Consider the following 110,411-nt stretch of genomic DNA (forward strand, 5'->3'; position numbering starts at 1 on the left):
TATGTATTCTTTTTCAGATTCTTTTCCATTATGGGCTATTACAAGATATTGAATATAGTTCCCTGTGCTATACAGTAGGTCCTTGTTTATCTTCACATTCATTTTTAGAAGTCAAAATAATACCTTTGGCAGATGTGTCTTTCCCCAAAGGAAGTATCATATACTAGGTTTTCTTTCTCTTTAAAATATTTGAAGGTAGAACACTGTCAAATTCATATAAATCTTCAAAAAAAATTAACTCCTGAAAATATGAGCTCCAACTCATTGGAGGCACTTAAGAACTTCTCAAGTGTTAGGTACTTTATAAGCATTATTATAACAACCTGCACACCCCCTTTTAGAGATAAGTGGTCTAAGGAGGTTTAATTGCTCCCTCAAGGCAACATATTTTATTATGTAATGGAGCCAGAATTTAAATCACCTTGCCTTCTTTTATTTCCCCATGATAAGCATGTATATTTTAATTAGATTTTTAAAAACTTATCAATTACTTGACAGTTTTATTTTTATACATTCAAAAACTACTCTATATCATTTTTGTTGTGGCAGGATTACAGGATTTTAAATATTTGTGATTTCATTCTATATCAGAGGGTTAGACATTATTAAATCAAGCTTTTAGAATGTTCCTACTGATAAAGACATATCTTATAATTGGCTTTTCACTTTTTAACCTTTTCTGTTTATATATCCCTGAATCAATTTGTTCTACTATATTCATTCTTTCACTTAGCATTCTTTCTATAAACGTTATTCTCTCATGTCTTTGTTAGATGAAGCAGGCAGACAAAAGAGAATGGGGGGTGGTGGTAAAGCATCAGGGCGTTAACTGTCAATAAAAGACCTAATAGTTGTTGACTGCACTTTATAACCCATAGAGAATGCACTCTATTTACTCTACTCTTGGAGGATTTATAAATATTGATCACAAAAATAATCTCAATAAGGCAAAAAAGCATACAGGCTACATTCTCTGGTCACAGTCAAATAAAGTTAGAAATAATAAGTAAAGTTAAATTAAGGACCCTACCCCTTAGAAATAAAAAAAAATGGTGGGGGGAGAAATATCAAATAAGTCTTTAGCTGAAAATAGTAGCAAAACAGCTATTGCAAATCTTTCTCTTTTTCATGGAGGTAATTTTTTAAGCTATGAAGTTTAATAGTGCTGAAAACTTAAAAGTTTGGATGAAATAGATTATTTTCTATATAAACAGATGTTTAAGTTTAAATTAAAAAGTAAAAATTAAATCGATTAAAAATTATGGACATTTTAAAAGGGGGTCCAAAAACTACCTCCAAAAAGCCACTGTACCTTAAATATTTTTTACTCATTAATTTATTCAACAAAGATTTTATTTAGTACCTATTCTGTGCCGGTGATTGTCTTGGACAGAAACTTTGCTTTGTTTCCTACTGTGTCCCCATCAATGGGTCAAAGGGATAAATCCACATAATGCCAGAGGCTTTCACCTAAGGTAAGAGTGTGTGGGAATTAGGCAATCATATTTTAAGTTTTGGCTATGGCGCTAATAAACAGCTGGTACTTTCCTACATTCCCTTAAAGGAAAAACAGCATGTACCTTCCCATCAGCAGACAACCACCGTGCCAAGATCTTGAACTATGGTAATATAGATACTCTATAGTGTGGAACAAGTGCTTATAATTACACCTAATAGTTCTCAAATGTTACAAATGTTCTGAAGTAGGAGTCAACTTAGCTTTAACGATTCATTTAGCTTTAGCTGATGAGAGGTAACTGGTGAAGCTTAACATATATTCTTGATAAGATAGCAGATTAGTAATAAAAGAAAACTTCCTTAACACAATAAAGAAACGAAGGATATAGTATCTATTATTTAACAGCGTTCTATAACTTCTACTCAACACAATGAAATAAGAAAAAGAAACAAGATATACAATTTGAAGAGATAAAATTATCATTACCTGTGGATATATTATTGTTTACCTAGAAAACGCAAATGGATCAATTTAAAACTATTAAAACTAAAGTTCAATAAGGTGATAGCCTACAAAATAAATATATAAATTAATAGCTCTCCTATAAATTAATAGCAACTAGTTAGACAATATAATAAAAAAGATATTATTTATAAATACAAAATTTAAATACATGGAATACATTTAACTAGAAATGTACATAGCTTATTTAATGAAAATTATAAAGACTTACAGAGTCTACTTACAAAGTAGACTTTAAAAGCCATCAGTAAATGAGGAGACGTCACTTGTCAGATGATTAAATATTTTAATATACTAAGTATGTTGATTCTCCCCAAATTAATCCATAAATCGAATGAAATCTCTTTTTAAAGCATATTGTTTTCTTGGGAACTTGATAAAATTATTCAAAAGGCAATTGGGACTAATAAATGTACACATTGTACTGTTGTAGCAATAGTAATTTAAATGTGATCATTAAAATCATGATGGAGTGTAGATGTTTATTTTTTGAGAGTAGTGTTTGTGCAATAAAATAAATAACAAAAGTAAAGCAAAACATTTTTGGATGTTCCTTATGAACCAGGCATTATGTAAGGTGCTGGAAACAAAATCAGAGCTCATTGGTACCTGCTCTCAAGTCTGGTGGGAAAGACACTGATAATTGGATCATGATAAAATAGTGGGTCAGTGCACTCATGATAAGTGCTCCATATTATGTGAGTGCTGAGGGAAAGCCACAAGCACCCAGGCATCCTAATCCCAGCCATTAGAAATATTTGCTTTTTTCTTCATCCCTTACCTTCCTCACATGCTGTTTCTTCTGCTAAGAATGCTCATTTCCTCTACTACCTTAGCAAAGGTAGTACTCATCCTTCAAAACCCAGTTACATATTCCCTGCTTTGGAAGGCTTTTCATGAATCTCCCAACTCCACAGAGTTGGCCTTTGTACACATAAAATTGTCATATTGAATTTTTATTACTTACAGTGTTCTCTTGTTAACTTCTTTAGGGCTGGAATCCTGTCTTAGCATTCCATCCTTCCTCTTTTCTTTCTCGCCTTCACACCGCAGCAAGCTACATGACACATAGCACATGCTCAACAAGTATTGAGAAGGAAAAATATTAATTTTTTTTAATGCAGAATACAATTTATTCTACTTTTTACTTCAAAGTCACAGAAATGACATCCATATAATTATAACAGCTACTCTACATTTTCAAGTTCTCAATCCAAACATATAGATTAGGACAGGTCACTGTATTGCTGGCAGCATTCATGGAAGGGCCAGTTTCCTCATCAAAAAACAAAATAAATTTGATTGGGAGCCAGGCAGTGCCATACCCACACATCAGCAGAATTACGGAAGTAAAGGAGCAATCCTTTTTTTTTCCTTTTTAGAGTAGCAAAGGAATAATATAAGATAGCCTGACTTGTGAGCAGCCCCACATGAGAGTGCATAAAAATATTAATTAAGTAAGGATTGGATTATGTTATCTTCAAATTGTTTCAAGTAAAAATATCAGCACTTTTAATGTGTTCTTTTGGGCATAAGATACAGATTTGTAAGAAAAGCAGGAAAAAAATTATCCTAACTTTCAAATACTCATTGTGACTGACAAATTTTCTGTGTTATTAGAGTCCAGGGGACTTCCAGTGCTGGGTTCTAAGTATTTATTTGTCTTTTTATATGTTTACTCACCTTTACTGTTTCCATCAAAAGTTTGTATTTGCTTTGTCCCAGGGGATATAAAGAGAAAAAGAAAGTTCTCTGCCCTTAGGAAGCTTAGAGAAAAATTGGGAAAATGGGACATTCATATGTAAACATAGTTGTATGTACAAGGAAGTAAATGCTTATGGCTAATGGAATGATTTCAAATATGGTCAGTACATATAATGGATGGTAAAATCACAATAGATTTTATGGAAGATGGAACCCTAAGTTAGACTTTCCCAAGAGACTTCTTATCAGCATGCATTTCCTGAGAAATTCCATTATGGAACAAATGTTTGAGTGAGGTACCCTAACATAAAAGGCAAGGAAACCTTCAGGTAATCAGAGTTTATTAATTTTTATGGTCAATTTTTAGAATTCAGAATACTTCTGATTCAATGGGGAAAGTGGAAAGGATAATGCATTAAGGCTTCCACCCACTGTGGAAAGTCCTCATTCTTACCCTTGATTAGTATAACATATTGATTCTAGAGAAAACTTTCTTTGATGATGTAGGGTCTTGCAATGCCCCAGGGTTATAATATATATGATTTTATTGTTATAATCAATACTTTAAATTTATTTGAAAAATTTTCCTAGTTCTGGTCACTAGGAATGGAGTAGCAATTTTTGCTCTTATGATGCTTACTTTTTCTGGCATTTAAATCACTCTGTTATATCACTGTGTTTTCTTGTAAAATGTTTTGACTAAAGAAAGGAGTCTGGAACATATATTTGGTTATTCGATGGTTTTATTAATCGCCTTTTGATTAACTGAGATTTTGCTTAATGATGGCTGCTTTGTAAATTTTCTGTAGATTGTAAAGGTGATGATAATGGCTATGATAATAATGACCTCCTTAGTGAAATTGTTCTTTCTGAGAAAGTGTTGTGTTTTCTCTGTAAGTTGATAACAATTGGCTTAACAGCCCGGACCCATCCTTGTGTTTGCTATGGGCACACATAGCAACAGTATTGTGTCAGTTCTATTTTAGTCTTCATGAGAATTACAGTTTGCTTATGATCGTCTAACGATAATAATTAAATAGTTGCTTTGACAGATTTGACTTCTCAAAGTGATAGTTCAAGGAGGGAGGGGTTAAAGAAAGATTATTTTAAGCATGTTAGCTCTCTTTGTCTCCATAAGAAAGTTGACAGTTGTCTCTCTCTCTCTGAGCTTGGAGGTTATATAAAAACATCATCAACTTGCATTTGTATAAATCTTCACAGCCTTCAATACTGCTTTGTGTATATTTTTCATTAGCTCCCTATAGAGAATCATTATAGTAGGCAGGGCAGGTATTAGCATCTCCACCTTACAGAAGAGGAAACTGAAGCTCAGAAATATCTCTGTCAAGGTCTCACTGGCAGTTTGGTGAAGAGCTGGCGCCAGAACCTAAGTGTCTGCCAAGCAGGAGATGGTTGTTTTCAGGCACTGGCCGCCTCTCTGTTGCAGAGCCAGCAAAGCCTGTTCTGGATGGTTACACAGCTCTGGGAGCATTGTTAAATAGTAAGAAATAACCTTAGCTCTGCAGTTGGATACTGAGATTGGGCAAGGACTGGAAAACTTTATTTTAAAGCAAAAATGCAGACATTAATTATTTTTGCTACTAAACAAAATCCCATTTAAAATACTACCATTTTTTCTCATTAAAAAATAAATTAGGAGAAAATACAGAAGAATACAAAGAAGAATGCAAAAATGATGATTCCCATCACTAAAAACTTAATGTTTAACATTAAAGTGTTTATCCTTTCCATGCACATATGCACAATTTTTAATAAAACAATATGATGCTATAAATAGTGCTTAACAATCTGCTTTTTCTGCATAACAGTATATTACAATGATTTCTAGAAGTTGTTAAATAATGTTCTTTTGAAGAAAAATAACAAAATTTATCCTTTTATTATAAAATTAATTTGTGTTCATTGTATAAAATTCAAAAAATACAGAGATCTAGCCTCCAGAGGTAACTATTATTTACAGTTTACTGCATATTGTTCTGCACTTTTTTATGAGGCCTGAATTTTACTGGTTGCATCGGCAGATTAGAGTACCTTCTTTAAAAAAGCTTTGCACTAATGGAGAAGAGAGCATCATTTATCTTAAAAAAGTACATATTTACCTATTAGTGTCAATATAACAAATAATGTATAAATACCAAGTATATCATTTATCCAATCTTTTGGGACATTCACAAAGAATTCTACTCCAGAAAGCACCAATACCCAGGAATCCTCATACATGTCGAATCATCTTTGGCTATCTTCAAATAATTAAGTGGTGTGGGTGCTCTGAGCTGTGTAATACACAACTGTCTTTGTTTAAAGATGATGCTTTAAAGTCTCTGAACTCTGCCAGCCTTGCCAGCTGAGTTCCTCAGTTCAGTTATCAATTTTATCCAGAAGTAGTTCACTGCTTGGGTGACATAATACAGTCCATTATGAATCACAACATAGTTGTGATGATAATTAAATGAGAATATAGAAGTTAGATTGCTTTGTACGCCATACACTGGTAAACAAATATTTGTTGCTAAATGATTTAAGGGATTTACATGTTAGTAAATTACATGAATGGCATTAGTAGATCACAGAATCTTATGCTTAATTCAGAAAGATAAAATTAAATTGCAATTAATAGAGGACCAGGGGTACATATTCCCTTAGGGGTAATAATAATGCCTGACACATAGCAGGCATTAAATATGTGTTGAATGGATGAAAGAACTCAACTGAAAAAAAAAGATGGACCAAGAATATGCACTTCTTTTTTTAAAATTAATTAATTAATTAATTAATTTATTTATTTTTGGCTGTGTTGGGTCTTCGTTGCTGCACGTGGGCTTTCTCTAGTTGCGGTGAATGGGGGCTACTCTTCATTGCGGTGCGCAGACTTCTCATTGTCGTGGCTTCTCTTGTCGTGGAGCATGGGCTATAGGTGCTCAGGCTTCAGTAGTTGTGGCACATGGGCTCAGTAGCTGTGGCTCGCGGGCTCTAGAGCTCAAGCTCAGTAGTTGTGGCGCACGGGCTTAGTTGCTCCGCAGCATGTGGGATCTTCCCAGACCAGGGCTCGAACCCGTGTCCCCTGCATTGGCAGGCGGATTCTTAACCACTGTGCCACCAGGGAAGCCTGATAATATAAACTTCTAATTCACAAAGAAGAAATCCAAATAACTAATAAACACATGAGAGTTTGTCTAACTTCATTAGTAAATGCAAATCAAAAGCCATAGTGCAAAGAAATTTGTCTCATCAAACTGGGGAAAAAAACCCCTAAAATCTGACAATATTAAGGGTCGGTCAAGGTGTGGGGAAATAATATACCTGTATAGAGCTCACAGAATGTAAAATGATACACAACCTTGGGCAGCAACTTGTCTGGCTCTCATAAACTGAAACTAGAATTAGCAGTTCCACTTCTGGATGTAGACGTAAGGGCCACTCTTGTACAAGTGTCTAAGGAGACATGCAAAGGATTTTTATTGCAGCACTGCTCATAATAGCAAAAAAACTGGAAAGAACCAATCTTTCATTAATAGCAAGAGGAAGGACGAATAGAAAAAAGGAACAAAATATGATACATATATGTTACAATGTTAACAAACGATATTATAAAATGAAATGGCTCTATGTATATTAGCATAGATCATTTTCAAAACATAATTTTGAGTGAAAAAGCAAGTTGCAGAATTATACACAGGGGAAGATACTGCTTTACACACTTAAACAGCATGTCCCAAACTATGCATTGGTTATGGATGCTTATGTAAGTATGTAAAAGGGTGGAATGGGCTGGAAGGATACACATCAAACTTGCAGTAGTGGTTGCTTCTGGGTAGAGGGTAGAGGGAAGACAAGATTGGAACTGGGAAGTGGCAGCTTGATAAAAGGGCTTTAACTTTAGTTATAAAGTTTTATTGTTTTTCACATGCCATCAAAGGTGGGGAAGCAAATTTGACAAAAGACAAAAGTTAACGTAAATTCCTGGTGGTAGAAGTATGGATAATATAATTTTTATACTGTTTTGCATTTTGAAATGGGGGTCACTATGCATATCCACTAAGTCATTAATTTACATCATACAATATTCAGAAAATACAGTATACCCCTTTCTACGCTTATTGCCCAGTCTCATCCATGTTTTGCCTTCTTCAGAGGCAGGAAATCACTGTTACCACTTTCTTGTTGCATCTTTTTCTCTCTCTGCACACACAAACACACATGAATATATATATATATCTTTTTTTTCCTATGTATGGTAATATACTGTATCTTTAAGAACTTTTAATAACTGTTCATCTAGAAGTATTTTGTTATTTTTAATGACTATATAGTATTTCATCCTGTCTTTTTGGAAGGAATAAATGTGGAGGAAGAAAGTGAGAGGGAGGGAGGAAGGGAGATCGGAACTCCGTTGCAGAAGAAAGGGTAATAATTCAGTAGACAATGGTGAAATCTTGAAGGTTCTAGAACAAGAATATGATAGTATATGCTCCTTAAGAAGATTAATTTGGGAGTACTTTGCAGAATGAATTGGAGGGTGGGTGAGGCTGGGGATGAATAAATCAGGTAACAGACTTAGTCAAAGATAAGAGGTAACAAGCACCTAACAAACCTTAGTGATAGTTAAATGAAAAAGCGGGAGTGTAGGCGGAGCAATTGCAAAATAGGGTATGTTAAGACTCGACAGAGTGACTGGGTGGGAAGGAAAGAGTTAAAGATAATGAACTCCAAGTTTTCAGTGAATTAAGTACATGAAAGAACAATGATTCTACAACCAGAAATAACCAAGTCAGGAAGAAGAGCTGGTTTGACAGGGAAAGAAAAGTCCATTTTCAGACACACTGGACACAGGGCTCTGAAGTGGCTGCTTCAGAAAGTAAATGAAAGGAGCTTGGCTAATAGGAGGTATTCAAAATGTTTGCAGTGAATTAATGAATGAAATACAGTATAGGAGCCAAGGAGGGTGGTCAGGGCAAGTGTGGGAGACACCTGCCTCGAAGTGAAGGTAGAACTTTATGGAAGAAAATGGGTGAAAGTACGATCCTGATTGTTTCTCAGCAGCGCAGGATGTTGAATGTGGGACTGTGCATATTACTAATTTCTATGTAATATGTGGTCCTACTACTATAAATGGAAGGACACGGCGGGAAAAATTGCTGGGGCAGAGTGCTGGGGCACTCTGGCGCTTTGGCAGTCTAGAACTTATTACTGATTGGTGAAAAAGTGAGATCCATATCCATGCCACCTTTCTAGTGGCTGCAGGATCATCAGATTCAAGTGTCCTTACAGTCCTGACTCGCTGCACCAGGGTTTTATGGGTTGGGAGAAAGTGATAAACAGAGGAAGTGGGGAAGGAGACTTTAAAAAAGAGGTTGGAGTAGTAGCAAAGCAGAGATGATTTGGATTCATTTCCACCCCTGCTCCCTTTGACCTGCATTAATTCATTTATTCATTCATTCTTTCCACAAACATAATTGGGTACTTGCTAGGTTCAATGCACTGTTCTTAAAGCTAAGGATATATATGAATGAAACACAAAACAAAAAGTAGCCCTTCTCTTAAAGTGGTCAGTCTAGTGAAATTACAGGAAAATCCTTTCTGGTATTTTTCCTAGGGCTAATAGTGGATTCAGAATTTCTACAAAATAAGGGCTTAGGGCAGCCATCTGGTGGGCACTAGGAACTTATTTTAAAGCTATATTTATCTACCAAATCAACTGGTTTTTTTTTTTTAAGTGTATTATTTGGGGGTGGCTTGGGCTCCTCAAGGATATCATTGGAAGTTAAAACCCCCAAGGCCACCCTTTTGCTTAAGTCAATGTTTTAAGACATGCTTTTTGAGTTTATATCACTGCATTGTAAATAATTGACTGAATCCAAAAAGCACACTTCTGTGGAGAAGCCTGCACCGATAGGAATGAAGCAGGGACAAACAAGTGTCACTTGGGGCCATTGGTGACTGAGTTCCTATATCACGCCTTTTCTGAGCAGTGCAGGAAAGAGCTTGAGCTTTGCAACCTGTTTGTGCATACCAGCGTGGTCACATGACCCTGGGCAAATCCTTTATCCTCTCTGAGCTTCATATCTTCCCCCGTGAAACGGAGAAGATAAAGCCATGCTTCAGATTCTTATGTGAATTGAATATGCTAACCTGATGTAATGCCTGACCTGTAGCAGGCTCTCCATAGACATTTCTTACCTTCGTCTCTTTGTTTCTGTGGTCTCAAAGTGAGTAACAGAGGCTGAACGAGGTGGACTGATGCAGAGAATGGGCAACACGTAGAAGTTCTTTCTCACTTGCCTGTTCTCATCCTGCCTAAATCTGTCATACCCAGGTGGGAAGGACTCATGAACACTTCCCGGAGGCGTTCTCCCCAAAGCAATCAGAAATATTTCACTTCAAGTCTGAAGAACTGTTTAGAATTTGGACAGATTCGGATGATGCACAGACTAGGCACACTAGACCTGATCCACTTAGAAAGAAGCTGACATTTTCCGACCTCTCGACTGCCTCTTCTAAATCCTTCACTACACCCTTTTCTTTTTCCACTCTCTTCTCACTGGAGCTGGTCTTGGGCATCTGCTGACCTGCCAATTGCTGCTCCACATTCATCAAATAACATGGCACCTACCGTTCAGATGTCCCTTTCCTACTGGTCTCACTGTCATTCTGGGCAGCCCCCACAGCTATGAAATAGGATGCATCCGAGACATCTGGGTCCCTAGCTTCACAAGTTCTTTTCTTCCCTTTGCTTCAGCCTCTCCACCGTGGTCACCTGAGTCCTTGACTCCAAGGTGCTTCACCTCCACCATTGTAACCTCTAGTACAGCATCTTATTTCCTGAACACAGCTTCCTCTGTTTCCAGCTCTTACTCTCTTTCTCACTAAACCTGTTCTTCAACCTTATTGAGATATTTGTCCCCTTGGTCTTCAACTTCCTAATAAATCCTTCCTTCCTATCATCCCGTCCCTCCTTCAGCTTAAGGTCTGTGATTTTTTATTTAGATGAGTCTCTCCTTACCTCCTCTGCCCCCTTGTCCCTCCACCCCAACTGCTGACCCCAATCTCAGATCATTCCAGGTATCTGCCTTTTGGGCTTTTTCCTACCTGAACTACTAGGCATGGTGAGAGATCACAGCACCGGGTACACTGTTGCATCAGTTGGGACCCAGGGATACCCGTAATCCTTCCACAGATTCCTACCCCAGCTCTTTTCTGTTGCCTCACCCAATTGGAAAACTGGACATGGCCCCACTTGGAATCCTCCAGGGACTCCTCATCCTTGTTAAGGTAACAGAGCATCCAATGCAGGTAGTGAATCAACCCCTGCCTTCCTCTCCACCTCTTTTCTTGTCATTTACTCACAGAACCGTATTCTTCATGATTTGATCTGCTGTGGTTTCCTGAAGGCACCCTGCTCTCTCACATGTTTGTTTTTCTGTACTTGCTGCTGCTTCTACCTAGCATGTTGCTCCACGTTGTGGTATGCTGGACAGGTACCTGCTCTTTGTCCAAGATCTCTCCAGCCTTGCCTTTTCAGGAAGCTTTATCTCAAGCTCACTGCAGAGGATTTGGTACATCTCCCCTTGGGTCCCACAGCACCCCTGGCCTGCCATCTCTGTGTGCTGGATAGCAGCTGTTTGACCCTCCAGATCCCTTTTCACCCTGTATTGGCTTAAAACGACAGAGATTTATCGTCTCAGTTCTAGAAGCCAGAAGTACCACGTCAAGAAACTGGTGAGGCCATGCTCCCTCTGAAGGCACGAGGGAAGAATCTGTTCCACGCCTCTCTTCTAGCTTCTGGCAGCCCAGGTATTCCTTGGTTTGTGGATGCATCACTCGAGTCCTCCATCTCCACATAGTGTTTTCTTTGTGTATCCCCACAGTCTTCCCTCTGTGTTCAAATTTCCCTTTTTTCAGCTATCAAATTTTTCTCATAATAAACACTATTAAAATAATAATTTTAATATTTTAATATTTCACTAATTTTGAAACAAAGGAAAAGTAATCTTTGAAATTGAAGAGGTGACTGACAATTATTAACACTTATTTTAGTTTCTTTTATGGGTCCCCAACCTTTTATTCATTGTGGTGCTCTTGTCTTGTTCCCCAATACTAGTTGTGAGCTCTTTAGGGCCATAATCATATTTGGGCTTCTTTCTGACAGCATCTGGCAGAGAACTTTGTACATAGTATTTATTTCTTGAATTGGACATAGACATTCATTTCTTGGAATGTATATGTTTCATTTTAATTTCATTTTCTAATTATTCATTGCTAACATACAGAAATAAAATGAACCCTTTTTACATTGACTTTTTGTCATGTGACCTTGCTAAGTTCACTTATTTGTTCTAATATTTTTCTATAGATTTTTAAGTGTTGTTTACATATACTATCATTTTATCTGAAAATATAGTTTCACTTTTTTCCAATATAGACCCTCATTCTTTCTTTCTTCCTTTCCTTCTTCCCTTCTTCCTTCTTTCCTTCCTTCTTTCCTTCCTTCCTTCCCTCCTTGTCCTTCCCCTCCTCCTCACCTTCCCCCTCCTCCTCCTCCTCCTCCTGCCTTGAAGCCTTTCTTGACCATTATTTTAGCTTTCCCACTACTGTATTCAGAAATACGGATATGACTGGGGTCGTGCACCAAGGGCCAATAGCATAGAGTAATGTTTCTTTAAGTGTGATACAGGAACTGAAACAGAATTACTTAACGGTGTTTGATAAAATTGTAGATTCCTGTGGCCCATGTCATTCCTCATTCATACTCTGAGGGCAGGGCCCTGGAATCTGCATTTTAAACAAGCTTCACAGGTATCATTCATACTAAATTTAGAAAACCTCTGCCTCATAATTAATTATGTTTGTATGTATGGGTTTGTGTGTGTGTGGGTGCACAGCATACCTTTCTGCTATTTGATATGAAAAAGATAAAAACTAAGGCTCAGTGAGGTTAAAAAGCTCACTTGAGTTCATTCAACAAATAAGTGGTAGAGGCAGGTTTTGAACCCAAGTCAGAGCCTGACTGCTTCCTGGGCATTCATAGTTTATGTTCCAAGTTAATTTTGCCTGAATTGTTCATAAGATTTTCTCAATCGTTTGCTTTGCTTTAGCTTTGTGAAGTTTTTTACAGCCTCACATAAGGGAGAAATTTTTTTTTAACTTTTTTTTTTTAATTTATTTTTATTTATTTATTTATGGCTGTGTTGGGTCTTTGTTTCTGTGCGAGGGCTTTCTCTAGTTGCGGCGAGTGGGGGCCACTCTTCATTGCGGTGCACGGGCCTCTCACTGTCGCAGACTCTCTTGTTGTGGAGCACAGGCTCCAGACGCGCAGGCTCAGTAGTTGTAGCTCACGGGCTTAGTTGCTCCGCGGCATGTGGGATCTTCCCAGACCAGGGCTCGAACCCGTGTCCCCTGCATTAGCAGGCAGATTCTCAACCACTGCGCCACCAGGGAAGCCTCAGCGAGAAATTTTTATGATTCATTTAAAAATGAAATCTGAAACTTACTTTCTAAAAGCAGTTGTTTCCTTTTGATTTGCGAATTTTTATTCAAAGATTCATGTTTGAAAACCAGCAAAGCAATGAATTCTCTAAAAGAAGAATTTTTTGGTTCTTTTCAGATGTCTTGTTAACAATCCTATGAGACCAAAAGAGTTGAAAAGTATATGAAAAGAATCAACAATTACTATTAAAAATCCTTTCTCAAACTACAAATATTACCTTTAATACATGAAAAAAATTTTAACGCAAAAATTAAAAATAAAATATTAGCAGCTAGGGTTCAATACATATGTAAAGAACTTACCATAATCAAAAGGAGTTTATTCTATAACTATTAAAAATAATTTATTAAAGTAGCTCATCATGTTAATAGGGAAAATTAAAAGGAAAAAAAGGATTATTTCTATAAAAGGAAGAGAGCCTTAATAAAAATCAACATTTATTCCAATTTCTAATTTTTAAAAATTGGTAAAATATGAATAAATGGAGATTTCTCTAACATGAATCAAACATCTCTCTTAAGCCAACAGTCAGCAATATGCATAAGAATGAAACTCTAAAACATTCTCATAAAGCCAAGAACCATACTAGGTATCTCTTAAGACAGTTTTGATATCAGGATATCAAGACTGTTACTTGTGGGACTTCCCTGGGGGTCCAGTGGTTAAGACTCCATGCTTCCACTGCAGGGGGCACGGTTTTGATCCCTGGTTAGGGAACTAAGATCCTGCATGCTGCGTGGGCAAAAAAAAAAAAGAAAAAAAGATTGTTACTTGTTATGTTCTGGAATTTTTCGTCAAGGTAACTAGACATCAAAGCTAAATACCTCATGAAAAAGAGGAAAGAATAATTTGTGTAAGTACTATGATTGCATTACTGAAAACAGAAATTATTTAACAGAAAAACTATTAGAAATAATTTTTGTAAAGCTCAGTTAAGTTGGCTGGTTTCAAAATAAATAAATAAATAAAATATTTTTATGATATAGCAAAAGCAATGAGTTAAAAATCAAGGGAAAACTATCTTAACTATCTTAATAGAAACAGAAATACAAAACATCTAGAAATTAATAAATATGTAGGATCTATATGTAGAAACTTTTTCAAAAACATAAAGGAAAATAATTTCCCAACTTATTTTATAATTTTAATGCAAACTCCATCAAAATCTTTATGGTCGGCAAGGCAAATTTAGAATGATGACATTTCAAACCAGTAGGGAAAAGATGGACTATTGGTTATTGATTTAGTGCTATTTATACTATTGACTAGTCATTTAGAAAATATAAAGTTGAATCCCTACCTCACACCTTAAACCAAAATAAATTTGATAGATTAAAATCTAAATGTGAAAGAGGAAACCATAAAAGCAGTGGAGAAAATGTGTTGATAAATAATTATACGGTCTGGTGTGGAATTTTGAGTATCTTTATTTTTCTATTTATATTTTCTGTTTTCTTTTTTCCTAGAGTGAATATGTATTAAAGAGTGATTGTGTGATATAAAAAAAAGTTTTTTCCTATGTAGAGCACTTAGGCCAACAAGAAATTATGGGACAAGGGAAGTGATTCTTTTTTTTCTTCAGGTCCAAGCAAAGCCCAGGTTTGGTTCATTCTGACATATTGGATAATATTAGTTGTCCTTGTTTCATCTTTTTTACTCACGTAGTTTTTTCTATGTTGTGATGGATGAAATAATCATATATTCTCCTTTTCCTAATCATAAGGCACGGGGTCTCCCAGAAGGAGTGGTGATTGATGACAATAGGAAGCCAGCATGCTATAAATATAACCAGAATATCCATGCTGTTGCTGAAAAGGAGTCAATGAAACAATTCTCTTCTTAAAGTCGTTGTTTCTTTAAAACTTACTTTAATTACATTTTAAAATATGTGCACACTTTTATTAACAGACATTACAAAAATTCTCTGTTTACTATTTATTGACTACTGGCTGCTAGTTGTTTTCATTAGTTGTATGAATACTAGGGTGAAATAAAGAGCATTATTTATGGCTATCCTCACTGGAAGATGTAATGTTTTAAAGAATGAAGTGTGCTTTTTACATTTTCCCACATCAAATGATTTTTTTCTTTTTCTTTTTTTGGTTTTTGCTTTTCTATTTTATTCATAACAAAGGGCAAGTTTCCCTCCAAAACCCAGAGATCGGTGGTAGAAAAATAACAAAGGAAAAATCCCCAATCTGTATAATAAAAACCTGGGAGTACAGGTTACGGGGTGTGTGTTGTGGTGGAGGGGAGGGATGGATGGATAACCAGCCACAGAGGATTAGGTGGAGGTTTGGTACCTGCTGAAGTTGTCCAGCACCCCAGTCATCCTCTCAGCATGTTGGCCTTCTTTGGGTCTTCATCAGCAGGACCGTAGCAAGTGACATTCAGTACAAGAGCTGGTGTTCTTGGAGCCCGTGAACAGATACTGGGTTTTTGTTTTGTCGACTGGAAAAAACACACAACTTAAAAGTTGAGAATTATATTTTATTCGGGGACATTACTGAGGACTGTAGTCCGGGAAGGCAACCTCTCAGATAACTCTGAGGGACTGATCCAAAGAGGTAAGGGAGGAACAAGAATATATAGGAGTTTTTGCTGGGAAAAAAAAAAAATCATGTAGTCGAACATCAAAAGATGACTGCTAATCACAAAAAAACAGACTTCTCAAGTTAATGATTTTAGTGCTTTTCTATGTATGGGAAGAGTCAAGAGTCTGGGCTCATTGAAATCATTCCTTTGATATGCATCTTAACTATCTAGGGCCAGTGTCCTGTTTTCTCCATCCTGAATTCCCCCCAGGGCGCACCTACCCTGGCGACTGAAGTGGCTGATGGCTGGATAGCGGGCAACATTCATCTGTTGTTTACTGGAATGGCAGACAACATTCTTTGTTTACTGAAACAGCAACATTTTAAAAAATCCAGTTTCCTTTTGTTTTTCTGCTGACACCTAGCACTTTATTAGTGGAGAGCCTTGGTCTGGGAGAGGGGAGGCTGGGATGGACACCTAGCACCCATCTAGGCCCATTTTCCTGGACATCAGGTGTTATCTCCATGCACGTTTGGAGGAAACACCCTTAGAGATGAAATCCCCAGAGGGCAGCGCTGTGACTGCCAAGCAGCAGGGGTTGGAGGAGAATCCTGGGCACAGCTGGACCCTCGGGATGACAGGGCTTCAACGTTGGGCTCCATGTCCCTGGTTGGAAAGCAATGGCTGTACCCGTGCACAGGCACATTGTTGGGGCCCACCAGGGACTTCTCCAAGTTCCAGGCCACATCACGGCAGCACACTGAAGGCCAGGTGAAGTACTTGGGGCCAGTCATGGGTGCAGGGACATTGTCATTGGACGCCAGCAGAGCCTCAGGAAAGAAGGCAAGAGCGAGTGTGCCCACATGCCATTCATGTTGCCTGAAGCTGGGCTGGAACCTGCTGCCAGGACAGATTTGGAGTTCAGGATCACTTTGTTCTTGGCGTTTTCCTGACGCCTGAAGTGGTTGCCCGGGAAGCTGAGCGCTATGTGTACCAGAATAATTTAGGGGGACTTGTTGAAATGTGGATCAGTTGTATCTTTATTCACTCCAAAATTTGAATACCACTTGAGACCCTTTTTTTTTTCTGAATGCCTGTAGAGATTCACAGTTGATTACACCCATTTTGGTATTTTATTTTACTGCTTTTCATTGTTACTTAATTGTTGGATGTGCCTGTGAGGTCCCTATAGTTTTGTTCCACACCTACATTGCCTAAATATTTCAAAGCTGGAGTAAATCCAAATTAAAAAAAAAAAGAGTTCTACACCTCTGAATTTTAAAAAATACACAAAACCTTGAATTTAAAAAAATACACAAAAACCTGACTAGTGATAATTAAGTGCTTGGATCATGACTGTATTCTATTAAAAAATAATTCCTACATATAACTGGAAATAAGATTGTTATTTCAGCCTTAGAAGAATGGTAGAGTGAAACTTTTGATTACATATGTAAGTATATAAAAAGTCTTCCTACTAACAAGACTTTTTTTCTCCCCACCTATTAAGCTAACCATGAAGAAAATTATCATCAATACATGGCGCTCTTTTGTAAACATTCCCAATGTGATCGTACCAGATATTGAAAAGGAAATAAGAAGGATGGAAAATGGAGCATGCAGGTAAATGCATGCTTTTTTCTATGTGTGTTTTTTTTTTTTTTTTTTTTCCTGGCTGCGTTGGGTCTTCGTTGCTGTGCACAGGCTTTCTCTAGTTGCAGCGAGCGGGGTCTACTCTTCGTTGTGGTGTGTGGGCTTTTTCATTGTGGTGGCTTCTCTTTGTGTGGAGCACAGGCTCTAGGTGTGCGGGCTTCAGTAGTTGTGGCACACAGGCTCAGTAGGTGTGGCGCACAGGCTTAGCTGCTCTGCGGCATGTGGGATCTTCCTGGACCAGGGATCGAACCTGTGTCCCCTTCATTGGCAGGTGGATTCTTAACCACTGCACCACCAAGGAAGTCCCTATGTATTTTTAATACCAGCCAAAGTTCTTCAATTTAACTAAGCTTAATTTCAGTTTAACTTTTAATTTGAAACCTTGAACTTTGTACTTTATTTAATTTAGTGAATTTATTTATTCTTTAGGACAGTATAACTTATCTAACAAATGAACATAGATATTATTGTGGTGATTCTTTAGATGCACCTTTGCCAAATATTTCCTTAGTCACTGGCAAGACCTTTCCTCATGGGACATTTCACATCTAAAGGGATAACATTACCATAGAGAAATGTGAAAAAAAAATACAAAGTGTGAAATGCTAACGTGTTTTAAAAGTGTAATTTAAAGTGGTTGCCCTATAAATGAATAGAATTTGTATAAATGTGGTTGAATTTACTTTTAGTGGAAGGAAATGTTATTACAGGTTCAGAAAACTGTATAACATGACCTGAAGTACAGATATCATACTTTCTATTTGATAAATATTAACTAATCAAGGCATCAAACAATACAAATATGGAAGACCTAGAAAGTAGTTTCTTAATTACACGTATTTTACTGGATTGTGCATATACTCTATCTAATTCTGTGTATTCTGAACAGTTCTCATCTCACTCTTGTTAAAAACTGTTGTCTGTGTTCATTTGAGAGAGAAAGAGAAGAGATGAGAAATGAGACGTGTTGTTCCCCCACAATGGTTTAAAGCACTGATCTAATTAATCTCTGCCTCCTATTGAACCATAGCTCCTTTTCTGATGATGATGACAGTGCCTCTATATTTGAGGAATCAGAGAGTGAAAACCCTCATGCAAGGGATTCCTTTAGAAGTAGTAGACATGGAAGGGGACGGCCAGCACAGAGGTGAGCAGTATGATCTATCCCTCCACATCAGTTGTTTTTTTTTGTTTTTTGTTTTTTAATTTATTTATTTATTTTGGCTGTGTTGGGTCTTCGTTTCTGTGCGAGGGCTTCCTCTAGTTGCAGCGAGCGGGGGCCACTCTTCATCGCGGTGCGCGGGCCTCTCACTATCGCGGCCTCTCATTGCGGAGCACAGGCTCCAAACGCGCAGGCTCAGTAGTTGCGGCTCACGGGCCCAGTTGCTCCGCGGCATGTGGGATCTTCCCAGACCAGGGCTCGAACCCGTGTCCCCTGCATTGGCAGGCGGATTCTCAACCACTGCGCCACCAGGGAAGCCCCCCACATCAGTTTTTAAACTATTATTTAGATGAAAGAAAGGTGTTCTGCTCTTCCACTCAGTGGGCTTGGCCAACACTCCTGCTACCCAGCTACTCTGCAGGATCTCGGGAGTAAATTGCTACTTCTGTTCCTTACCCTCTTCTTCTCTTGGGAAACTGCCACTGCCTGATGATAATTCATGTCCATGGGGCTCCAAGCCATGAACACCCTTGCTGATCATTTTCCCTGAGACCCGTGTCTGTCCCTTAGGAAACCTCATGCCTGAGTCCTCTCTGATTTCCTCCTTCTTTCTGATCCTTCTTCCAATTATATGTGAGAGGGTTTAGCTGTCGTTCTCTAAAAATGCTCTCTTCCATTCAATCCTACTTTCAGGGAAGCAGAGCATTAGGGTGAGTAACGAGAAGAGAAAAGCTAAAAAAATCCTTAGGGGAAAAAAGCACTTGTGGAAACTTCAAACATGTGACCCTGAGAGTGTGGAAGGAGTGTGGTATTGGTGTGGATCAGGGGCTCCCATCCTGTCAATCATACTTACTTCTACTTCGTTTTTTTCCCTCTCTTTTTTTTCCCCCTCCTGTTTCTTTTCTCACTGACCACCTTCAGCTTTCATGCTGTTTTCATTTGTCTTGTCTTCCCTTCCTATCCTCCCGGACAATCTAAGTCTTAATCGCTTTCTGGGCGTTAGTAGCATCCAAGCTGGCTTACTCAGGGTGTGAGGGATGGTAATGGGATGCATTGTGAGCATTGATTAATAAACATTTATTAATTACTTTGGTTCATGGCACTGATATTCAGCAACTCATGCTTCGTGGAGACTCTATATTTTCAAAAATTATCTAGGCACTAGTTAGTAATGGGTAGAACCTGAAAAGTATTTGTTCTTTAAGACTGTTTATTTACTATGGACATTATACACATGGTGACTATTCTGATTTCACTGTGCTTTTTCATTTCCCAGGGAGCAGTACTTGCCTGGAGCCATTGCACTTTTCAATGTTAACAACAGCAGCAATAAGGAGCAGTAAGTACATTGACAATAGTAAACCACACCTTTGTTTTTAAAGAAAGACAGTAAAAAGGTAGAAATACATCTGAATGTGTTACACTGCAGATATTTATTAGGCAAACTCTATCTAATCCAATGGCATAGCTTTTCCATTATTTTGTCATTTGGTTATTTCCTCCTGAAAAATGTAGCTACTCATGTTACAAGTAATATGTATGTACGTATGTATGTATTTGAATACGTGTAGAAAAACCATGTCTATAGCATATGTGAAATTGCCCCTCCATGTGGTTAGGGTTAGGGTGGCTGACAAAATAAATAAAACATCATTAATCCTTCCCATTCTGAGCCAATGTGTCTTAGGTCAAGTTTCCCAGGAGACAGTCTCTGAGAAGGAGGTTTGTATACAGAGGTTTATTGGGAGTGCTCTCAGAAATGATACCTAGAAGGGAGTTAGGGGAGTAGGATTGGGTAGAGGGAGAAGTTGAACTTCAGAGAATAGAGTTGATGTGCCATGTGATGCTCTGGGGAGCTCTGGAGAAGGGATGGCCCTTCAGAGTTGTTCCATAGTTAGGCAATAGGACTGGGCTTGTACCCATGCACAGTCATTGTATGAGGGCTGCCTCTAGGGAGGGGGGCATAATTTTAAGCACGGTGGCGTCCTTTAGCCAAGGCCAGCCAAGGGAGAGGGAAACTATGAGCTGGCAGAAACCAAAACTGGCTAGTGGCACTGGTCAAAGCCCTGAGGCAAAAAAGCAAGTTAGTATCCGTAATATATATTGATTCAAGTCAAGATTATCTGATGCCCTTTCCATGGTGTAATTAACTTGCCATCAAGTGACTGATTGCTTTCCTCAAGTAATGGTGCTCTTTTAGAGTCACAGCATTAGTCTTTGGAACTGGAAGACTGGACATTCAGCAGTAGCAGCAGTTAAATCGCCTGGGTGAACGGGACCTCGTGTGTTGGGCCCATATATAGTCTCCATCTCTGCCACCATGGCTGCTCCATTCGTAACCACATTGTGCCAGCATTGGGGATGCCAGTGACAGAGGTTGGCTTTGTCAACAGGCTGATTTATTCTGTCTCCTTGGTTGTTCTTTTCTTTCCATGGCGCCTGCTATTAGATGGCCATTATCATGGAATACAAAGGTTTTAAAACCTTGTGCTCATGCCCATAAAGTCCATTCAGTCTGCCTATTCTCCAGAATTATTTTTCCCGATCTTGCAATATTTTTTCATCAGGTCCCTGACCAACCACCCAATGCATTGTGACTGCCCATGAATCCTTGTATATTCTTTTTTTTTTTTAAATAAATTTATTTATTTTTGGCTGCGTTGGGTCTTCGTTGCTGCGCGCGGGCTTTCTCTAGTTGCAGTGAGCGAGGGCTACTCTTTGTTGCAGTGCGCTGGCTTCTCATTACAGTGGCTTCTCTTGTTGCAGAGCATGGGCTCTAGGCATGCGGGCTTCAGTAGTTGCGGCTCGCAGGCTCTAGAGCGCAGGCTCAGTAGTTGTGGCGCACGGGCTTAGTTGCTCCGCGGCATGTGGGATCTTCCCAGACCAGGGCTCGAACCCGTGTCCCCTGAATGGGCAGGTGGATTCTTAACCACTGTGCCACCAGGGAAGTCCGCCTTGTATATTCTTAATTTGGGCCATTGCTTTTTCCCCACAAAGTAGATGATTGTGCACTGCTTAAAGCTGTGCCATTGGTAAGATTAACCTCACTATCTTTTAAGGCCACCTTTAGGTAGGGCTGTATTGTAGACAACAGCTCATTTTGGCTTGCATCCAGATGCCAAGCTGACCCATCCACAGGTCATGCTCCATCAGTTGTTCCTATAAGCCCAATATATGGCCATCGGTCGCGGGGGAGGAATAGCTTCGATGCAGCAGTGGTAGATGACATGGGGCGAGGGTGCCAAGCCACCTGCTCAGTCCCAAGTACATCACTTTATCATGTGATAGGTTGCAATACAACCTTATGACTTGTTAGTTCTGACAGGATCCAGCTCATGGTCAGGCCATTTTCTGTCCCATGGTTAGATAATCCTCTTTCAGGGCCCAATTAACATAATGTCATTGATATAGATATAGTGGACCAATGTGATACTCTGAGGAATGTCCAGATGGTCCAGGTCCCTCTAGATTATGTCATGACAGTGGGAGGGAGAGTTAACATAGCCCTGGAAAGTAGTGTAAATACATACTGTTTTCCATCCCATGTGAATATGAACTGTTTCTGACCCTCTTCCCCGATAGTGGTTAAAAATAACACATTCACCATGATTGACCCAGAACCTTAGGAATATGGTACTGATTGGGTGAGTGTATTGTTTTTCACATCTGCCACAGTGACTACAGTTGGAGTTATTATGTGGTTGATTTTGCAGTAGTCTGCTGCCATCCACCAGGATCCATTTGGTTTTAATAGGGGCCAGACATTGAATTAAACGGGGGTGTGATGGAGAAGCACCACCCCTGCATGCATTAGGTCTTTAAGGATTGCATTTCCTTTCCTGTCCAGGTTGCAATATTGCTTTTTGCCAGCAGGTAGGAGGCAGCTTTAGGGCTTCCACTTGGTCCTCCCCACTATGTTAGCTCTTATTCCACAAGCCAAGGAACTAGTGGAGATGAGGGTTCTGCCAATGACCAAATAAATGCATTCCATGTTTACATGGAGGAACTGGACAAATGACCACAAGGGGGCATCCTTAGACCCAGTGGAGGCCCCACAAATTACTACCAAACCACCATATGTCCCTCACTTTAATGGGGGTGGGGCACGATGATGCTTTAGTCCGTGGGTCTCAATATCAACTTGGGTCCTGTGCGAAAATGGCCTTTAATGTATCTAGGTATTCTTTTTTACCCCCAGTGTACAGTTACTTAAGTAAATGACCATTGGTTTTCTTTGGAGGAAAGACTGGGGAAATCATTACTGAATATACTTGTCACGGTGTTGCAGAGTCCTTCTTCGTGGGGGCTGGGCTTCTCCTCTGATTGGTTTCATTTCTGAGAGCTAGCTCAGGTTTAGAAACTATTCAAAGGGTTGTGACTTTTTATTGGGATAAGTTGCCCTTAACCTCCTGAGCATACATCCCCAATTTGTTTTTTATTATAAATGTAAAACAGTACCCTAACAAGTCAACAAGATGCCCATCTATCTAGGAATACAGTGTTCTGTTAACCTCTTCCATAGCGCTCTGTGGGTTAAGACCCTGGCTACTATGCTCACCTTACTGCTAATTACAATTATCAGACCTATTTCTCTTCTGATGGGTAAGCACTGCCACTGGTCTCTGCAATTTCTAGATCCTGTCATCCCTATTGCTCTCAGGGAAATCTAGTTCTGTACCCAGTTCAGCATCTCTCACTATCAGCCCTGGTCTACAGAGGACAGCACCAGTGAGCTTCTCAGTAATGCTGGTGCCCCTCTCACCAGCACATTCCCTGTCATTTTTGTATACTCTGAGCCCTCTTAGGGAACATAATCAGTTGGTGGGCTATTTTTCTTACTTAGTATATCCATTTTAGCCTACCACTTCTCTGAATCTTTTTGATACCTTCCTCCACCATGTGCCATAGCATTTTATAATTTATATTTTACTTAGTGTGAGCTATCACCTTTTCTGAGCTTCTAAGAGCCATCCAAGAAGTGTGCCAGCACCATCTCCCAAGGTCTATGTTAGGGTGTTAAATCTTGTATCATAAGAATGTACTCCCATAGCAATAAATTCCACCTTATCTAACTTTATGTTTTGTTTCTGTTTGTACATGACAACCTTAGGTGCCAAGCCTCATCTCCTTGTCAATTTTATCTCCTGTTTCTCCTTAGTAGCAGCTTTCCACTTCTGCTGGGCCATTCCTACCCAGACTAAGTTCATTTGTATATTTGCACCTGAAAATTTCCCTCCCTTTAACATCCTTTCTCTTCTTCTTAACCTCTCCAACTCTTACCCATACTCTGAGGCCTAAGTTTAGACCTACTTCCCTTTAACAGCCTTCTCTGACTATCCCAGTGGTAATGAGATGCCTGATCATTCATGTCTGAATAATACATTTTCCCAAGATATCTGAGCCAACAATGACAGCCTACTATGACCTTAGCTCTGTCTGACTCCAGAATCCATTCTTCTGCTGATAGAGAAAGCCAACTGCAGAAAGAGCCCACTAATCCCATATTCTCCACTCAAGAAGAAACTGTATATAGAAGAAGGTGATCTCAAATCTGGTGAATGATTCTACGAATTAGGATTCTACTGTGTTACCACAGAGCTTTTTGTCTGCTCATAAAACATTGCTTCAGCCAGGATTACCCCTCTAAAGAAAATTGATGGCATTTTCTTGAAATTCTCAAAACTCTTATTCAAGCATAAATACAAGTGACATTAAGAAGCTTAAATTTTAAATACCCATTTTTTGGATATACATTGAGACTTTGAAAGTACACTCTTGGGGGCTCTTGTTTCTTAAATTTCCCTCCCTGGGTTTATGTGTTTATCCATATCCATTTTCTCCAGTTTTCCACATGCACTAATTCCCAGGAATTTTATTTGTTTATTATCTGGGTGCATGTCTATTTTTTGTTGAACCCGCCATTAGGAGATCAGATTTCTGGTCTCTGAGCACAAGGGCAGGTCTTTGAACACAAAGCCCAGAATTCTTGCCCAGTGGAGAGGAACATAAACAAGAATGGAGGTCAGAATGTAATTTGATTATGTGATATATTGGTTTTTTTCTATAGAGAACCAAAAGAAAAAAAGAAAAAGAAAAAAGAAAAGAAGCGGTAAGTAAGACTTTGGCATGAATGACCCCACATTTTTCTATCCATAACATTTTTGTATTTTACCAACTACATCTCTCACTTCTTCAGCAAGCCAGATGATAAAAATGAAAATAAAAAGGACCCAGAAAAGGAAAAGAAGAAAGAAAAGGACAAAGACAAGAAAAAAAAAGAGGAGAAAGGCAAAGACAAGAAAGAAGAGTAAGTATTTTTACTGGCATTGAAATTAGGAATAAATTTGTGATGGGTTTAGGATGCAGGGATAATGTCCCACAAGTTTATAGTAAAGAGGCCTGGTGTAAAGACTAAATAAATTCTTATCAAATGTGAATTTAATTTTTTTCAAATTTCCTTAAAATTAGCAATGGTAGCCTTAGTTTTCTCATCAAGAATTTTCAGCGTCATGGTTAATTTCCTTCCTTAAGCACTGGTGAAGATAAACTTACCACTGGGACAGATTTAGGATCCAAAGAAATTGGGTTTCTAGTATCTTACCATCAATATTTTTAGTTGAAATAAAAATTTAATAATTTCATTAACATTTTTGAGTCATAAATACTGTATGGCAAATAATCCAAAGTAAAGTAGTCTCATTGCAAAAACCATGCCTAATTTTGAGAGCAGTATAAATGCTGTCAAAACATCAGCTATTTGAAAGAAACTTTTTAAAACATTTGAGAGTTAGAGTTTCACAAGGATAAGGCTGAGTGATATTTTCAGAGCTATCTTTTTTCTTTTTATTAAAGAAAATATTGTCTTCTAAACTTACTCAAAGAAAACTCTTTACCAGATGATGGTTTACTTATTTGTGCCTGTTAGAAATGTGTCGACATTGTATAAAAGAAAAAATCCTTAAAAATATAAATTTGATACCAGAAAGTTTTTAAAAATGTCCCTTTGATCATATAGTTCCTTCCGTCCTTCTTTCTTTTGCCCTCTATTGCCTCTCAATTCCTCATACACACTTAAGAACAAGCACTTTTTATTAGATTGTGTTATATTCTTCTCTCCATACAGATGAGAAAGAAGCCATGAGTTCCTCCTCACAGTGTGCTCCCCAATTGTTTTGTTACCTGGTAGGGGGAGTGGTAAAATCATCATTGTCCCACCAACCATTGCCTACCAAAGGGGTCTGTGGAATATCCAGAGTTCGGCATGATCTCTGCCATTGTTCTCTCTCAGTAGCTGGAGTGATAGAAGTGTCTGCAGCATCACAGTAAAACAAGGGCTTTAATAAAAGTCTAAAGTATGGTTTAATGTAAGACTAGTAATTTAACTATCTATCCACCCCTCCCTAACCAGTTTCTTATGACTAATGCACTTATACCAAGCTAGTCTTCCCACTGTGGAGTGAGCTTCTTCAGCTTATTTCTAATTCATCAATTGTAGGTGATGGGCATAACCATATTTGATATTTGAAATAAAAATATTCTTGTTCCTTGGTAACCTTCCCCTTTATTTCTAATTGCTGCTAGGGAGAAGAAGAAAGTCGTGGTTATTGATCCCTCGGGAAACACATATTACAACTGGCTGTTTTGCATCACCTTACCTGTCATGTACAACTGGACCATGATTATTGCAAGGTGTCTATATATTTTTGTGGATCTCAAACCACTTCTAGTTTCCAAGTTAACTGACGTAACAGTTTGGCATAGAGCTCTTTAGGACATACCTCCTTTCTCCAGCACAGGTTGTGAAGAGAGGTTACATCATTCTCAATGTGTTTTCCTAAGAGCAAGAATAGGTGCTTTGGTTCCCAATATCCTTGGAAATCCAGTACTGGGATGGGGGTGGGGTGGGGATACTTTTAAACTTTTGATTGCTCAATCATTTAATTAGAACTTTGGGAGAAACTTTTTATTTTCTTTGGCCTGCAAGAAAAAAATGTTGCCAAGACTGGAAAAAGATCAAGGATCTAGGTTTTATAGAGCAAGATGTGTTTCCCAAGGGATATCTATGGTTCCTTGTCTTTTAGACAGTAAACATCTCAGCCATCCAGGACCAAGCATGATTTCCCAAAGCATTTTGGGTACAAATAGTCAACATGAACCTAGATATCAATGTGTATCACCCAAAAATACTTTGATGTTAGCTTGAAGTCATTTATTCTCATTTGATGTTTTCACAAAGCTGACTAGCATAATGGAAAGAATGTTGAAATTCAGAAGTGTGAGAAAACTAAATCCAACCCTCAGATTTGGGAATAGATTTGGGAAAGCCATGGTTGATTAAATGGACTCCAAGGACCCCTCCTAGCCTTAGTGTGTTATACTTCTCATTATGACAAAAATTATACAAAGAGGACTTTTACTTAAATTGGTCCCATTTCATTTTATTTATACAAGTTTTTTTTTTACAGAGCATGTTTTGATGAACTTCAGTCTGATTACCTAGAATATTGGCTCATTCTTGATTACTTATCAGATATAATCTATCTTCTCGATATGTTTGTACGAACAAGGACAGGTAAATATGTTCAGTTTTGGATATTTTGCAATTTCATGCTTTTATCTCTATGTATAACTTGAAATTTCTTAATTCAAGTATTCTTCAAAAAAAAAAGACTCACAAAAATTTGTTTTAGAGGAAAAGGCACTCTTGAAAGCAAGAGTACCATATACCCACCCACAGGCTTAGGCCACTCCAGCTGATTCAGAAGGATGTTACTAGGCAACCTTCTGGATGTGGATTGATGGCTTTCCTCCATTCTTCTGTTCACTGGGTTTATACCAGGAGAGAAGAATAGAGAGAACAGAAATATTCTGCCAGTTCTGTTGAGAAAGGGTAATTTCTACCTAACAGAGATACCTTGAAGAGGCATGGAGGAAAATGTCATTGTACTCAGCAGAGCTGTACTAGAAATTTTATAAGAAACAGGATGTACATCCTTAATTCAACTTTGTGGTCCATGGTGAGGCATTATTGACCAATAATCTGGGCAGGATCTGATAGCTTCCGATTTAAGTATTCTTGTTAAGTAGGTATAAGCTCATTTTCTATACTACCACATGCAAAGGTAACCTGTGTATGCAGAGTATCACTTTTAAGAATCATTATGTAAAATAAAGACATTCTCTAATATCAGTGCACTGGAGCAATGCTTCAGTTCAGTCCTATGCACAGCTCTGGTAACCAGGATAGGAAGAGAAACAAATTTTTCCCTAGTGAAATATATCACAGTACTGAAATTCTGGGTTTAACACACAAGGTGCATGGTAGCAGCTTAGGAGAAAGGAAAATCCCAGTTGTCTAAGGAAGCCTGGGAGGGGCAAGAAAGAGATATGAAAATGAAGCCTCAAAGGACATATGCTTCACATTGAAGGGGCAAGGCAAGAATATTCACGAGAGTCAAACAGCAAGGAGGTACCCAAGCTTCAAGGGTGGGGCCGGGATTCTGACAAAACAGTGGCATGAAGAATTAAGCACAGTGTTAGAAAAAGAAAACTTTCCAAGAACACTGTTCATAAAAGGCATAGCTTTACCTGGGCAAGATGCTGAATCTAGAGAGGTCTGTATATATACCTTGTATATATACATTGCATATAATCTCTCACTTCTGTACTTACAAAGCTTTACTTTTTATTTCTGCAAAAGAACATTTTCTACAGCCATATGTTGATCAGTACTCATATCTTACTACATTGCTAAAAACATATTTATTGGAATGAACTCTTGTTTTGAACTCAATGAAGTTTGTTGAGAGTTACTTTAGAGAAATTAACAGTGGCATAAAAAGGAAAAAACATTACTTTTTTTTTTTTTCTATTTTAGGTTACCTAGAACAAGGACTACTGGTGAAGGAAGAGCTTAAACTCATAGAGAAATATAAATCAAACTTTCAATTTAAACTTGATGTTGTATCAGTGATACCAACTGATCTGCTGTATTTTAATCTGGGCTGGAACTATCCGGAAATTAGATTAAACAGACTGTTCAGGATCTCTCGAATGTTTGAGTTCTTCCAGAGAACGGAAACCAGGACAAACTACCCAAACATCTTCAGGATTTCTAACCTCGTGATGTATATTGTCCTCATCATCCATTGGAATGCGTGTGTGTACTTCTCTATTTCCAAAGCCGTTGGATTTGGAAATGATACGTGGGTCTATCCTGATGTTAATGATCCTGAATTTGGCCGTTTGGCTAGAAAATATGTATACAGCCTTTACTGGTCTACACTGACTTTGACCACCATTGGTGAAACACCACCTCCTGTGAGGGATTCTGAGTATGTCTTTGTGGTGGCTGATTTCCTAATTGGAGTGTTAATTTTTGCCACCATTGTTGGTAACATAGGTTCTATGATTTCCAACATGAATGCAGCCAGAGCAGAATTTCAAGGAAGAATTGATGCGATCAAGCAATACATGCATGTTCGAAATGTAAGCAAAGATATGGAAAAGAGAGTTATTAAATGGTTTGACTATCTGTGGACCAACAAAAAAACAGTGGATGAGAGAGAAGTCTTGAAGTATCTGCCTGATAAACTAAGAGCAGAGATTGCCATCAGTGTTCACTTAGACACGTTAAAAAAGGTGCGCATTTTTGCCGACTGTGAAGCTGGTCTGTTGGTGGAGTTGGTGTTGAAATTACAACCCCAAGTCTACAGTCCTGGAGATTACATTTGCAAGAAAGGGGATATTGGACGAGAGATGTACATCATCAAGGAAGGCAAACTCGCCGTGGTGGCAGATGATGGAATCACTCAGTTTGTAGTATTGAGTGATGGCAGCTACTTTGGTGAGATCAGCATCCTTAACATTAAAGGCAGCAAAGCTGGCAATCGAAGAACGGCCAACATTAAAAGTATTGGCTACTCAGATCTGTTCTGTCTCTCAAAAGATGACCTCATGGAAGCTCTAACTGAGTACCCAGATGCCAAATGTATGCTAGAAGAGAAAGGGAAGCAAATCTTGATGAAAGATGGTCTACTGGACATAAACATTGCAAATGCTGGAAGTGATCCTAAAGATCTCGAAGAGAAGGTCACTCGAATGGAGGGGTCAGTAGACCTCCTGCAAACAAAGTTTGCTCGGATCCTGGCTGAGTATGAGTCAATGCAGCAGAAACTGAAGCAAAGACTAACCAAGGTTGAGAAATTTCTGAAACCACTTATTGACACAGAATTTTCAGCTATTGAAGTATCTGGAGCTGAAAGTGGGCCCACAGACTCTACACAGGACTGAAAAGCTGGTTATTCATAAGGACATGCCTCAGGATCCTTTTGGTGATGTGATGATGGCACCTGTAAGTTGAAAGAAGAGAATGATTCAGCTGGGAATTTTTCCATAAGGAAAATGTGCTTTCGTGCAGGGCACAAGGCCGTACACTCACTTGTGAGATACTGTGGCTAAAGAATCATCACACTTAGAATTTTTCACAATGGATAATGTGCAAAGATATAAACCAATTAACTTATCAATATTTATATCTTCTGATTTTTTCACATATGCTTCTTTTATGTAACACTCTTTATAAAAGTGAACAAGTATCCCTCACTTTCAGGCAATTTATATTGTTGAGGAGCAACTGGGAATTACCGTGTACATCATGTTCAGGATAACATTTAAAAAGAATTAGAATGCAATAAAGTAAAATAAAACCTAAAGCTGCTGTGGATATTATTTATTTGATAATATAGTAGAGAGTTTAGGATATTTTAGAGCTTCTGGGGCATTTTAGGGACCTTAATCATTTTACTCTAGGGCTTGGGAAGAATGGTTGAGAAAAACTTCTTACTGATAAAAGCATGACAAATTATATATATATATATTTATGAAATTGAAAATCATAAGATGTTATAGGAATCTTTTATAATAAAATTTTTTTAATTATCTGATTATTAAGGCCTGACAGCAGTGGCTACTATCTTCTTTCTCTGACTGACCAGCAATAAGAAAAAGAGATAAAGGTAATACTCTTACTGGGTGATGAACAAAGGAAATTGTTGTTAGAAAAGGAGACCGGAAAGTTCTATGGTCCAGCATGGGCATCATGAGAGCTTCTTAGAAATTCAGAATCTCAGGCCCTACCCAAGACCTGCTGTATCAGAATCTGAATTTTAGCAAACCCCTAGGTAATTCATACATTAAAGCTTGAGAACCACTTAGCTAGAGAACCAGGAAGGAGTTAATGGGAGGATGGTTCTAGAAAAGAGAAGGGAACTATATGACAAGTGTGTGCTCATGGAAGACATTGCTAATCAAGTATACAACTCTACTGCTAAACGCAGATGTGGCTCAATAAATTCTTAACACAGATCACTGGAATTGATATCAGATTTCTATACGTGCCTGTAATAATATGACTTAACATGGCTTCTTGTTAATTTGACATTTCAGATATCTATGTGAACCTCAATCAGTGCATGCCAATGGTAGAATTTATCCTACTCTACCAATAGAATATTTATTGAATTATACATTGTCTTTGCAGACTTACGTTTCCCTTCTACATTTTACCCATCTCTTTTATATCGGCAGGCAAGTGCTTCTTCACTGCAGAGGAAGTGGCTAGTCCTGGAGTGGGTGGATCGTTAAGTAATATATAATATGGTTTCTGCCTGAAACAAGTGCTCCTTTTCCTCTCTTTTCTTTTTTTTTTTTTTTTCACACACACACACACTGTATTTTATTTTTACAAGAGATAAATAGACTGACACCAAGCATTGTACATGGATGACCACAACAAAAGCAACAATGATTGCAATTACCAAACATGAAACACACTCATACTATGTCATAATATTGACATTCAGTCCAGTAATCCTCCACTGTAACAGCTCCTTTACTTTGCAGTGAAAATTGATTTGTATATTCTTTGCCTCTGAGTCCTTGTGGGATTTTTTTTTTTTAATTCGGACAGAAAGTCACAAAAATTATACTCATCCTCATCAGTTCACTCAGTCCCATGTAATTAATTTTTTTTTTCATCTTGATCTTTTGTTAGCACTTTTATGAGTTCATCAGTTTTTCATTAGAGTTCTGAAAATGCTTATTCATTCAGTTCAGCAGTACAGTCAGTTACCAGAAACCTGTACTTGTCAGAGTCTTTTCCATGAATTTCTTGAAGATGAAACCCTTTTATAGGAACATATTTGCAAAATCATCAGCGTACACCCAGAACTGTCTGTAAATGACAAAAGACTTAAAAATGACCACGGTTAAAGATTTGATGAAAGTTCATAATAATGCAGTTGACAAGAAAATTAGTTATTTCTGAGATATACATTTTAAAGTAATAACTAGGATTATGACTTATAACATTATACCAGAACATATAAGATTTTTAGAAATTTCATGTAATGTCTGAAACATTTATATTAACATATTTCCATACATATTTCCATACAAATACAAATATAAGATTTTTAGAAATTTCATGTAATGTCTGAAACATTTATATTAGCTTATTTCCATACAAATACAAATATAAGATTTTTAGAAATTTCATGTAATGTCTGAAACATTTATATTAACATATTTCCATACAAATAACCCAATGAAAGTTTAGTATTAGTTGTTTTGTTTGTTTTTTTATACTGCAGGTTCTTATTAGGCATCAATTTTATACACATCAGTATATACATGTCAATCCCAATCGCCCAATTCAGCACACCACCATCCCCACCTCACTGCAGTTTTCCCCCCTTGGTGTCCCTATGTCCATTCTCTACATCTGTGTCTCAACTTCTGCCCTGCAAACTGGCTCATCTGTACCATTTTTCTAGGTTCCACATACATGCATTAATATACGATATTTGTTTTTCTCTTTCTGACTTACTTCACTCTGTATGACAGTCTCTAGATCCATCCACGTCTCAACAAATGACTCAATTTCGTTCCTTTTTATGGCTGAGTAATATTCCATTGTATATATGTACCACATCTTCTTTATCCATTCGTCTGTTGATGGGCATTTAGGTTGCTTCCATGACCTGGCTATTGTAAATAGTGCTGCAATGAACATTCGGGTGCATGTGTCTTTTTGAATTACGGTTTTCTCTGGGTATATGCCCAGTAGTGGGATTGCTGGGTCATATGGTAATTCTATTTTTAGTTTTTTAAGGAACCTCCATATTGTTCTCCATAGTGGCTGTATCAATTTACATTCCCACCAACAGTGCAAGAGGGTTCCCTTTTCTCCACACCCTCTCCAGCATTTGTTGTTTGTAGATTTTCTGATGATGCCCATTCTAACAGGAGTGAGGTGATACCTCATTGTTGTTTTGATTGGCATTTCTCTAATAATTAGTGATGTTGAGCATCTTTTCATGTGCTTCATGGCCGTCTGTATGTCTTCTTTGGAGAAATGTCTATTTAGGTCTTCTGCCCATTTTTGGATTGGGGTGTTTGTTTCTTTGATATTGAGCTGAATGAGCTGTTTATATATTTTGGAGATTAATCCTTTGTCCGTTGATTCATTTGCAAATATTTTCTCCCATTCTGAGGGTTGTCTTTTTGTCTTGTTTATGGTTTCCTTTGCTGTGCAAAAGCTTTGAAGTTTCATTAGGTCCCACTTGTTTATTTTTGTTTTTATTTCCATTACTCTAGGAGGTGGATCAAAAAAGATCTTGCTGTGATTTATGTCAAACAGTGTTCTTCCTATGTTTTCCTCTAAGAGTTTTATAGTGTCCAGTCTTATATTTAGGTCTCTAATCCATTTTGAGTTTATTTTTGTGTATGGTGTTAGGGAGTATTCTAATTTCATTCTTTTACATGTAGCTGTCCAGTTTTCCCAGCACCACTTATTGAAGAGACTGTCTTTTCTCCATTGTATATCTTTGCCTCCTTTGTCATAGATTAGTTGACCATAGGTGCGTGGGTTAATCTCTGGGCTTTCTATCTTGTTCCATTGATCTATGTTTCTGTTTTTGTGCCAGTACCATATTGTCTTGATTACTGTAGCTTTGTAGTATAGTCTGAAGTCTGGGAGTCTGATTCCTCCAGCTCCATTTTTTTGCCTCAAGACTGCTTTGGCTATTCGGGGTCTTTTGTGTCTCCATACAAATTTTAAGATGATTTGTTCTAGCTCCGTAAAAAATGCCATTGGTAATTTGATAGGGATTGCATTGAATCTGTAGATTGCTTTGGGTAGTATAGTCATTTTCACAATGTTGATTCTTCCAATCCAAGAACATGGTATATCTCTCCGTCTGTTGGTATCATCTTTAATTTCTTTCATCAGTGTCTTATAGTTTTCTGCATACAGGTCTTTTGTCTCCCTAGGTAGGTTTATTCCTAGGTATTTTATTCTTTTTGTTGCAATGGTAAATGGGAGTGTTTCCATAATTTCTCTTTCAGATTTTTCATCATTAGTGTATAGGAATGCAAGAGATTTCTGTGCATTAATTTTGTATCCTGCAACTTTACTATAATCATTAATTAGCTCTAGCAGTTTTCTGGTGGCAGTTTTAGGATTCTCTATGTATAGTATCATGTCATCCGCAAACAGTGACAGTTTTACTTCTTCCTTTCCAATTTGTATTCCTTTTATTTCTTTTTCTTCTCTGATTTCCGTGGCTAGGACTTCCAGAACTATGTTGAATAATAGTGGTGAGAGTGGACATCCTTGTCTCGTTCCTGATCTTAGAGGAAATGCTTTCAGTTTTTCACCATTGAGAATGATGTTTGCTGTGGGTTTGTCCTATATGGCCTTTATTATGTTGAGGTAGGTTCCCTCTATGCCCACTTTCTGGAGAGTTTTTATCAGAAATGGGTGTTGAATTTTGTCAGAAGCTTTTTCTGCATCTATTGAGATGATCATATGGTTTTTACTCTTCAATTTGTTAATATGGTGTATCACATTGATTGATTTGCGTATATTGAAGAATCCTTGCATCCCTGGGATAAATCCCACTTGATCGTGGTGTATGATCCTTTTAATGTGTTGTTGGATTCTGTTTGCTAGTATTTTGTTGAGGATTTTTGCATCTATATTCATCAGTGATATTGGTCTGTAATTTTCTTTTTTTGTAGTGTCTTTGTCTGGTTTTGGTATCAGGGTGATGGTGGCCTCATAGAATGAGTTTGGGAGTGTTCCTTCCTCTGCAATTTTTTGGAAGAGTTTGAGAAGGATGGGTGTTAGCTCTTCTCTAAATGTTTGATAGAATTCACCTGTGAAGCCATCTGGTCCTGGACTTTTGTTTGTTGGAAGATTTTTAATCACAGTTTCAATTTCATTACTTGTGATTGGTCTGTTCATATTTTCTGTTTCTTCCTGATTAAATCTTGGAAGGTTATACCTTTCTAAGAATTTGTCCATTTCTTCCAGGTTGTCCATTTTATTGGCATAAAGTTGCTTGTAGTAGTCTCTTAGGATGCTTTGTATTTCTGCGGTGTCTGTTGTAACTTCTCCTTTTTCATTTCTGATTTTATTGATTTGAGTCCTCTCCCTCTTTTTCTTGATGAGTCTGGCTAATGGCTTATCAATTTTGTTTATCTTCTCAAAGAACCAACTTTTAGTTTTATTGATCTTTGCTATTGTTTTCTTTGTTTCTATTTCATTTATTTCTGCTCTGATCTTTATGATTTCTTTCCTTCTGCTAACTTTGGGTTTTGTTTGTTCTTCTTTCTCTAGTTTCTTTAGGTGTAAGATTAGATTGTTTACTTGAGATTTTTCTTGTTTCTTTAGGTAGGCTTGTATAGCTATAAAATTCCCTCTTAGAACCGCTTTTGCTGCATCCCATAGGTTTTGGGTCGTCGTGTTTTCATTGTCATTTGTCTCTAGGTATTTTTTGATTTCCTCTTTGATTTCTTCAGTGATCTCTTGGTTATTTTGTAACGTATTGTTTAGCCTCCATGTGTTTGTCTTTTTTACGTTTTTTTCCCTGTAATTCATTTCTAATCTCATAGCGTTGTGGTCAGAAAAGATGCTTGATATGATTTCAATTTTCTTAAATTTACTGAGGCTTGATTTGTGACCCAAGATGTGATCTATCCTGAAGAATGTTCCGTGCGCACTTGAGAAGAACGTGTAATCTGCTGTTTTTGGATGGAATGTCCTATATATATCAATTAAATCTATCTGGTCTATTGTGTCATTTAAAGCTTCTGTTTCCTTATTTATTTTCATTTTGGATGATCTGTCCATTGGTGTAAGTGAAGTGTTAAAGTCCCCCACTATTACTGTGTTACTGTCGATTTCCTCTTTTATAGCTGTTAGCAGTTGCCTTATGTATTGAGGTGCTCCTATGTTGGGTGCATATATATTTATAATTGTTATATCTTCTTCATGGATTGATCCCTTGATCATTATGTAGTGTCCTTCTTTGTCTCTTGTAACATTCTTTATTTTAAAGTCTATTTTATCTGATATGAGTATAGCTACTCCAGCTTTCTTTTGATTTCCATTTGCATGGAATATCTTTTTCCATCCCCTCACTTTCAGTCTGTATGTGTCCCTAGGTCTAAAGTGGGTCTCTTGTAGACAGCATATATATGGGTCTTGTTTTTGTATCCATTCAGCCAGTCTATGTCTTTTGGTTGGGGCATTTAATCCATTCACGTTTAAGGTAATTATCGATATGTATGTTCCTATGACCATTTTCTTAATTGTTTTGGGTTTGTTTTTGTAGGTCCTTTTCTTTTCTTGTGTTTCCCACTTAGAGAAGTTCCTTTAGCATTTGTTGTAGAGCTGGTTTGGTGGTGCTGAATTCTCTTAGCTTTTGCTTGTCTGTAAAGCTTTTGATTTCTCCATCAAATCTAAATGAGATCCTTGCCGGGTAGAGTAATCTTGGTTGTAGGTTCTTCCCTTTCATCGCTTTAAGTATATCATGCCACTCCCTTCTGGCTTGCAGAGTTTCTGCTGAGAAATCAGCTGTTAACCTTATGGGAGTTCCCTTGTATGTTATTTGTCGTTTTTCCCTTGCTGCTTTCAATAATTTTTCTTTGTCTTTAATTTTTGCCACTTTGATTACTACGTGTCTCGGCGTGTTTCTCCTTGGGTTTATTCTGTATGGGACTCTCTGCGCTTCCTGGACTTGGGTGGCTATTTCCTTTCTCATGTTAGGGAAGTTTTCGACTATAATCTCTTCAAATATTTTCTCGGGTCCTTTCTCTCTCTCTTCTCCTTCTGGGACCCCTATAATGCGAATGTTGTTGCGTTTAATGTTGTCCCAGAGGTCTCTTAGGCTGTCTTCATTTCTTTTCATTCTTTTTTCTTTAGTCTGTTCCGCAGCAGTGAATGCCACCATTCTGTCTTCCAGGTCACTTATCCGTTCTTCTGCCTCAGTTATTCTGCTATTGATTCCTTCTAGTGTAGTTTTCATTTCAGTTATTGTATTGGTCATCTCTGTTTGTTTGTTCTTTAATTCTTCTAGGTCTTTGTTAATCATTTCTTGCATCTTCTCAATCTTTGCCTCCATTCTTATTCCGAGGTCCTTGATCATCTTCACTATCATTATTCTGAATTCTTTTTCTGGAAGGTTGCCTATCTCCACTTCATTTAGTTGTTTTTCTGGGGTTTTTTCTTGTTCCTTCATCTGGTACATAGCCCTCTGCCTTTTCATCTTCTCTATCTTTCTGTAACTGTGGTTTTTGGTCCACAGGCTGCAGGATTGTAGTTTTTCTTGCTTCTGTTGTCTGCCCTCTGGTGGTTGAGGCTATCTAAGAGACTTGATGGGAGGCTCTGGTGGTGGGTAGAGCTGACTGTTGCTGTGGCGGTCAGAGCTCAGTAAAACCTTAATCCACTTGACTGTTGATGGGTAGGGCTGGGTTCCCTCCCTGTTGGTTGTTTTGCCTGAGGCAATCCAACACTGGAGCCTACCCGTGCTCTTTGGTGGGGTTAATGACAGACTCTGGGAGGGCTCACGCCAAGGAGAACTTCCCAGAACCTCTGCTGCCAGTGTCCTTATCCCCACGGTGAAACAGAGCCACCACTCGCCTCTGCAGGAGACCCCCCAACACCAGCAGGTAGGTCTGGTTCAGTCTCCCCCAGGGTCACTGCTCCTTCCCCTGGGTCCCGATGCACACATTACTTTGTGTGTGCCCTCCAAGAGTGGGGTCTCTGTTTCCCCCAGTCCTGTCAAAGTCCTGCAATCAATTCTCACTAGGCTTCAAAGTCTGATTCTCTAGGAATTCCTCCTCCCGTGGCCGGACCCCCAGGTTGGGAAGCCTGACGTGGGGCTCAGAACCTTCACTCCAGTGGGTGGACTTCTGTGGTATAAGTGTTGGTCAGTCTGTGAGTCACCCACCCAGCAGTTATGGGATTTGATTTTACTCTGATTGCGCCCCTCCTACCGTCTCACTGTGGCTTCTCCTCTGTCCTTGGACGTGGGGTATCCTCCTTGGTGAAGTCCAGGGGCTTCCTGTCAATGATTGTCCAGCAGCCAGTTGTGATTCTGGTGCTCTCGCAAGAGGGAGAGAGAGCAGGTCCTTCTACTCCGCCATCTTGGTTAATCCTCTCTCTTCCTCTCTTTTCTTTCTTATTCTTATTCCTTCTCCTCCATCTGCATTTTATTCTTTTCTTTGTGTTCTTTCTTGCCTGTTATATAAACCTCTAAGACAGTGTAAAAAGCCTTGCTGGCTCCTCATAGCAGGCGGATTCAGTAAGATAGGAGTGAGTGAGGGTTACACACCTGGCTCACGGCTGGCTCCCAAAGTAGAAGCGGCCCCAGTCACAGCATCCAGGTGGGGGGGATTTTGAATCTGACCTGGGCTAGAGACATATCCAAGAGTTCTGATTTGATGACCTCTGATCCAGAGCTCTGTGAACTTACATCAGATAGGTAGCAGGTTCTTGGTTCAAAGGCTTGGGCTAAGGAGGGTTTAGCCAATTCCTTTTTCATGACTCTTCCAGGTAGAGGCTCTGACAGGTGGTGGTGAAAGCTCCAGTTTTAGACACCTGGAGTGCAAAGCAGAGGTTCACAGCTGGGCTTTGGCTTCATGAGGGGATTTTTTAAAAAAAAGACAGGGAACATGCGGCTTTGCTGAGACTGATGGTAAGTGTGCTGACCTGGGTACACGTGGATGTCAAAGCAGGAGCTCACCTTTTAGCAATCCAGAGACCATCTGTTTTCCAGGCTGATCCCACACTCCAGTTGGCTGTCTGGAACTAGCATCTTAACATATTAAGACTAAGACAAGCGTGACATAAGGACAAGTGAGGGCTGGCTGAAGTTTGAAGATCTTTAGTAACTGTATCTGAGAGGAAATGAGAGAGAGAATCATCAGAGGGAGAGCAGAAACCCCATGACCTAGTCTTGCCAGTATGTCTGATAAGTACTGTATCTCCCTCCCCAACTCTGTTATCAAAATAAGGTAATATTCTCATAGGAAGAGATCACTTCAAAGTTTTGCACATATTTAAAAAAGAAACCAAAATTTCTAACTTGACATAGGATGTAAATAAGCTTCTTACCATTAGGAGGCAATGTTGGCCTATAATTATAACCTTCAGAGCCTGAAGCTGTATATTTTTTTTCCCATAGAAATTATAGGTGGTAAAATCAGAGCTCTTTGGTAGTAGTAGGCAACTCTTTTCTAACGTGGATATTTCCAGAAGATTTTAATATAGGATATATACTAGTCTAAAATGAAAACATGATCAAATAAAGTATAAAATGCAAATTTAATGGGTAAAATAACAAGATAAATGGAAGCTTTTCAGTATTATTTTCAGGAAGTTAATCTAGGCACTAATAATAATTCCATTACAAGAAGCTTTTACCAATGTATAAGATATATATTAGAGGTAAGCAAAAAGGGAAAAAAAGGAGCAAGCAGCATTTATATTGAACTTCAGTTTATATTTTTATTCTTTTAAAAGTCCATTGCTTTAAAATGTTTGAAAACTACAGATCTGCTTTAAAAGTGTTGGAAGTATGCCTGGCTTGGATGCTGTCAGTTTAGGAGATATTCTTCCTTATGACTACTGAAATTGTATTATTGGATATCCTATTTTATAGACTGTTCAGAATATAAAGTACCAAACAAGAGGCTTATAGACTCAGAAGAAATTGTTTGCTATTTGCTGGACTAGTTTATCTCTAGATGAAGGGAGAAAGTGGGAAATTCAAAGAAAGAGAATCAGAGAACATAGAAAATGTACAAAGACTCTAGGGATCATCTAGTTCACCCCTCCTCATTTTACAAATACAGAAATGATGATCAGGGAACACTAAAATTGATGAGGATGTAGTAATTTTGAGCGAGAGTGGGAATTTTTACCATATGTTGGAAAGGAATATGCTAATATCTGCTAGAGCCCGAAGTTGGATTAACCTAAAACCCAGCAATTTCATTCTTCAGTATGTATAGTCACTACAAAAATTGGCCACATTCTTCAACAGTGAGACATGTTGAAAAATGTTTGTAATAGTAAAAAATTGTAAACAACTTAAATGTTCATCAAATGGAGACTAGACATATAAATTGGAATATATTCATATAACAGAATTCTAGAAAATGTTTGAATAGTAACAAAATAACACGTAGTTTAGTCTGTGCCAGGCTCTGTCCCCAGTACTTTACAGATGTCAATTCATTTAATCCTCATGACAACCTATAAGGTAGGTCCATTATGTTTCCTGTTTTATTTATTTTTTAAAAAAATTAATTAATTAATTAATTTATTTTTGGCCGTGTTGGGTCTTCGTTTCTGTGCTAGGGCTTTCTCTAGTTGTGGCAAGCGGGGGCCACTCTTCATCGCGGTGCGCGGGCCTCTCACTATCGCGGCCTCTCTTGTTGCGGAGCACAGGCTCCAGACGCGCAGGCTCAGTAGTTGTGGCTCACGGGCTCAGTTGCTCTGAGGCATGTGGGATCTTCCCAGACCAGGGCTTGAACCCGTGTCCGCTGCATTGGCAGGCAGACTCTCAACCACTGCGCCACCAGGGAAGCCCATGTTTCCTGTTTAACAGATGAGGAAATGGAGGCACAGAGAGTTTAATTAGCCTGAGGCGCACCGGAAGGAAGTGGCACAACTACTATTTGAATCCAGGCAGTGAGGCTCCAGGGTGCCTGCTCACACTTTCATTTGTGCAGACTCTTGTATGTACACATAATATCATCTATACAAAACTTACAAACATACAGCACAATACTAAGTAGTGCTTATGGATCTGTACTTATGACGTAACGGTTTAATAACAAGCATGGGAATGAGAGTAGAAATCAGAAAAGTGGTTACTTCTGTGTTGGATGGATTGAATGGGATGGGAGGGAGAGTGAGAAATTCATAGGACTTCATCTGTCTGTTCTGTTTTATATCTTTCAAAATAATCTGAAGGAGATAAGTCCGAATGTTAAGATTTGACAAATCTATGTACAAATATGTATATATATTCTCTCTATAAGTTTTGGTATATTTGAACTATTTCACATGAAGAAAAAAAGAGGAGTGAAGTATAAATTCACACAGCTAGTTTAGTGGCAAAGCCTGGACTTTTGACCCTTGGTTCAGTGTTTACTTCACTATGAGGTTGTACTTGATTGCTTTCTACACAGACCAAATTGAGTGCTTTATGGGGCTCTACTTGGCAATAACATGCTTGTTGTCTGTATGTTTCCACTTTAGGTCAGAATGCATATTAAATAACTCTGAGACAATACTTTCTAGAATTACATTTCATGTCTGGCTCTCGGTTTCCTGATGAGTTAGAGGTGAAAGAATGCATTTTTCACAAATGCATTCCTTTGAGATTCTGAAAAGAGCAATTTACCACAGAATTACTCACCAGCCTGACAATGTTGGCCCTTAAAAAGAACTGGTGTTGGATTTCTTATTAGATTGCCAATTTCTCCTCTTTTCACTTAGGTGCCTTTTTGTTTCATCCGGGCTGAGCTTCAGCCATTTGGACTTGGTCCAAGAAGCTACTTGAGTTAGTTCTTCAGAGAGCAGGGAGCCTGCTTCCTGGGTTTGTCACAAAGATCCATGATACTGAGAAGCACAGGTATCCTGGTGGCACCAAAGTCCATGGTGTTCTCTGATATCCCCCAGTGGCCTCATTGCTCACTCTTGGCAGAAAGAGTGACAGATGAACCACCCAAGGCACTCGAAGGATCAACATTTGTCTACCATTATCAGGGGGGCTCCAGGATAGGAATGTAACTTTTTTCCACTCATTTTTGAGTGTAAGAGGTCACTCTCCCTAGTTCCTTAGTTTGCTAAAAATACTGATAATTAATAGATATGCATTACGGGTATTTCCATTACTCCATTCAGATACAATTTCAAAATGCCCAAAGAGCACAAAATACATAAAATTACCAAAGAAGCTACAGTAAAGTACTACAATACTTATTTTAGTACAATAGTACTAAACTACTACAGTAAAGTAACATGAAATTTACCTTGATTATATTCCTTTTATTTTCATGTCTAAGACAATTGGGCATTTGAAATTCATTGGTTAAAAAGCGACAAGACTCTTCAGTGGTAGAAAAATGAGAGTTGTTTTCTAATGAACTGAAATAATGGATAAGTCTTTTTTTTTTAAGAAATTCTTTATTTAGATTTTAGTGCTAAATCTTTTAATATAAACCTCTTGATTTAACACCACTGACCTAGTCTCGTTTCTATTTTTTATCTTGAGATAGGTAGCCTGCTCTGCTGGCCTGAACACCAAACTAGAAAGCCATTGCTTTTTTGCAGCTCAGAGAGTGTGGCCAAAAATAAATCACACACACACACACACACACACACACACACAGAGAGAGAAATACATAATATAGATTAATGATATTTCAAACACTTATTTGCAATCAAATATAGTATGCCATGGATACTGGTAATGCGGATTGAGAATTTGCTCCCTGAGCCCAATTAAAATCACTCTTTTCAAATTATTTGAGCCTCTCAAACAGGAAGCCATAACTGAATAATCTATTTGAGCTGTAAATAGATTTGTGAACAAAAGGAAATCGGTAAATATCACTTATTTAAACTTTTAAAAAGTTATAACAATGATTAGCATTATTATCTTTTGAGTTGTATGTGAGACTTGGAACAGATATCATACAATAAATGGTGAGGATAAATAGATTCTCTGGGTATTAACTCTGATGGGATTGGTCACATTTAATATGTTTAATTAAACAAAATCTTAAAACCAGTGGATGAGCTTCAGTAGGGTTAAGTTCTACTGGAGTACATTTGGGGTAAAATAATTAAAATTATAATTTAAAAATGATTGGCTCTAAGCAATCAAATGCAATAAAGGCTTACATAAGGACTTTTGCAGCTAGTAATGTTCCCAGTGGGGAATTATAAAAAGATCAAAAAAGACTGGATTTAATTGGGAAGTTTTAAGAAGAAACATATTCTTGCCTTTGTAGAAAATCATGGGGCATCTGAACTTAGAAAATGGTATGCACTTCTGTTTAGTGAACTGAGTATATTTTATCAGAGGTGGATGGGGTCTAGAGAATGACCAAAGGGGAGTTAGAGTTGCCACATGTGAATGAATGGTCCAGAGCTGGGGGTAGCAGAGCATGGGACTCCAGTCCAGAAAGACAAAGGCTGAGAGAAATATGCTTAAACAAACAAACAAAGAAATCTAGATGATTATTAAGAGAATGGAAAGACTTCCCATTAACTAATTCACCATGTTGTCTGATACCACCCCCCGCTTCCCCTTTGGTAACCATAAGCTTTTTTTCTATGTCTGTGAGTCTTTCTGTTTTGCAAATAAGTTCATTTGTATCGTATTTTAGATTCCACATAAAAGTAATATGGTATTTTTCTTTGTCTTCCTGATTTACTTCACTTAGTATGATAATCTTAGGCCCAGCCATGTTGTTACAAATGGCATTATTTCATTCTTTTCTTATGACTGAGTAGTATTCCATTGTATATATATACCACAGCTTCTTTATCCATTCATCTGTTGATGGACATTTAGGTTGCTTCTTAGCTATTATAAATAGTGCTGCTATGAACATTGGGGTGCATGTATCTTTTCAAATTTTAGAGTTTTCTCCGGATATATGCCCAGGAGTGGGATTGCTAGTTCACATGGTAACTCTATTTTTAGTTTTTTTAAGGAACCTCTATACTGTTTTCCATAGTGGCTGCACCAGTTTACAATCAACATTGTAGAGGGTTCCCTTTTCTCCACACACTCTCCAGCATTTATTATTTGTAGACTTTTTGATGACGGCCATTGTGACTGGTGTGAGGTGATACCTCATTGTAGTTTTGTAGTTTGATTTCCATTTCTCTAATAATAGCGATTTGAAGCATCTTTTCATGTGCCTACTGGCCATCAGTATGTCTTCTTTGGAGAAGAAATGTCTATTAAGGCCTTCTGCCCATTTTTTTATTGGCTTGCTTGTTTTTTTGTTATTGAGTTACATGAGCTGTTCGTATATTTTGGAAATTAAGCCCTTGTCGGTCGCTTCATTTGCAGATATTTTCTCTGGTCCGTAGGTTGTCTTTTCATTTTGTTTATGGTTTCCTTTGCTGTGCAAAAGCTTATAAGTTTGATTAGGTCCCACTCGTTTATTTTTGCTTTTCTTTCTATTGCCTTGAGAGACTGACCTAAGAAAACATTGCTACCATTTATGTCAGAGAATGTTTTGCTTATGTTTTCTTCTAGGAGTTTTATGGTGTCATGGCTTATATTTAAGTCTTTAAGCCTGCAATGGCTCAAATCTTAAAAGAACACTACTTGACTCTTGACCCTCTCTCTGCTTCTGCTAACACCTCATTTTTCTGCTGTCCTTTACTGTAAAACTCTTTTGTAGAATTTGTCCTTGCAGAGGTCCTCTCTTACTGTTCTTTCTTGAATCTGATCCAATTCAATTTTGCTACTATAACTCCACTGAGACCTCTTGTCAAGGTCACCAATGACCCCTACATCACCAACTCTAATGATCAGTTCTCAGTCCAAGACTTACTAGACCTCTTGGTAGCATTTGGTAGGGATGATCACTCCCTTTCTTAAAAGACTTCAGTTGCCTTTCAGGACACTTGGCTTTCAGTCACTTTTCTGACTGAACTTCCATCTCTTTTTGTTCCCCTCCTCACTGAATCTTTAAATGCTGAAGTGTCCCACGAAATTCACACCCTAAGTGAGCTCATATATCCGCTGGCACTTTATAACATCTGTCTGCTGAAGACTCCCAAATATGTATCTCCAGCCTCTCCTCTAAACTCCAGACTTGCATATCCAACTAGAGACTTGATATCTCTTTGGCGAATGTGATACAATAAGAAATATATATTTTGGTATTTGTCCCTGGCTGCTGGGCTGAACTCCTAAAACCCTTGTAGTTTCCTAAGTAATATGAGCTTTAGGAGTATCTTTTGTTGTATTTGGTTTTTGTCACAGACTCCTGAAACAGCTCTGGAGTGAAAAAATTGAAAGGAGTATCTTTTGTTATTCAACCATGCCTGAGTTTGTGTTAATGAGGTGACTTTTGGAAAGTTCCTAAGGGTGAGGGGCTGGTTTCCAGGGGAATCAACTGTGAGATCAGAGAGTTGGAACTTTCAGCCCTACCCCCTGACTTTCTGGGAAGGGAAAAATGGGCTGGAGGTTGAATTAATCACTAATTCCAATGATTTAATCAATCGGGTCTATGTAATGAAGCCTCAACAAAAAAACCCTAACCCAAGGGGTTCAGAGAACTTCCAGGTTGGTGAACACATTGAGGTACTGGGAGGGTGGTGCTCCCAGAGAAGGCACGGCAGCTCTGTGCCTCTTCCCACATACCTTGTCCTATATATCTCTTCCGCTAGGCTGTTCCTGAATTGTATCATTTATAATAAATCAGCAGTAGTAAGTAAACTGTGTCCCTGGATTCTGTAAGCTATTCTGGCAAATTATTGAACATGAGGAGGGGGTCATGGGGACCTGTGGTTTATAGCTGGTTGGTCAGAAGTACAAGTGACAACAATAGGACTTGTGCCTGCCGTGTGAAGTGAGGAGGGCAGTCTTGTGGGACTGAGCACTTAACCTGTGGGGTCTGCATTCTCCAGGCAGTTAGTGTCAGAACTGGGTTAAGTGTAGGACACTTAGTTGATATCCACAGAGAACTGAATAATTATTTTGTGTGGAAAAACCCACACATCTGGTGTCAGAAGTGTTGTTGTACATAGAGAGAAACAGGAGAGTTGACTTCTGTTTGTGTGTGTGAAGACTTGATGTGTGCTAAGCAGAATTCATGGTTTGTTTCTCAAATCTGTTCCTTCTCTAATATTCCCTATTTCAGAAAAGGGCACTGCCACTGACTCCGTTCCTCAGGTGAAAAACTACGAGTCGTCTTTTCTTGACTCTTAATTTCACACCCGCTATCTAATTTGCCAGTGAATGTTGTCAGCTCAACCTTCAAAATATATCCTGCATCTGGCTGTAAAGTCACCACATCCAATGCTCATTCAAACCACCATCTTTCACCTGGAGTACGACACACCATGTTAACTGATCTCTAATGCCACTGTTTCTCCCCTTTCCCCAGTAGTCCATTTCCACAGAGCTCCCGCTCTGATCTTTCAAAAGCAACATCAGATCATGTCACTTCCTTGCCTCAGCTTGCTTATAATTGAATCCAAAATCCTCACCATAGCCCTATATTAAATGGCTCCTGATTACCTCTCTGATTTGGTTTCCTGCTGCTCCTCTGTCTGCTCAATCTCATTCAGTTGGCCTCCTTGCTTGTCCTTGAACATGCCAAGTATGCTCCCTTTTCTGGGTCCTTGTAGTTTCCTTTTCCTCTTCCTGGGAAGCTCCCCAGTATCCAGTGGATGTTGGACCTTCATTCAGGTCTCTGCTCAAATGTCACCTTGTTTACCCAATCTAAATTGAAACCCTCTTCACCTTATCTCCCTGCACAGGTCACTGTTTGATATTATATCTTAATTTGTTTACTTGTTTGTCATCTGTCTCCTCCACTCAAATGTAAGTTCCATGAGGACAGGTAATTTATTTCATTTATTGCTCTATTTCCAGTATGTAGAAAATGTCTGGGGCATAAAAGGGACTTTATACATGTCTGTTGAGTGAAGTAGTAAATGCATTTTCCAACCAATCCTGAGGAGATAAAACTCAGAGTTCAAATTAAGGTAATTGAAAGATGATGATTAATGTGATAATTTGCACATCTGAGTTTGTAAACTGAGAGTCATATCAACTACGATTTAATTCTATGCAACCATTCTCTCACAAGGCCCTTCCCAGCTCAAATTTTCCTATCATTTCTACATTAGTTTTCCTGAAAAATCTTCCTTTTATACTGTCATCTTCCTTCTCTTGAACCTTATAGTGGCTACTTAGTGTCAACATTGAAACCAAAATTTTCTACTTCTGTTTTCAAGGTGCCCTCCAACCCTATTTGTCACCTTTGCCTGGGGATTCAATAGAATTTTTTCCTTTCTGGTTCAAACATGTGCCATGTTTATTTTCACTTCTAAACCTTGACTCATGCCGTCCCTACCACGTGGAGTGCTTCTTTCCATCCCATCCACATCTTACCCTGCCCTTAATAGTTTTCTCAGTTCTCAGCATCTCAATGAGCCTTTTCATTCCTATCCTGGTTCTTTATTTATAGTGAACCCTTCCCATCTCTGAGTACAAATATGCAATGCCTGACAGTATTGGATAACTGCCAGACTCAATTACTGATTGATGGATAGATTATTTACCTGAATATTTGAAAATAGTTTACATTAAATATGAATAAATGTTTGGTTGATTTTTGTCTCTGAAGGTTTTCCTAGGAAAAGTAAGTGATAGCCCAGTTTAAAAAATTATTATTTTATTTCCATGAAATTGACATTATACAATACTATTTTTATCACTCAATTCTGAGTATTAATAAGTAAAGCAAAAGAGATTCAGCCCTCTAAAGTCATTTGCATTTAACCTGGCTAGAAAAATCAACCTGATTATTTAATTTTTCTAATTCTCTTCTGCCCCACATATGGCAGAACACTTTTCTTATTTTAGCTGGTATATTTTGCACTTTATGTTGTATCCTTTATTTCCTTCTTAACAGTTTTTCCCTTTATTTCCTTCTTAACATTTTTTTCTTTTTCTTTTTTTTTCTTTTTTTGCTGTCAGTTTGATTGGGTCATATCCAGTATGTCAAGTAAAACTGATATAAAATGTATACAGTGCTTGCATCAGTCTGGGTCCAATCAAGAATAGGAACCACACAGTGGGTTAAGTTTAATATAAAGAATTATCAAGTCCTGATAAAAGAATGACTAGAAGGAAACTGTGTATGGTATTCTAGGGCTAAGGGAGAATACCCAAAGAAGAACAACTTAGAAGGGTCCCCCTCCCCAAGGCTGGTTCAGATATTATTGGAGAAGGTGTAATTCAGCCCACTGGATAGCAGAGAAGCTTGCTGGTTTGTCCTGGCCACAGCCGTTCTGCAGTCTCCTCTGGAGTGCAGGTGATCAGGAACCAGTGGGGTGAGCTTGCAGAGGGAATGGGAGCCAAGGCACAGGTGTGCTGTGTCTGGGTCTGCAGTGGGAGGGTGGCAGGTATTGGGAGGGGGGTGTCAGCTGCAAAATGAGCAGTGACTCAGGGTACCAGTGTGAGCAGAAGAGCTTGGGGTCAGTTTCCACGTTGAGAGGGCTGCTCGGAAGTTTATCTCCAGGCCAGGCAAAGGCTGCAAGGTTGCTGACTCCACTGTACAGCAGCAGGAAATAACAGGAGATTGTCTTCCCTCCTCCAATGCCTCTCCAGTGCCCTCTGCTGAGAAAACTTAACATCGTGCTCTCTGTGGAGATGTTTAAAGGAGTTCTGTCCTCTGTCACAGAGCATATATTGAAGGCTGAATTGGAGCTGAGGGGCAATATATTGATAACTGGCACCATGTTTACCTAAGTATAGATGTATCTGTCAAAGGTAAATGTTTTTAGGGAGCCGTGTATGGATATACTGGCAAAAAGAATCCATATCAGGAAGACATGTCAGACTCTAGGTCCATCCACATTTCTACAAATGGCCCAATTTTGTTCCTTTTTATGGCTGAGTAATATTCCATTGTATATATGTACCACATCTTCTTTATCCATTCATGTATCGTTGGACATTTAGGTTGTTTCCGTAAATAGTGCTACAGTGAATACTGGGGTACTTGTGTCCTTTTGAATTATGGTTTTCTCAGGGTATATGCCCAGTAGTGGGATTGCTGGGTCGTATGGTAGTTCTATTTTTAGTCTTTTAAGGAACCTGCATACTGTTCTCCATAGTGGCTGTATCAATTTACATTCCCACCAACAGTGTATGAGCGTTCCCTTTTCTCCATACCCTCTCCAGCATTTATTGTTTGTAGACTTTTTGATTATGGCCATTCTGACCAGGGTGAGGTGTAGGGCAGGAATAGAGACGTAGATGTAGAGAATGGACATGTGGACACGGCTTGGGGGAAGGGGAGGGTGGGACGAACTGGGAGATCAGGTTTGACATAAATACACTACCATGTGTAAAATAGATAGCTAGTGGGAACCTGCTGTATAACACAGGGAGCTCAGCTTGGTGCTCCGTGATGACCTAGATGGGCAGGCGGAAGGCGAGAAGGGAGGTCCAAGAGGGAGGGGATATAGGTATACATATAGCTGATTCACTTCATTGTACAACAGAAACTAACACAACATTGTAAAGCAATTTTACTCCAATAAAAAAAAAAAAAAGGAAGACATGTCAGTAATGGACGAATAAATACAATTAGACCACAATTTTTTAAATGACTGGACAATAAAGGTATTCAGATGTCTTATTTTTTCTGTTTTATTTCATAATTCTTTTAAAAAATTGATGTGTATCATTCATACAGTATATTGCACAAATGATAAATGTATAATTTTTTGAGTTTTTACATGTATACACATAAGTGAAACTACTACCCAGATCAAGATAGAATTTTTCCACCACTCAGGAGGATACCTTATTGCTCTTCCCAGTTAAAATCCTTCCATCCCTACCAGAAGTAGGCACTAATCTGGCTTCTGTTACTTGTTCAGGAACTTCATGATATTGGATTCAGAAATAAGTATAATAAGTCCCCTACATATGAACAAGTTCCATCCTGAAAGCACGTTCAAAGTCCAATTTATTCGTAAACCCAGCAAAGTTAGCCTAGGTACCCAACTAACACAGTCCGCTATACAGTACTGTACTGTAATAGGTTTATAATACTTTTCACACAAATAATACATAAAAAGAAATACAAATAGAACATTTTAAATCTTACAGTACAGTACCTTGAAAAGTACAGTAGTACAGTACAACAGCTGGCACACAGGGGGTGGCATCGTGTGAAAAGGCAAGAAGAGTTACTGACTAGAGGAGGGAGAGGAGGTGGGAGATGGTAGAGCTGAAGGATCGTCAGCAATAGGAGACGGAGGGCAAGCTGCAATTTCACCCAGGCCTGACGTTGATGGCACGGGTTCTGGTTCCTTGCTGGATTCAATTCTATCTACCCTCTTGAAAAAATGATCCAGTGATGTCTGGGTAGTAGCTCTTTTCTTCTCTTCATAGATGACACGGGATTGCATTCTGAAGGGTTGCTGCAACCTTCGTGTACCTTTCTACGTTCTTGTCCTGTGCCTCAAAAACTAACAGTGCCTCCTCAAATAAAGAAAATCCCCTTGCCATTTCCTGCGTTGTGAATCTCTTCGGTTCTTTGGTTACTTCTTCTTCTTGTCTCTCTTCGTCCTTTCTCTGGGCCTCCAATTCCTGGCGCTTCTTAGCAGTACAAGCTACATCATCACTGCTTTTACTCTTGCTTCTGGACATTCTGGGCTTGAAATAAAGATACTGTACTACTGTACTCTATACAGTACTGTATAGTAAAGTACACAAAAGCACAACCACTTGTAAACGATGCACACATGTGACAATGTACACCAGACATGTGAACTAACTTATGTGATCGGACATGCGAACAGACGTTTGCAACCTTTGAAAGCTCGCAACTTGAAGGTTCATAAGTAGGGGACCTACTGTACTCTGTTGCGTCTGGCCTCTTTTGTTCAACATGATATCTTTGAGATTCACCCATCTTGCTACACGTATCAGTATTTTTTTTTTTTGGGCATAGCATTCCATTATACGCATATACCACAATTTATTTTTAAATTCTCCTGTTGATAGACATGAGGGTTATTCCTAGTTTTTGGCTATTATGACTAAAGCTGCTATAAACATGAGTTTTTGTGGAGCTATGCACTCATGTCTTTCAGTATATATTCAGAAGTGGAACTGCTTGGTCACATGCTTTAGTAGTAAGTCCTGTTTAGCTTTAATAGATACTGCTGAACATTTTTCGAAAGTGTTTGAACCAATTTCCACTCCCACCAGTAAGTATGAGAGTTCCAGTTGCCAACAGTTGGCCCATTCTTTTGTTTTCAGCTATTCTTGAGGGTAGTATTTTTAAGAATTAAGATTAATTAGAACTATACAATTATATTTCTCAGTGTTTGTAATCTTAATTATATATTTATCAGCTTCATATATTTCTCATGTTCCCTTTTGATAAACAGAAAGAACTCTTGTTTTCCTCAAATGTTATCTGAAATTTCAAAGTGAAAATTACAGCAATGGTAGCTTTTGAAATGTATTCTCAATTTACATATGCTTCCACATTATGATATACATCAGCTCTCCACTACTAAACTTTACTATAATACTGTAATAAATGTTTGCTCATTCAGAGAGCACGTAACATTCTTTTTGATTCCACAGAAATTATTATGATTATCAATATCATTGTATAATATGGCAGGGGAAAAACTGATTATGTGAGTCTTTTTGCCTGATTAGGTCCTCTAAAAGTAACTGGAATTTCTAGGTAAACATTAAATACCTTCTCACAGTAATAATATAGTATGGTGTTTTTAAGAGCATAGTCCAAGATTCACACAGCTCAATTGCAATCCTGGCTCTGCTAGAATGCTGAATAAGAAAGTTCTCTGTGTCTCTGTTTCCTAATTTAAAAAATGGAATCGGTAATAATACCTGGCTATAACAAGGGCACGTTACTTAACCTGTGCTTCAGTGTTCTCAGTTGTAAAATGGGGATAACAGGATTACTGTGAGTACCACATTGTTAATATACATATATATATGTAAAACGCTTTGAATAGTGCCTGGAACTTAATAAATGCTATATAAATATTAGGTACTTATTATTAATGTAGAGGAATTAATTAGGTTGAAGGGTTAGGGTAAAGGACCGTGTAGTCCCAAACAGCAATCGGTGTATTTCTCAATCCCAGACAGAGCCCCGAATTTTTGAAATTTCTCCCACTCCCTCCTCTCCCTTTCTCTTTATTTCTTATTGAAAACAGCGAAGTCAGAAGAATCAGGACCAGACCTGGCTCTCGACTACTTTCCTTAATAAAGGCTACTTTAGAGAGCTGTCGTGACGGTAAAAATCGGCCTGCTTCAGGAAAAGTATATTGTTAACTATAAAGGACTATGATAATAATGCCGTTAGATTTATCCTCTACGTTGCTTTTGCAATTCAGAAGGGCACTTTCTCCACTCCAGCCACTTTTCCGCTACACTCCCTCAGCTTTCCCTCCCTCTTCCGCGACCCCAAAGAGTTTTCTTTATAAGTGACTTTTCCCTTCTGTGAGAAAAGTTTCCTGCCACCAGAAAGCCCGAAGGCGAGGCTAAACATGGCGGGCAGTCAATAACGACCCCTGAGATAGCCTCCCGATACCGAGCTGGGTTTAGGGTAGTCGCACGGAAAAAGCGGCATCCTCTGGGTTTTGAACACCTCCTCCCCACCTTGCGCCCTCTCTGTGCGCCCACCCCGTGCGAGCCCCAAAGCACGCCGGGAATTGTAGTTTCCGAAGGCCTGCTCCAGTTAGCGCATGCGTTCGGAGTCCTTGCCCACACACAGACACGGTTCCGGATGAGGAAGGGGCTAGTGATGCCACGCGTTCTGCGAGCGGTGGGCGGGGGCTTCTGGGAACTGTAGTCGTTGAAAGCAGGCGCCCTCGGTAAGGGGACGTAGCTTTCTTTCCTCCGGGTTCGCTACTGCAGTTGGTTCCCGGCGGCAACCGCCGGGTTAGTCTGCAGCTCTCCCGTCACGGCGCTCCCCCTGAGTCCGAGGAGGAGCTTTCCTCCTCCCCGGTTCTCCTTCTCCGGCGCTGTGGTGCTCCTTGACTCGCGGTCCATTTCTCTGCCTAGTTCTCTCCCTCTTGGATCCATCTCCGAAGCCCGGGCTCAGCGGGGACTCGCCCTCTGGGAGAGACAGGGCCGCGACCTTTTCAAACTCGGTCCCCACCCCGCGTCCTCATTCCGCCTCTCACACCGGCTTCCCCCGCTGTCCTTTTTCCCCGCCTTGGTACCACCGCGCTCACGCTCCTTCCACTCTTTTTTTTTTCCTCTGCAGGGATGGAAGCTTCCTGGCGCCGGGTGGCCAGTGGCCGAGGCCGAGCCCGAGGACGGGCCACTGCCGCCCCCTCCTCAGGAAATGGAGTCCATCTTCGCGGCGTCGGAGGAGGGCGAGAGAAGGGGTCGGTGGGCGCTGCTGGCCTTGGCCCCATTCCCGGTGGAGCTGCAACCTCTGCGGCTGCAGGTAGCTCAGCCCGGCGCAGCCCCGCGGGACCTGAAGCGCCGCAGACTTCCGTGGCCAGTGGTGAGAATGGCTCCCGTCCTCGGGCTCACCTGGATGCCTACCTACTAAGGCACTTGCTAGTCAGAACTGCCTTCGCATTCATTTCTTTCCTTCTCCTTCGGGAGTTTATTATTGGCCTCACTTCTCAAACCTTTCAGGCAGCTACTCATTCTAGGCCGATTCCCATCACACCTCTTTCATCATCACTTTTTATTTTTTTTCATCATCACTTTAATTGGTATTAATCAATGTTACATCTCCGTCCAATATTCTTCCCTTCACTCTTTTTTGCCTACTGAATCCCCACAGTTGCAGACAGTGGCCCGGGGGCGGATTTAGCCTATAGTTTGGTTTGGTTAACACAATGCATTAAATCTGAATTGGTTGCCAGCAGTTTTTTGGTTTTTCTTTTTAAAGTCTCATAAAAATCTGGTTAACAACTTTTCTTGTAAGGTAAGGTATTGTGGCTTTGGTACTTTTGTGGGTGGCAACAGTCGGCTGGGCTGAGTCGCAGAAATCTTATTTAGATTGGGTTTAGGCTTTCCACTTGACATTGTGTTTCCTACTTCTGGGGCCAGTTGTCATTTTCCATTTTTATTTGATTGCCTTAGTTTAGTAACTTTAATTATCTATGTCCTGTAAACACTTGAGCTTGTGGTACTTTTTTCAGCTGTGGTTCCTAGTCACAAATTTCATGTCCTTTCTGGGATGTATCTGGTGTGGCCTTCCCCAGCTTTCAATATCCTTCATCCAAGGCAGTGTTTTAGTGGAGCCTGGGAGCACACACGCAATTCTAAGTTGTCCATACTAATGAAAGAATGCAGGGGGCTAAGAGAATAATCCCTAAAATCATTTTATTGTTGTATTTGGAATGTATTTTTCAAAATATATTTTTTGCAGGGAGGAGCAAATTGAGCTTCTGAATGTCTCCTAAAGTAATTTTAAAGATAAGTGGTATTCTCTTGGTTACTGAGTTTATGATAGTGGTGGTGGTGAGGTGTGCAAGAGGGAGAACTGTGAACAGTTTTGGTAAGCTTTCTTGGATTTTGTGGATAGTAGAAAAGCAAGCATCCTTTAACTGGATAATTGAGATTTGACTGTAAGAAATAGTATATGGTAAGGTTGCTTTGTCAGCTTTCTTTGAGATGATCTTACGTAGGTCCATTGATCAGGTTATGAATGTTTTTATTATATCTGTCTAATTCAGCCTTTTAAAAAATGTCTTGTAAGTGCTCATTTCTCATAATGACATTTATCCTCTTATTGTACATAACGTTTTGAGTCATATATCTTATAGCAATTGCTTTTCTCCTAGGACTCAAAGATTCCTATGTGGGCACTGTACATTTTCCTCCAGTTTTACTTGAAACACTGAGTAGTCCCCAGCCAAGCTGGCTGCGGTAAGAGAAGGAAAACATTTCATGAGGAAAATAAAAGATAAAACATCATTAAGTACATATACACCACCTAAAATAAGAAAGTTTGTATTAGTAGTGGCTCATCGGTTTCAAGCGTAAAGTGGCACTAATATGGGCACTAATGAATTAAGATCAGTTCATTATGTTGTGGCTCCTTTCTTGAACTATGGTGGCTGTTCAGAAGAGTTTATTAACACTTAATGCTTGAAGAGAATTTTCATGGTCCTTGCTCTTGAGGAGTTTGAAGTCTCATTGGGAAAGTGCTGTGAAGTAATCTAATTCTTTTTGTGTTATTATTTAAGCAAGTAACAAGTAGGAAGTACAGACAGTGCTAAACAGAATAGCAGAAGAACTAATCCAAAACAATACTTAACATTTCTTTTTGGAATGAAGTTGTTGTAAGAAGCATATTTTCCATGTTAGCAATATTTTGTGTGGGATTAATGTTAAATAAATATGTTCTGTGACCACATTTTAATAAAGACACAAAGTCCTTGAGCTTTCTAAGAAGCAGATTGTAAACATGGTGGGTAGACAGTGAATACTGTTTGTGTAAGGTCTTTGGTGGGCCAAGCCAGGCTGGGTTATATTGTGCAAGAGGATGGTTTGAGAAAGCGCCTGCCTCTGCTGATTCTGATGTGCTCCCAGTGGGTATGTTTCCCACGTTTTAAAAATCACTGTGTACCATTCAGTTTTTAAACATCTCACTTTAATTTTGTTAATATCCTGTTTTGAGGTTGATCACCAGTTTTTTGATACTTTATCATAGCTTTATAATTTTAAAAATTGATTTGTTAGTCATTCTAGAACAATTAGTTGGCATTTAGCAGAATATTTAACAAAAGTGAAAGTTTATATTGTGGTATTCTCTTTACCTCGTGTGACAAGAAATTTGAAAATACTTTTTCATGGATGATAGTGAAATAGAATGCACCAAAGGTGACTTCTAAATCTGTATTTTAATAACGTATTGGTATATCATGCCTTGCTTTTTTTTTTTTTTTTTAACCTTACAACACTTCTTAATTTTATTTATTTATTTATTTTTGCTGTGTTGGATCTTCGTTTCTGTGCGAGGGCTTTCTCTAGTTGTGGCAAGCGGGGGCCACTCTTCATCGCGGTGCACGGGCCTCTCACTTTCGCGGCCTCTCTTGCTGTGGAGCACAGGCTCCAGACGCGCAGGCTCAGTAATTGTGGCTCACGGGCCCAGTTGCTCCGTGGCATGTGGGATCTTCCCAGACCAGGGCTCGAACCCGTGTCCCCTGCATTGGCAGGCAGATTCTCAACCGCTGCGCCACCAGGGAAGCCCCATGCCTTGCTTTTTGAGAGATTGTTTTGCAGAACTGAAACTCATTTTTTTTTCTTTTAAGCAGAGCTAATGTCTCAAAAGAAATTTGAGGAAATCAAGAAGGCTAATCAAGCTGCAGCCAAAAAACTTGTTGAAGAACACTTTAACTCTTCATCTGAAGAAGAAGGAGATGAGGATTTTGAAGGAAAAAGAGGAAAAATAGTTGCTAATACGTTTATAACTTACACTACTCAGACAGGTACTGTGTGATCTTTTCAATTTTGACATTTTTACATCAATGAAAATATATTCCTGACTTTTTCTGACACCTTTACTCTATGTGGAATAGGTTTTGCATCTTAAGAATGAGCATTTTTGTGTTGTAGAGTTGAATTTTTGTACCTTTTACTGTTTGAGTTATACATTGTATAATGCTAATCTTTCTATAAAGCAAATAAGATGGCAATGTCTCTTACAGCCTTAGAAGTTCTCTTTTGTGTTTAATTGGCATTTCATTAGAATGCTGGGAGGGGGATGCCAAAGGTCCCTGTGCAATGAGTGGGGTCAGGTTGTTCCTAATGATGATTTGATTGCACTTGAGGACTTTGAATACTCCTTAAATCTATTCTTCATTATTCTCTTTTTCATTATGTTAAATGTATCTTGAAGTCAATTTCATTTCTTGACTTAATTCCTTTATTTTATATCTTACAACTTCTGATTTTTATATGTAAAAAAAAAATCTAAGTCTCTTCAGGTCTGAAGTGTTTAATCACATTATATGTTGTATATATCTGGGTTACTCTCAAAGCCACATTTGTTTGTGAGAGAGACGGCCAAAGTGATGTTGCTGTGAAGATTTGGGACTAAGTGTAGAAGTAGATTATTTTAAATGTAAGTCTCTTACACTTTCCACATTTTATGCTTACGGTCATTATTAGAAACATTCTTGCATGCATTATGCATATTAGTTGCCTGAGGATATTGATGGCATCATGAGCATAGGTACACATCATCAAAAAGGTTTCCAAGGAATTTACCATACCTGCCAAGGAATTAAGATTAGTAAGCTTGACTAAGAAGTCTGGTTCAGCCAGGTAAAAATTGATAAAGAGGAACCTTAAGGTTAGGAGGTTTCTTGCTTTTAGAGAACTTCATAGAAAGTAACCTCAAGTTTCCTGCTTCAAGAAGACCTCACTGAAACCACTCTAGATACAAATTTTATTTTTAAATAGGAAATTCAGTGATATAACTCAGTATTTCTGCCTAGTGTTTAGAAAAGTTTTATCGTTTATAAGTTTTATTAATTTTTTTAAAAATTTATTTATTTATTATTGGCTGTGTTGGGTCTTCGTTGCTGCGTGTGGGCTTTCTCTAGTTGCAGCGAGCGGGGGCTACTCTTTGTTGCGGTGTGCGGGCTTCTCATTGCGGTGGCTTCTCTTGTTGCAGAGCACGGGCTCTAGGTGCGAGGGCTTCAGTAGTTGTGGCACGCGGACTTCAGTAGTTGTGGCTCACGGGCTCTAGAGCGCAGGCTCAGTAGTTGTGGTGCCCGGGCTTAGTTACTCTAAGGCATGTGGGATCTTCCTGGACCAGGCCTCGAACCTGTGTCCCCTGCATTGGCAGGCAGATTCTTAACCACTGCACCACCAGGGAAGTCCCAGTTTTATTAATTTTTAACGTGGCTTTCATCTTAAAGTGTTAAGGCAATTTTTCTTATACTGTATTATGTCAAATCCATAAATATTTTGATTTTTGTTCCTTTGTGTTCTGTACTTTGCCTCTACCAAAGTAAGGAAGTCTGATCAGTTGACTTTAGAATGATAAATGCCAGGGTCATGAGATGGTTCCCATCTCACATTAGTGAATTGAACACCAAAACTTTACCAAAGAAGTTCATTCTTTCTGTCTGAGCACAGCCTTTATACATTTGCGATCGCTCAGATTTCAAACTTGAATGGTCAGCTTCCTGATGGGTATCGCTGTCTTGCTGGCCTATGGAAACACAAAACATATGTTGAAAGATAACTTATTTCTTCTCTTGTTCTCTTTATCTCTATTAATACTACAATTTTCCCAGTCACCTACCTAAGCCAGAAATCTGGGAGCAGGGTTGGCATATACACGCATGAGTGTGTTTTACTCGCTACTACTCCTCCCCTCTGCCCATGTCAGACAGCTCGTCTAACACAGCACTCTTTCCTTCTGAACATCGACTTTTCAGAGCAACACAATCTAATTCTCACCAAGTCCTGCTGAGTCTTACTTCCTAAATTTCTTAAATTCATCCCACCACTCCCCACATGCTATCATCACCTTAATTCAGGCCCCTACAGCTGTTTAATATGTGGATTAAATCCACATAATAATTCTGTGAGGTAGATATTAATATTACTATTGTTACTATTTTAAAGATGAGAAAACTGGGACAGATGCATTAACTTGCTCGAGGTCATTTTTTGCTTTATCTGCTGTTAACTGCCTCTTAACTTCAGGTACTTCATGTTTCCAGTCTTGGCCTCCTCACACTCATTTTTCTTCAGTTGCCAGAGTGATCTTTTTTTTTTTTTTTTTTAAATTAATTAATTAATTAATTTATGGCTGTGTTGGGTCTTCGTTTCTGTGCGAGGGCTTTCTCTAGTTGCGGCAAGCGGGGGCCACTCTTCATTGCGGTGCGCGGGCCTCTCACTATCGCGGCCTCTCTTGTTTCGGAGCACAGGCTCCAGACACGCAGGCTCAGTAGTTGTGGCACACGGGCTTAGTTGCTCCGCGGCATGTGGGATCTTCCCAGACCAGGGCTCGAACCCATGTCCCCTGCATTGGCAGGCAGATTCTCAACCACTGCGCCACCAGGGAAGCCCCCAGAGTGATCTTTTTATGCATGACTTCAAATGTCATGCTATCCGTCGTGACATCTTGGGCAGTATACTTTACTGTTGCAGCCAAATTTTAACACATTTTTCAAAGAAATCTTACATACATTTTATGAATATAAGATTAGACTTTATTATCTTAAAGCCTGTTCATCTTGTTTTCATATTCTATTTTACATGTTAGCTGTTAAATTAGATGAAATTTTAAAATGTTATACATTTGTTAGAGCCAGCTGTGTCAGAAAGCAAAATAAGTACACAGAATATGATTATTAAGTCTGCCTTTAAGAATCCTCTTCAAACTTCGATATTTGTTTAAAATAAAGCAATTGTCTTTAATAAGTTTATAATATTTTATAGTTTGGGGAGTAATTTTATGTATATTTTGTATAATATCATAAATTATACTTGTATTTATATTATGGTAGAGCAAGTTTTTGTGAGTGTTGTGTTTACTTGGATGATCTTAGAAAGTAAAGAATTGTCTAAGTGTCCTATTTATTTAATTTTTCTTTTTGGTAACTTAAATTTTGGTTTGTACCATTTTATTGCCATGGTACGTTCTGTACTTATGATAGTTTATGTTATTAGTGTACTTTTCTTGGAGACTCAGTTAACCTCTATTGAACAATCTTTATTGTGCTAAAGGCCTGTAGGTTTATTTCTGTTACACTAAAGTGACTCAGATTATTGTCCTTTTGTTGTTGTGTGTGCTTTTGGGTAGCTTTTCTGCCTTTCATCATGCTGTTATTTCTTGGACCTTCCTGTATTAAACTCTTGCTGTGGCATAGCATAGTCGTCAAGAGGGCTCACTTAGGAGTCATACTGAAGTTACTTAAGTGTTCTGTGCCTCAGTTTTCTCATCTGTAAAATGAAAGTAAAAATAGCTTATTTAATCTTACTGAAATACGAATAGTACAGTGCCTGGCAAGTAAATGCTTAATAATTGCTTAAAGGAAATACAGTCTAGTAATTTTTTTCTAAGAAGTCGTGCTTCCTTTTTTAGCAGAAATAGCATAATTTAATGAAACAAGTTTATTATACTGTATTGATCTCAGGATCTTTTCATTCAACAGATTTTTACTAAGAATTTGCTATGTGTCAGACACACACACACACACATACACTCTTAGACATTTACACATTCATACACATATGCTTATATTTAGGCTCAATGGCTTTGCTGAGCTTTGACTTTGCAGTTCCTTTCACTTTGCTTTTTGATATGCTTTCCCTTGTTACTTGACATCTTGCTGCTGTTGCCTGTGACTCTGCCCCCACCAGATTTGTTAAGGACTGTAACAGCAAGTATACTCTGAGAGAAGGTCAAGGTAACTGTTTTTGAATCAAGTACATAAGATGTAATGCATGGACTTTGTGACCTCTTGGCAGTTCACTGGTTGCCTTTTTCTTAAACTTCTCATTTTTTCAGCTATATTTTGAGCAATTGATATTACTAGACAGTTCTCACATAATGTGGTGCTGTTAGTGAGTCTGTGTTATTTTCAGATGTTGCTTAACCTGAAGTTTTCAATTTTTAAATTTCAAGATGGAGATGTTCGTGAGTTAGAGCGAACAAAACAGTATGTAAATGAAGCTTTTCAAGCAGGGGCTATGACATGCTTAATTTGTATTGCTTCAGTGAAGAGAAACCAAGCAGTAAGTTTTTCTCCTTATCTAAATTAATGTTATCTCCCCCAAATATCTTATTTTGCATTTATAATTTGTAACCATTTATTATTCTTTTTGCTTATTTTTGTTTAAGAATACTTCATTTGAGAATTCTCTTTATGAATTGATACTCAATTTTTGGGAATCTTTAATTAAAAGAAAATTAGCTCTAAATGAGCAATCAGTATTTTTAGCACTATTAAAATAAATGAAGCAAATATTTTCGGTTTCAATGCATATGTCAATTTGATAAAGCATTTTTAGTATCGGTACTTTAGAGATTCCCATAAATACTAAAATATTAAGTAAACTGTATTTCATTACTTTCAGCAGGTTTAAAAAAACAGATATGCTCCCTGCCTTCAAGGAAGTAAAACCTAGCAATGACAATTACAGTTTATTAGTGAGCTTCTCTTGTGTTGAAGACACTGTGGAAAGTGGCTAGGGTTAATGGGGAGAGATGGATTCAGAGATAACTCATGTACGTAGAGACACTATGGCCTAATGGTGAAGTTATGTATATATACATTTAAAGGGCATTAATAAAGCAATTAAGGGGATGTGATGACTGAATATGATAGACTCACCATTTAGACCTCAGCTTAATCCACTGCTATTATAGCAGCATTGCCTAGAGAAAGAAAGACAGGTCAGATGTGAAATGGATTGGTCGTGTAGAGTGAATCAGAAATTTAAAATATATTGGGTAGGATAGCGTAGCAGACGCAGGTGCCTTTGGTGCCCTGAGTCACATCTGGTTGTCTTACTCTGATTTCAGCTGCAGTGGAGGAATAGTCTCTCTGCATGCGGATGCAGTTTCACTGTAAACACTTGCTATGTGTGTGAACTTTTTTTTTCCAACCTCAGTGCTTTCTCCTTGGGAACTGACTCAGCCAGGAAATGGGTGTAGTGCAGAGCAGAGTTAATGCCCGTTGGGGCAGTGTTCCACCATAGGGAGCTGGGGGATGAGTGCCCTAACCTCCTGTTTGTTAGTGGTTGGGGCTGGGGTTGTCCTAGGCATGTTTTACGTGGTTTTTCAGAGCATCCCTAGCAGGACTGAACTTTGGCCCTTAGCGATAGTCAGCTCAACAATATACAGTTCATTGGCATTTCCTCTTCCCTATCTTGGCCTTTTACTTCTGCATCCCAGTTCTTTTCTTAGGCACTGCTTTGGGGGGGAACTCAAACTAAGAAGTTGGCTCTTTTTTCAGTGCTCCTGCCGGCTTATGCAATATATTCCATGTCTGATTTTATTAAACAGCTGCAAAATATTATGACAAAAAGTGAACTGATTTTTGTCAGTTATAGCAAAGTATTGGCTGGGTAAAAAAATTAATTACTGTTATTCCTTAAGCTGTTAAATTTTGTATATGTGTGTTTGTGGGGGTGTGTGTGTGTGTATACACACTGAAGTTTTTTGCTCACCTAATTTTTAGAATTTAGCATTAAGTGCTAGACTAATAGGTTTTATATAACTGTAGGGCAACATAGAGATTGTATGTACATATTTGTGTTTAAGAATTTTTTTATAATTGGAAAAACCTAAATGTCCAACAACCTGAACTTGGTTAAATTATGGTAAACAAATCAACATGATATCTACTGTACAGCTATAAATATCATATTGTATGAACCTACTTGATATGGGTAAATGCTTATACTGTGTTAAAAGAAAAGGCTATAAAGTTATATATCAGTACAGTATGACCTCATTTTTTAAAAGTATGAAATATATACAAAAAAATTGGAGACTCTGCAGAATGTTAGCAGTAGTTGTTTCTAGCTGAATGAATCTGCATGATTAATACTATTTTTCTTTAAAGTGTTCTACATGTACATTAGTTTTTATAAAGAACATTTCTTCTGTTATGCCAGAAGGAAAGTTTTTTTCTTTAATCCTTAGGTAGCTCTTGAAATAGTTTAGTGTGGTGCTTATTTTAAAGTATTGTGGAATTATCAAAGAAAAATCATTGCATACTTGTTAATTTCTGATACCTTTGTCTTAGGTTTGGAGTTGTTCAGGATGTTTCTGTATATTTCACATGCCCTGTATCCAGAAGTGGGCTAAAGATAGCCAGTTTCTGGTATCTTCTCCTTTGACGGATGATGATTTTGGAAAGAGAGATTATCCCTGGCCTTGGTAACTTTTTCTAATTTAGTTGGAATGTTTAGTTGTAAAATAAATGAAAATTGTAGCTCCTCAGTTGCTTTATTGGCAGTTTCAGTATCCATGCTTGGCCTTCAATTAGTCATTTGGTTTGTGAAGATATGAGACCTGCTAATGGCTCCCCCCACCACCTCAGTTTATATAACTACTAGTTCCTTTTGCTAACTAATAAATAATTCAGACTCTATTTTTCCCCTGCAAAACAACTCCTTAGTAATCCTTTTTAAAGAACTTTCATTTCTTTAGAACTAGAATCCATCAAAATTCTGGTACTTCTCTCAGGAGCTCCTTTTAGTATGTATTGGTATCACATTGTACAAGACTGTCCTCTAACATTTTGATCAATGGCTTCCGATTTTATCCTCAAAATCTCTCAAAACTGCAGGTGTATATTATCCAATCTTATTAAATTTTCTATATTTATTATGTTAGTTTGGCTTCTAGGACTAAAACTGCTTTATTTTAATCTTGATAGGTAAAAATCTGCTTTAGCAGAGAATGTGAAACAGTATTTCAACTTTTCTTTGACTTAGGTACATTTGAAATATATATATATTTTGTATTAGATGTTGAGAAATATGAAATTCTTTGTTTATTTTCAAACATTTTTCCCCGTAATTCTAGATTTTAAGTTATGTTTCTTGCTGCTATATTACCTACCTATAACTGAGTTCTCTCTTCTTCTTGCTATTGCTAATATATTTTGCTTATTTGTAGACCACCCAACCAAACTTTTAAAACATTGAACTTTATAAAATTGGAATGAATATCTCAAGAATAAAGTTCAGGTTGTTAGTAGGAAGCTAATGTTGCTTTCTTTTGTAGCTGTATTTTAGATATGTGTTGTTTAATGTGGTAGCAACTAGCCACACATGGTTATTTAAATTCTTAAAAATCATGAAATAGAAAATTGTTTCTTCCTCAGTTGTACACGTTAGCCACGTTTCAAGTGCTCACTAGCCATGTGTGGCTAATGGCCACTGTGTTAGACATGACAGGTATAGAACACTTCCATCGTCTCAGGAAATCATTGGACAGAGCTCTTCTAGATGGTTGAAATTGATTTTAGTAAAATCTTGTTTCTTACTAATATAAAGATGGAGCAGAGGTTACATTAACATAAAACTGATTGTATATACTCTATTATTAAGTATATTTATATTTCTGCCTCATGTCACTTTTATAAATGAAATTAACTTCAGTAATTTCATTCTTTGTAGTCCAAAATGTAGGTTTGAATACAAACGATCTGACACACCTAGTAGGTACTATTGCTATTGTGGCAAAGTGGAAGATCCACCTTTAGATCCGTGGCTTGTGCCTCATTCTTGCGGCCAAGTATGTGAGAGAGATTTTAAACCTCCTTGTGGCCATAAGTGTTTACTCCTCTGCCATCCAGGTGAGTTATATATTATATTTCTAATTGTGGGTGGTTATTTCTTCTTATGTTGAAGTAAAAAAAAATTGTGAGAGTTGAACTCAGAACTTAAGTTTACATAAGAAAATATTGGAAGGGATTGCCTTTTAAAGTATCAGTATGGAAAGCTTTAGAAATTACTGATAGGTGTAGGAACTGAAAATTTTTACTTTTGACTTCTAATTTTTTTTTTTTTTCCCTTTCATTGGATTCTAGGTCCATGCCCTCCTTGTCCTAAGATGGTTACAACTACTTGTTATTGTAAGAAAGCAAAACCTATCCCTCGTCGGTGCAGTGCTAAGGAATGGTCCTGTCACCTGCCATGTGGACGGAAATTGCTTTGTGGACAGCATAAATGTGAAAATCCTTGTCATGCAGGTAAAAGGTCATACCTGTTAGGTGTTCCGGCCTTAAGCAGAAGTCAGAGCAGTCTCTGTTGCTTTTATAATGTTCCATGCTAATTTATCATTTTGATTTTAGGAAGTTGCCCACCCTGTCCAAGAGTTAGTAGGCAAAAGTGTGTCTGTGGCAAACAAGTAGCTGAAAGAAGCTGTGCAAGTCCACTGTGGCACTGTGATCAAGTAAGTGTATATGCATTTTGAGGAGTGGGTGTTAAAGTATACAGAAGCATAAACAATTAGAAATGCAAGTTAGGTTTAGTTGGATAAAAGGAGAGGAAGAATAGCAACTCAGATGAATTATATTCATGTTTTAGGAAACTTTTTCAGTTTAATATCATTTTAATTACCAGGGGAAATTTTTTTTCAAATTAACAGCTATTTGTTGAATTTTGGATTTAGTACATATGTACTCTTTCCTCTTTTCCCTCTTCTTGAGTTAATCCAGTTGAGGAAGTAGTATTGATTCTGTAGATTGTCTTAGAATTGGCATGGTTTTAGTACCATTTGGAAATCTTTGGTGGATGACCATGTGAAACTGCATGTTCTTTTTCCTTTATTATATTTTAAAAATATACTCCCTGGCGCATGAGAAATGTGTGTGTGTATGCTTATGCATATATACATATGATACCTATGTAAGATATAAAGCATAATAATTTGAGGAATCTAAAGAAGTTGCTTGTTTGTGACTGAGAAATGATTATGTCATGTACAAAGTCTTTTGTTAACTTTTAAGTCGTTAGTGCTTATTGCATTTTATTTTAGGTATGTGGGAAAACACTGCCATGTGGTAATCATACATGTGAGCAAGTTTGCCATGTAGGTGCTTGTGGAGAATGTCCTCGATCTGGGAAAAGGTTCTGTCCGTGTCAGAAGTCAAGTAAGACTTTTTTAAAAACCTTTAATGGGATTATAATTATTTATCATGCTAATTAGAGTACTTTCCTTATTAAATTAGATTTCTCTGGGAGCTCATAATGTAGTTTCAATAATAATACAAATTTGATATTAGATTTCTGTACATTTGGATGAGAGGACAATATAGCATAGTGGATTAAGAACTCAGATTTTGGGCCCAAACTTCCTGAGCCTCTGAAATGGGGGGCTTGTCAATCTCAGACCAACCGCTTTTCAGTCCATCAAAGAGCACATTGAAGGTGTACCTTTGGTTTCCATCTGTACCCCCTTCCAATTCCCCAGTTCTTTCAACCAGTGAGGAAAAGTCATTTGGGGAAGTAAATGTCAATCAACTGCTCTGCATGCTGATAAACAAACAAACAAACAAACAGACAAAAAAACCCACAAAAAAACTGTGAAGTAGAGTGAAAATAATAGGCTGTTTTTCGAGATTCATTATCTTCGATTATCCAAGGGTCACCATTCTGAATAGCGTGCGGACACATGTAAATCTGTTTAAATAAGATTATGATGAATGTAAGTGTTCCAAGATGTGTTCCTTTTAGTTCCTCTCCCCTTCTCCCTTTCTTTTTTTCCTTCCATGAATAAATCTCTGCTAAAATTTGAAAAAAAAAAAAAAATGACTAGGCGTATGTGGGTTCAAATCCCACCTTCATGAACTGCAGTTTTCTCAAGTTAAATGGGGACAATAATAGTACCTTCTTTATAAGATAATTGTGAGAATTAAATGATAAAATGCACGTAAAGTATTTATTATAGTGGCCAGCACATAAAGGAAACCTAATAATTATAAGCTATTGTTATTGTTGTGTATTAGATTATAGGTGAATTTAGTTTGGGCTACTGTGAGATAAAGGCATAGAAGGGTCACAGTTCGAGTTCACTTTCTTGACTCAGCACCAATACCAGCACACATATTTATAAGATTATTGCAAACACTTGTTATAATATGTTTATGTTAAAGGTCAGTTTCATAGTTTTTAAGTCTAGATCTTTTTTTTTTTCTCCATCCTATGAGGTTGTTTAGAGCAAATTTTTTTTATCGTTCTATATATTGTAGAATTCTTTATAGTGGTTTACATGGGCTTACTCATTTCTTTAGAAAAGTATTTCTGAAGTAGTTAGCTCATAAAAATATGCTTCTTGAGAATGGTAACTTGTCATGTATCGAATTCTGTTTAAAAAGCATAAACTTTACAAATATAGGGGTTATTTTCTTTAAAGTTAACTTTCCAATAAATATGTAGATGCAAAAGTTCATAGTCTGAAAGACCTGTCATTCTCTAGGAATCCAAAAGTACATGGCACATTATTAGTACTTTATAATAATGTATGTTATTTTTAATATTGATTTTTTTTTGTCTGCTTCTAGAGTTTTCTTTGCCTTGTACAGAAGATGTACCAACTTGTGGAGACAGTTGTGACAAAGTACTTGAATGTGGAATCCACAGATGTTCACAGCGTTGTCACCGAGGTCCTTGCGAAACATGTAGACAAGTTAGTCATGTCCTGTAATGATTACTTTTAACAGCTATCTGTCATAATATGTCAAGTGGGATTGTTTTGTAATTGTTTTCCTAAACATCTGTGTCATGATCTAATATTTATGATGAGGCAGGAGAGTATGCCAGCAATTAAATCTGAAATTACCTTTTTTTTGTTTTGCTTGGTAAAAGTTTGAATGTTGTCATTTTTATAGACTAGTGTGGGGTTGTTTATTCTCAGAAGATATTCAAAACAATGATGAATTAGGCCTAGGGATGATAGGGAAAAAAATGCCTAGATGTCATTCTGGTTTTGACATACTACTAGATAATCCAGTTTTTTTGTTTTACTGAAACTAGATGTGTAGATGTTATGGTGTAACTAGATATAAGGGATTTTAACATGTGATGTTGTTTTACTATTTAATATCAAATTTTTACTAAATTTAATAATGGAAATTCTGTGAAGTCTTTTTGGAACAAACAAATGTCTTAGGAAATTCTCCTTTATTTTTTTAAAAGTGTTTCTTACAAAACACTCTTAAACTTTTCACTTTCATTTTTTAGTAATTATAGAGATTGCAGTGTGAAAAAAATCATGTCAACAAAAGTCAATTTTAATAGCATTTATTTGATTCTTCCAGGAAGTGGAGAAGCATTGTCGTTGTGGAAAGCATACAAAACGAATGCCGTGTCATAAACCATATCTTTGTGAAACTAAGTGTGTTAAGATGCGGGACTGTCAGAAGCATCAGTGTAGGAGAAAGGTAATAAGCTTGGAAAACTGATTTTAAAATTCTCTTGGATTTTTCCTCTTTGGGACCATGATAAGTGCCATCTTGACTTGTTCCTCAAATACTTAGGCATATTCTTTGCTTTCCATATGAAATATTAATAACTATTCTACATTATTGTTTGTATTAGTGGGAAATCTTACCAAGGTTTTTAAATAACAAGGGTCTCTTTATGTCCTATGCATAATTCCTTCTACTTGGTTCTTGGGCTGTTTCTGTTCCCTGACTTTATTTATTTATTTATTTTAAAAATAAATTTATTTATTTATTTATTTATTGGCTGCATTGGGTCTTTGTTGCTGCGCGCGGGCTCTCTCTAGTTGCGGCGACCGGGGGCTACTCTTTGTCGCGGTGTGTGGGCTTCTCATTGTGGTGGCTTCTCACTGTTGCAGAGCACAGGCTCTAGGCACATGGGCTGCAGTAGTTGTGGCACGCAGGCTCAGTAGTTGTGGCTCGTGGGCTCTAGAACGCAGGCTCAGTAGTTGTGGCACACGGGCTTAGTTGCTCCGCAGCATGTGGGATCTTCCCAGACCAGGGCTCAAACCTGTGTCGCCTGCATTGGCAGGTGGATTCTTAACCACTGCACCACCAGGGAATTCCCTGTTCCCTGACTTTAAAACATCATAGCAGTGTTAGTGGTAGTTTGTTTGGCATGGTAGAGGCTTAACTTCTGCTGTTCAGATCTTATTTATAGAATCTTGGTTCAGTATAAGGTCAACTGGAGAATTTTATTAAGTCTGTAGATTTGAAGTTTTTTTGAGTCCCTTTTATTACTATGAATTATCCCTCTATCTCTGGTAAGATACCTTGTTCTTAAATCTATTAAATATAGTGATTTCAACTTTGTTTTGCTTAGTGTTCATACAGTATATATTTTCCATTCTTTTACTTTCAGCTTATTCAAATCTTTATATTTGAAGTGGATTTGTTATAGACAGCAATTAGATAATTGTTTTATTTAGATAATTATTTTGTTTTAAATCTTTATTGTTTAATTTGGGTGTAGATCATTTACATTTATTGTGATCTTTAATAAAATGGTTGGATTTAAGTCTGTCATTTTGCTATTTATTTTCTATTTTTTCATCTGTTCTTTGTTTCTTTTCCCTCTTTTGTGTCTTCTGTTTGAGTGTTGTCTTTCAATAATTCCATTTTACCTCCTTTATTCTATTCTTACACATTTTATACCCATGTATTTTATAAACCTCAAATATGTTGTTTTTATTTTTGCTTTAAACAGGTATCTTTTAAAGAGTGTGAAAAAGTAAATAGTCTTTTATATTTATCATCAAACTCATGATTTCTGGTGCTTTTCATCCTTTTATATAGATTCAGGTTTCTATCTGATTTCATTTTCTTTTGTCTGAAGGACTTCCTTTAACATTTCTTGTAGTGCTCGTCATGAATTCTTTCAACTTTTGTAAATTGTCTTTAGCCTTTGTTTGTGAAAAATATTTTTACTGTAGAATTTTAGTTTGACAATTTTTTTCCCATTCTTTAAACATGTTGCTCCACTGTCTCTGTTATCTTTGTTCCTCTGTATGTAATGTATCTTTTTTCTTTGGCTATTTTTAAAGATTTTTCTCTTTATCATTAGTTTTCAGTAATTTATTTGTGATGTTCCTTTGTATAGCTTTCTTCATGTTTCTTTAGTACAATTTTTGTTGAGCTTCTTGTATGTCTTTATAGTTTTCATCATATTTGTGAAATTTTCAATCTTTATTTCTTCAAGTATTTCCCCCACCCATTGCCTTCTGAGACTTCAGTGACAGGTATGTCATGCTGCTTGAAGTCCCATAGGTCACTGATGCTCCAGTTATTATTTAGTCCTTTTAATTTTCATATTTAATGTTAGCTTATATTGTTTGTCTTCAAGTTCTCTAATTTTCTTCTGCATTGTCTAATCCCCTGTGTTTCTTCATCTCAGACAGTATTTTTTCATCTCTGAGACTTGGAGTTGTGACTTTTTCTATATCTTCCATGTCTGTCCTTTTCATGCTCATGCTCTCTTCTATCTTCTTGAATATAAGTGAATAGGATGTACTTCAAATACCTATTTTAATGTCCTTGTCTACTAATTCTGTCATCTGTCATTTCTGGGTCTATTTTTGTTGATTGAGTTTTCTTTTCCTTTTGGGTTATTCTTTACTGCTAGGTGACTTTTGATTGGTTTCCAGACATTATAAACTTTATGCTTTGTGCTACCACTTCTCCACAAATTCTAACCACACTTGCCTCTCTGAACTATGAATTTTGTCTCCTCAACTTGGTGAGACCACTGGACTCTGCTTGTGATCTTTCTCCTTGTGTCCAGGTCTAAGCTTGTGCTATCATAGGACTCACCTTGTTTGTTTCTGTTCTCATAGGGGTTTCTGTCCTGTGCTGCCTAATTGTCTAATGTCTAAAAACTGCTGTTTCAAATATTTTGTCTGATTTTCTAGTTGTTTAAGGCAGGAGAGTAAATCTGGTCATTATTACTCATCATGGTGAGAAACAAACATCTAAAGGCAGGAGATTAAATCTGGTCATTATTACTCATCATGGTGAGAAACAAACATCTAAAGGCTTATTCACCTTGTGGACCACATAACCTTCTTTTTTCCCACTGCCACTGGGAGAGTGATAGGCACATAGTATTACTTGGTAAATATTTGCTTAATTGAATGAACTATTTTAACTTTTAATTGCTTTTCAATAATGTGTATTTTGTTTTGAGCTATTTTTATATACTGAAACTTGTTCTTAAGTAGGTTACAAACCCAAGTTTCTTTAAGACAATTGTAGTCTGTATTTCCTTTCCAAAGTTTGTCAAGGAGTTAGAATGGCAAGATGGAACTTTAAGTAGTTGCCTTGTGTTCATGAATGAAAATTGGGACAGGTCATAGACAGCTATATTTCTCACAGATTGGAAATCAGGGAGTAACAAAACAGCACTAGAAGCAATTAGCCTATCTCTGCTTCTTTCCTTTAGTTAGTCTCTGATTCTTTGGTTTGAAAATAACTGCCAAACTGATGTATATATTGAATGGGTTTTATTGTAATTAAATTTTTAAAATAGCCAGATTATTTGCCTGAATTGACTATACGGTTTGACCAGATCCATTCCTGTGGTTAATATTGTCAATTTCTATGTAGATAAGTAGAAGAGAAACTATCTTATGGAACTATTTTAAGTCATAGAATAATTAACTAAAGGGCAAGAAAATTTAGCTTGAATTCACTAAATTAGGTCATTGTCTATTTAAACTTATAAGTTCTTAGTACAACGTGTTCTACAGAAGAATGTTGATATTCTTGAATACTTTTATTTTTATAGTGAAAAGAACTATCTTTTGATTTCCCTAAGTTCTGTGAATAACTAGTAATGACATTCATATTACGTACGGTTTTCAAATTACCTGTTCTTTATGTATTGCTTTCCCTTCAGTGTTGCCCTGGAAACTGTCCACCTTGTGATCAAAACTGTGGACGGACTTTAGGATGTAGAAACCATAAGTGTCCATCTGTCTGCCATAGAGGTAAAATTTAACAACAGCTGTAATTTAATGTTTATATTTACATAGTGCTTTCTCGTTGATAGAGAGCTTGCACATTTATTATCTTACTCTTAGCAATCTTGAGAAGTTAGAGCAGTTGCCACTATCTTTATTTTATGGATGAGGAAATTTAAGCTGAAGAGGATCCAGTGATTTACTTAGGGAAATATCTAGTAAGGCATTATAGCCAAGATTTGAACCCACACCTTTTGAATATAAACTTCTGTTCTTTGTATAATACCATGTTGTTTCCTTACTTCTACCCAACCTTCCCCACATAGTTTTTAAGTTAATTAATAGGTTTTTCAGTACTATTTTGAATTTTAGACATTGATATGAAATTAAGTCTAGTAAAGGATTAGATATATTCTGTCCAGTGGTTCTTGAAATTTTTGGTCTCAAGGACCTTTTACACTCTTTTTGGACCCAAAAACCTTTAGTTAATGTGGATTTTATCTATTGATATTTATTGTATTTGAAGTTAAATTAAAATATAATAATATTTATTATTTTATTGAAAAATAGTACCATAGTACCCATTACATCTTAATACAGTAACTTTTTTGTGAAAAGTAGCTACTTTCTAAAAAAAAATTTAGTGAGAAGAATGATACTGTTTTACATTTTTGCAAATGTCTTTAATGTCTAGCTTAATAGAAGATAGCTGGATTCACATATCTGCTTCTGCATTCAATCTGTTGTGATAATCCCTTGTCATATAGCTTCTGGAAAATTCTAATCTATGTATATAAGTTCTTGAAGACCACCTGAAAGGGTCTCAGGGGTGCCTAAGCTATTAGAGATTGAAAACTGAGTTAACTTTACTCATTTGGAGTATGTTGGTATGAAATGGAATCTACTGAAAGATAGTATAAGGTAGTGGAAAGAGCATGGGTTTAAATTAAGAGGTCCTGAGTCAAAAGTGAACTTAGTATTGGGTTGGCCAAAAAGTTTGTTTGAGTGTTTCCATATCTATGGAAAAACCTGAACGAATTTGGCCAACCCAATAACAGCTTTATGACCTGGGACAAACTACTGTTTTTTGTTGCCTTCCTTTGGGATTAGGTGGATACTAGGTATCTCCCTTAATGTCTTAATCCTTTCAGGAATCTTGGAAGGTATTAGTGTTGTTTTGTATAAGGAGGAAGCAGGCAAAGAGACTGTTGGCCCAAGGTCATAGAACTAGTTGCAGGGTCAGGATGTGAACCCAAACTTTAATATTTCCATTATACCATATTGCCTCCCCATTAGGAAAAATGGCAGATATGTTAACCCCATACGCATTTCCCTGCGGATGTCCTCTGATTTGTTAGTGTCTTTATTTTTATTTATTTATTTTTTTAACATCTTTATTGGAGTATAATTGCTTTACAATGGTGTGTTTGTTTCTGCTGTATAACAAAGTGAATCAGTTATACATATACATATGCTCCCATTTCTCCTCCCTCTTGCATCTCCCTCCCACCCTCCCTATCCCACCCCTCTAGGTGGACACAAAGCACCGAGCTGATCTCCCTGTGCCAGGCAGCTGCTTCCCACTAGCTGTCTAATTTACATTTGGTAGTGTATATATGTCCATGCCACTCTCTCACTTCGTCTGAGCTTACCCTTCCCCTTCCCCATGTCCTCAAGTCCATTCTCTATGTCTGCGTCTTTATTCCTGTCCTGCCCCTAGGTTCTTTAGAACCATTTTTTTTTAGATTCCATATATATGTGTTAGCATACGGTATTTGTTTTTCTCTTTCTGACTTACTTCACTCTGTATGACAGTCTCTAGGTCCATCCACCTCACTGCAAATAGCTCAACTTTGTTTCTTTTTATGGCTGAATAATACTCCATTGTATATATGTGCCACATCTTCTTTATCCATTCATCTGTTGATGGATACTTAGGTTGCTTCCATGTCCTGGCTCTTGTAAATAGTGCTGCAATGAACACTGTGGTACATGACTCTTTGAATTATGGTTTTCTCAGGGTATTTGCCCAGTAGTGGGATTGCTGGGTTGTATGGTAGTTCTATTTTTAGTTTTTTAAGGAACCTCCATACTGTTCTCCATAGTGGCTGTATCAATTTACATTCCCATCCACAGTTCCCACCCAAGAGGGTTCCCTTTTCTCCACACCCTCTCCAGCATTTATTGTTTGTAGATTTTTTCATGATGGCCGTTCTGACTGGTGTGAGGTGATACCTCATTGTAGTTTTGATTTGCATTTCTCTAATGATTAGTGATGTTGAGCATCCTTTCATGTGTTTGTTGGCAATCTGTATATCTTCTTTGGAGAAATGTCTATTTAGGCCATATGTGCCAGACCCACAGCCAGCATCGTTCTCAATGGTGAAAAACTGAAACCATGTCCACTAAGATCAGGAGCAAAACAAGGTTGCCCACTCTCACCACTATTATTCAACATAGTTTTGGAAGTTTTAGCCACAGCAATAAGAGAAGAAAAAGAAATAAAATGAATCCAAATCAGAAAAGAAGAAGTAAAACTGTCACTGTTCGCAGATGACATGATACTATACATAGAGAATCCTAAAGATGCTACCAGAAAACTACCAGAGCTAATCAATGAATTTGGTAAAGTAGCAGGATACAAAATTAATGCACAGAAATCTCTTGCATTCCTATAGACTAATGATGAAAAATCTGAAAGGTAAATTAAGGAAACACTCCCATTTACTGTTGCAAGAAAAAAGAATAAAATACCTAGGACTAAACCTACCTAAGGAGACAAAAGACCTGTATGCAGAAAACCGTAAGACACTGATGAAAGAAACTAATGATATAAATGGAGAGATATACCATGTTCTTGGATTGGAAGAATCAACATTGTGAAAATGACTATACTACCCAAAGCAATCTACAGATTCAGTGCAATCCCTATCAAACTACCAATGGCATTTTTCACAGAACTACAACAAAAAATTTCACAATTTGTATGGCAACACAAAAGACCCCAAATAGCCAAAGCAATCTTGAGAAAGAAAAACGGAGCTGGAGGAATCGGGCTCCCTGACTTCAGACTATATTACAAAGCTACAGTAATCAAGACAGTATGGTACTGGAACAAAAACAGAAATATAGATTAATGGAACAGGATAGAAAGCCCAGGGATAAACCCACGCACATATGGTCACCTTATTTTTGATCAAGGAAGCAAGAATATACAATGGAGAAAAGACAGCCTCTTCAATAAGTGGTTCTGGGAAAACTGGACAGCTACGTGTAAAAGAATGAAATTAGAACACTCCCTAACACCATACACAAAAATTAACTCAATATGGATTAAAGACTTAAATGTAAGGCCAGACACTATAAAACTCTTAGAGGAAAACATAGGCAGAACACTATGACATAAATCACAGCAAGATCCTTTTTGACCCACCTCCTAGAGAAATAGAAATAAACCAAAAGTAAACAGGACCTAATGAAACTTAAAAGCTTTTGCACAGCAAAGGAAACCATAAACAAGACGAAAAGACAACCCTCAGAATGGGAGAAAATACTTGCAAACGAAGCAACTGAGAAAGGATTAATCTCCAAAATATACAAGCAGCTCATGCAGCTCAATATCAAAAAAACAAACAACCCAATCCAAAAATGTCAGTGTCTTTAAACTGTAAAGTTTAGAACTAGCTTTTTGGTTCTCATGTAAAAGGATTTTATTTCCTTTTGTAGTCATATCACTGACCCATTAAATTTGAATTTCATTAACATTCTAAAGTTAGTCATTAATTCATTCAATAAGTATTTTTGAGTGTCTGCTAAGTACCAGGCACCGGAATTACGAGTGAACAATTTTGACAAAGTACCTGCTTTTATGGAGCTTATTTTTTTATTCTTCCTCAATTAGAATACAAGTAAATAATCAAATTAATATAGAATATCAGATAGTGACAAGTATAGAAAGAAAATTAGAGTAAAATTAAAATTGTGATAGTTGGGATGGTATCTACTGTTTTATATAGTGTGGTCAGAGTAGGACTCTGAAAGGATGACATGTGTGGGGAATCCTGAGAGAAGTAGGCATCAAGCCCTGGGGAAATGGGGATGGGGTAGTTTGATTACAGAGGCCTTGAGACAGGAACATTTGAAGGAGGACTGAAGTGGTTGCTCAGGGGGACACATGTTAGGAGATGAGGTCAGAGAGATGGTGGGATAAATGATTGCTGGGGAAAGGAGAATATGTATAGGGCCTTGGAGGCCACTGTTAAAACATAGCCTTCACTTTAAGTTGAAAACCTGACGTTGTATGACCATTAAAGAAATTGGATCAGTAGTTTAGAATTTTCTCACCAAGAAAACACCAGGCCTAGTTGATTTTTACACATGATTTTTAACGAATGAACATTTAAGGTATGTACACGTTTAATCTCTTTGTGAACTATTTGATAGTGTATGTAAAAAAGGAATGAGTTCCAGCTCATTATATCATCTTTCAAAGAAAGTAAGAGACAATTACAGGCCAATCTAACTCATGAACATGTTTGTAAAATATTAAAGTTTTTGCCACTCAAATCCAGCTATCTGGTACTACAGTATTAGCTATCCAAAACCTTAATCTATCATAACCAAGTTGGGTTTATTGCAGTAATGTATGGTTGGTTTAAGATTAGTAAATCTAATAACATGTTTCCATCACATTAACAGATTAAGGGAGAAATGAGATCATTTTAGTAAATGTCTGAAAAACAGTTGATAAAATTCAGCATCCATATATGATGAAAACTTAACTAGAAATGGAAGAGAGCGTCCTTAACCTGATATAGAGTATCTGCAAAAAGGGTAGAGCAAACATCATACTTAGTGGAGAAATGCTGAAAGCATATCCCCCTCTTGTATTATTTTGAAGCAAATCCCATAAATACTTCAATATGCATCTCTGAAAGATGGATTCTTAACCTGAAAATAGTTAATCTGTTTCTTAATATCAGCAAGTATCTGGTGTTCACATATCTTGTTGTCTCATAAATGCCTTCATTTTTTACTTCAGTTTGTATGACTCAGAAACCTTAATAAGATTGACATTGCAGTTGGTTGATGTCTCTGAAGTCTATGAATCTGTAATTTCCCTCTTTTTCTATAATTTTCCATCTTTTTATATATTTTCCTTTGTCACTTGTTTAAGAAACTAGGTTGCTTTATTTAGTTTCACAGAGTCTGGATTTTGCAGGTTGCATCTCCGTGGTATTATTTGACATTTTCCTCTGTATTTTCTATAAACTGTTAGTGGAACTAGAGGTTTGATCAGATCCAGGTTCAATTATTATTAATTATTTTTTGGCAGAATGTTTATTTTTTAAAAAAGAAACTTATTAGCCCCTAAAAAAAGTTTACCTTAATGGAAAGTGTATGAAGATACCTTTGTGCAACTCTTACCATTTGTTTAATACTCAGTTACATAAGATACATAGAATCATTATTTTATGTCATTTTCTATTATTCTAGATACCTTCATAATCAAAGTTGTACTGTAACTCATAGGGAGAGGGTGCTATCTGCATGTTTGCGCTGTGAATATATGAAAGCTTGACTTATAGTTCTTTTAAGCTTAAGGCCTTCTATGGTTATGGTTCTAGAATTACTGGACTTTTGACCCACTAGTCACTGTATTTATACTCTGTATGCTCCTTTTTCATTTAAAAAATATTATCACTGAAGTTACTTGAATTTAATGTCATGTTGTACAGGTGTCTGTAATGAGTTCATTAGGAAAACAACCCCTTATTGTTCTCAAGATTTAATTTTAAAAAAGGTAAAGTGATGCTGTAGTTTAGGGTGGCAAAAAGGTTATGTTTGATAAGTTTCTCTTTGATTGCTGAAGGTGAATGAAAATTATCATTGTTAAGTATGGAAATTAATATAATGTGCTGAGTAAGAACTGACATAAATGTCACTTAATTTTTTTAAAAATGTGACATCAAATTTTCTTTTGGAAAGATCAAAATAATGTTTGATCATGTGAGTCAGGATAACTTGGCTTGCATTACCATCAAGATAATACTTTACTGGATTATACTTATCAAAACACTGAAGTATAAATTTGGTAATTTGTATAATACACATGTGTTTTTTCCCTGTGGTGCTTTTTACTTTATTTCTTTTTCTGTGGTCATTATTTGAATCAAAATTCTTAACCTCTTTTTGTTTTAGGGAACTGTTTTGAGCTAATAGAGGCTTTAACCAGACTATTTTTCATCATTAATCTGTTTTTTATCAGGTTAATTGCTATTCAGTATTTTGCTTGGTCCTGACACCTAGGCAGCAATTTCTTGAGATACTTAACTTCCTAGTTGAAGACTCTTTATTCCTTTCTTATTATTTCATTTCTAATGGGGTAGCCTATTCGGAAAACTAGAGTGGGAAGAAAGCCCTTAGGATGGTGTCAAAGCCTTGGGGAGAACTTTATAGCCTGTCTAAAAAGATTTTTTTTCAATTGGTCTTTGTGTATTTCTACCCATAACAAAAGAAGGTAAAAAGCTGAAACCCTAAAAATGTTTCCTTTTGAAATGTTTAGAAGAGAAGTATTTGGAATTATAGCCTAAAATGAGATTTTAGAGTCTTTTGCAAAGCACGAGTAATGGAAAATTGACTGTACTTGTTAATAACCTTATGAGAGAAGTCACTCTTATTGGAGAATTTATCTAAAAATAATGTACTTGAATAGATGTATGTATGAAACTAAGCCAAAAAGATTATTGCTAACATTAGATTTTCCAAAGACTTAGCTCCATTTTGCTGGTGTAGTTTTGAATGAGTAATGTGTTAAATTTGTTATTTAGAACAGAACTTTTAGCAAATTTTAAAGAAAATTCTAAAACTTTTTATTGAAGTACCGGTGTAGATATAGAAAAGTATACAAATTGCAGGTGTACAGCTTGATGACTTTTTATAAACTGAACATAACCATATAACCAGAACTCAGATTATTAAACAGATCATTACCAGCATTTCCCAAACTTTTTGTGTCCTTTGTAATCATCATCCTGATTTTGAACAGCATAGATTAGTTTTTCCTGTTTATTTTATATAAATGGAATCATATACTGTATATTCTTGGTGTCTGATTTTGTTTGCTCAATGTTATATGTGTGAGGTTCATTCATTTATTCTCATCCTAGAGTATCCCATTGTGTGAATATACTAAACATATTGATTCTACTAGTGATGGGAATTTGGGTAGTTAAGGAAATTTCTCTTTAAGTTTCAGACTTTTTTTTCAGGCAGCTGTTATCCCTGCCCAGAAACTGTAGATGTGAAGTGCAATTGTGGTAATACAAAGGTGACAGTACCCTGTGGCCGAGAACGTACCACAAGACCCCCCAAGTGCAAAGAGCAGTGCAGGTTAGTACAAAGCTCTGTACAGACTTACATCTGGTGTCTTACAGATTTAAATTCATACAGATTTTTAATTTTGTTAGTACTTTCAATTTTGCTTTAATGTTCTAAAATATTAATATTCACAGTATGCCCATTCTGTATGGAATCAGAAGATATATAAATAGATAATTGCACTTTAGATATAATTGTTCAATGATCAAAAGTAATTTTAAAAATTGTACTTTATGATTTAGTCGACCACCAACTTGCCATCATACAAGTCAAGAAAAACATCGCTGTCACTTTGGCTCTTGTCCTCCATGTCATCAACCTTGCCGAAAGGTTTTGGAGAAATGTGGTCACTTGTGTCCTGCTCCATGTCATGATCAAGCATTAATAAAGCAAACTGGCAGGGTAAGGGAACAGTATTATTAAGACATAATGCATTGCTGTGGGTCATATTTTCTTAATTTTACTTAGTCATTTCAGCAAACAATGATTAAGTACTTATTGGGTATTAAACACTGTGATAGGAGCTGGGGTATAAGGTAAATAATACTTGGTTTTTGTCTTAAGAAATACACAATACAGAAAAGGAGAAAAACCAATAAATGTTTGCAAGTACAGTGTGATAGCCATGTTATAATCATCATACAGATGAGTTTGTCAGTCTTCTTTCATATATTGTGGTTTAGGGTTATAAATATCTCCTGGTTTCCTCAAAGATTCATTCACATATTCAGTGAATATTTATTGAATTCTTACTATGTGTTAAGCATTCTTCTAGGTGCTGGGGAGACAACAGTGAACAGAATAATAGAGATTAAATTCTATTGGTGGAATATGGATTTTACAATTCTGTGTTTTATTCTTTTGGAGTGAAGGAGTCTATACTGCCTTTGTTCTGTCATTTAAAAACTGGAATCTGGCTCAATTTTTAATATAAACGTGTTAGAGGGGAACAGTCTGATAGAATTTAAGGATGGAATAAAATATTTCAATAAGCACAATTTGTTGAGTACTTGAAAAAATTTCAACCGGCTTGAGCAGAGGATTCGTGGAACTGTTTTCTTAGATCCTTAAATCGGCTATATGATTTAATCCCTCTGACTTAAAAATTGTTATTTATTTTACTTGTAGCACCAGCCTTCAGGCCCTTGGGAACAGCCTTCTGAACCAGCATTTATTCAGACTGCATTGCCTTGTCCTCCATGTCAAGTGCCTATTCCTATGTAAGTATTAGAATTTTAGCTTTTAAAAAAAATCTTTTGACATAGTTCAAAGTGTATCTTGAGAAACTTCTCCCCTTTTTCTTTCTTCAGTTCATCATTATTTCAGGCCTAGCCTATAAAGTAGTCTCTCTTTCTGTTTCATTCTTTTCCAAATACATTTTGCATACTGCTTAAAACCCTCCTCTAGATATCTTTTTTGAGTCATTTTCCCCAGCTAGAGTTTGATGGGTCAGTATAGCTACTCCTACTCTCTTTTGGTTACTGTTTGCATGGATAAATGGACAAATTCTTAGAAACACACAAACTACTGAAACTGAATCAAGAAGAAGTAGAAAATCTGAATATACCTAGTAAAAAGACTGAATTAGTAACCAAAAACTTACCACAAAGAAAATCTCAGGACCAGTGACTTCACTGGTGAATTCTACCAAACATTTAAAGAATTAACACCAGTGCTTCACTAAGCAGGGACATTTCCTGACTCATTCAGTGAGGCTACTATTTCCCTGATAATAAACCAGAAAAAGACATCACAGGAAAACTGCAGACCAATATCCCTTTTGAATATAGATGCAAAAATTCTTAACCAGTTACTAGCAAACTGAATCCGGCAACATGTAAAAAGATTTATACATCATGACCAAGTGGGGTATATCCCAGAAATATGAACTTGAATCAACATCAATCATTCATTCATCAATCATTGATTCAAATAAGTCACTGTTAATACTTTATCAGTAGAATAAAGGACAGTTGATAGATGCAGAAAAACATTTGACAAAATCTGACATGCTTTCTTGAACACTCAACAATCTTGGGATAAAAGAGAACTTCTTCAACCTGATGAAGAGCATCTATGAAAACCCACAGTTAACATCACACCTTTATACTCCAATAAAGATGTTAAAAAAAAAATCACACTTAATGGTGAAAGATTTAAAGCTTTCCCCCTTAAGATCAGGAATAAGACTAGGATGTCTATTCTGCCACTTCTATTCAATACTATATTAGAGGTGCTAGCTAGAGCAATTAGACTAGAAAATGAAGAAGTAAAACTATTTGTATTTTCAGACGACATGATCATGTATATAGAAAATCCTAAGGAATCTTCACAAAAGTTATTAGAGATATTAAATAAATTCATTAAGTTTATAGGAAACACGATGAATATACAAAAGTCAATTTTATTTCTATACACTGACAGTGAACAATCTGAAAATTGAATTAAGGAAACAGTTCCATTTGCAGTAACATTAAGAAGAACAAACGTTTTGTTTATTTAACAAATTTAATAAAAGAAATCCAAGATTTGTACACTGAGAACTATAAAACATTGTTGTAAGAAATTAAAGAAGACCAAAGACTGTAGTACTGGCATTCAGATAGACATAAAGATCAAGAGAATAGAACTGACAGTCCAGAAATAAATCCATACATTTACGGTCAATTAATTTTTGACAAGAGTGTCAGAATAATTAAATGGGGGAAAGAATGCTTTTCTCAACAAATGGTATTGGGACAACTGGATATTCACATGGAAAAAAATGAACTCAGACCCCTACCTCACAACATATATAAATAGTAACTCAAAATTGATCAGAGGCCTAAAAGTAAGAACTAAAACTATTAAACTCTTAGAAGAAAACAGGTGTAAATCTTTGTGTCCTTGGATTAGGCATTGGTTTATTAGATATGACACCTAAAGCATAAGCAACAAGAGAAAAGATAAATAAATTGGACTTTATGAAAATTGTCAGAGGACATTATCAAGAAATTGTGCTTTAAGGACACTATCAAAAAATTGAAAAGATAACCCACAGAATGGGAGAAAATGTTTGTAAATCATATATCTTTTTTTTAATATTGCTTATTAATTAGTAATATTATTTACTTAGTCTATACCTATGTAAATCATATATCTTTTATATTATCCAGAATATATAAAGAATTCTTAGACTGAGAGACCAAAAGACAAATAATCCAATTTAAAAATGGTCAAAGGCTTAGAATAGATACTTCTCCAGAGAAGATCTACAAATGGCTAGTAAAGATGTGAAAAGATGCTCAATATCATTAATTAGAAAAATGTAGATCAAAACCACCAAGAGATACCATTTTACATCCACTAGGAAGGCTAAAATAAAAAAGACATATGATGTGTTGGTGAAGATATGGAGAAGTTGGAACCACTATACATTGCTGTTGGGAATGTAAAGTGGTGTAGCTACTTTGGAAAACAGTTTGGTAGTTTCTCAGGAGACTAAACATAGAGTTACTATATGACCCAGCAATTTTACTCTTAGGACTATACCCAAGAGAACTGAAAATATAGATTCATAAAAACTTGTACATGAATGTCCATAGCAACATTATTATTAATAGCCCAAAAAGTGAAAACAATTTTTTATCAACTGATGAATGTATAAACAAAATGTGGTATAGCCATACAATGGTATATTATTCAGCTATAAAAATCCATGAATTACCGACACATTTACATATTACGTGGATGAACCTTGAAAACCGTATTCTAAATGAAAGAAGCCAGACACAAAAGGCCGCATGCTATTTGATTCTATTTATATGAAATGTCCAGAGTAGGCAAATCCACAGAGACAGAAGGTAGAGTAGTGGTTGCAGGGGCTGGGGATAGGAGACCATGGGGAGTGACTGCTAATAGTTTCAGGGTTTCTCTTTGGGTTATGAAAATATTCTAGAATTAAGTAGTGGCGATGGTTACACAACCTTGTGAATATACTAAACTCCTCTGAATTGTACTCTTTAAAAGTATACATTTTATGGTATGTGAATTTCATCTGTTTTTAAAAGAAAAACATGTAGGAAGATCCTTCTAATTCTGATATGATTTTTCAGTGACATGTCTAACAAAATTATTATTGTAAAGGATATATTAAAAAATATTACTTGTCATATGAACTCTCCAGTTAATATAATTTCTTATTAGAGGACAGTGTTCCTGTTTTCTTGCCCTCTTGTTTTAAAAATAACATTATGTTTAATAATAATTTGGCCATGTGATAAAAGAATTCTGAACATGTGCATATAACACATATAATATGTGCTGTATCATTTAGGGTGCCTTTTGTTTCAAGTAACAAAAACCCTAAATAAAAAGTGACATTGTAACATTCATGCCTTGCACAGTTAGACTGGAGGTAGAACTGCTGCTTCATGGTTGGTTAGTCTGGTTGATTCAGTGATTTATGGTCAAGGGCCCAGATTCTGTCTACATTTTATCCTCAGTGTGTCCTCTTTGCTCTCAGGCTACTTGCCCTTCTGATAAACTTCCCATCCAGTTAGTGAAGTTTCCAAAGGGAGAAATGGACACTGTTTAAGCCTTCAGTCATCATTTTCTTCTTTTTTTTTTTTTTTTAATTATTATTTATTTATTTATTTATTTTTTGTTTTTTTGTGTTGGGTCTTCGTCTGTGCGAGGGCTTCCTCCAGCTGCGGCAAGTGGGGGCCACTCTTCATTGCGGTGCGCGGGCCTCTCACTATCGCGGCCTCTCTTGTTGCGGAGCACAGGCTCCAGACGCGCAGGCTCAGTAATTGTGGCTCACGGGCCCAGTTGCTCTGCGGCATGTGGGATCCTCCCAGACCAGGGCTCGAACCCGTGTGCCCTGCATTAGCAGGCAGATTCTCAACCACTGCGCCACCAGGGAAGCCCCATTTTCTTCTTTATTTAAGGACTGAGGAAACCTTTCCCAGAAGCCCCATAGTAAAACTCTTTTCACATTTCACTGGCCAGAATAGGATCACAAGACAATTTCTAAACCAGTCCCTTGAAAGGGAAATGAAATATTTGTTTTGTTTCTTTAAATAGACTGGTTTTTTTAGGTGATTTTTTAGGTTTGCAGGAAAATTTCACAGAAAATACAAGGGGTTCCCATATGGTCCTGCCACACACACACAGTTTCCCTTAATATCTTACATTAGTGTGGAATTGTACTCTTTAAAGTATAAACTTTATGGTATGTGAATTTTATCTCAGTTTAAAAACCAAAAACATATGTATAAAGATCCTTCTAACTCTGATATAATGATTTTTCAGTGGCATGTATAACAAAATTATTATTATGAAGTATATGTTGAAAAATATTATTTGTCACATAAACTGTCCAGGTAATATAATTTCTTTCTTAGAGTAGAATTTTTTACAGTTGAGGAACTGATATTGATACATTATTATTAACTAAAGTCTATAGTTTACCTTGGTAAAGGTTTACTTTTTCGGTTGTACGGTCCATGAGTTTTGATAAATGCATAATCTCACGTATCCACCATTACAGTACCATACAGAACAGTTTCACTGCCCTAACAACGTCCTGTTCATCCCTCACCTCCCCAGCCCTCAAGCCTCTAGAAACTGTTGGTCTTTTTACTCTCTTTATAGTTCTGCCTTTTTCAAAATGTCCTATAGTTGGAATCCCACAGTATATAGGCTTTTTAGCATATTGCACTTGATAATATGCATTTAGGTTTCCTCCATGTCTTTTTACAGCTTGATAGCTCATTTCTTTTTATTGCTGAGTAATATTCTATTGTATGTATATACCACAGTTTGCTTATTCATTCACCTATTGAAGGACATTTTGGTTGTTTCCAAGTTTTAGCAATTATGAAGAAAGCTGCTATGAACGTTCATGTTCACAGAACATGTGTCCATGTTATTGTGTGGACATATGTTTTCAACTCATTTGGGTAAATATTTAGGAGTGCTATTTCTGGATCATGTGGTAAGTCTATGTTTACCTATATAAGACACTGCCAGACTAACACAGTGGCTGTACCATTTTGCATTCTCACCAGCAATGAATGAGAGTTCCTGTTTCTCTACATCTTTGCCAGCAAATGCTCTTGTCAGTGTTTTAGATTTTAGCCATTCTAATAGGTGTGTAGTGGTATCTCGTTTTAATTGGCAGTTCTGTAATGGCATATGATGTTGAGCATCTTTTCATATGCTTATTTGCCATTTGTATATCCTCTTTGGTGAGGTGTCTGTTCTCTGCTCAAATCTTGCCCATTCTTTAATTGGCTGTTTAATTTCTTATTATTGAGTTTTTAAGAGTTCTTTTATATTTTGGATGCAAGTTCTTTACCAGATATGTGTTTTCCAAATATTTTCTCCCAGTCTGTGGCTTGTCTTTTCATTTAAGTGTTTTCATTTAACTCGTTTTTATTTAAGTGTTTTTGGCAGAGCAGATGTTTTTGGTTTAATGAAGTCCAACTTAACCATTTTTCTTTCATGGATTGTGTTGTATTTAAAAAGTCATCACCAAACTCGAGGCCACCTAGATTTTCTCCTATGTTTTATAGTCTTGCATTTCACATTTAGGTCTGTGATCCATTTTGAATTAACTGCTGTGAAATGTATAAAGTCTCTTTGTATTTTTTTCCATGTGGATGTTCCTTTGTTCCAGCACCAACCGTTTGTTGAAAAGACTACCCTTTCTCCGTTTGATCGCCTTTCTCCTTTGTCAAAGATCAATTGGCTATGTTTGTGTGGGTCTATTTCTGGGCTCTCTGTTTTGTTCCATTGATCTATTTGTCTGTTCTTTCACCAATACTATACTGTCTTGATCACTGTAGCTTTATAGTAAGGCTTGAAGTTGGGTAGTGTCAATCCTCTGCCTTTGTTCTTCAGTACTGTGTTGGCTATCCTGGGTTTTTTGTCTTTTCATATAGACCTTAGAATCAGTTTGTTGATATCCACAAAATAACTTGCTGGGATTTTGATTGGAATTGTGTTGAATCTAGATGAAGTTGGGAAGAAGTGACATTTTAACAGCATTGTACCTTTCTATAGATGAACATGAAATATCTCTCCATGTATTTAGATCTTCTTTGATTTCTTTCATCAGTGTTTTGTAGTTTTCTTCATATAGATCTTGTATTTATTTTGTTAGATTTATATCTGAGTATTTCATTTTTGTGTGTGCTAGTATAAATGGTGGTGTGTTTTTAATTTCAAATTCCAGTTGTTCATTGCTGGTATTATAGGAAAACAATTGGCTTTTGTATATTAACTTTGTATCCTGCAACCTTTCTGTAATCACTTATTATTTCCATATGTGCTTATTTTTTATTCTTAACAGAAAAACCAGTAGAGTTAGCATCTTTGCTTTAAAAATATTCTTTTTGAAGACTGTATAATGTTTCATTTCATTTTATTTTTTTCTTGCAGGGAATGTCTTGGGAAGCATGAGGTGAGTTACAGGCACAAACTTTAAGTAAAGCTTGTAATCTGTGTACCTCTTCTATATGATGGTTGTTAGAAATAGCAAAGTCAATGTATTGTCTTTTTAGTGCTCTAAAGAGTACAAGAGTTTGTCTACTAATTTTTAAAATACACAGTGCTTTTATTTGAGATTTAGCCTATGTATATGCATTCACTGCAGAATCATTACATTGAATTTCCCTTTTAGGAATAGAATGTTTTGCTCCTTGGCATTCATTCTTTGGGTGTTTTTGGATAGGTTACTTTGATTTTAGACAATGATGATGACAACAATGACAGTGACGACAATGCTAATTCTTTTTTTTTTTTAAAGTCTTATTTATTTATTTTTATTTATGGCTGTGTTGGGTCTTCGTTTCTGTGCGAGGGCTTTCTCTAGTTGTGGCAAGTGGGGGCCACTCTTCATCGTGGTGCGCAGGCCTCTCACTATCGCGGCCTCTCTTGTGGCGGAGCATAGGCTCCAGACGCGCAGGCTCAGTAATTGTGGCTCACGGGCCTAGTTGCTCCGCGGCACGTGGGATCTTCCCAGACCAGGGCTCGAACCCGTGTTCCCTGCATTGGCAGGCAGATTCTCAACCACCGCGCCACCAGGGAAGCCCCGGTTACTTTGATTTTGATAATAACAATTATTAATGAAAATGTATTAGATGAAACTTGTTCTCAAATGATAACAGAGTCATTTTTGAAACATGCTTCCAGTAGGTTGTGTGTGTGTGTGTGTGTGTGTGTGTGTGTCTGTGTTGCTGATTTTCCTTTTTTCTTAAATTTTAAGGTGAGCCCACTACCATGCCACACTGTAGGACCCTACTCTTGTAGGAGAGTTTGTGGACGAACCTTAGATTGTCAGAATCATACATGTATGAAAGAGTGCCACAAAGTAACTGAAATTGATTCCTGCACTGACAAAAACAAGGTAATGTCCTTGGGTTGAATGTATACATGCTTACAGTATGCTTGAAACATTTTTTTCAGTAATTTTGCCATAAATATTTTCCATTTTGCTCTAACTTCTCTTTCCTTTTTCTTGCCCTCATCCCTTCTCCTTCCTTGCCTTTCCTCAGACAACCAACTTTAACAACTTGGTGTATATCTCTCTGTGTCTTTGTGCTAGTTCATAATAATATGCCTTTTAATTTGGTACTGTTCACATGCTATACCTGGGTTAACACATATGGTTTGATTTTATGATAAAAGTACAGAAATTTTGTCTCTTTTTAGATAGTAAGTAGCAGTATCACCTCTACTGCTATCCATTTATATCTCTGAATTTAGTCTGGAGCATTTGCTCTCAGCTGTTTTTTAAATGTAATACATGAGGTAGATGTTCACAATTTTAATAAATTCTCAATCTTTTGTTGGAAGTAAATACCATCACAGATACGGGGTATGTATAAGTTATGTGAAATTTACTAAAAGCATTTTACAAGCATATGAGAAATCAACCATTCAAAGATGTCTAAAAATTGCCATTTCACAAGGAAAAACAAATGTAGCTAATCAAATTTTAAATAATATTAAATTTTATTTTTAAAATAATTAATGTTTTTTCCTAGGTTTCCATTCTGTAGGGAATCATAATAATATTAGCAAGTGTGATTAATGAGGAATAAGCCAAAGATTTTAAGCTTCATTTTATTATTAAGTAACATTACATTTACAAGTGTTTAAATTATTACTATGAATTGTGTTATTGAAAATTTCACTTGCGTTATTAGATATTTTGGTCTTTGATTTGGTAATTGTAATGCATGACAACATAAATGTCTATAGTATCATTCTTCCTCATGTGCAGATATATATGTAAATCGTATTGCTTATAATTTCTTCACTGAGTCATGCCTTGATCCTCAATAAAAATGTTCTCATGATAAAATGAAAAAGATATTGGAATTATAAAATCAAACTAACATAATGATTCAAAACCACTTTAACTAGTTAGAGAATAGCTGCTGTATGGCTTTCCTCCATTAGACTTCCAGAATATCAGATGAATCAGAAAAAACTCATTTTAAGAAGTGATATGACATGTTTGGGGAATTACCTTGGATTATCCCAACATGGCTTCCTAGGCAGTCAGTGCCTGTGGTAAAATATGGGTGATAAGTTATGTGCAATTCTTCTCAATTTAGCTACAAGTCCACCCTATCTCCCACTCAGGGAAGGCTACTGCAGTGTAAGTTATATTATTTTGGAGGATAACTTTGCAATCATTCTAATTTATGTATTAAAGGTTAAATAATTCAGAAACTTTAAAAATTAATTCCTTACTGTAACATCTCAATTGAGACCCACTGGAGAAAGGCTCTTAATAGGTCTCTCTTGACCCAAATGCCTTTGGAATTTTTAATGCAGTTTCTACCTTGAGGTATAGCACAGAGCCTATAACACAGCAGGTATTCAATAAGTGTTTACTGAATTGACTGAAATCAAAGCTCTTTTGCTTCTTACCTCTGCTCTGGTCTCTTTCCTTCCCTTGGCTTACCCTCAGATCTCAGTTCAGTCAATGCTATTCTTATGTGGGATGGCTCTGATTGATACCATTAGCAGCAAATATAACCCTAATTCATTGATTGAAAGAAGAATGAGGATATTTTCTCTTTGAGGAAAGTCTGTCATCAAAAACAAATAAAAAAGAAAACATATGTATACGTACATAATCACACATACATAGATATACACATGCATTTCTTCTATATTATGTATGTTACAGACCCTTGCCACTCAGAGTGTTCTCTGCAGACCAGTGGCACTGGCATCACCTGGAATCTTGTTAAAAAGGCAAAATCTCAGGCTCCGCCTCAGCATTTTAACAAGATTCCCAAGTGATTTTTTTTAAAATTTGGTTATGAAAGGGAGATAATTAATTTTCTTTTTTATATTAATTAATTAATTTAATTTTGGCTGCACTGGGTCTTCGTTGCTGCACGCAGTCTTTCTCTAGTTGCGGCGAGCGGGGGCTACTCTTCGTTGCGGTGCACGGGCTTCTCATTGCGGTGGTTTCTCTTGTTGCGGAGCACGGGCTCTAGGTGCACGGGCTTCAGTAGGTGTGGCGCACGGGCTTAGTTGCTCTGCGGCATGTGGCATCTTCCCGGACCAGGGCTCGAACCCGCGTCCCCTGCATTGGCAGGCGGATTCTTAACCACTGCGCCACCAGGGAAGCACGGGTGTTGCTTTTTTAGTTAGGTGATGATCGTGCTTCTTGGGTGGAAAATGTTTTTACTCTGTTTTTTTTTTTCTGCCACTGACTAAGAAGTAATTAACATTTTAATAGGGATGCTTCATGTAATCACAAGTCCATTTTAAAGGTGAGGCAGTTTGATCAAATGAGGTTTGTAGACATAAAAATCTTTGTGAATAATGGTCCTATTGATGATCTTGCTGTTATTCATTTTGAATATTTTTAAAAGAGTGAAAGCATGGTACCATTTTATTAACTGTATTTCTAAGAGCTACAGAAGTACTTTCTTTTAATGGGATATATAAATTTTATAACTTTAACATATATAGAAATGTTAGACTTCTGTATTTAGATGAGTTATTTCCTTGGTACTTATCAGGCTGCCCCAGAATGCCTTCAGTGTGAAGAAGGGTGCTCTAAATCACGGCCACCAGGTTGTCCTCATCCATGTGTTTTGCCATGTCACCCTGGAGAGTGTCCTCCCTGTGTTCAGATGCTTAGAGTAAAATGTCACTGCAAGATCACAAGTCTTTATGTGGAATGTAGGTAAGTGGACTGAAGAAATATTCTTGTTTTACTAAAATCATTTTAACTGGTATATTTTCATAATTCAGAACCCTTTATAGAATACTTTAAGGAATATTTTTCAGTGTGGTCCTTAGGGGCTGGAGACCTAGATTTTCCAGTAGAGATCTGGAAGAAAGAAATATAGACTATTTCATCTTCTAGATACTTTACCTTGATTTCAACCAAGACAGTTCTGCTTTTTTCCACTTGGGGATTCTGTATAAGATTTTGTTCGGAAAAAATTTGCTTTAAAAAAAAACAGGAGAAGCACTCCTATAGCAGATTGTTCAAATAACAGTGTCAGCTAGAGTTTTGTTGGATCAAAAGTTGACTTGCACATAGTTACTTAGGCACAATTTTTAAATCATAGATTTAAAAGGTAGCTTTTGTTTATTACAAATGTTGCTGTTATGGCATTTATCATACTAGGGTATGACCTCTATGTTTTCCTTACTTAAAAATGAAATTTTTTGCTTGTGGATTATGTAGGAGGAAAAAAAAATTACATTTTTTTCTGTTTAATCATGATCTAATGTAATTAACCTAACTTGTTCAGCTCCATTTCACTTAAGTCTATAAAGTGGGTTTTTTGTAAGTATATTTTACTCAGATTAAATTTTTTTTATATATAAATTTTTAAAATTTATTTATTTTTGGTTGCGTTGGGTCTTTGTTGCTGCGCATGGGCTTTCTCTAGTTGCGGCGAGCGGGGGCTGCTCTTCATTGCTGTGCATGGGCTTCTCATTGCAGTGGCTTCTCTTGTTGCGGAGCACGGGTCTCTAGGCGCACGTTGTGGCTCTTGGGCTCTAGAGTGCAGGCTCAGTAGTTGTGGCTCACAGGCTTAGTTGCTCCACGGCATGTGGAATCTTCCCGGACCAGGGCTCGAACCCACGCCCCCTGCACTGGCAGGCAGATTCTTAACCACTGTGCCACCAGGGAAGCCCTCAGATTAAATTTGAGAATATGAGTTTATGTCTGATTTTTTGAGCATAAATACTTGCAGAAAAATGCCTGTTAATATTATCTTAAATTTGTTTTTGTCACTTATACTCTGGACTCATGCTTTAAATTGGAAAGTCAAATTTTATTCTTTTTAAATATTAAAATTATTTTGTTGAAATTTTAAAAAATTATAATTTTTAGTTTTATAAGTTTTGTAGGGCGAGTTAAGAGGACAGTTTTGCTTTATTAATGGGTGATGACTGATGAGAAGAGGTTGTTTTCTTTTGTTTGTTTTGTTTTGTTTTGTTTGGCCGTGTCCCTTGGCATGAGGGATCTTAGTTCCCTGACCAGGAATTGAACCCGTGCCCCCTGCAGTGGAAGCATGGGAGTCTTAACCATTGGTACACGAGGGAAGTCCCAAGACTTTGTTTTCTTTGGTCTTCCAGGGTCCTAAATTTCCCCCTCTTGCTTCTTTTTCCCTTTGTCATGTCGTCTCCAAAGGGCACCTTCCCTTTTTACTGTCTTGTTCCACAGAGTGTTGCCTTTCCAGTATTGGCTCCTTGATTCTTGCGCAGTTTTTAAAGTCTCTTCTCTTTAGTTGGTGCTCTGATCCACCAAGACTTTTTCAGTATTTTTACATTTATGGTGGACTTTGTCTTTCTGGTGTGATGTTAGCTCAGTGCCCCTCTTCTCTTTTCTGCTTAGTTTTTCCAGAACTCTACCAAGCTCTCTGAAAAGACTTGCTATGGGAGCTTGAGAAATAGCTCTGCTAGGAATTGGTGTTTATTTTTCTACTTACAGGTAATTTGAAGTTTGTAGAAATTTCTGTCTTCTGGCTTTGCTGAGGTCATGGGATTTGAGTGATTTTGTTTGTTATTAATGAACTGAATGATTTTGGGAGGAAATGTGTGGATATGTTTGGATTGAGGTGGTTTCCATTACCATAGCTATCCAGAGTTGCTTCTTCCGTTTCTTGAATGCATGTTTAAAGTATATGTTTTTATATAGAATTCTTCAGTCTCAGTATTTGTTCTGATAATTTCATTTACTTTCAGTTCAGTGAATAATTTCATAAGTCATCTTTTCCTTTTGGTCCTTTTCTGCTTCATGTAATTTCTTCTATAGAAATTAGATATAAAAGATGAAGGCCTTGAAAAGCTTGTTCCTAATGACAGAGTAACAGGAACAAAGTGATATTAGCTCTTAAGTTCAGAGGTGAGCACCTTACCTGTAAGGATGAAAATATACAACTTTAATAGAGCCAGAGTAAAAACTTTGTTATTATTACTTGCAACTTTGCCAGGAAAATTGCATGTGGTATCTTAGAGTACATTTATATAGCTAATTGGATACAAATACTTAAGATAATAGTTTTGACATTAGTGAGGCTAAACTTATGGTATATTTTGGCAGTTATGTCTAGTGAAGGGAACAGGAAAGGAAAGAAGAAAGGAAAGGAGAAGGAAGGTAATGGGGAAGAGTAAAGTGAGACACAGGTGATGGGCATTTGCAGCATTGTCACTGTTTACTGACTCATGCAGTGTCTACTGTTCAGCTGTTTGTTAGGAAGTAGTTTTATTCATTGGTGTTTGTGACTTTTTCTGAATTATGCGCTGAAAACAGATATAAAAGCACAGATTGATCTAAAATGATCTGAATCAATTTCTAACATTAATAGATAGCTTAATCCAAAATCAACTGAAAAAAAGTTTTTCTAATAAGCTTACTGCACTTCCCACTGAATAGCCTAAACTCCTCAATTTGAAGTAACATTTTTTTCCCTGTTCTTTAGAAGTAAATCTGGGTGAGCATTTTCTCTCGGTCAATTTTCAAGTAACATATTGAACCATTAGTTTTAAATCTTTTATGTAGAAGCTTTACAAGGAATTATAATTATGAATAATGATTGATCTACAGGGAGAGATAACTAGCAGGAACTGTTAAAGAAAGGCCAGGCATAGGTGATATTTTGTGTGTGTATTGTACTTCCTTTTTGCAGCAGTTGCCTTTTTTGGCATTTGATTTGTTGGTGGAAGATACAGGGCTAGAAGGTTTGAATTATCAAAACAGTTAAGTAATTTGAGGATGTTACAGATGAGATACAATTAAAATATTTCTTTAAAAAATGAAGTAAATAAGTAAGATAATTTTATGGATATGTTTGAAATTGAGTTATTTTTTAGAAAAACCATACTATAAAATGGAGTTTTGTTTGAATGGCATCAAAACTTCCTCTCATCTTTTTAGAAAAATAACCACAGCTGATGTAAATGAAAAGAACCTCCTCAGTTGTTGCAAAAATCAGTGTCCTAAAGAGGTAAGATTTAATAGAAACTTTTACATTGTATTTCTTAGGCATTGTTTCTCTTTTATTGTTTGGTCATCCTATTCCAGGTCTTCTCTGGACCCCTAGAAATGTGGGTACAGAAAGGAAAATGTGATTGATGTCTGTAGAAACGTATGGTTAGGGTAGAAGCACATCTCTATGAAATTTGGGGATATTAGGACCAGGAATGACTCTGAAGATTTTTTTAAGCAGTTTTAAAGATAGCTTATATACTTTATACAATAAATATTGACCTAATGTTTACCCACCTTAAAATATAAGTAGATCAAGAACCGTGTGGCTCATGGGCAGTTGGAGAGTAAATCCACAGTAGAAAAAACAGATCGTGTGTGTGTGTGTGTGTGTGTGTGTGTGTGTGTGTGTGTGTGTAAACTGTAAAGCTCATTATTATCTTGAATTAATTAATATAAAGCATTCATATATGAAGTTTCACTTTTAGAGATTCTGATGCTTGTATATGCGTTGTATTCAAACTAATTTATCGAAAGTGGTTCAGAAAAATTGTTCAGAGTAAAAAGGTAAAAACTCACTGGTTGGTGATTTATCCCAGCAATGATTTGAGAAACTAAAGTAGTCTATCTCTCCTTGGCCAACTTAACAGTTAGGCTGTTCCTTTTTTGCTGTTGTCGGGGGTAGGGAAGTGACTGCTATTTGATTTGGGTGGACATTTATAAAGGAATCCTTTTGACTTATAGATGTACTAATAGCACCTCTTTTAATTCTTCGTCTTTATATACTTATCTAAGTGTTTCTCATCCTATTTAGAATTGGAAGAGATGGCAACGAAGTCTTAAATACAGTATTGTCTCTTTGATTAAATAAAAGCAAATCAATTCATGATACGCCTTTTTGTTTACAGTATTTCCTTTTAACTAAAACTTTGGACACTTTTTATGGATTACTGTTTAACAACTATTGGAAATTGAACCTGCGAATTTTAAAAGTTATGTAAGATTACAAAAAGGGAGACATTTCAAGCAATAAATGATCATTTTAATAATCCTGTCTTTGTTATATGAGTGAAACTAGAGGCATGGGATATTTCAAGTTTAATTTTCTGAATTCTTCAAATTCTAAGTTTTCCCTTGTTAAAATAAATTTTCTTCAGTCCAGATTAAAATTCCAGGTAATAAGTAGTTGAGAATGTTTTATTTTTAATCTGACACAGTAACTTGGTATGAGATTGCAGTTAGAAATAAAATTGAATTCAGGGATTGCTAATTTGCAATTTAGCATTGCCTTGGCTATGATTCGTTTGTGATCCTGTTACGACATTTGGTGGGACTGGAGATGAGTGGGCACTATTTATTTAAAAAATTTTTTCTCATGCTCATCATTTTTGGAATCTAGGCCATTCTGGAGCCCCTGGTATTGCTGGTGTCTCCTTGGACTTTCTTGAAAAATGTATTCTTAGGTTGGGAACAATCCAAATGGCTGTTATGGTTTAGAACAGTCTAGGGGTAGACAGGTGAGTATTACTGTGGTTAATAGAACTCATTCTAGTTTACGTTCTCTTGACATTGATAAGACTACAGCAGTGGTTTTCAAACTCTGGTGTGTATCAGAATCACTTCAAGGGCTTGTTAAAACAGCTTAATGGGCCCCACCCCAGAGTTTCTGATTTTGTGGGCCTGGAGTGGAGGCCCAGGAATTTGCATTTCTAATATGCTCTTATATAAGGGTGATACTATTGGTCTGGCACCACACTTTGAGAACCAGTAGGCTATGGTATCAAGTCATACACTGGATCAACCAAAAACTATGTCTTTTTGAATCTGCCATAGATATCTTAGACTCGGAGTTACGGTATGGGATTATGACAAATTCTGATCCATTGATAAATTCCTGTTTGCTTTCTCCTCCCCTTTCCATACTGTAGATTTCTTGTGGGCAGGAACTGTGTCATGTTTGTCTTTATATCCAGTCTCTGGTTCCCTCGTTGTACATATTCGGTAGTTGGTACATGTATATTGAGTGTGAGTGTAAGTGTGAACTGTGGGAATGGCATACACATGTCCTTCCAGCTCCACTACTTCTTTGATGTACACTCTATGTGTCTATTGGACTGTTCAATTAGGTTTGAATTAAAGTAAAAGGAAATATAAAGATATTAAGAACTGTATCTTTATTTAAATTGTGCCCCACATATACAATTCTACTTTTAAAAATTATTTCTGTATTTGGTTTTATCATTCCTATGCAAGCTTTTCTGTTTTTTACTTGGGCAAATTGTTTAATGTCTCTGTATCTCAGATTGTTCATGTGTAAAATGGGGGCAATAGTAATACTCACTTTAGAGTGCTGAATATTAAGTGAGTTAATAACATGTAAAGGTCTTAGTATGTGGTAAGTGCTATAGATGTGCTGGCTATGGTGATTATGGTATGGGTATTTATCCACAAATAATATTGATTTTCAAGCTTTCCTTAAATATTTTTAAAGAGAGCCTTTAAATTTTTGAATTATTGGGATTAAAATGGAACATTTTGAACTAGACCGTGTTGCTTATTGGTAAGCCATTTGATATGACTTAACCAAAGTGCTGGCAGAATGATATTAAGGGCTGAGTAGAGTAGAAGAAAACCATCTCACTGTGAGTGGAAGGGGTAGGATATCTCATCTTTAAATGAATATCAAGGTTGAATGTTTTAGAAAAACCTCTATTTTTTGCTGTGAAATCTATAATGAAGATAGTCACTATATATTATACATTCTAATCAACTTTCTTTGGGACTACTTTTCTGCTCTTTCAGAATATAACCTTACTTTGTTATACAGCAGAAACTAACACACCATTGTAAAGCAATTATACTCTAATAAAGATGTTAAAAAAAAAAAAGAGTATAACCTGGCTTTTGAGATAATACATACTTGCACATCTAACAGGGAAATGGTCATGTGATATGATTTTTTTAAATAATGAAATTATTACATACTCAACAGTACACAACACATATATGTACAGTTTAACAAATGGTTAAAAAGTGAACACCATGTAACTCCACCTAGGTCAAAAAATTTAGCATTGCTGCATCTCAGAAGTCTACCAAAGTTCCTTTCTTAGTGTAGTTCCTGCCCTCTATTCTATGTTACCACCATCTGCCTTTTATAATAATTATTTCCTTGCGTTAATTTATAATTTTTACTGTAAATTAAAGTTTTTACTATGTGTATATCTGGAAGCAATATTGCTTGTTTGCCTAATTTTATATTTAAAGTTCAAAAGTATGAACTTCTGTGACTTGCTTTGTTTGCTCTACATTGTGCTTGTCATTTTTATTACGTGTGGCTGTAGTCCATTTACTCCATTGTGAATATACTGTAGTTTATTTACTTTACTGTAGGTAGATAGGTAGAGTTGTTATACTGCTACGAATGTTCTTGTTTGTACATTCTGGTATTATGTGTATAGATTTCTCTTTGTAGTGCAGTTGGTTGGTCATAGGGAATGTGTAATTTCAACTTAAAGTCATACTGCTTTCCAAAATAATTATATGTAACTAGTAAATTTTCCAATTTACCATTAGGATTTTATAGCTCCTTTTTGTTTCATATCCTTACCAATACTTGGTATTGTCAAAATTTTTAAATTTTTGCCAATCTTACGTCATCTCATGATTTTAGTTTACATTTCCATGATTACTCGTGAGTTTGAATACCTTTTCAGGACAAATGGTATTACTTTGCCTGTGGGACATACGTTGGATATGAGCACAGTACACTTCTGTATGAGTTTCAGTTCTCCTCCTTGCAATCTACAGAATAAGTTTGGCTAACTTATTGCAAAAAGAAGATCTATTTGGAGGATATTGGGGGACAGTTCACAGATTCTGAAGGAAATGCTGTACAGCCAAATTTTGGGAAGGGCAGTATCTAGGCAGTCCCAAGGGGCTTGGCAGCAGAAGCTCAGGGGTCTCTGTAGCGAGATGACTCTGTTCAAACCAGCACCTCTCCCTTTCAAGTTTTCACGTGGTCAGGAGAGAGAATCTGGCCCACCTGGGGTCCAGGGGCTCCCTTAACACAGGCAGCAACAAGTGGGGAACAGGGACGGGTAGCTTAGCTGTGGCCATGGCTCCTGGGGGAATTGTGGTGAATCAGGCAGCCATCCCAATTTATGTCTTCAGCTTCTACCAGCATTGGACGTGGAAGGCAAGGAGATTCATGGAATAATTGTCAAATGGGATGACAGGATCAAGTGAAGGATTTAGAGAAAAGAGATACATTTTGAAGGCAGAAGACCCAGCCAGAGAAAAGAGAGACTTTCAAGATGTTGGTGAAATTGTGAAGAGTGAGCATGAGATCTTTTAGGAGGAAGAAAGATAGAACATCTAGAATGATGGTTCTTAACCTTTCATAAGTCCCAGCACATTGAAGAGATAGAACACTGATCAGTAAGAGACCACACTGTAGCCACGATTCTATGTAATTTGAAAAAGATCTTCACTTATTGATTCTGATATGCTTCCCTATTCACTTTCCACTTCAGAATCACTGATTGGAAGTTAAAGTGGTTAGTTAGTTTTAGAGAAGATGACTGATGTAATTACCTCCCAGATTAAGGAAAGAACAAGAGGTTGTAGAGACATATTTTGAGGGGGAAAAAGGATAGATGGTGAGCTAATGCCAAACGTTTGTCTTGTTTATGAAGTCAGGCTAGAGGCACTGGCGGGAATGAAGGTGAGAGTGAAGTGAAGGATACTTGAAGCAACCACTCTGAGGCAGGTATTTGATAGTGAATAAATATTGAGCTTGTTAAGCAGTATTGAGGGCCTAGTATTAGATGCAGAGAAAAGCAAAACTGAAGTGGCCCAGGAATGCTCATTCTAGCAGCACTGCACTATGCTAGGATTAGTGAAAATGCAGTGTGAGTGATCCAAATTTAGTTTTGGTATGAATGTCTCAGCTAAAAATTAAAGAAAAAGAAACGTAATTGCATACTAGAGAGAGACTAAAGATGATGGAAAAGGATTCTGAATTTCTTAAAGTAGGTGGTAGAGTCAATAGTTTGAAGGATCAATCTGGTGAGTCATAAAGATTAGAATTCAGGATTCAGATGTTAATTGAGGTGTCCACTATTTTTAAGTATCTTTGTTAATGAATATGAGAGACACAAAGAAATATAAGACCATTGCCCTTAACTCACTTACAATAATAACCTTTATTATGATAGCTAAATATATTAAGCACATTTAATCCTCACAACAGCTTTATAAAGTTCCATTACTCTTCCCAGTTTTACAGGTGAAGCACAGAAAGAAAAGTCAGGTGGCTTACCCAAGACCCATACCTAGTCAACAGAGAGTCTGGGATTCAGTTTTGGGCAGTCTGATTTTGAAATTTAACCACTAACCAATGGGTATCTTTTATTTACACTCCGGTTGGAGAGACAGAAATATATGAAGTGCTTAAAATTTTTTTTTTAAGTTCAAGATAATACAAGCAATGTCACAACAGTTTAGAAATAGATTTCTTGTGTTATTACTGTTATTGTTCAAATGTAGGCAAACTCATATCATGCTTTTATGATGATTTAAGCTATGTGTCAAATTTTGCATAAGATTTGAATAGAAAGAAGGAGAGAACGCTTTCATCTGAAAGCTTGACTGGGATCAGAGGATATAGTAAATAATTAAAGTCAAGGAGCACATAGACATCAGGGCAATTACTGAATTGGTTTGGCTATCTGTTTAGTATGTTTTAATACATAGTTGCAAGCCTTTTAGAGTAAATGGCTAAGCAGTTGTTTCACAGTACAGTGGCTTCAGGACAGGGAAATTTTCTTTCTTTCTCACATAACAGTACAAGAGAAGGTGGATGTGTCAGAGTGCTCCAGGGACTAGAGCAGGGATCCAGGGATAGATCCCTGGACCTAAGGATCCAGGGACCCAAGTTAGCAGGGCAGCTCTGCTCTCTTTGATTCATGGACCCCACTGTTGCTCTAGATATCCTCATTTCCAGCACATTGGGAGGGAAGAACATGGATGTGTGCTCTTGAGAAGCTTTAAGGCACAAAAGCACTTACGCTTACGTTCTGTTGGCCAGAACTTAGTCACATGGCTCTAACTAGCCTCAAGAGTGATGTAAGGTGTACTGTTAGAGTGGAACCAGGGAGAATATCGAGCATTTCTGGGAATTAAGGTAATTTATATCCAAAAGAAAAAAGTTGAAAAATCAGCCAATTATCCAGGATTTATTGACCCTATTGTAATGGACTTTTTCTTAAAATAGTTGCTGGGGAAAGGGGAGGTAGAGTATGACTAAAATATAAATATGTAATTGTTTTATTTTGGTTTTATTTTAGCTTCCTTGTGGTCATAGATGCAAAGAAATGTGCCATCCTGGTGAATGTCCCTTTAATTGCAACCAAAAGGTGAAACTTAGATGTCCTTGTAAAAGAATTAAAAAGGTAAATATTTTAAGTCATTGAAAATTCTTTTCTGTGTACATTTTTGTTGGTTTTGTTTTTTTGTGGGGTTTTCTTTTGGCGGGGAGGGGGGAGTCTGTATTTTGGTGGTTCTTTGACTTTATTTTTTTGACTTTTAATTTTAAGGTCTTATTTCTTAGAATCTTTTTATTATTGGCATATCTATTTCTGCAAATGCTTATTTTAAAACTCAGCTTTGTTTGGCAATTTAGTTTTCTGCAATTTAATAGTAAAAGAGGATTATTTTATATTGGAACTGAGTTCAGTGCCCTTTTTTGGATAGAATCAGTGTGTTCTAGATTTGAGGTCTTTGCACAAGATGCACAATGTGAGTAATAAAGTAAGTTTCATGATTTAAGAAATGGTCTGGAATTAACCTTTGTTGCCTTATTTATGACATTTTTTTACCGTCAGTATTATGTTGTGAACATATTGCCTTGAAAAGACCTCACATACACGTAGCCTTATAAAATTATACAATAACATTCAAATTTGGAGAGAGTTAATTTTAAGATAAAATACTGGTAATGAAGGAGTAAAAGAGCAAAAGCTAATGATTGGAAAGCTCAGTGGAAGCAAACTACATACCATTTAGCAAAACTTAGGAAGGAAGAATCTCACTGAACTCTTAAGGTCAGTTCTTTTCCTTGACTTTCCTGTTGACCCTGTTGACACCTTTCAAGATTTCTTCTTTCTTGACTTACGATTTTCCCTTTCTCAGTTATAGTTGTAATGCCTTTTTTGCCTTCATATTCTTATGGTTGTTCCCTAAAGCTACTGTCCTTTCTCTTTCAATTCACTCATTTATTCATCCATTCAGCAAATATTTATTGAAAATCTTCAGCTTTTATTGAGGACCTTTGCTTTTCACTTACTTTTATAGCTCCTACTATATAATTTCCTGGATTCAGGTAACTTCTGAATTTAAATTTATAGGCCTGAGCTTTTCTGGAGTTGGATCCCTAAGTGTTAGATATTTAAATGGACCACCTTTATATGAAAATCAGTACTCAGTCAAATCACTTTTAGTCTGAAATGTCTCTCAAGTTTTCTCTGAAATCTCATCTTACTTTCCGAGTGCAGTTTGCCACCCATTAGAACTCTGGCAGCAGATTATTCTTGGACTTTGAAAACAGCTTCGTAACAGATTTCCTTGCCTCTAATTGTAATACTTCCAATCTAAGTTCGTCATGGTTCTTCATCACTTGGGAAAAAATATGCACTTTATAAGGAAGGTGTACGTATATAGGGACTTGGCATAAAGGGGGATCTATGATATTACCTTTGCCTGCTTGTCCAGTCTCATCCCCTGGCAGTCATCTTTGTGAATCCATTACTTAAGTGCCCTAACACATCTGCTATTTCCCCTTTAATCTGTGGCCATATATTTGTTTTTTTCCTTTACTGCTCTGCTTACTAGAATCCTGTTAATACTCAGGGCAAGCGTTTCCTTATTTGGGAAGGTTTTCCTTCCTCTGCCTCCTTTGGGAAGACTTAGGTGCTCCTTCCTCTTGGCTTTCTTTGTACTTTGTGCTAGGTTCATGACTAAGAGCTTTGTGATTCCAGGGACGTGTGTAACCTTGTTTCCTCATCTGTAAAATAGTTTATACATAGGCTTATTGAAAGGAATAAAAGAGATAATGCTTATATAGCATTTAGCACAATGACTACTATGTTTAATAAATAGTAGCAGCTATTATTATTATTAGTTTAGCATTTACCATATTAATTTTTTCCTTGTTGTATCCCCCGTCCCTAATACAGTGCTTTTCATTTAACCAGGTACTCTATAAGTACCTTTTGAATGAGAAAAGATATGATGATCCTTCTTCCAGGCTGATAGACTTCATGTCCACAAACATGCAGTATTTATTTTTGTCTCTAATGTTTGTCCATGTTATTTTTCCTTTGTCTGGACTGTCCTTGGATGACAAGACTGTGTTTGTCACCAACGTCAGCCAAAGTTCTGTGCTATAAAGTGATTCATTAAAGTATATGCACTTTGCTCAGGATTTGATGATCTCATTTCCTAACTCTGGTAGATTTGAACTAAAAAACTAGCATCTGAGGGTGTGGTGGGAAAGGAGCAACTGGTACAAATAGGTACGCTTAGAGCAAAAGTGACATCTGGCAGCAAGAAATACGGAACGAATAAAAGGCAGATAAAAGATCTACAAAAGCAAAGTCTAAGACTATTTAAAATAAGGACCACTTATTTTATTACAGAATAGTACACAAATTGATCATAGTATTGATGTCACCTCATCAATAAAAGAGTAGATTAGTTTTTTATTATTCCATTAAGGAGGCAGTGAAGTACAGATATAAGCTTTAGAATGATTTTCATCTAAACATTTTTTAAAAAGATAAAATGGTTGAGAGAAAAATCTGTAGCTCTCCAGAACACTCTAGAACTGCGCTGAGTTGGTAGCCACCAGCCACATATGGCTATTTAAATTACAATTTTAATGAGTCAGCATTAAATAATATATGACATTCAGTTCCTCGATTTCAGTAGCCATGCTTTGAGTGCTCAGGAACCATGTGTGGTAAGTGCTACCCTTGTGAGTAGTGCACGTTTAGAACATCTCCATCATTTCAGAAAGCTGTGTTGGATGGCACTACTCTACTACTCTAGTACCTCCCTGGAAGCTTTAGAAGAATAACAAGAGACGATAAAGAAAAATGAAGAATAAAAATGAAATTGAAGCTGAGTTGGTAGTGGTGTTTAGTAAATGATTATTAAATGGATGGTTTTAATTTTATGGTATTCACTTTTTTTGCAGTTAAGAGATAGAGAATAATCACTGTTTGAACTAAGACATTTAATGCATGCAGCCATGTCATTATTAAATATTAACACGACTGTTAAATAATATGCATAATCTTAAGCTGCTAGAGAAATTTTGCTTTTTTATGGCATACAGTTACAACTTTGAGGGAAAATCTTTTAAAATCAAATTTTTAAAAACTTTATTTGTAGGAATTGCAGTGCAACAAAATACGTGAAAATCAGATTTCCATAGAATGTGACATAACATGCAAGGAAATGAAGCGGAAAGCATCTGAGGTAATGTCAGGTTAAATGTCACTTTTAATGTGTTAGTGGCCTTTCCCTACTTACTTTGTGCATTAATTTATGTGCTTATTATGAACAACTCAAAATCTCATCCTTTTTTGTTTTTGTGATAAAAGCCTAGTTTGTTGGCCTATTTTGAACCCTCAGGTGTGCTTTTTATGGTCTGGTGTGTACTAGATTTTTCCATCCTCTGTACCAGTTAGTGTATATGCTCTGGAACATAGCTATTCATTTTAATGTTAGTGTAAGCCTCCTGAAAATTATGTTAAAATAATACAAAAATAAGGTTTTGGGGTTCTTTGCTGTTTGGGTTACTTCTAGCATCACTGTTTCTGTCCATCAGCCCAATCAAGGAGTAAGCTCTTGGTTTTGTTTGAAGCTAAGGATTCCCTTCCAGAAAGGGCATTTTAGGAAAATGGTCAATTTCAGCTCTAGGCAAAGAGTGGTATTCAATAATTTATTATAGAGTCTTAGTATGGTAACTTAAGAGAAAAAAGTCCAGTTTTAAAACTATTTCAGTTTATAGTGTTGTAACTCTTTGAATTGTGATCTAATATATCTTACAGTTGTAAAGCTGAAATGTTTATATAAGGTATAACAACCTACCTCCCCTTACCCCCTATCTGTTAGATAGTGCCTTGGTAACACTTCTCTGTTAGATATACCTTGGTACGTAACATTTACGTTTCTTTAAATAATTTTCAATTTAAAGCTCCCAGAAGTTGTTATGGGTTAGTGGAGCCTGGGAGGAAAGATGTTAAAATTCTATGTAAAATTTGATGATTACAATGTTAATTTACTTTTAAATATCTATAAACAGATAAAAGAAGCAGAAGCCAAAGCTGCTCTTGAAGAGGAAAAACGAAGACAACAGGTAACTAAACAAAAAATACACAGACTTCTGTCTCTTTGCATCATTGTTACTTTTTATGCAAATACAAGGTATGTGGAAACATACAAATTAGGAGCTGGTGAGCTCAGTTCTGGACTGAAAATACAGTTCTTGTAAAACAAAAATTAGCCATTCACTTACTTCAGTCCAGGTATACTGAACCTCTGAAGAAGCACGGGACCTTGTATGTTCACAGATATTTTGTGTATTTCCAATTTACTTCCTTGCCAGTTTCGTCCATTCTCAAGAGGTAACTCCCCTTTTGGTTGAGGGGTGGGGGTCAGGGCATGGCAGCATCCATTTCAGGTCATCCTCTGGAGTGCATGTCTTTTGTTCATCTAAAATTATTTGAGTTCTGTTTTACTGAGTTGTAGGTTATCTGTGACAAATAAGTGCTGTTTACTAACCAATACATTTGTTTTAATAATACATCCCCTTATTTACCCATTAGATACTTGAATGCAGGATTTTTATCTGTTCTTTGTTATTACCTAGATAACAAGTACATTCCTGATATCCCCTGTTTGCTCAAATACTATATTTATTGATCATACAGTCCAAAGAGTGTCTTAACTTTGTAACAGTGACATGTAATTTTTTGTCAGTTTGCATTTTGAGATGCTTTATACTTATCAAGCAGTGTATATTGTATGCAAACTGTTGCCTTTATGAATGAAGAAATTGAAATTTGCATGACTTGAGACAGGGCATTAAAAACAACTCATGTAGCAAGGGTGGGATAAAATGACCTCTGGTGTTTTATGGTTCTATAAAGTTGGTTTGCCTAATATCAAAAAATAAGTTATCAGAGCTAATACAGTAAGACATGGATCGACTAAAATCCTGGGAGATTAAATTATTAAGAACAGTTTAGGGTGTCCTTTCCTCCCCTTTTCATAAACAGTTGTGGATAGAAATCTTAAACATATTCTCTATTTACTCACCTTTTAAACAGAGTGTATAGAAAATAATTTAAACCATGCTTGATGACTGTGAGTCATCATTAAAGCATTAGTTATTTTACTGTGTCAGTAGTTCTCAAGTTTGACTGATTTTAATGTATTTTGACCTTTTGCTGTATATCAGCAACTACTTGAGAATATTCTGACATTTTGGTTCTTCGAAGAAAGCCACTTTGTATTAAGTATATGTTAGGTCTTCTTCCAATGTGGTTTATGAGCAAAGTCATGGATATGTTAACTGAAATTTCTATTTCCTTTTAAATACACATTTACAGAATCTTGCATGAATATTACATATATATTTTAGTTAATAAGTATCCGGTTTTAGTTAATAACAATGCACTATGGTGTATCGTGTTATATTATCATGCATTAAAGTTTAATAAGTAAGTTCTTAACAGTAGACTGAAAATCTCTACTTTATAATGAGTGTCATCTAGTTATCCTTTTTTAGAACGAGTTTTTATATAATTCTACTTTCTAAAAGAGTCATTTTGATTTAAAGCATGAAGCATTTTTCCCCTGAAGAATTTTTACTCTGTGTTTTTAAATGTATTTGACAGAGAGGAATCAATTTCCGGCAGCTTTTTTCTCTTCACTCACTTGAATTTCTTCCATACAAGCCAGTAATGTTTATTACCAGCATTGTGTAAAACTAGAATTATAGGTGTCTTTATTCTAATGGGTCATCTGTTAGCACTTACTAGAAGCTCTATATTATAGAGCCCCATTAATTATAGGTTAATGGTGTTGATGTATAAAACTAATGTCTATATTTTAAATCAGATGTTTCTGTATTTAGTATCAAAGGCAGGCCTTCAATCTGAAATAATCTCTTTCACTACTCCCTAGTTCCCTTTCTGCTTACCTAAGTTCTGAATTTGTTGAATACAATCAGTAGTGGAGAGATGTTTTTTTAAAAAATCAAATCAATATGTTTATTATATACCATTACTATTAAAACATTTCCCAAATTTATTTTTATCTAAGTGGAAAATTTTAAATCAGTGTGTGTATTGAATTTAATAAAAGTGATACTGTTTTGATTTAGGCCGAACTGGAGGCTTTTGAAAACAGACTGAAGGGTCGTCGGAAGAAGAACAGGAAGAGAGATGAAGTGGCAGTTGAGCTAACGCTGTGGCAAAAATATAAATATTATCTCTTTCCAGTGTGTGCAGTTGTGGTTTTAGTGTTTGCATGGTACATAGCCCATGGTGTGGATTAAAAAATGTTTGATCTCTTAATATACCTCAGATTAGATTTCGATAAGTTGTTAAATTTGGAATATTAGAAAGTGAATGTTGTAGAACATGATATATATTCACATTCATCTCTCTATTCTCTTCCAGCGGTTGTTAGAAGGACAGAATGTTAAGCTTTATCTTAATTAGCATGCTAGAAGTAGCAATAGTAAAAGCATGACTGAAATTGTAAAATATTTCATTAGGCATAGCCAGTGGCAGGGTAACATGTTAGTTGTTCATTGTGCTTCCTTGTATTAACATAACTGTTTCATTTACTATTTAGAGCCATCTTTTTTTTTTTTGGCAAAATTAAGATGAGACTGAGCCGTATGTGTAGTAAGAGGAATATTTCACAGTGTTTTGGTTACTTATTAAAAGGTACTTTTCCTGATCATGTAACTTTGTACTTTTAAAAATATATATATTCTCTAAAAGACCTCATAAATTATAACATGAAGCTATATAATTAGACTTAAGAAATTAGTTTATTAGTGAGGAATTTTTATCAGTTATTGAAGTAAAATTTTATGTAGTATGTCACTCAGAGGAAAATATAATTGTTTTCAAAAAATGCCAGGCTAGATTCCTCACGTGTGGCTATGTCTTGTATAAGAAACTTTTAACTGAAGTTGACATGTTTTGTAAAACTTGTATGTGTTTTTTCAAAGTAATAATAATAAAAAGTAATAATAAAAGAAAAACTAATATTTATGAGCAATATATGCTGAGCACAGGCTTATGAGCTTTATGTACTTTATTCTCATTTCTTCTTACCACAATCGTATAAGTAGATTTTTTTCAGCTGGAAATAATAAGTTCTTATGAAAACAAGCTGATAGAGAAATATCAGTAAGCCAAATCTGTTTGAATTGTAAGTCATTTTAAATGGTTTTGCTATTTAATTTTTGTATAATTAATGTTTTCATTAAAATTTTTCATACCAAATTTTTAATCTAGAATATTTACTATTTAAAATATTCAGGAACCTATAATTTTATCGCGATATACAACTCTAATGCTTGATGTAAAACATAGTAATTGATAGGTACTAAAAAGTGGTAGAAGTGGTAAAAGTACAAAGAAGGATTTTTAAATTTTGCTTTCTTTAACTCAATTTATTTGATGTTATATTCCTTAATCAAGTATTGCTGGTATCTAAAGTGGAAGGGCAGTCATTCCTTTCTTTATGGTATTTTTGTTTTAATTTTAGATTTCTTTTTTACCTTTCCCAATGTTAGAGTTACTGGGTTGGTGTTTCAGAAGCTGTAAACTAGAGCTGTTACACTCAAGTCATTACCTTACTGTACTCTAAAATGAATGTTAGGTGTCCACGTGGGAAGCTCTTTTCATGTATTTCAAAATCTTGGCCTAATAAACAAACCTGAAGCCTAGTTCATGCCTCTTTGTTGGGCTTGTGTTCTTGCTAAGTTTTCTTTCTGATTTGTGCGGAAGAATCTAGTGAGCAGAAGAGGGAGATTGAGTGAATGATAAATGAAGCAGTTTGCTGTTTTTTATTTGCTTGGCTAGTAGCTCAGAGCTTAATTAATTAACCCAACGTTGCCCAACTATTCATTTATTCAATCAACGTATGCCTTTACTGCGTGCCAGGAACCTTCTAGGTACTGGAGATAATGGTGATCCTTTCAGGGACCTGCTAAGGAGTGGAAGAGAGGGGGCAGGAAATAGATACACAATAAAATGAACGTGATTTCACGTATGATAAGCGGTGTTAAAAAATGAGAGAAATGTTACAGAAAGTGATGAAAGAGGGGGGTGAAAAGGCACTGGCTAGTTTAGATTGGGAAGGTCCCTCTGAGATGGGGACATTTGAAGATCTGAGGGAAAAGTCTATGAGGGAGAGAAATCAGCGAGTACAAAGTCACTAAGTCGGGAGGTGTTTGGCAGAGCTGAGGAACAGACAGAAGGGCAGAAGGGCTGGTGTGGCTGGAGCTTAGTGAGCGACGGGGAGAGAGCGCCCAGGGCCGGTTCACAGCGTGCTTGATAGACCATGCTGTGGAACTGGGGTTTATTTCTAGTTGCAGTGGGCAGCACTGGAAAGTTTTAAGTGGGGAATAGTTGTTGGTCATTGTTCTTTTAAGATAACTGTCTTCTGGCTGCTGTGTGGAGAGAAGGCTCTAAGGAATCCAGGGTAAAAGCAGGGAGGGAGATGAGCGGGAGGCAGCCCAGGGTGGAGGTGCTGGTGGTGCTTCGACTCAGTGATTCGGGCCTGCAGTTCCCTCGGTTCCCCACTGCCCTGAAGGAGTGGCCTGAGGACACTGCGGAAACTGCTGCACAATGAGTGGAGTGGGGAGGAAATAAGTCATTTCTTTAAGGTCAAAATGAAATGAAATTTTGTTTAAATACTTAACGTTAATTTGTTCTGAGGGAAATAAAGCGGTACATGTTGACCTTTTTGCTTCAATCTAAGCCAATTAGAGAAGGAATGGAAGAGTTTCCAAATAGCCACTCACAATGACATAGACAAAAATGTGAATGTGATGGCCTTATTTTCCTATTTACTGTGTGTCATTATAAAAGTTTATTAGCTTACTGTTTGAAATTTGTGGAATATTTATATTGAAATCTTTTAGTATTTTTCAGTTTAAACACTTTTAGGGATTGACCAACACCTAAGTGCTTGTATTTCAATTAACTTCACTATTCAAGTCTAAATTAAAATCAAATAATTTCAAATGAATTGGTGTAATCTTTGCTGAAATTGCCAAAGGAACTTTACTGAAGCAAAACATTGAAAATGTTTGCTTTTTGCAAAGAAGTCTGATGCTTGAACTTCATGGCTATGAATGTTAAAATTTTTAGAAAGAGATAAGTATTTGTGTTAGTGCTTATAGATGACCTATAAAAAATTTGGGCTCTTCGTGTATTTCAGATGACCCAGGGGACTCCTCCGGCGGCTAGGTTTGTCCATCCCTGGGTACTGGGAAGTGAGACAGAAGTCTGAGCTCTGGAGCTAGAGCTGATGTAAGGTAGCTATATCTCTTTGGTCTGTGGAAGCTGCCTCTTTATTCAATGACAGTGATTAGACCACTGTCTAAGCCTTAGACCTTAGGGTCTACCTCTGAGGTTAGCAAGCTTCATAGAAGGAGGGAAAAGCAGAGTACTGGTTACTACCTCCTAGAAGAGATGTGAATTTGGCAGGAGTGAGAGGAGCTGGGAACCCCTCTGCTTTCCAGAAACTCTTAAGGGTGTCCATTCTGGGAAACCCTTTTCATGTGTTTCAGAATCTTGGTCTGTTGAGCAAGTTTAGGTCTGTTATCTGCTGATCTGCTGTTCTTGCTAAGTTTTATTTCCAGTTAACGCAAGGGCATGTATTTCAGTGGTGCTGTGAAGAATTACCCATATGCAGCCTAAAATTCCACAATCCAGATTCATTCGAGTTAAAAACGCCTCTAGGGAGAGATTCCCTAATAACAACCCTCATCTGGTGTTCTCTATCTTCATACAATATTTTTTCCTCATAGCGCTACATAGGACCTAACACTGTATTCTATATTTGTTTATCGTCTGTCTCCTTCACTAGAAGGAAAGCTCCATGAGGGCAGGGGTGCAGTTTTGTTTACTGCTGTAACTCCAGAGTGGGGAACCACGCTGAGCCACATAGCAGATGCTGGTATTAGTTTCCTTGGGCTGCCATGACAAATTATCACAAAGAAAGTGGCTTGAAGTAAATTTATTCTGTCACAGTTCAGGAGGCCAGATGTCCAAAATCATAGTGTCAGCAGGGTTGGTTCCTTCTGGAGACTCAGTGAAGGAAGCCATTCCATGCCTCTCTCTTAGCTTCTGGTTTTGGGCGTCAATCCTTGGCGTTTCTTGGTTCATAGATACGTCACTCCAGTGTTACCTCCATTTCCACTTGGCTGCCTTCTCCATGTCTGTGTGTGTCCTTTTCTGTCTCTTAGGAGAACACCCTCCATAGTTAAGGCCCACCCTACTCCTGTATAATCTCATTTTACCTAATTACACCTGCAAAGACCCTCTTTCCAAATAAGGAAAGTTACATATTTAGTTTCGGTTGGACATTAATTTTGGGGAGGGACACAATTCAACCCACTGCAGTGCTCAATAAATATTTGATGGATGAATGACTGAATTCACAGTGTCATTCTAGGCCGTAAACTTTTGGGGCATTTTCCATTACTGTCTTAATAATTGTACTACAGGAGGTAGGGGTTAAGAGGTCAGTCTAGTTCCAGATTGCTTGGGCTCCAGTTCTGGTTCTGCCCTTTTCTAGTTGTGAGATCTTGGGCAATCATTTAACTTTTGTAAGACGCACTTTCCTCCTCATCTGTAAAATAGAAACAAGGAGAAATAATAGTGTTCAGTAAGTGTTAGCTATTATAATGTGTCTACAACTATTTTAAAGCACTTTTTGTATTTACTTAACCCCCGTGACAGCCTATGCAGCGGGGCTATTATTATTCTCATTTTACAACAAAGGAAACTAGGTTTGTTTCAAGAATTAAAAACTGAAAAAATATACATGTCACTTTGTGAAGTGCCTGGCACATAGTGCTTAGAAATTCTTAGCTATAATAATACAGATAAATGTGACTTAACATCATAACTTCTCTTACAAATTGAGTCACAGGTCAGAAAAACATATTGTAAACTGAGCCACCTTAGTTTTTGCTCACGTGGTCATTGTCATTGAGGGGGTAATATCCCTAGGAAGACTAGGCCGGTTGTGGGCAGTCAAATGGCAGCCCTGGAGGTGGGGGGAAACCAGCACTAGGTGTGTGAGGGTGCTAGAAATAAAATTCCTTTGAAACTTTTTGTGGGCCGGTTCTTATTACCTTCTCCCAGTGACTAGTATA

At 37.0% G+C, this 110,411-nt stretch overlaps 2 protein-coding genes across 6 annotated transcripts; both read left to right on the forward strand.

The window, feature by feature from the left end:
• The first annotated feature begins 17,235 nt into the window (after window positions 1-17,235).
• On the forward strand, window positions 17,236-29,832 carry CNGA1 (cyclic nucleotide gated channel subunit alpha 1). The gene is made up of 8 exons (XM_036853528.1): window positions 17,236-17,348; window positions 18,409-18,525; window positions 19,817-19,879; window positions 24,608-24,649; window positions 24,737-24,847; window positions 26,122-26,229; window positions 27,006-27,112; window positions 28,418-29,832. The coding sequence occupies exons 1-8, from the start codon at window positions 17,242-17,244 to the stop codon at window positions 29,830-29,832; spliced, it is 2,070 nt and encodes a 689-aa protein (XP_036709423.1). The 5' UTR covers window positions 17,236-17,241.
• A 22,596-nt stretch (window positions 29,833-52,428) lies between these two features.
• Window positions 52,429-106,967, forward strand: NFXL1 (nuclear transcription factor, X-box binding like 1). 5 transcript variants are annotated; one of them, XM_036853719.1, is made up of 23 exons: window positions 52,429-52,543; window positions 52,939-53,184; window positions 55,955-56,128; window positions 60,289-60,398; window positions 62,417-62,550; window positions 63,798-63,976; window positions 64,211-64,372; window positions 64,475-64,575; window positions 65,161-65,275; window positions 66,686-66,810; window positions 67,442-67,564; window positions 71,019-71,109; window positions 78,354-78,474; window positions 78,705-78,864; window positions 79,591-79,682; window positions 85,888-85,909; window positions 86,714-86,854; window positions 89,499-89,665; window positions 92,876-92,945; window positions 99,277-99,381; window positions 102,383-102,469; window positions 103,299-103,352; window positions 105,384-106,967. In XM_036853719.1, the coding sequence occupies exons 2-23, from the start codon at window positions 52,941-52,943 to the stop codon at window positions 105,555-105,557; spliced, it is 2,751 nt and encodes a 916-aa protein (XP_036709614.1). In that variant the 5' UTR covers window positions 52,429-52,543; window positions 52,939-52,940; the 3' UTR covers window positions 105,558-106,967. The 5 variants fall into 5 exon arrangements, with proteins under 5 accessions (XP_036709614.1, XP_036709613.1, XP_036709615.1 ...); XM_036853718.1 differs by lacking the exon at window positions 52,429-52,543 and adding an exon at window positions 52,553-52,610; XM_036853720.1 differs by lacking the exon at window positions 52,429-52,543 and having other exon boundaries at window positions 52,618-53,124; window positions 55,952-56,128.
• The last annotated feature ends 3,444 nt before the right edge of the window (window positions 106,968-110,411 follow it).

Source organism: Balaenoptera musculus, chromosome 5, assembly GCF_009873245.2.
Source record: "Balaenoptera musculus isolate JJ_BM4_2016_0621 chromosome 5, mBalMus1.pri.v3, whole genome shotgun sequence".
NCBI lineage: Eukaryota > Metazoa > Chordata > Mammalia > Artiodactyla > Balaenopteridae > Balaenoptera > Balaenoptera musculus.

Coding starts and splice junctions, on each gene's coding strand:
- CNGA1 (XM_036853528.1), top strand. CDS start 17,242: ATGAAGAAAATTATCATCAATACATGGCGCTCTTTTGTAAACATTCCC. Junction 24,848..26,121: donor GGCAAAGACAAGAAAGAAGA/GTAAGTATTTTT, acceptor AATTGCTGCTAG/GGAGAAGAAGAAAGTCGTGG. Junction 26,230..27,005: donor TGGACCATGATTATTGCAAG/GTGTCTATATAT, acceptor TTTTTTTTACAG/AGCATGTTTTGATGAACTTC.
- NFXL1 (XM_036853719.1), top strand. CDS start 52,941: ATGGAAGCTTCCTGGCGCCGGGTGGCCAGTGGCCGAGGCCGAGCCCGA. Junction 85,910..86,713: donor AATGTCTTGGGAAGCATGAG/GTGAGTTACAGG, acceptor TTAAATTTTAAG/GTGAGCCCACTACCATGCCA. Junction 86,855..89,498: donor CCTGCACTGACAAAAACAAG/GTAATGTCCTTG, acceptor GGTACTTATCAG/GCTGCCCCAGAATGCCTTCA.